This window comes from Gadus macrocephalus, chromosome 2, assembly GCF_031168955.1.
Source record: "Gadus macrocephalus chromosome 2, ASM3116895v1".
Lineage (NCBI taxonomy): Eukaryota > Metazoa > Chordata > Actinopteri > Gadiformes > Gadidae > Gadus > Gadus macrocephalus.
In genome coordinates, this window is record NC_082383.1 from 15,937,033 (window position 1) to 16,053,922 (window position 116,890).

Genomic DNA, 116,890 nt, shown 5'->3' on the forward strand with positions numbered 1-116,890 from the left:
GACTGGATGCAGCCCCGTTGAAAAAAATAGAATACCACTCGACACACTCAGGAGATTAATGATATTTAAATGATTATGAACATGAAGTCTTTATTTGCATGGTTTACATTTCGTTCTGTGTGGCATGGAAAAATCGGAGAAACACTCCCATTCATCACCCAAGTGGGTGCTACTCATTGGTGGTGGTTAGTGAGGTCCCCCCTTCACTGTAGGCGTCTTTGAGTGTTATTAATTATTATTATTCTTCATGTTTAACCTCTGTTTTTCTTTTATTCCTAGTCTGTTTTACATAGTTTTGAATGATGACTATATGCTCTGTAAAGTGACCTTGGGTGTCTTGAAAGGTGCCTCTAAATTAAATGTATTATTATTATTATTATTCAGAATGCATTGGTTTACATTTCGTTCTTTGGAGCACAGATATTTTTTATTTATTTTCAGTTTTTGAGGAGGTGCTTCAAAGATGCAAATTTTTCTGCAATAATCCAAAATCCAATGGAAAAACCCGTTGGCTTTTTGTCAAGGGAAACCAGGGCGACGCTCACTTCCGGGTTGGGCAACATACGTCAGCCCTCCACCACGCTATACTGTAAAAACACATGTTCAAGTTGAATGATAATGCATGAATTTATTCTTTATTCTGCCATAGAATTTATTTAAGGGGGGGGGGGGCATACAAGTCTTTTGGCCATAGTGGATCCAGATCTGTTCCGGAGCATTTCAGCACCCCGGGCAACAGCGCAGGGTTGCCAGGTCCTGCAAAAAACGTCCCGCCCACATACCGTTCAAAATCCACCCAAAATGTCCTAGAAGCAGCCCAAATAAAAAGGATATTCAACCTTGGCCAATGTTTTGAAAGTAATAATAATTGAGGGAATATCTGCAGCGAAATGCATTGTGTGTGTGTGTGTGTGTGTGTGCGCGTGCGTGCGCGCGTGCGTGCGTGCGTGCGTGCGTGCTAGTTTAGCGAAAGCAGCGTCCTTAGCAACCTGACGTCATTGAAACATGCGAGCGAGCCGATAAAATCTTCCTAATAACTATAAAACTAAAGATCATACGTAATCACTGACTAAAGATTATGCAAGTAAAAAGTATATTTCTCGCTAGAAATGTTATTAGAAACAAGTTCAACGGTGATTCGGTCCTAAAATAGGCCTATTGCATTTCCCATTCGAATAATAAAGAAACCAATCCCGAGATATCCCCGGACCCATGCAAGTGAACGGAGCGTTCCACGGCATTGAGAAGACCCGTGTAATAAAGACCCATAATATTTCTGTTTATGGCATAGATTTCTCCTCAGATTAGGCTAATTTATGATAATGATAAAATAAAAGTAAAAACGCTCGATCAAAGGCCCGGCCCGAGGATAGTGATAACCCATTATTATATGGTATGACTTCTAGATGTCACGTCCGCTCGCGACACTGGACTTGCGAGGCATCGACGCGGACTTCCATTCACATAGCCAAAAACAAGACAATAGATCTATGGTTAGATCAAAACATCAAGACATACAATTCTAAAAAGATCAGATTAAGCAGCTACCCTTTTTTCTTTCGCGGTTTGCCTGAGCAGCGCACCTGCATTTAATAGCCTATATCCGTGAATTGTCACAATTTCTCAGAATCAAAGGTGAAAGTAGAAACGGGTGGCCTAAAGCTGTCATATCGTTCACAATTGTTAACAATAAATGTACTGTACGGAGCTCCTTAAGGGACATTAGGGAGAACGCTCCCGCACAGAACCTTAGTTTGGAAGTCGTGCTGGTGACACGACAAATACTTCCAATTGAAATACATGGGTTTGGAATTTGTGCTTGTAAACACGAAAATTTTGAAAATACGTGATCCTGAACACGTTTCAATAGATTAAATAACGTGACAGTGTCACGTCTTTTCGTGAGACCGGGTTGTCTATTCTCATGCTCATAACTTTGAGCATTAAGCACTTTGAGATTCTTGAATATAAAGTGCAGTATAAATAAAATGTATTATTATTATTATTATTATAACTCATACTCAAGGATTGATTATATACTTTTGTCTCAAAACATAGTTGAGAATGTGATTGACAGCAAAATACACAATATTATTATTTCAGACCACGCCCCTTTGTCAGTCCTTCTCTCTCTCTCTCTCTCTCTCTCTCTCTCTCTCTCTCTCTCTCTCTCTCTCTCTCTCTCTCTCTCTCTCTCTCTCTCTCTCTCTCTCTCAGAACAACCATCAAAATAAATAGTGAAGATTTAACAACTCTTTACTCAAGGATGAAGAGTTTGTGTCCATATTAAAAGAGAAAACAAAAGAGTTTATCAAGATCAATCTAACTTCAGTGCCCTCAATACAAATAGTATGGGAAGCATTTAAGGTTACCTGTAGAGGATGGATTATTAGCTACGCTACAGCCAAAAAGAAAAGAATGGTAATGAAGAAAAATAGTTTAACTTCAGAGCTTAAGACATTAGAATCACAGCATATGTGGGATCCTATGAATATAAGATTAAAACATGAAATGCTGATCTGTAAAGCAGAACTACAATCAAATATACATGAAGAGACGGCATTTGCACTGTTTAGACTTCGTCATAGAATTTTGAAAGTGGTGACAAAGCAGGCAAAATGCTAGCCTTGAGGTTAAAACAACTGCAAAATTGACAGACAATTTCACATATATGTAAAAGCACTGGTGAAGTCCTCTACTGGCAAACACAAATTAATACAGCTTTCAGAGAATATTATTCAAAACTTTATCAGTCAGAAGGTCCAATAAACGAGAACGAGATGGAAGCTTTTTTTCAGGAGATCTCCTTACCAACTTTAAAAGAAGAGGAGAGAGAAAGTTTAGAGGCACCTGTCACAGAAAGGGAAATACTTGCAGCTTTGAAAGCTTTCCCAACTGGGAAAGCACCAGGCAACGATGGCTTTACCATAGAACTCTATAAATGCCTCCAAAATAATTTATCTCCACTTCTTTACTATTGAACGATATATTAACTAATCACTCCATGCCACTGACTATGCCCCAAGCCACTATCTCACTGTTGCTTAAGCCTGGTAACGATCATTCACAAATGACAAACCTTCGCCCTTTAAGTATGTTGAATAACGATTATAAGATGTTTGCTAAAATTCTTGCTACGCGCATGGAGACCGCCATTTTCTCATTGATCCATCTTGATCAAGTAGGATTTATTAAAGGTCGATTTGCTTCCGATAATATGAGAAGACTCTTCCAGGTAATGGCGACAGCCAGCACTCTACAGCATCCAGCAATAGCCATATCGCTGGATGCTGAGAAAGCCTTTGACAGGGTTGAGTGGCATTATTTGTTTCATGTTATGTCAAAATTTGGTTTTGGACCAGTTGAACTGTATCCGAACCTTTCCAACTTCTAAGATCTACCCGGCAGGGTTGTCCTGCCTCACCATCACTCTTCATTTTGGCCTTAGAACCTCTAGTATGTGCTATCCGAGCTGAGAGGAAAATCACTGGTATCCAGATTTGGGGTCATGATTTTAAAGCTAATCTATTTGCGGATGATTTGTTATTAACATTATCACAACCACATCAGTCAATCCCGCAAGTGATGAAATTAATTGAGCTATTTGGGAAGTTTTCAGGGTATAAGGTGAATTTTAATAAGAGTGAAGCCATCCGTTTAAATACTATGACCTTTCCTTCACATCTGGGTTCAGCCCCCATTCAATGGAAGCCACAAGGTATGAGATATCTAGGAATCAACATTAAGACTCCCATTGAGGATATTTTTGATTTAAATGGCCCGAAACACACCGAAAATTAAAAGCTGGTGGTAAAACATTAATAAACAAATCATGGCAACAAAGAGGTATAAACCAAGTGGGTCAGATAGTGAAGGATGGATATATGGTACCCTTTAATGTCTTAAAAACACAATATGTTTTAAAAGATGTCGACTTTTTTGCGTATTTACAATTAAAATCTATTTTGGGGTTACTTATTTCAAAAAAACCCACAGTAGAGATCCAGAATAAAGACTTGGATATAAAATTGAGGGAGATTGCATCAGAAAAGAGAACAGTGTCAAGGTTGAATGAGTTGTTGACCACTGCATCCGTTGATAACCTATCCTCTATTCAACACAAATGGGAGCAGGACTTGGGCATATCCTTGAGTAATGCACAGTGGGATACTGTAACAAAAAACACTATAACCCTATCCAAATGTGTAAGATATAAAATTCTTCAATTAAAAATTTGACACAGGGTTTATATAACACCAAGCAGATTAAAGAAAATGGACAATTCCCTCTCTCATTTGTGTTGGCATGGTTGCGGAGAGGCAGGAACATTGATACATCAATTGTGGCAGTGCCCCGCAGTACAATGTTTTTGGAAATGTGTTATTTTTAATTTGTCTTCTTTCTTGAATGTGAGAATACCACTCTGCCCATTAACCTGCCATCTAGGCAGTAGAGTCGAAAACATTGAATCAACAGTCACCCAACGCATCATAGCCTTGGCTTTCCTGTCAGCGAAGCGAATTATTTTGATAAATTGGAAGATACGTAAACCCAATTGCTTCAGCATTGACAATTGGCTGAAGGACTTTTTAGACCTCCTGTCAATGGAGCGAGCAGCATCAGCTCTCAATGACCATGACTGTGGTAAAGAAGAACCCTGGAAATTTATAAGTATTATTGCAGCATTCTTCGAAGAAAATAGTCCAATCCCGGGTTGCTTTTAACTCACTTTATTTGGTAAAGTATGCATGTTTCAGTATGGTGACTATGGAGCAAAAGGAGGTTGAAGCGTATCTTAACACGTGCCGAGCGTCTCCTAGCTGATCGAAACATTAACCCTATGGGCCCTATCTTGCATCCGGCGCAAGTGACTTAGTCACTGGCGCATGTGTCGTTGCTAGTTTCCAACTGGCGCAGAGCGTTCTTTTCCCACCACCGCCACTCGCCGGTAAATTAGGGATTGATCATGCGCCCCAAGGGGCGGTTCGGCGGAAGGAGGAGGCGTGTTCTGGCGCAAACAGTATTTTGCCGTTTCTGAAAACCATTGCGCTACTGACCAGGAAATACCTGGTTTAAAGTCAGTGGCGCATTGTTCAGATGCTATTTTAAGGGCGCATGCATACATGCGCATGCGATGCATACGGATTGCTTGTGCACCATCTCCCATCTACCTAGCCGCACATTCTTGGTAAATTATTTGGTAAAGAACAGCTGATGCAGCGGTAATAAGTTGTACTTTTAAATCAATGCATCTGCAAACACCGTACAGCGAACACATATTTTCTTGACAGAGACATCGTGTAGGCCTACATGCCCATAACTTTTAGGATTGATGAGTATTTGATCGTGAAAAACATTGTTTTACCGCGAGTGAGTGTTAAAAAGAATGAATGAATGCGGGCGCGCATGTGTGCTCTGTTTAAACACACGCAAACTAAACACGTAACGCATAATACAATCAATGGCAATGTCTATTACCGCGGGGACACATGCATATTACGATAGCATACAATGCTGATAAGAAACAATGTTTATAATGTATTGCGTATATCATTAAATAGAACCACAGTTGCCGCATATCATATGTTATATCATATACGTTTTCTTTGCCGAAATTTATTTGAGGACTCAGTATTTCTGAAGTTGTGGAAGAAAACCCCTTATTCCATGTGTGAATTAGGCCATATTATTTGGCAATAAACTGAGCCATTTGCAGTTTGAAATTCATGTGCATCTGTCTCATCGGAGACTGCAGACGTGCTGTCAAAATATCAACTCGTCCGATTCAAATGCGCTCATGGCTCTTAAAGGGGATGGGAGCTGGCATTCTCATTGGTTTGTTGGACGTTACGCCCAAACCACACCTACGGGTAACTAGGCTGCTTCAGACCAACCCTTTTGACACTTGCGCCGCGCCGCAAGTGTCATTTATCCGCCTGTAAAACCGCCCACAAAGCTACTTGCGCTTTGCGCTTCCCACTTGCGTTTCAGACTGTTAAAATAGGGCCCTATGTCTGTAGCTGCCGAGAGATTCTGAGGAGCATGCTCGATGTGTATGTTGTTATGGTCTGATCCGCATGGCCCGGAAGTAGTGGGAGGAGCCGGTGTGACGTATTACCCTCGGCCTCCTCACCTGTCTGTGGTGCTGCCCTCTGTGGATGGAGCTGTTATTGCAGCCATCAGTAAGGTCCTGCTCCCCTTGTGGCTATGTATAGTATTTACAGCTTATATGTTCGGTCCTGCTTCCTAGTGGCTATGTGAGGGTAATGCAGCTTCTTAAAATACTTAACAGTATGAACTTAAAGGGGACATATTATGAAAACAGCACTTTTCTTGGGATTGTGGGAGAAATGAACCAATACTTTTATATTAACTATGAGTATTATTAGGCCCATATACATCAGGCATAAACATTAATGGTGGAAAAGTAGAGAAACCACCTCTGGACCCAGAGCAATGGCCTAATAAGGCGCCAAAGACTTTGGGGCCCAGGCTACGGACATCCTCCCATTATTTACATTAACTACAGGAGATGAGCACATACGTAAGGGAATGTAAGGCTAACTTTCCATACCATGTAAGGCCATTTTTAACATATACCAGGACGGTCATATAACATGCATGACAGCTCGGTTGGGGTGGATAAGAGGGACTGGGATCGGAGCCCCAGTCAGTGTGTCTTTTGCAAAACCACATGCTCGGCTCTGTTGTACCTATTTTGTGGGTAACAATAAAGTCTCTGTCATTACTTTTTCCGGACTTCCCGATTTCTATTGCTCATAGCTAGTTGAAGTAAATTAGATAAGTCGTTAACAAAAATTGCAACTACAGGATTTGGGGTGTTGTTGTGGGTATATGGTGCTCCCACACGCATTCAAACTTCGAAAAAGTCTGTACTTGATTTTTTGAGTAAGATACGCATTTCTGGAAGCAGCCCGCCTCAAGCTACCAAACGAGCGAGTCAGTTTCAGCGCCCGTTCCTACGTAGGATGGGGCGCTCATTTGAATATGACCCCACCCCCTTCAATCAGAGTATAAATAGGACACGGCCTTGTGTTTCATGATTGGAATTCATCATGTCGAGGATTCACAAGAGGTGTTCTGTTTTTGGCTGTATGGACGTCCACAAATCCCTCCATCGTGTCCCAGAGGACGAAAGAGCGACGTGGATTTATTTCATTTTTGAAGGCGAAGTCCCGGCTACAGTTGGCAAAAACCTGTTGGTCTGCGCTAACCACTTTACGACTGACTGTTTCTCCAACTTCGGTCAGTACACGGAAGGATTAGCTGTGAAACTTTATCTGAACGTGGGGTCCCTTCCAACTTTGCGTGGAATACCTGCAGACGAAGGACATGTAAGTATACAAATAATTTGCTGTGTGTTTCTTTAGTAGATTAGCATGAACTTGTGCGTGTTTGTGGCGTGAGTTTTTCCATTGAAAACGATGAAAGGCAATGTTCCGAAATATTTCCCATTAGATCTACATGCCACTATTCCGACGGTTCAATGTTCCGAAAACGAAACCCATTGGTCCGAAGGTCCGTTAGTCCGACTTTTCAAAAAGGAGGCGCATTAGGCCGACGGTTCAATATGCCGAATAGGAAAAAGAGTTTTATACCTCGCTCGCTCCCTCTCTCTCACTCTCACTGTGTGTGTGTGTGTGTGTGTGTGTGTGTGTGTGTGTGTGTGTGTGTGTGTGTGTTCGAGCCCGTGTTGAGAATTATTAGACCTCCGCTCTCTGTCCATGGTGCTGCAACACCGTGTCGAAATGAAGTGAAGCGTTGTCTTTTTGCCCTCCAAAATTCATCGTGAACGTGATATGTAGGCCTAGGTTGTATTTTGTTTGGAGACAGAGAGAGAGTGAGACTGAGAGAGAGGGGGAGCGAGCGAGGTATAAAACTATTTTTGAGCATATTGAACCGTCGGCCTAATGCGCCTCCTTTTCGAAAAGTTGGGCTAACGGACCTTCGGACCAATGGGTTTCGTTTTCGGAACTTGAACCGTCGGAATAGTGGCATGTCGATCTAATGGGAAATATTTCGGAACATTGAGACGTCGGAACAATGAGGCGTCGGAATTACGGCATGGCACCAGGGAAAGCACATGCTCCAAAGCTACCAAGGATACATTCAGTGAGACAATGGGTGAACTAGATTTTTATAGGTAAACGTTCGCATTGTGGGTAGTTAATGCTAAGGTGACATAGGGGAGTTGGAGTGACCATCGTGGAGAATGCAAGACAGTTAACGGAATCTACATAACAAAGAAGTCATTCGATAGACATGGCCTGAGTATCAGATTTCTTGGCTACAATGGCAATTCAAATACCAACGAAGCTCCCATCCAGAGAGAGGAAGGGAGGTATGTATGTATACAAGTGAATAGCAATTATATATACACGGTGAATATAATTTGTATATTATAGTTAGGCAGTGGCTATTCGTACGGCGACCGGGCTTGTCACGTGACCGCTGCTCGGCGCTAACCCTAACCGGGCCGACCGTAATTATAGTAATTAATTATAGTAATTATAGTAAAAATAACCCTTACCCTAACCATAACCTGCCGTGAAAATAGACTAATGCAGTATTTTTACGGCGCGCCGTACGAATAGCCTAATTGCTATTCTTACGGTCGCCGTACGAATAGCCACTGCGTTATAGTTATGCTTGATATTTAAACGACAGAGCTATATATGCAAAATAAGGTTGACGTCTTTTTTTTTTCGATAGGCCTCAGAGCATCCTGCATCATCAAAGTTACCTGCTACAAGGGATATGGGCTGCAATACTGAGCCACCTCAGAGACACCATGTTGGCACACAACTCTCTTTGAAGACTCTTCATTCACATTACAGAAGTGAAGGTTGGTAGTGTTTAAACTGTAACAGAGCAGTCATGTTTTATTCCTAAGAATGCCCTATCATAAATACATATGTTTTGTTACAGCTGTCCAGGCTACTGTGTCCTTCAAGGACTTTGGCACATCCACTGATCCCTTCACAGGCCCACTGCCTGTAGCATGCTCGACACCTGTAAAGCCGCCACCATCTAAGAGACCTCGGCTGCAGCAGCAGGAGAGAGCCAAACCAGTCAAGACTGAGGCGACATTCCGTAAGTGTCAACTTTTTTTTTTACTCAGAAAATGAACATTTATATTGAACATGAGACAAAGTACTGCAACTCGGGTAATTCCAACACGATAAATGAATAGGGGTGTGATGATACACTCAGCTCACGAGACGAGACGAGACACGATATTCAGTTCACGAGATCGAGACGAGATTTTAAGAAAACTACAATGACAAAATATATGACTGGACCAACAGACTTTTATTTAACCGAGTTGCACATGCATTTTGAAATGTTTTATTATAACTCTTAACATTCATGAAATTAAAACTAAAATTTATAAAAGTTGAAGTAAAATAAATTAAATTAAATAATTCTCTTTTTTTTAAGTGCAAACAATATTATGTGCAAAACCAAATCAAAGTTCTACTCCATCAATACAGAGTGCAAATAGTGCAAACAGATTCTGACCAAGTATGTCACTGACAACTAGGTATTGTCCGTGTCTTATCATTCACTCTACTGCCATTCATAATTTCCGCCGGGTACCCAAAATGCTGCCAAACAATCATTTAAAAGTGGCGGGGGCCTCTTCGACGGTAATACGGGTATTTTCCGACGTCATTCTGGCTGCCTATGGCTGCTTCCCCTGCTTCCCCTCCTTCTCCTCCTCTTCTTCTTTTCTTCTCCTACGTAAGGTTCTGGCAGGCTAGACGTATCAAAGCCGCATTACTGCCCCTACAGGCCACAAATAGAAGTTTGGATAGCTCAGAAATCTCGCGACGGGTAATATCGTCGAGTTTAATCTTGCGAGATCTCGTGGCACGAGATCTCGTCACACCCCTATAAATGAACAAATAAATACACATAAATACCTCAAAATATACCAAATATTCAAAGTGCAAAATGTCAATGCATGAACAGTTAATCAATGAATAATCTAGTAACTAGTGATTCCCTTTTGTGTGTATTGCACAGAGTATGTGAATGATTTGATGGACATGATCATGGAGAAGGTCTTTGTCGACCCAGCATCCTACAGAGCTGAGATTCTGAAGATAAACATCCCGCCGGAACTGTCTTCAGAATATGAGCATCCAGACAAGGAGGAGGTCATCGCCAGCTACGTCTCCAGATTTAACCAAGGGAGGGTGGTTTGAAGCCTCCGTATCTTCCATTGGCGTCCGGAAATTCCCGGTGTATGCGAAGAACCACGCATGATGGGATAACAACCCGTATCTTCCGCCCAAGGAAGCCCCAGCACCAGCTCACAAAATTTCTGTAGGCTAAATACCTGTAACGACTGAGAAAATGTAGCATTGTTAGTCAACAGGTTCTACAATGTCAACATCTGTGTTCACATTTTCTCATTGAATTCAGTGAATTCTTCACTTATACTGTATTTAGATGCACAAATATTCATGACTGCGTTCAATAAATGTTTATTGTATCTGTACAATGTTTTATGTGAATTAATGCGTAATATGCAGTATCTGCTTATGAAAAAATTGGCTGTTAAAATATGATGTGAAATTGTGGCTTTGGCTGACTTTATTTAGTTTATTGTGTATGAACAGTCAAGTAGGTTATATGTAAAACTCACTGCTCTATCCCCCGTAGTCGCAAAGGACCGTAGTCAGCTCTGTAGATGTTGCATGCGTTCTGCAGCGAGAACACATTCAGACAAACCGGTTCTAAACCTGGATGGTCTATCATGTAGGGAGGCCTTTCATCCAGCTGTTCCAGCCATCTTGTAACCTATTATGGATAACATGAGGTGAGTATCTGCAGTGGCATGTTATCAGAAATCATGCACTGCAAACAAGTGTAGGTAAGGTTTAGGTAGCTGCTAATGTTACCTGAGGCACCTCCTGAGAGCATAAGTTCTCCGGCTCTGACTGCATTGTGGCACAATTTCCACATGTGCACCTATACAAATAAATCATGCATGCATAATGCTAAATAAATAAACCTGGCATACCAGTATTTGCAACTAATAGCTCCCACGTTTGAGATTGGTGCGTGCTCCAGATGGACGCATTTTCCTAGCCTGAGTTGAATGTCCAGTAGCGCTAGGCATTCTCAAGATTACAACACAAACACATCTGGTTGACATAATTTCACGTTTTGTGAAATAGAATATAGTTATAACTAATGTAAATTCAATAGGCTTACTATATAATCGCCTAGCTTTTAAAGACGGCTACTAGATACTTATATTTAATTCATTTGCACTATTAACATGACATATTTACCAAAAGCACCTTACCATGCATACTGAAACACGGCTGGCCCCCGCAAGCGTCTGATACAAGCGTATGAACCCAACGCAGACTATTCATAATATTTGAATGAACACGGAAGAGGCAGTGAATGAAGTATCCTATTGATTAGACAGCGATTCAGACACTGTCAGAGTGTGAGGAGAGTTGACGGACAAGATGGCGGTTGACCTAGTTTCAAAGTTTATAGGCCTACCGTGTATACTCGGTAATACTGGTGTTGACGCAAGTGTATTACTCTGTGTGAAAATGTCCACATCGCGGCAACCCTAATGTCTTCTATATATCTAGTGCCAGCAGTTAGCGTCAAACTTATACAGGAAAATCAGACAATGACGTTGAAAAGTTCCTTAAAAAATCGAAAGTTTTTCTATGACTAACCATTCAGAAGCTGTTGAAGATTAACCGAGATATAAAACACTTAGACTAATTTAAGAGAGAGAGTGTAAAAGAAATCGAGGGGTCCGGAGCAAGAATTGAAAAAAGACTATCGTGAAGAAAAACAACAACGATAACAGCCTGAGTAGATCTATAGAGTCACTGCTCAAACATCGATTCCAGCTTCTCTTTATACACACATACATACAAGAATTCCTTTGTCCCAATGGAGGTTTCCGCCCACATCAATCTTCGTCTTTAGCAAATTTTCAACAAAGTGATTTTGGACACCAGTCTGAGGCCAGCATGCATTAACCCCGTAGCCAAAATGACCCAAGGCTGAAGGCTGAGGTCAACATGGCTTAACCCCTAGCTTCCTGCTCATTTCTGTGTCCCACCATCTGTTCTGAACCCAGGCTCTGCAGGTATCATGTGTCTTCTACCATTAAGATATAAGGCATAATAATAATCATGGTTTACCATAGAATATACTCATTAATTTCTACCACACAATTCCCCCTTTTTTGTCTGATAAGATCATAACAAAAACATAACAGTCGTTTAGGTCATATTTTGCACTACATTTGATCATCGTTAAAAACCTTTAAGCATGTTCAGGAATCTCAACCTGGTTAAGGCAAAAAAGATCCATCAAATGTCTAACTAGAATAAACACATAACATAGTATTTTCAGCATGCATTGAAAATTAGCATTTCAGAATATATGACATAAAAATATGAAACTCAAAAAATGACATTTCAAAAAAAAAGTAAATAATAGAAATTAAAAACTAAGATTGTCAACAAGCTTGAATAGATTTGGATAGCTCTGATTATCGTCATGTACCGGTATACTATATTAACGTGGGGGGTTTGGGCATCGTAGTTGCTGCTGTTCGCAGCCACCACGCCCTGATACCCATTAGTCCAATGTCCATTTGTTTACACTGTCTGAAATGGTTGTGGTTCACATGGAGAGGTCACCAGTTAAGAAAATAGGACCTCCTTCTGATGTCCGATTCTCACATTCCGGTCTCCTCTCTAGTTTCACTCCAATCTATCTCCCCATAGAGCATCCTCTCCCAGTCACCCGACTCCTCTATGCCAGACACCATGAGGGCCATCTCCTTAGAAAGCCTGGATGCTATTACGGGAATGCAGCAGCAGAAGATCAGACCCATTACTGTTAGTACTATTAGGAGTACTGCACCTATCTTTGCGAACATCATTCCCCACATACCAAACCTTGTTTCAAGCCATCCAAACATTCCCTGATCATGGCCTGCATTTTCCTTTAACTCCTTTCTTAAACGTTTTAGGTTATTCATCGCAAGTGTGAATGATCCATCTGGGGCAGTATTATTTGGAATGAAGGTACAACACATTTCACCTATAAGAGCACAAACTCCCCCCTTTTCTGCTAAAAGCCAATCTAAAGCCTGTCTGTTCTGCCAAGCCACAGCTTTAAGAAGTATATATTCTCTCATATTTAATTTATACTTTCTGTTATAGCCCCATGTTTTCCTGACGTTACTGTTAAACACCATTTCATTGGATTAAATTGGATATGTACTTCACAATTTTTTTTCCTATGCGCATGTCATAATTCTGGCGGAAGGTTAATGCACATAACGGTTGGTTATCCGACATAACAGTAAACACAAATTCATTAACTTGGTTCTGCGGTGGTATCTGAGCATATAAGACTATTTCCCTTTCTTGTTGACTATTCCTGAGTGAGTTCGGGCCGGATTGTCCTGTGTTTCTCTTAGGCTTCCTTCAGTACCAGCCCCTGATTCCTGGCTCTTCCAGGTCTGTGTTGTCTCCATGGTTTCATCCTTCCTCGGGGTCTGTCCTTGTGCCAGCGGAATCTGGCGCAACCCGTAAAGGATCAGGAACAGGCTCCCCGTTTTCAGCATCATCATGTTGCTGTATCTCTTGGCTCGACTGGATCTGGTCCTGGGGCAGCTGGTCAGCCCCAGGTGTGTCTGCGTCTGGCTCCTCCTCCTCACGCTCATCCCTGGCTTTAGGTTGAGCGGCTTTTGTGCAGTGGTTGAGATGATACCACGTGGCACTTCCTTCCACTTGGATGGCTGTTGGTGTTGCGCTGGTGACTTTGTATGGTCCTTCTCTCCTGGGCTCGTTCCACTTTCTCCTGAACATCCTGAGGTACACTTGGTCACCTGGCTCCACCCCCCTTGGTGGCTCCTTCTCCAACTCTGGAACTCTGTCTTTCTCTTGTTGAAAAATAAGCCTGTGTATGCCAGTTAGTTGTCCCATATAACGTCTTAATTCAGTTTCCAATTGTTCTCATGGAGGTCCTTTATGAGGCCCTCGATTGACAGGTGAAGGCATGAGTCGGCCCGTAAGCATTTCATGCGGGGTTAGATGCGTCGTTCTGTTAGTTTTCATGCGATAACTCATTAGTGTCAGACGTAGTGCATTAGTCCTTTAATTTAGTACTATAATTTAATTTTGTTAATCTTTGTCTTAAGCGTCCGATTCCTCTCTCCACCATACCTTGTGGTTTGAGGAATGTAGACACAGCCTAATCTTTGTTTGACATGCAGATGTTCAATCACTTGTTTGAGTGTTTTTTCTGTATAAACTGAGCAATAAAAATCGCCTGAGCTAATTTGTGACGGAATTCCAAACCTTGGCATGACTTCTCTAGTCAGAAACTTGATTACCGTAGCCGGACTTTGGTCTCCTGATGGGACTGCTTCTACCCATCTGTTGAACACTGTTTTTTCAAATATTTCACACTCATTTAGCTGGATGTCAATCATTGTTTGCAAGTATGGTGAAGAAAAACCTTGTTTTCAAAAAATTTCCTAATTCTCCTCAATACCTCCCCCCTTGCGCAATGGTCAAAACCATGCGCATTAAATGATAAGCAAATCTAAGAACGCCGTTGGTGCAACCAACGTCGAAACGTCTAACCTTAAGCATCAGCAAACTGAAACCAATCTTTTGGGAAGGGAAATCGAAACCAGTATGTCCAAATCCAAAGCCCAATATGGGTGGGTTTACCATCAGCCGCCTGAAACCACGCTGTTCCAAAGTCATGCACTAAACCGAAAAAACATACATGCGTTAGTGGGCTTCTATACCACAAAGGTAAAATAAAACGCGACATGCCCCGTTTCAAGACCACCTCTGCTGCCAGAGCTGACATCTAGGGATGGGCGATATGGCCTAAAATCCATATTGCGATATACATGCAACCTATTGCGATAACGATATATATCACGATATATAAATCATAATAGAACCATTTCAGAACAGGTTACATACTCTAAGGAAAGCTAAACTGCTAAATGTATGTCGTTTTGAGAACATTTATTGTGCAAAACTAATCATACAACATAATGTTGTAGCTGCAGAGACTTTAAAAAAGAAAAAAATCTTCTGTGTAATGACGTATACTTCTCTTAATGAAATAAAAATTGGTGGTGTCTTGTTAATAAAGAAACGGATACTGTGAATTAGGGAAATACGTCCAGTATTAGGCATGGCTATTTTAAATAAAGAAAAATCTTCCAAGTGTGTGCACAGATACTTGCTATTAAAACATAAAACAATAAGTGGAAAATGAACGCATATAATTTTGAAATGAACATGAAATGAGAGCAATCACCAGCTCCTCCGTTTCGCTTTCAGCCATATTTACTTAGATGACGATGATGCGTTGAAGCCGGTTGGAGCTCATGGCTCTTTAAATTCCGCGGGTCGCGGACGATGCGTTGCAGCCGGTTGCAGCTCGTGGCTCTTTAAATTCTGCGGGTCGCGGACGATGCGTTGCAGCCGGTTGCAGCTCGTGGCTCTTTAAATTTCGCGTGTCGCGGATGATGCGATGCAGCTGGTTGCAGCTCGTGGCTCTTTTTAAAATTCGCGGGTCGCGGACGATGCGTTGCAGACGGTTGCAGCTCGTGGCTCTTTATATTTCGCGAGTCATGGATAGATCGCGTCAAACATACATTATCGCGATAGAACAATATAACTAAAATCTCTATCGTAGGCCATTTTTTATCGTTTATATCGTATATCGTTTATATCGCGCATTCCTAATCTGACTCCTGTTCCCCCTCCACCTTTCATCAGCCGGCTTTCCCTATGATGGTTGGAGTTCGTCACTTCATGTTCAAGTGAGCCAATGCTCACAGTGACTCTGCCAAGTAATCGTGACTGTCCCTGTTTTAGGTTGTCCCGGGCTTCAAGGTGGGATCTTACCCGTCGTTGGCTAACCAGCCTTCCATACTGGCTTATTGCAGGATGCCGTACCTGGGATACGATCAATCCCCACCTATATGGTGGTATCGATCGCAAAGTGGAGGGATGGAGACAGAGTCTTCAGCCGAATCTGCCTTATGCAGCCATGTGTGTGCGTAATGAATACACATCAGGGCGACTATAAAACAAAAGATAATTTATCAGAGTTAAAATTATTAAAGTGTTGCAACAGCATTAGTGGCATTTGAAGGTAAACCCACTACTTCCGAATCCAATTTGACAACATAGCATGTATGACTCCTTCCCAGCAGATGTGGCGTCAATCCACCTATTGTCCTTAACTAGGGAGATGTGAAAGAAAACAAAAATCCCAATATTAAAACTTGCATTTTCAATATTGGGCGACTCACTTTTGTCTTAACCGTTACTCAAAATCACAATTCTCTTCATAATCCTACCCGATTGCCCTTCACTATATATTTAAATTGGATGACCTAATTAAACCTTTTATTCTACCTATTGCTTGCATTTAGTGTTTTCCATATTTTGATTCACTACTATACCAAACCCAAACCCTCTGTTGATCTTAACTAGTTTATTCAACACTGAATTGATACATTGTTTCTATTTACTAATTAACCATATTGTTTTATCTGAAGTGTGGTTGTGTATCCCCTTGTGTACTCCATCACTCGGAGTAGGAGAGGATTCTCCCCTACCTCGGCAGCCCTGACACACACACGAGAACAGGCTCACACACACATCCTTTCTTATTTTATTTTACTTATTTATTTTAAATGACATTTGTCATTGTGGATAACCTAAATTAGAAATTTGGATAACGTTTTATCATACTTATTTGGTCTAATTTTTAAGTATTGCAGATTGTTTTTTCTAAATTATAACATCACTTTTAACAAATTGTCTATTACTTATCATAATCTCGAAGGAAATATTATATTTGTGTTGTTATCTTGGCACCTAGACCTCGTCAGGTCCAAGCACCAAAATAACATCCACCTATCCACGCAGAATCCATGGGTTGGGTCCGCTCCTCTTTTGATGAGTCACTTTACCCTGGCGCCATTGAACCCATTGACTCCTGTGGAGTGTGGTGTGCAGACAATTTTTAACACTAATTGCTCATGTTTTGGAGTCTAGATAATTATTCCTAAATCCTGTAATCACCATGTAACTTGCTCAGGGACACACCAACACGCTTTCTATACATTCCTCTCCCTTCTCCAAACACCTTCTCCCTCTGATCCAACCCGTTGTCTCACCAGTCTCACCAGTGCTCTGTGTACCAAGATGTAACGATCTATACCACATGGTTTTCCGACGCGTTGGTGGGTGGTTTATCAGAACCTGCAGTATTGGTTCCTCATCAGGTTGTTTTGTGATTGCTACAAGCTGACCCTCCCCCTGTGGATTCTCTGGGCACCCCTAGCATCCCTGACCCATAAAAGGACCTGCCTGTCCCTAGTCGCTGTTACCCTGTGTTTGCTTTGGTGGAAAAGGGTTAATCAAACAATCTTTCTGAATATGTCCTTCCTGGTTGCACCCATAACATATTAAAGGACCTCTGCGTTGCCCTTGGGATCCTTGTTGTTGATTGTTTCTAAACTGTCCTTGGGGCCCCTTGTACTGATTCTGTCTATTTTTATTTGTGGGGTTCCCATAATTATGGATGTGTACATGTGTAACAGGTGGAGTAGGTGACAGTTGGCTCTGAGGCTGTTGTACTGGGAGAGAAAATGCCAATCGTGGATATTGGTTTTGAAGTGCGCCCTGCTGGGCGGCTTGCGATATTACAGCAGCTGGTTCTAAAACACCTGCCTGTCTCTTCTTATCTCTTTCCTTCCTTGTGAGATCTTCCAGCTGAAGCTGATATAGCTTCCTCTGGACCTCTTTGCTTTGTTCCTGTATTCTTTGTTTATTCTGACGATATTCATCCACTGCATGAACTAAATGGTCATTAAAATCTCTATGAGATCCTGATGTAAACAGTCCTACCACATCCTCTAGCTTGGCTTTGATTTGGCTGGGAAGTGTCTATCACAGAGTTTCTAAACATGACAGAGAACACCGGATGGATCTCAGGGTCCTCATCCGTCTCCATGCGCCATCTGTCTACTTGGGCCTGCAGGTAGGATGCAGTTTTCTCTGTGTCACCAATGAGGAGACCTCTCATGTTTTTAGGATCCATGCGGACCGGGAACTCCCTCCTGAGTGTGGCCCACAACGCCCCTCTGTAATGATCAAGTGTAGTCTCATCATACTTTCCATCCAGTATATTCAACCCTCCATTCCTCAGTACAAACTCCATCTTGGATAACCCCAATACTCTTGCCAACAGAGCTTTCAGGTCCCCCACTGCAATTAGCTTTCCCACTGTGAGCTCCTCAAATGTTCTAATCCATTTAGACGCCCCGTTAATTATGTTTGGGAGTTTAGAAATGACTCCCTCCAAGTCCTGTGAACCCCACGGTTGATAATGGACCTGTTGTCCTTTGACTAGAGTAGGATAATTTCCTGATGACGTGTGGGGTGCTCTTTGTAATGCTTTACTGCAGACAGGCCCCTCTGTCTCTGGGTTGCATTTCTTATCTTCTTCATTTAGTGTGACTTCCCCTTTAATTTTTACCGTGCCTATTAGCAATGGGTACAATGATGCTGGTTTGTACAGCGGTGGCTCAACCTTCAGAGGCAATGGTTGAGCCTTGTTGTTATTAGCTATTATTTCTCCCGCCACTCTCTGTAATGTTCGCCATCTCTCTCCTTCCTCTAAGAACAAAGCTAGTACTAACTTTTCCCTGTCCCTCTTTGCTGAGGCCGTTTTTCCACTTCTGTTATCTATGTAATTCCTTATTACTACCTCCATGTCCCTATACATTATTGGATCAAAAGTCCCTCCCATGGGCCATATAGTGCCTGCTCCTTCTGTCCTTTCTTCCCATTTCTCAGAGATCTTTTTCATCTCACCTTTGAGCAATAGACGGTCTCTACTCAAAATCTCTACCGCTGTTGGTGCCATTTTAAATTATTACTTCATTACTTTATTTATTTTTTCTGAAATACACTATTTATTAATACAATTTATTTGAGTTTATTCTAATAGTTAGTTTAAATACTTTATTATCTCTAAGCTACAAATGTGAACTCTTCCCAAGCGCTCGTCTCCCTCCCGAAGATTGGAATGTGGCCCCAACCCTTCACTGTTATCTTTAACCCTGGCCTGCAGGCTCCTGCTCGTCCCCTGCGTGTTTGCTCGTGCACGTGCAGTTAGAGTCAGCGCGATGATGTTTAAGTCAAAGAAGATTCACACATTTATTCAGTACTTCAACAAATTATCTATTCTCTATCCGTCTAATTCATTTATGATTATCAACTACTTCAAACAAATTAACTATTCTCTGTCCGCCTAATTTATTTATGACAGAATCAACAAAAAATAAACCGGGTCGTAAAAATCTCCGAGGTAACTTAATCCTAACACGACTTAAATACAGACAATAAACCGATTCCTACAATTTTTTATATTATATTGAAAAATGTCCGAATTGTTTGAAATCAATTACAAATAAAAGGTTGACCGAGCGTAGAAACTGGCCTTTTGGTTAACACAGTCCGAACAGTCCGATGGATAATGAATCAACCAGAATTTCAAACAAGAACCATTGCCACAAAGCACCAAGATCAGAATTAAAGACTGGCCCCACCTCCAGATCCAATATCTGCAGCTCAATTGAATCACGTTTAGGGCATTGAACTCATTCAAACGATGCTTCAAACAACTAGCCTATTCCTTCAAAATAATGGCTGAACACATAAAGACTCGACCAGATCACGAACAAACAAGAGACTCCTCAAAATACCAACTCAAACGGTACTCCAACCAAGAAACGTATCCATTCAAAAGCGCGAGAAGCCCGTTTTCTCAAGATGCCAAGACCGGAATCAGAAATTCCCCCCGCATGGAGCAGGAACTGCAGTCCAACCGGTCCAAGCAAAGAACCTAAAATTCACCAGTCGGCATCCCAAGGAAGCCCTTCTCAAATAAAAATGAATTCATCGACGGCAATGAATTCCAACCCAGCTCTCTGGGATACTCTCAAACATCCAACAGGCACTTCAATCGACCTGCGGACCTGTACTGTCCTATTGGAACTTTCCCACTAATTCGATCCTCTAGAATACAGCCACAGGACTTCATAATAGGTCTATTTAACCAAAACCTCAAAACACCAAATAACAACAACTCGTATCAAAATAGGGAGCCACAAAGCGTCTTGGTCATTTAGAACCACAGCGCCTAGGGCCTATGTGCGCGCGCACGTCAATCTCTTCCGGAGCTCCCGTCTCTCTCTCTTTAGGTTTGTTTGACTGAAGAGACACTTTACCCGTTCACCAAGCGTTCAGACGGGGCAAAAACAGATCAACCAACCATTAAATTAGTGGTAAGCCAAACTTACCGAGAATAATTTTGTGCGCTTGGTTGTGTGATCCGTCCGCGCCCCGCCTTGCAGCCCGGCAGTTGGGCTGTCTCTTTTCAGTCCTGGTCGCGACGCCAATATGTTGAAGATTAACCGAGATATAAAACACTTAGACTAATTTAAGAGAGAGAGTGTAAAAGAAATTGAGGGGTCCGGAGCGAGAATTGAAAAAAGACTTTATCGTGAAGAAAAACAACAACGATAACAGCCTGAGTAGATCTATAGAGTCACTGCTCGAACATCGATTCCAGCTTCTCTTTATACACACATACATACAAGAATTAATTTGTCCCAATGGAGGTTTCCGCCCACATCAATCTTCGCCTTTAGCAAATTTTCAACAAAGTCATTTTGGACACCAGTCTGAGGCCAGCATGCATTAACCCCGTAGCCAAAATGACCCAAGGCTGAAGGCTGAGGTCAACATGGCTTAACCCCTAGCTTCCTGCTCATTTCTGTGTCCCACCATCTGTTCTGAACCCAGGCTGTGCAGGTATCATGTGTCTTCTACCATTAAGATATAAGGCATAATAATAATCATGGTTTACTGGGGCTGGGCAATTTTTCGATTTTGATTTTAATCGCAATGTAATTTTTTTATACGGTTTTAAATGAGACGTTCGATTAGCCGACGCCTTCAAATTTTTTTTAAAAAATCAATGTTTTCACAGACCCGCGAATACAGCGCCGCACGTAACCAATCAGTTGGAAGCGAGCCACATCACGTTTGGTTGTGCAGACACAACAACATACACACATGTGTAGCTAGCAGCAGTGCGAAGCCGCAGTTAAGTTTGCAGCAAGACCGTTCAGACTTTAAAAATGAGCGAGAACTCTGTAGACGGGAGTTCTGAACAGCAATTAAATGATAGTACTGCCCAGGAGGAGATTGTCGAAAAGAAGGGTCTGAGAAGTTCGGCTGCTTGGAGGTAGGCCTACTTTGGGTATTTGAAGTCGGACGAACAACAGCGTAATACACTGTGCAAAATATGTAGAAGGAACGTAGCTGCTAAAACAGGAAACACCAGCAATTTGTTTCAGCATTTAAGACAATGCCACCCACTAGAGCACGCACAATTATGCAAGACAGGTAATGCCCCCTCCTCCAGCACCAGTAAAAGGAAGCCATATCAACAGACCATAATGTCCGCTCTTTCCAGCATCGCGCCATATGAAAAAACATCGAAACGACACAAAGACGTTACACACGCAATCACACAATTCCTCGCAAAAGGCATGCTGCCAATACGCACTGTCGAAAGGGAAGAATTTAAAAACCTAATGAGAGTGATTGACCCTCGTTATCAACTCCCAGGGCGCAAACACTTCTCGCAGACAGCAATCCCAAACCTGTATGCGGAGTGCAGAGGGATGGTTGAGAGGGACCTGCGGGCTGTGGCATACTTCGCCATCACATCAGACTTGTGGTCAAGTCGAACTTCCGAACCATATTTCAGCCTCACTACTCATTATATTGACCAAGACTGGGCTATGAAGAGCAAATGCCTCCAAACGGTATACTTTCCTGAAGACCATACTGCCGAGGCAATTGCATCAGGGCTGACAGAATCGCTTGGTTCGTGGGGGCTAAGGGAAAGCAAACAAGTTTGCATTACCACAGATAGTGGAGCAAATATAGTAAAAGCAACCACCCTCAACAACTGGACTCGCCTACAGTGTTTTGGCCACCGACTTCACTCAGCTGTTGGTAAGTTGAATAGCAGAATTGCATACCTTAATTGTATTTTCAGGTCATATAAATATGAAAAAAACGAATGTTCATTATTATATATTTTTTAAACTATTATTTAAGAAAAAAGACAAGAACGTTTTACAATGAGAGTCAAGGCCTTCTCTTCATAATGTTTATGTTTATTAGGCCACCCTTAAAATGCTTTATTTATTTCTCAAAGATTAATTTGCCACCTCAAAAGATTATAAACTGGTATTCAAACTATGCTGGATTCATGCCCTTGTCTATTAATTAAAAAAATACTGTCTTGAATATCCAGCCCCTCATGTGCACTATTCTGTATTAGAAATATTCATACTGGTTTCTTATTCTGTTTTGTTTGTTTGTTTGTCCCCCACCCCCCACCCCACAGAGAAACAGCTTTAAAACCTGAGATGGTGGATACACTTGTCTTCCTTGCTCGCAACTTGTGAGAAACAGTATTGCACAATTTTTTGTTTCATTGCAGCACAAGTTAAATGCACTTCATGTTTTTCGTTGTTGTTTTTTAAAGCTGCTAGAATTTGTTCTGTGAAACCTAAGAGCTTGTTAAGCTGTTTTTGTGTATTACATTTGTTTTTGTGTATTACATTTTCTTTTTTACCAGAAAATAAAAAGAAATTATACAAAAATTGTGATTTTGTGGGGGGGAAAAATCGAAATATAACTTTTTCCCATATCGCCCAGCCCTATGGTGTACCATAGAATATACTCATTAATTTCTACCACAAAGCATCCTGCTGAATTCTCGGAGTCTGGGGTTCTGCAGGAGCCTCCTCTCCTTCTTCAGGATCCGATTCAGGTTCGAACATATAGGGTTGAACCACTGAAGCTGCCATGTCCGCTACTTTCACATGCTACGCTGCACTCTCTCTGTAACCATGGTATCAGTTTGTTAGAAGGGCGTGTCCAAATGCAATGAGCAGGGTGCCTCATTTCCATTGAAGCTACACCCCCCTGAAACAGCGCATTCTGAAAGGGACTGAACCAGAGGGAATAGCGGTAGGCGAGATTTTTTTTCCTAAAAGTTATTTCAAGCAAACAGCTTCAAAAACACGTTTTTGGAACCTCAAATGCTATGTTTACTTGCTGTGAAAATAGCATAATATGTCACCTTTAAGAAACTGGACATTTAAATGAATTTATTTAAAAGTATGGATCTGCACCCCCCCACCCCCCCCTGTGTTGTATTTTGTATTGTCCTGTGAGTTTGTTGTCTTGTGGTGTATGTATATGTTGTCTGTGATTGTTTTGTAAAAAAAAAAAATCAATCAATCAATCAACCCGAGGTCCCAGCCCTGAGGTTCCCACCGGCAAGGCCGGATTATCCATAAATACAGTCGGGCGAGTGCCCTGGGGCACCAGCCAAATTGAGCCAATGGGGGCTCAAATGATCAGAACAATGACTAAAGCCTTAAACTATTTTAGTTATATTTTAAATATTTTATATCGGCATAATATACTAGTAGAGATAAAAACACATACAAAATGATCCACTGATAGGATTATTAATAAAAAAAAAAAATGTTATTTGGGTGTAGGGCCCCCCTGCCCCCATCATAGACGAGTCCACAATAACGCAGCGGCAGTGGCGCGAAATTATATGTAAACATAAAATTAAAAAATGGACAGGGTTCAGCAAAGCGGTTTCGCAAAAAGAAAGCTAAAAAAAGAGAAAGAATTGCGACACTTAGCCGCAATTCAAAATGTCCCATCAATCGGAAACTTTTTTATGCGCAAACCAACTGCTGTTGATAGCAACGATGCTAACGTTAATGAAGCTCTGACAGACACGGCTCAGGCAGCCGAGGCTTCTGTCGTGAAAGGAGGCAGTCAGGACGAGGGTGATCGGGAGGACGAGGTGGTCCATGCAGATGTAACGGACGATCGGCAGCCGCCGGAGGATTTAACCATCTCATCAGACCCTGGACTATGGGGAGACATCACGGAGGAACTTGTCGAAATGGCTATTTCTAAAGGTGCTGCTGCCTTCCAGAACAGGGCTCCCAAATACCCGGCATCTGTGCGGGACATTGGTCTTGGAGGTAAAACGCGGGCTCTTACAAATGATTTGTTGCATTGTTGCCTGCCAAAAAAGGAGGTAGTGCCAAGAGATGGGTTGATTTATTCACCATCCGCAGGTATGGTCTACTGTTTTGCCTGTAAACTGCTATCATCACAGGCACAGCATGATGCTTTTACGTCTGGTTTCTGTGACTGGAGACATCCTGAGCGTATTTCGGACCACGAGAAGAGCGCAAACCATCAGCACAGCATGCTTGCTTTACTGCGCAGATCGAGCAATGTGGGCACAGTGGATGCGTCGCTCAGGCGGCAGCAAGATGCGGAGGGGAAATATTGGAAGGAGGTTTTGAGACGCATTGTGGCTGTCATCAAGTTCTTGAGTGAGAGAGGCTTGGCATTCAGGGGTGAAAATTAGCTTTTTGGCTCATCAAGTAATGGCAATTACGTCGGACTTTTGGAACTCATTGCACAGTTTGATCCGTTTTTAAAAGAACACATAGAGAAGTATGGCCAAAAAGGTAGAGGCACAACATCTTACTTGTTATCTACTGTGTGTGAGGAGTTCATTGACTTGATGGGTGAGAAAGTAAAAAAAACGATTGCAGCCGAACTACAGCTACAGAACTACAGCATGCTAATGGTGCGTTCGAGTATTCTCTGCGAGCCGACTCGGATCTCGGATCGGACGCCACGCCCACACTAAAATCGTTTTATTATGTTTTGAGCGTAGGTCGTCGGAGAAAAACATGGACGCCACCCGGAAAGCTATTGTTGCGGTGGCATTGGCCGACTACTACTACTATTTTCATTTATATTATTTCAGGACTACGAAATAATATAAATTAAACGGTGCGTTTTCACCGTACGAAAACGCAGCCATTTGAACTTCATTTTATGTTTCAATGTATCTTCTGCATATGTAAGTTATTACAGCAATACGAGTGATTGAAATTGCGATTTAAACCACCAAAGCGGTCCAAACACAATGAAAACAGTTCACTGAATGTCACACTGGGCGCATCCATCTTCAATTCTATCTCGGAAGCCTCGCTCGGTCACCGCTGAGTTCAAACGAGATGGCGAGATCGACTTCCGAGGAAAAGGGGCGTGTTTGTGCGTGTCGCTAGGCAACGTCCTCGGAGCTCCAAGACGGATGGATATTAAAACGCACCATAAGTACCTCTCAGTCATCGTAGATTCAACCCCTGATTTGTCGCACGTTGACCAGCTGACATTCATTTTTAGATTTGTCAGCGAGGAAGGAAAAGTGGTGGAGAGATTCATTGGTTTCGAGCCTATTCACAGCCACACCGGAGCAAGTCTTGCTGAATGTGTGGTCAAAATGGTCAATGATCTCGGATTAGACCTGTCAGATTGCCGGGGACAAAGTTATGACAATGCAAGTAATATGTTGGGAAAATATAACGGTCTTCAGGCGCATCTCAAACAAGCAAATCCCCTCATTCATTATGTGCCCTGCGCTGGTCATTCGCTTAATCTTGTAGGTGTCAACAGCATTGAAAACAGCTGTAAAGATGCAAGTGATTTCTTTGACCTACTTCAGTCACTGTATGCATTTTGTGTGGCTTCCCCTCACCGTTGGAATCGCATATTTCACAACAAGGACGTGAAAATCAGCCGGACTCTTAAGTCACTGTCCAGCACAAGATGGAGTTGTAGGGCTGACTCTACTAAAGCATTGAAAGAAAACTACAGTGCAATAAGAGAGGCATTTGGAAGGTTTGCAGCAGATGCAGATGAAAAAGATTGCGCCAAGCGCGAGGCTGCTGCGCTCTGTCGTAAACTTGATAAATTAGAGACCGCAATAATGGTGAATCTATGGGATACGGTGCTGAGTAGATTCAAAGCCACAAGTGACACGTTGCAAAAGCCTGACATAAATCTAGCTACTGCACAACGACTACTGGAATCTCTGCATTTGTTTGTGGCCTCACTCAGAGATACATTTCCTATGTTTGAAAATGCTGCTCGGGAAGTGAAAGGTGTGACGCACAACTATCACCATGAGACGCAGCGGGGGAGAAAGAGAAAAGCGTTCGCAGATGAGTCAACGGAGAATGATACAGTGCTTACCGGGAGTGATCAGTTCAAAGTGGAATGCTACACTGTGATCATTGACAGGTTGCTGTCATGTCTAGCGAAGCGCACTGACGCATACAGGGAGCTAAACGGCCTGTTTGGTGTGTTGTTCGATACGGACATTGACTGTGATAGTGTGCGTAAACGTGCAGCTGCGCTCTCCTCCACATATCCAGACGATCTTGACAACAGCTTTAGCGATGAACTACTTCAGTTCAAAAACTTTATGGGGAGGAGGCAACCCGTTCACCTGAGGAGATGCTTCAAATAATCCGAAAAAATGGCATACAGACAACTTTCCCCGGCGTGTTCGTTGCACTTAGGCTGTTTCTAACCCTGCCAGTTACTAACTGCGAGGGCGAGAGATCCTTCTCTCAACTAAAAAGGGTTAAAAACAAACTAAGGACAACCATGGGACAGAAGTGTCTGTCTGCCCTCTCCCTGATGGCCATTGAATCGGAACTGGTTAAACAAATGGACTTTGAGGATCTGCTGAACGACTTTGCCAGCAGGAAAGTGAGAAAAAAGTTATAAAGGTAAGGCCTATTTACCATTATTTCTATCTGCTTTTTTGCTGCCATTTGACGCTGGGGTTGTGTTGCGCTATCTGCTGCTGTGACGTCACAAAGGTGTGGGGATTGCACTGTTCATTTCAGTAGGCGGTGTATTACTGCTGATAAAAAACAAACAGGTTCTTATTCTTATGTGTGTGCAACAGTTGTTATTGTGTTTATGGTTGTGCATTTCCTCTGGTCATTTATGATGGAAATCTTCATATTCATCATTACGTTGTATGGTGATGGGGGTTGCATTCTGATTTGAGCATCAGTGTAAGTCAGTTTCAGGATTTTTGGTTGGATCTAAATTTTTATGTAGTATGTGTGGTGAGTCTGTTTACTTTCTTGTAAATCTGTGGCCTTTATGCCATAGTGAATTTCATTTTTTTTGTGTAAAGCTGACGGACACAGGGGCACTTCATGTGAAGTCACCCTGGGGCACCCTAAGGGGTTAATCCGGGCCTGCCCACCGGTGGAGGATTTCCCCCTCGAGCAGTCTCGTGACGCCACATTGAGCTCAGCCTACGACCAGGTGATAGTTATTAATGGGAGTCGAGTCCGGTCAGACGCAGCGCTGACTTACCCACACTTTATGGTGGTTAGGGATAGGCTTTATCGGGTGAGTCGTGACACCCAGAGTGAGGAAGTTACCCAGGAGCTGCCGGGAAATGGTTTTCCAGGAGGCGCATTATAACCAAATGGCGGGCCATTTGGGGTACGATACGACAATTAACCGGATAATGGCCCGGTTTTATAGGCTGGGGATTCGGGCGGAGGTGGTGCGCATCCTGCCCCGAGTGCCAGTTGGTGAAACCCCCGGCCGTCCCCAGGGCTCCCTTACGGCCCCTTCCCCTGGTGGAAGCCCCCCTTCGACCGCATTGGCATGGACATTATCGGGCCATTAGAACGTTCCGCACACGGGTATCGATTTGTGATATCCGGAAGCAAATCCGTTGTGCAACATCTCCGCGAAGAGTGTTGCGCAGGCGTTGTCTCATGTCATATCGCGGGTGGGAATCCCGAAAGAGATTCTCACTGACCGGGGCACCAATTTCATGTCACGCACGATTAGGGTACTTTACGGGTTGTTGAAGGTCAAGGCCATTCGCACAAGCGTCTATCACCCAGCCAAGGACGGCTTGTGTGAGAGGTTTAACCGGACGTTAAAGTCCATGATCCGTAAGTTCGTACAAGAGGTTGCTCGAAATTGGCATCAATGGCTAGACCCTCTGTTGTTTGCAGTGCGGGAAGTGCCCAAGGCTTCCACAGGGTTTCCCCATTTGAGTTACTTTATGGGCGCAAGCCCAGGGGCGTCCTGGACCTCATTAAAGAAAACTGGGAGGAGGGGTCCAGTGACATCAAAAACGAAATCCAGTATGTCATGGACTTGCATGCAAAGCTTCACTCACTAGGGCAGGGGTAGGCAATTAAAATCCTAATGGGTCCAGTTTCAAAAAAAATCCTCAAGCTTGGGTCCGGGGGTCTATCACACATTTTTTATGACCGTTGTTTTCACTGATATAGGACTGCATGTGTTTTATGTACCAACAGTCAAGGTGTGCATTATGATTCAGAGGCATATTTAGCCAATATAAGTACTTAAGGCGCTAGTAGTATCAGTTTGGTCAACAACTGACTATCCGCCACCGTCTCGGAGCAGATCAGGCACACAGGCTTAGAGCTGCATGCAGGCAGAATGAACACTCCTCTTTAAAAGCTCTGTTCTCACAATCTACCTTTCTCTTCAACTGCAATGAAGCTTTCTCTCTCAACTGAAGGCACTCTTTTCTTCTGTCAATTTTGCCGCGCTTGCGTGCACCAGTCGCACAGCTCGTAGGGCAGGCTATCATCTGATTGGCTACTGGCATTATAAGGTTTAAACAAAAACATAGCCTACCATAAAGTTATAGTTAATTTAATGTATTTAACGGGTTTATAAAAGTCACCCAAACATTAGTTGTTAAAATCTCTTGGTCAAAATTATATATACCCGTATTGGTCCGAATATAAGACGACCCTGATTATAAGACGACCCTCCGTTTTTCAACACAAACAGATTTGCAGACCAGATTTGCAGAACAAAGAACAGTGAATTAAACACTTGTTATATCAATGACAATAATAATAATGCCAGTAAAGGCCACGGCACTTTCAAGGCAAAATATGTACAGTATGATTCAAAATTAATATCAAGCAACATTGGGAACATTTTTAAATAACATAGAAAAATACAGGCCACATATTTAACTAAACTTAACCAAAATTCGCCAAACTTCTCCTCCGATCTCTGTCTATCGCTCACACATGTGCTCTGCCCCGCTGTGTTTGGTCTCGCTGTCATCGCTCCCCAGCTGCTCCGCTTCCACCGGCACCGCCCAAAGCGCGTTTTCTCTGACGTTTTCAAAAACTCTCCGGTCAACCTCACTGAAACGGCCACTTTGAGGACCACGGTAGGATTTGCGGTTTGCGCTGACTGTTGACGTCTTTGAGACGTTATTTTGGTGCTCGCCATCTTCTTACGTTACACTCCGTGACCCCAAACATCTTGGCAGCTTGGCAGTTGTTACTTGACTCTGCCTTATTGACGACCATTATTTTAAAATTGGCATCATAGCTCCTCCGCTGTTGTTGATTGACCTGACCCACTTTTGAGCCACTTGTCTCTAATGGTCAGCCTGTCTTTAAACACCGGTAACGGTCTGGTTGTTAAGGACGCTGGACTACTTCTTCCCGGAACCAATTTCTGGCGCAACCTGCGGCCGCGAATGTGTATTGACATTTAAAGGGAGAGGCGAAGAAGAGAAACTGCGCTCTGAATACTAGACCCCGAATATAAGACGACCCGACTTTTTCGGACCTATTTCGATTGGAAAAAAGGCCGTCTTATATTCGGACCAATACGGTATATATAAAAAAAAATCGCATTATTAATATTATTGTTGCAATTGTGTCTCGGTCCGGAGAGGACATCAGTTGGGTCCGGACCCGGACCGCGGTCCGCCTATTGCCGACCCCCGCACTAGGGGTATTGTCACGTGAGCACTTGCACCGAGCCCTGGAGAGTCAGACGCCTGTACGACAGATTGACTAGATTACGCAATCTCACCCCGGGGGACAAGGTCCTTGTACTGTTGCCCACCTCTAGCACCAAATTACTCGCGAAATGACAAGGGCCCTTCGTGGTCACACGGCGAGTCAGGGACGTGGATTACTCGTAGCGCGTTCGGACAGGGGCGAAAACAAGCAGGTCTACCATATCAACCTCGTTAAGAGGTGGAACGATGTGGTCCCTGTCGTGTTTGCGTCGACGCTGCTGGAGAGAGAAGAGCTCGGGCCGGAAGTCCCGGGCCCAGGTCCCATCCCTCCGGTAGGTCCGGGTGAGAACCTCTCAGGGAGTCAGGTGCGGGACGGGGTGCGACCTGCCCGGTCGCACCCCGTTAATTACTCACAACATCGAGACGCGTCGGACACGCCCCTACAGGCTGCCTGTCCACAAACAAGATGTGATGCGGCCCGAATTCAAGGTGCTTCCGTTCGGGCCACGTTTCAGCGACTGATGGACCGGGTGTTACGGTCCCACGTTGCGTATGCTGCTGCCTACATTGATGACATCGTCATCTATAGTGGAACGTGGGAGCAGCAAGTGTGGCAGGTGGTGGCCGTCCTTCTGTCGCTGAGACGGGCGGGGCTCACGGTCAACCCGAGGAAGTGCGTGATCGGGCGGAGGGAGATCCAGTATCTGGGGTACCACCTGGGGGGGGGGGCGAAGGTCCGGCCACAGGTCGCTAAGACCGCGGCGGTCGCCGCCTCCCCTCGGCCCAGGACCAAGAAGGAGGTGAGGCGGTTCTTGGGGCTGGCAGGGTACTACCGCGAGTTTGAAGTTCTCTGATGTTCTTCCCAGACCTACACCCTAGCCATCCAACATGCATATCTGAAAATCAGGCCTCTCTTTAATATGACAAAACGTTATGAGAGAAATGCACGTTAACTTTTTGTTATCTCATAAGCGGCGTGGTGCCGGCTCCTTTTGACCCCAGACTCTCCCCCCAGTGACTCATTCCCTCAGCAGCTCCTTCCTGTAGACACCAGTTACCTCCCTTAGTGACCTCCCTTAGTTACCTCCCTTAGTTTAGCCCCTTAGTGACCTCCCTTAGGGACCTCCCTTAATGACCTTCCTTATTGACCTCCCTTAGTTTAGTCCCTTAGTTACCTCCCTTAGCTACCTCCCTTAGTTACCTCCCTTAGTTCCCTTCCTTAATGCCCTTCCTTAGTTCCCTTCCTTAGTTCCCTTCCTTTGTTCCCTTATTGTTGACTTGTGCCTTTGCTGTTGAAGTTTGAACTATTAAGTCTTTATGGGGTAAAAATCCTTTCCTCCGTCATGGCGCTGTTCAGTCTACTTCAGATTGATGTGGAAATGGAAGAACCAGAGACGTCGGAGAACCCGACGCAGTCGTTTGTGAGTCTGGAGGCGCACACAGCTTTTGGCCGTGATAATATGTATTATATGATATAGATATCTATGCATAATATGATATTATTTACATATAGAGCTCCATGACTCCAGCCGGAGCACGCAGAGTGTTCTAGAATAATTACAGAACACCGCCAAAGGCTGTGTGCACCTAGCCATTGCGATACATACACTGTAAACAGAGTGCTTGGTACTGGTACCGTGGCCGCAAGCTGCTCAGGGCCACACCCCCACTCTCCTCCTTGACCCGCCTCTCTCCTCCTCATTTGCATTAAAGCTACAGACACCGAAACGGTGCGTTTTGGGAAAGCTCAATGTACGCCTGGCTTGTAGTGGCTGTAATTCTGCACCACGGCTGAATTTTGGGAGCGTCTTCGAATACTGTGTTTGGGCCCACTAATATCTATATTAAGGCATCCATAAAGTATAATGCCATGGGACCTTTAACCAATGGCATGAGGAGAAGAAGGGCGGGTGCGGATGGAACAGCGGGGGCAACCATAGAAACGGGAATCACTGTTGGACCCATTGGACCCGATCACGAGACGCCAGCACTATGTTACTTAGGAATGAAAACAAGCCCCCCTCCTTCCTGCCACACCTGTTTATGGTAAGTCAATTGCTGGTCTATAAAGGGGCACAGTGCGGTTGATTCAGGGCTTGGCATCAAACATGTTGAAATTCGTTGAGAAGTTCCGCGACAATTCAGGTAATTAATCAAATTATTCAACCAAATTTCAATGTATATTATAACCTGTTTGGTCTCTGATACATATTTTTTCTGTTGTTACATAAAAAAATAAGAAACTTACAAGAAATCTGCACGTAAGTTAAATATTTTTTAAAATTTGAAAAGACTATTCAATTGTGGAGAACAACATTCTAATGCCTGACATCGATATACCACAGCTCTTAAAAAGGATTGGATCAACATTAATTGGGGGTAAGTGGTATTTCTCAACATTTTACAAGGTTATCTTAACAATGGCTGATTCTTCATTTATTTTTTAAGTAATCTTCACTGGCTATATGAGGAGCAGAGTCAAGCTTCTTGGGAGACTTGCAGTATATACTCTTTATTTGAAAGGGTGCTGAACGTTTGCATTCCAAACCCCTGTAGGGTTGTCTGGGGGCATCCTCCCCCAGAAGATTTTTTTGTGATTTTCACAAACAAACGAAGCATTCTGGTGCATTCTGACAAAATAATGAAGGCAAAACAGAACATTTACTTACAAAGACGGGATGGGGCCAGGGAACTAAGTTTTAAGTTAATTTATTTGCCTTGTAGAATTCAGCAACATTAAGAGTGCCGATACATCAACAAAAACTGTGAATTACACACAAGGTAACATTCTCTGTGTGTGTGTGTGTGTGTGTGTGTGTGTGTGTGTGTGTGTGTGTGTGTGAGATAATGGGGGAGTGTGTTACGGCCAAGCCATTGTGTTGGTAAACTTCACGCATAAATATATCTACAGTCTGCATTAGTATGCATTTCGACAAATATAATGAAATATGAATTCCACAAAATTCATGTGAATGTGCAAACTTTTGTGTGTGGTTGTTCAAGACACACAATAGATTTGCAGAGGACTACATACAGTACAATATGCAAACTGAAGGCCTGATGCCACCATGTTTGCAGAGGACTATATACAGTATGTACACTGAATAGGTTTGCAGATATACAATATGCACACTGAAGGCCTGATCCCACCATAGGTTTGCAGAGGACTACATACAGTATGTATGTACACTGAATAGGTTTGCAGAGGACTATATACAATATGCACACTGAAGGCCTGATCCCACCATAGGTTTGCAGAGAACTATATACAGTACACTTGAAAGGGGTGGGGGGAGCTTGTGAGGGTCTGCCACCAGTGTCCACCTCACGTGAAGGAGGGGGGTGGGGGGGTTGTGAGGGTTTGCAACCAGTGTCCACCTCACGGGAAGGGGGGGGGGGGGGGGGGGGGGGGGGGGTGAGAGAGCGAGTGAGAGAGACTAGTAAGAGTATTCTTGGAAAACTCTTACTTGTATAGGAACTTTGCTCGTCTGTCTTTCTGACTGGCAAATTTCTCATTTTGAAATCTGGAATGTCCCGTGTGAGTTTTTTCTCTATAGATAGCTAGAGCATTGAGGCGATCTTGTGCCATAGTGTTCTTAAGGACTCTTTATCCTCTTTAAAGGTGGAGAAGCATCTCTCTGATTCTGCTGTTGACTTACAGTTTTGCTGAATGTGTCTTGCAGGTTATTTCCCATTAGAACCTGACATAGAGCCGGTGCTCCACTGCAGCCCTTGAAGTCCTCATGCTCGTAGATCGGGGACAGTTCTGTTTTAAGTCTGGCTTTGTCCAGCATGGGATAGGCATCCACCGTGGTTTCCAGCACTGAATCTGGGAACTTATTGTTGTGTTCTGGGAACAAGTCACCTTGCAACAGAGTAGCACTGTTGAGATGCTTTGTGAAAGAAAACCTTTCCTTGGCATGGCACATAATGGTGTCACAGACCTATGAAATAATGACCACAGAAAACATGTCCCAGTTCAACAATACAATAAAATAAAATGATCATACTCCTACCAGTTAATTTTTTAGTAAAGCTTAGTTATAATTAAAAAGCACAAATGTTGGGAAAAAAACACTGTCTGCATTCTCCAGTAGATATACAGTATGCATAGTATGTCTAATAATGACAACTCTGAATACAGAAATGTGCAAACAAACACAAATGCATATAGGCTAGTGGAATAAATAGAAGTTGCTTACCTCTAGCATGGCTAGCTTCACACAGTTGTTCATATGCACTCTTGCTCGCTCGTGTTTTTTTTATCCGTTCTGACAGATGTTTCAGGTCTTCCAACCCTGTCTGTGTCCACAAACTATCACACGCACTTGTTTTAAAAAGTATACAAGGAAGGCAAAAAATTGCATTGGCATACCCAAAGCAAGTTAGCCAAGCCTGAACCAAAAACTTCTCTTGTAGGCTCTATCCTTTTTTCTTGCTTGTTGGGTTATGTTCACTTCTGGCTTTTCTGTTCTGAGCTATTTTACTTGCAATTTTTCTGCAAATGTTCTTCTTTGAAGGGATTCATAAGCAAAGACTTAACTGAATTTGGGGCTAGCTGAACTCACAGGGAAACAGTGGTAGCAGTACTCAAAGTCACCATGTTGCTGATCTCTGAGGCAATGGCAAATGCGTGGTTACGTGCAGTGGATAGTGCACTGTGTTGGGGGCTATATTTTGAGCGCCCACAAGCCGTACAATTCGACGACGCTGATTGGCAAAATTATGTACTTTTCTGCTTAGCAACCGGGGAACCATTGGCTAAAAATTCAGGCTTGTTGGGCTGAGCGAACTGGCACCCCAGGGAAGACAACTGCTTCACCAAAATGATAAATTGAACAAGAAAAGTGAATGAAGATATAATTATGGAGGATTCTAAAGATATTCAAAAGTAAATGCATTATTCGAATGCAATTAACATAGATTATTTCTCAAAAGGAGAAAGATTATTAAGAAAAATAATAATAAAAAATATTTTTTTTCTTTATTTTTTTTAAACAGGGAGGCAGGTCGGTGGGAGGGCGGTGCCCCAGCGCCCTCTATAGGTGGGTCGCCACTGGTAGAAAGGTTACTATAGCGCCACAATGTGTGGATGTGCGGAGCTCCGTCTGGCCAGTGGTCGATGTCCGAGAGAGGGTGAAGCTTCTAGGACACTTACAGATGCATCCAAATTAATTAGAATATTGAGTAAAAGTTAATTAATTTCAATAATTAGATAAAAAAGTGAAAATCATATATATATCATATAATATAATATCATATATATTATATCGATTCATTCCACCGACAGTGAAATATTTCAAGCCTTTATTTGTAGTGATCTTACAGCTCAATTCAGTATCTCAGAAAATTAGAATATTACATAAGACAGGTAAAAATTGATTTTTAATTCTGAAATGTCGGCTTACTGAAAGTATATTCTTGTATGTGTTCTCAGAACTTGTTTGGGGCTCTTTTTGCATAAATTACTTTACATTACATCAATGCGGCACGGAATCGATCAGCCTGTGGCCCAGCTGAGGTGTTACGGTGGCTTTGATAGCGGCCTTCAGCTCGTCTGCATTGTTGGGTCTTGGGTGTCATCTTTCTCTTGACAATACCCCAGACATACATTTTCTATTGGGTACAGATTAGGCAAGTCTGCTCTCAATCAAGCACAGTAATCCTATGGTCATTAAACAAGGAATTGGTACTTTGTCAATGTGTCCTGCTGGAAAATCTAATCAGTATCTCCATGAAGCTTATCAGCAGAAGGAAGCATTATCTGCTCTAACGTCCTGGTAGACAGCTGCGTTGACTTTGGACTTGAAAAAACACGTTGGAACAACGCCCCAAACGTCCCCCCCGGAACTACCCTTCATACCTCCGTCTGGTTTCAGCGTTGTTATGGATGTTACACAATAAATCCTCTAGAGGGCAGTGACTGTCGTTTCACAAATGAACGGCATCGACAATCGCAAACATGACATCTGTAGAGATGATTTTGCTTTGGGTCATCCGTAATCTGCAAAAAAAAGTGCAAAATGTGTAGCCCTAAGCGGCGGTGGCATGTGACACCCCTCACCAACCCGCAGATTATCTCCTCAAAATGTCACTCATTGCCAAAGTAGGGGAACAATCAAATAAAAAGGTCAGGTATATGGTATAATATAAATATAAAACGTTAAATACAATATATATATATATATATATATATACATATATATATATATATATATATATATATATCAGATATTATACTACTCTATTTTCGCGAATGGTCTGACTGCCGCCTCGATTTCCGGTGGTATTGCTCCGGTTCTCCCAGAGCACTCCGGATTCGTAAGCTCAGTGGCGACGGACCCATTTACGGACGAAACACCTCCGGGACCGGACGAAACGGTCCGTATCCGTATTTACCGTAGGGTGTGAATGGGCCTTTAGCCTCCTTGTGGAGGGTATCAATGACTGTCTTCTGCAAGTGTCAGGTAAGCAGTCTTCCCAATGTTGTGAAGCCTACTGAACCAGACCATGAAAATACTCAACCTTTGGAGGTGTTTTGAGGTAATTAGCTGATTATAGTGTGACACATAGTCTACTCTACAATATTAAATGTTTTTACAATATTCCAATTTTCTCAGAGAGCTTTTCATGAGCTGTAAGCCATATTCATCAAGATTACTACAAATAAAGGCTTGAAATATATCATTTTGGGTGCCATGAATCTATATAATCAGGGGTGCACGTAAACTTTTCAGTGAGTTACTCAGGTGAGTACCAGGAGATGGTGTTTGGTACGCATCACACCGATCTCCCGTTGTAGTGACACAAATGACGTTGCGTATCCCTGATTATGGGCGTGCATGCGTACTTGCATACCAGTTATGTGTTCCCCTGACTTTCACTTTTTAAATTGAAAATAATTAACTTTCCACAATATTCTAATTTGAGTTGCAGCTGTTTAAATATAACGCCATGATGTGTGTCTGTGTAGCTGTTGATTAACCTGTTCTAGAGCAGTTTGTCCGTTCTGGCTCACTTTAGAAACACGGCAGCTCCCTGGAGGGGGAACCCTCTCTACTTAGATATAAAGGCTCATTCAAAGGCTTTGAAACACAAAAAAGCTTTGAAAACATAACATTTCTGCAGTTCTGCTAAACGCAACTTCTTCTACACTTTGCACCTTGAATATGTAGCGCAAATGGCATGCAATTGTGTTTATTGATAATAAATATTAATTGTGTTCTATAAAAAATATATATATTTTAAACAGCGCTAGAGAAGAGGAACTCAAGTGGCTGAATTCGTTCAGCCTCGAAGAGGGCACCAAAAAGCATCTTCGGATTCTACTCTACGGACCGGCTGGAAGTGGGAAATCCAGTTTCATTAATTCTGTTGACAGTGTTTGTCAGAACAGGATAACCTATCCTGCAGCGGTCTCCAGCAGTGGGGACACATGGACTACCATGGTACGTCATTCCTGGCAACGAATTATATTGAGGACTAACCTCTGTACTGGTTGTGCTATTATTGGAAACTATTTATATTTTCTAGCAGTAAAGAATAAACAGTTTTATCAATATAATCATCCAATGTCTGAAATACAATTGCATTCTTTTAATAGTACAAAACGCATCAAATCCAAAAAGGGATTGCACGCCAATATCACCCATTCGTCTTCAACGACGTCATGGGCTTGGAAGGCATCAGAGGAGTCCGTGAGGAGGACATCAAACACGCCATGCAAGGACACCTGAAAGAGGGTTACAAGGTATCATTTTTCGGTCTATGTATATATTTCTTTAGTCTTCATAGATCTGGGCCCTGTTTCAAGAAGCAGGTAAGGACATGTATAACTTAAACCAGTGTGGCAACCCGGCTCGTGGTGAGTGCACCGCCCGTCCAATAAACGCTCAAAAACGGGGTGAAAGAAAAAGCCAACAAGGCACTTTTAATCAAGCAAAAAGTAACTCTTACAAAAATAGAGCAAAAGCCAACTCTGGCAGTGTCCAAACGACTGGTTCCGTTGGGTGGCTTCTTTTAATAGTAAATCCATGACGACTGGTCTCTCCTCATGGATGGTCTCTCCTGTGGATCAGGGAGACCCAGACTGAGGGGAGAAACCTGCTTTTAAAGCCTGTCTTCCTCCTATTCCCCAGGTGTCCCCACTTCCCCTTAAGTGGCTGTCAGCTATGCTCCTCTTGGCTCCCTCTGTAGGCAGCCTGAGGTAAATGGCATCCACCACTACCCCTCTTGCTCGTCTGGGTCGTGGTGCTGGGGCTGGGTTGCCACACTCCTCCACCGCTGGCTGAAACCTCGGGTCCTCGGGCCTCTGACCGACCAGAGGCAGGCATCGCGGTGGGACAGGGCGTCGGCGTTGGCGTGCTCCCTGCCTGGCCGGTGGTCCACCTGGAATCGATAGTCCTGGAGCGCCAGGAACCACCTCGTCACCCGTGCATTTGTGTCTTTTGCACTTGCCATCCACTTGAGTGGTGCATGGTCGGTGACGAGTGTGAACTCTCGCCCCAGGAGGTAGTACCTCAGCTTGTCGAGGGCCCACTTGATGGCCAGGGCCTCTTTCTCCACGGTGGAGTTTTCTACTGATGTAGGTCACCGGGTGTTCCTCCCCTGCCCGGACCTGGGATAGGAACGCTCCCAGTCCTACTTCGGATGCATTTGTATGGACAATCATAGGCAGAGAAAAATTCGGGGTTATCAAAATCGGTTCCGAACAGAGGGCTGGCCGGAGGAGTCCGAATGCCCTTTCGGCCACCTCAGACCAGGTTATCCGGTCTGGCAGGATCTTCCGTGTCAGATCATGTAAGGGACTGGCCAGTGAGGCGAAACCGGGGATGAACCTCTGGTAGTACCCTACCAGACCCAGGAACGACTTCACCTGTTTCTTGGAGGTGGGGCGGGGCCAGTCCCGGATAACCGCAACCTTGGTCTCCTGGGGTCGGACGTTTCCCCACCCGACTTTGTAGCCCAAGTAGGACGTCTCCTCCAGACCAAGGCGGCACTTGCCGGGATTGGCCGTGAGGCCGGCCCTCCTCAACTCTCCCAGGACCGCCCGCAACTGCCGGAGGTGGATATCCCAGCTGGGGCTGTGGATTATAATGTCGTCAATGTATGCTGCTGCGTACGCCTGGTGAGGCCACAGGAGTCGGTCCATCATCCACTGAAAGGTGGCGGGTGCGCCATGGACGCCAAAGGGGAGGACAGTGTATTGATACAGACCTCCCGGGGTCGCAAACGCTGTCTTCTCCCTGGCGGCTTTGGTGAGTGGGACCTGCCAATATCCTTTGGTCGGGTCTAGCGTGGTGAGGAAGCGTGCTGGTCCAAGCCGCTCGATCTGTTTGTCTACTCTGGGCATGGGGTAGGCGTCGAAGGGCTGAGGCCTCATTCAGCCTCCGGAAGTCGTTACAAAAAAGGCGTCCCTACGGGCTTCTGGGACCCGATACGGTGGGACGCGCACTGTGACGCCGGGGGTCGTTTTAATGTCATGTTGAGACACTGTGGTCCTGCCGGGTATCTCTGAGAAGACGTCTTGGTGCTGTAAGACCACTTCGTCGAGGTCCTGCTACTGGGCGGGGCTGAGGTCGTCTCCCACGGGGACCTCCGGTATCCCGCGTCGAGCCGCCAGAACCAGGGGAGTCCGTACCTGTGGGGAGGTACTGGTCCGCCACAGTTTCAACAGGTTGACGTGGTAGAGCTGGGTGGGTTTGCGTCTCCCGGGCTGCCGCACCCTGTAGTTCACCTCTCCCACTCTGTCGACCACCTCGTATGGCCCCTGCCACTTAGCCAGGAACTTGCATTCAGCAGTCGGTTTCAGGACCAGGACCAACACCCCGGGCCGAAAGATGCGTAGCAGGGCCCCCCGGTTGTAGACCCATGCCTGGGCCTGCTCGGCCTGTCGGAAGGTGGTCCCGGACAATGGGCCAGACCTGGGCCATGCGACTTTGCACCTGCTCTACATGGTCTACCATGGTGCGATGTGGGGAAGGTTGACTCTCCCAAGCCTCCTTGGCGAGGTCGAGGAGTCCCCTTGGTCTCCTCCCATACAACAGTTCAAAGGGGGAAAACCCTGTGGAGGCCTGGGGAACTTCCCGGATGGCAAAGAGCACATGAAGCAGGAGCTGGTCCCAATTTTTCCCATCAGTCTCCGTGGCCTTCTTGAGCATTTGCTTCAGGGTCTTGTTAAATCTCTCTACGAGCCCGTCGGTCTGGGGATGGTACACTGAGGTCCGAACTTGTTTCACCTGGAGAAAACTCAGAAGCTCTTTCATCACCCGTGACATGAAACATGATCCCTGATCTGTCAGTACATCCCTAGCTATCCCCACCCGACTGAATAGGAGCATGAGCTCCTTAGCTACGGTCTTAGCTGTGGCGGCAGGGCTCCAGACTAACTTTTGGTGCCAAGTGGTGCCACTGGTGCCACCTAGCTTTTCATTTAGTAGCACCAAAACAAATTAGGTAGCACCATATTTTTTCCTCTTTAGTGATGTTGTAGGCGGTGTTAAACTTGATGATCATTTCTTCATTCTCCGCCGTGCGATTGCTCTCATCTATCCTATTAAATGAGGTGGGGTGGGGAGGGGCTGGGAGCTTCGTGTGATGCAGCGGTCCCTGCACGTCTTGTGCTTTTGACTTTCGTTGTGTAATTGAATGACTGAACTTTGAATTGTGTAGATCCTTTTTCGCCAACCTGTAACTGTCGTCTTCAGAAGAAGAATCAGAGATTCTTGTCGCTTCCTCTGCTAACCCTTCTCCACCACCACCAACAGTATGGGTGCAATGGATCACAAAACTCACGGTTCGGATCACGGTTTTTGAGTCACGGTCGGATCATTTTCGGATCAACAACAGCAAAAAAGATAACGAGACAAATGTGACTTTAAATAAAATCTTCAAATGTGTAAAAACAAAATAAAGTAAAAAATTTGGTAATAATCCTGCTTCCTTTAAGCATAGTCAATATTTTAAAAAATTGCAATCTGAGGCATTATTCCTTCTTCTTTTTAACATGGATAGTAAATAATCCCTAACTCTGGATTTACAACTTTAAATTCAGGAGGTCTGCATTGCCTGGGGAGAGTTTAGCGACTACACTCTCCCAAGACAATGCAGACTTGATACTTTTTTCATCAAGTGTGGTAGCGAAAAACTGTTTCTGTCGTGTTTTATTTGGCATTTTGTAAATCCATTGATTTCAGTTGGAAGACTCATTGCTCATTGCAAGGCTCATTTCGCTAGTTTCTAGCCCTACTGTTGATACGGAGAACCGAGCGAAAAGACTACAACCAAACATAAATATGACCGGTTCCGGTTTAAAAACAACTGCTTTTTTTATCAGCCGAACCGCGGATCACTTGCGTGCCGAACCGTGAGGGTTGTTCCGTACAGATCACGGGAAACCCGTGAACCGTTGCACCACTAAACAACAGCCTCATTTGTTTCCTCTGGCACATTTTTTTTCTTAAAATAATCGACTATCGACCGCTTCATATTGTATCTGCTTTGTTTACTTTTTTGTGCGTGCTGTGTGCTTAGCAAGACTGTGCACGTGTAGTGTGCAGACCATAGACTGTAAAGTGTGCAGACAGACAGGCAGGCAGAGACAGGGAGCGAGAGAGAGTAGTGGACTCGTAGGAATGAGCCAGAAAGTAAGATTTTATTATCAACCACAACCGCAGGAGAAAAAACCGCGGGAGAAAAAAAACAAAAACGATTTTATTTTTTTTCAATCGTCCTCCTGCAAGTAGCACTGGAGCGACCTCATTCAATTTTAACTCGCACCTAAAGAAATTAGGTTGCATATGCGACCTAATAGGTCGCACTCTGGAGCCCTGTGTGGCGGTGCGGAGGGGCAGGGCTTCCGGGTATCGGGTGGCGTAGTCTACCATCACCAGTATGTACCTATGACCCCGGCTGGTCTTTGGTAGCGGCCCGACAATGTCCAGTGCTAACCGGTCAAACGGTACCTCAATAATCGGCATTGGGATAAGAGGGTTGCGGACCGAGGGTCTCGGGGCCGTGCGCTGGCATTCCGAGCACGCCTGACGGTACTGGATAACATCTCTCTTCACACCCGGCCAATAAAAACGGTCTAAAATCCGGTCCCTGGTTTTGTCCATTCCTAGGTGGGCCCCTAACAAATGGGAGTGGGCCATGAACAGGACCTTGCTAACGTATGAGCGGGGCACCACTAATTGTTCAGTCACTACCCCCCCTCGCTCTATTACCCGGTACAATAGTCCCGCCCTGGTGCTGAAATGTGGGTGAGGTAGGTTACTCACCGACTCCCTCGCTTGGCCGTCATGGGCGAGGACATGGCTCCATGCATGCTTTAGGACCTCGTCCTGTAGCTGGGCGCTACCCCCCCCCCCCCCCCCCTCTGGCCTCGTCACCCTCTTCAGAACACTCTGCTGGGGATGAGTGAACCACCCGTGCACCATAAGCGGGCCGGCCTGGTCGAACGTACCTTCGTGGCGGTATCCGTGGCCGTGGTCCCGATTCTGGGTTCCACAGCCGGTGGAATATCGGACAGTCTCTCCCAATGAGTAGGGGTACGGGGAGGTTGGGCACGATCCCGGCCCGTACCGTAAATACCCCTCGGGGGGTCCGCACCACCGCGTGACATGTTTCATACGTGCGGGTGTCCCCATGTACACAGGCAACGTCCATGGGCTCCCCCCCCCTTCCCTCTGCTAGTTCCGGCCGTAGGAGGGTCACGACACTGCCGGTGTCCAGGAGGGCCTCAGTGTCCTTACCCCCTACCCGTGCTGGGAGGTTTGAGGCACTTGGCTTCTGGTGCGCCCAACAGGTCGTCAGGAGACAGGGTCCTGTCCGTCCCTCGTCGGCGAAGGCGGAAGGCATGGAAACGTCTCGGTTTCCGGGGCAGTGGCGGGCTAGATGACCTGAGATGAGCTGGCCGCAGTTAAAACACCGTCGATCCTCTCGGAGTTCCACAGAGAGGGTCGGTGGCCTCGGCGGGGGTAGGGCTGGGATAAACGATTAATCTAGCGATTATTTTTTCGATGCATCGATTAATCTAACGATTCATTTTTTCAGTCCAATTCGATTTCGATTATTGATTATCTCCCCATTAATTGACTAATAGCAATTTTTGGATGTTGATTTACATATCTGAATGAAAAAAATCTGAATTCCTTAACATTTCAATACATGTTTATTCCAAAATAAAAGTGCAAAGTAATGCATTCTTAGAATTCTACGGTGCTCGGTCATCTGCAGCTGCTACCGGGTGGCACCCGGTAGCAGCATCTCCATTTTGCAAAGACTACATATCACGGAATCGTTTCCTTTTACATTAAATAATTCCCATACTTTAGAGGAACGAGTGCGTGGCGCATTGCACTTATGAAAGTCTGAGGAGCCACTCGCGTTGCTACTACGCTCCGGCGCCGCCCATCTTTTCTTTTTTTTTCTTTTTTTTTTGTGAATCGACGCACATTTTTCGCGTTGACGTAATTTATGCGTCGACGTCATCGATTACGTCGACGCGTCGTCCCAGCATTAGGCGGGGGTGGCCGTTGAGAGGGATCTGGTTCTCGGCGGTCCCTCCGCGTCTCGACGGGTCGCGCTGGAGTCCGGAGGCTGGAACCGTTGCTGGGCAACCTGCCAGTTCTCCAGTTGTCGGACCAGATCGTCGACCGTGTCGGGGTGGTTGTTGGCTAGGGTTCTCCGGGCATCCGACGGGAGCTGACGGATGGTATTGTCTATGAGTACCCTATCCAGTATGCTGGGTCCGTCGTCGGCCGCGAGCCACCTCCGGATCAGCCGGCCATGTTGGGAGATCTGGGTCCGGACGGGTCCTCTGGCGTCAAACCGCCAGTCATGAAACCGCTGCGCCCTGGCAGCGAGGCTATGGCCGTAGTAGGCCAATATCGCCTGTTTTAATTAGGGATCGACCGATACCGATTTTTTAGGGCCGATACGATACCGATATTTTTTCATCAGCCTTAGCCGAAACGCCGATACGCCAATGCCGATTTTCTTGAGCCGATTTTTTATTTTTTTTTATTTTTTTAAAGGAACATTTATTGAACTTCAATATAAAAAACAATATTTAACAAATAGTAAAAACAGGTGAAGTAGAACAAGTAAGAACAAGTAGATGAACAATATTTAACAAATATTAAAAACAGGTGAGGTAGAACAAGTAAAAAATAAAAAAATAAATAAAAATCGGCGAAAATCAGCCGCGTATCGGCCGATACGATACACGTAAAAAACGCGAATATCGGCCGATAATATCGGCCGACCGATATATCGGTCGATCCCTAGTTTTAATGTCTGGTACTGGCTGGCCCGCTCCGGGGATAGATCCTGACTCGCCTGCTGGGCGGGTCCAGTGAGGAAGGGGGACAGTGTGTGGGCTCACTGGTCCTCCGGCCAGTTCTCCCGACGGGCCGTCCTCTCAAAGACCTCCAAGTAGGCCTCCACGTCATCATCTGGGCCGAGCTTGGTGAGGCGGCTAGTGGGTGCCGATGTCGGGGGGGTGCCGATGTCGCCCAGCAGGCAGGCATCACGCACTGCCTGCTGGGCGAAGCGTAGCACTGCCTCCCGTAGAAGGCCCAGGCTCTCGGTGGTGTCTCTCTCAGCGGCTGCCAGAGCTTGGTCCCGTTGTTGACGTTGGGCAGCAGCCGCGGATGCGGCTCCATCCGGGTTCTGCGGGCGTACCTTCAAAAAAATTGTCCGTAGCTTGGTCGAATTGCCTGCATTCTCCACCATATGTGGCAACCCGGCTCTTGGTGAGTGCACTGCCCGTCCAATAAACGCTCAAAAACGGGGTGAACGAAAAAAGCCAACAAGGCACTTTTAATCTAACAAAAAGTAACTCTTACAAAAATAGAGCAAAAGCCAACTCTGGCAGTGTCCAAACGACTGGTTCCGTTGGGTGGCTTCACCACACCCACGACAACTGGTCTCTCGTCATGTGTGGATCAGGGAGACCCAGACTGAGGGGAGAAACCTGCTTTTAAAGCCTGTCTTCCTCCTATTCCCCAGGTTTCCCCACTTCCCCTTAAGTGGCTGTCAGCCATGCTCCTCTTGGCAGCCTGAGGTAAATGGCATCCACCACTACCCCTCTTGGTCGTCTGGGTCGTGGTGCTGGGGCTGGGTTGCCACACCAGACTCTGACTCCAGCCGGGACTCAAGCCAGCGTTTTAATTTTTAAAACCAAGGATTTCAATCTGGATGAATAGGTTAGGTTCAAAATAAGGACTTCACAGGAGTAGTGGAGTGGGCATTTTTTTTAGTGGGGGGACTGTGTATGACGTCATCAAAAAGGAACCCCACGTGCACGCTTACACATTCAGAAGAAGTTTAAGGTTTGGTACTTGCAAAATATGGAAACTGTAGCTAATCTCAACTGTAAAAATCGACGTGTTTAATAATAATGCCTCTTTCTCATTACACATATTACAACAATATGCCTACCAACATGTCTAAACAAACACTCATGTCACGACATGTAAACTGTTCAAAACAACAGATGCTCCTTGAAAGTCATATTATTTAATTTATTAAAAATCGAATTTATGCCAGTTTACAGACAGGCAGGCCTGAAGTCGGCCAAAAAACAGTGTAACAGTGTGACAGTGTAACAGTGATACATACATTTGATGTTGCTTTTCATTCGGCAGGGAAACAGTTGAGCAGACGGCGCTGCCATAGAAATGAAATTTGACAGGCCTACATGTGTACATTTTAACAAAGCAGTCAAATTAATCAACATAATGGTAAGGGTGGGCATTAAGGGGATCGACGACAGGTCTCGTTCTCATGTCTTTGGCCAAGCGATGGCCTCTCGTCAGGCCTTCACAAGGTTCCTCTCACTGAATCCCCTTTCACACTCCGTAGTGCTGCGTAGAATTACTTTAGTGCCGTTCATTAAAGGCCTGAGGTCATCAGGTGTAGTGTCCCCATTGCTCTCAATGATGTCCTTAAATGCATTAATGGCACTTGAGTTGGCAGCCCAAATCTCTTGCAGAGCTGACTTATTTCCACCTCTCCATAACCAGGTGGAATATTCTGTGCTGGCAGTCGGTTCTCACGGTCAACCACCTTTAGTTATGATATCAGGTTGGCATAGTCCCTCTCGGCCTGGGAAGTAACAGACGGTCCAGATGCAGTGGTAAACATGCGGGTTGATTGAAACAAATTTTGGGTAGTCTCTTAAAAAAGTGTCTAGTGTCTACTCTGTCCTCTGATATTGCAGTTAAAGGTCCCATGACATGAAAATCTCACTTTATGAGGTTTTCTAACATAAATATGAGTTCCCATAGCCTGCCTATAGTCCCCCAGTGGCTAAAACTTGCGTTTGGTGTAAAACGAGCACTAGCTGTTCTGCTTGCCTTTGAAAAAACGGAGGCTCAAGCGCGCTGATTTGGAATGTCTTTATTTAGGACGTCATAAACTCATAAAGCATCTAAGCTCCTCCCCTTACTCTGCCTGGCCCGCCCAGAGACGTTGGCCCGCCAATGAGACTCGACCGTGCGAGCGCCACATGTGTGTGTGTGTGTGTGTGAATCAGAGCATGTGAGCGGAGCGGAGCGCCGCGCAATTCCCGCTCAGGAGGATGTCCGCTCATTCGCTCTGCCGCTCAACGTTGTGCCAGGGCGCTCCGCTCAAAACCGCTCCGCGCTCTGCTCAAATTTTTAGGAGAAATTATTTTCTGACATTTTCCCTTCATGTAATTATGCCAGGGCCCTGGGACATATGGCGTTTGATTTAATGATGTCACCGATACATGTGTCAAGTCTCATTCAGTTACTCGAAATGATGCAGACAAACGGACGGTCATATCACCTAACCTGCTGATAATAATGGGCCTAAACCAGTATGACGGTCAAGTTTTTGACGGAAAAGTGTCACGTTTATCTTGCTGTAGCCTACCAATAAAAGTGTAAACAAATCCGAGTCATCGTCAGACCCATCGCTTTGCAGGAACGTTTTGTGTGCTGCTAATCGCCTACAACTGCAGGATTACCCAAAGCTACAACTGACAAAGTTTACACTTAGATAAATACCCGTAAACTCATTCCAATATCGTAAAAAGGTACTAGATTAATTATTAATGTATTTACTAGACTACGTTAGTGTATGTTTTTATGATATTGTATCCCACCTTTTATCATACAATGTGCAATCCTCGTCTCGGCGATTCCGTGGTGAAGTTGAAACACAGACTATAACAGATTATAGGCACAGACTACAGCATAGGCATTGATTTAGGTTTTAAGTCAAACATGCATTTAAATAAAGTCTATTCCATTGAGCAAATGACCAGAGAAACAGTTTATTTCAAACCAGCAAGAACGACTTTATTTAAGTCTTGAAAAATGTAAAGTTGAAGATAAAAAATCAAACAAAAACCTTTAAAGTGTTCATAGTACAACTTGCAATGCAACTTCTTGATGCAAAAAAAATAAAATAAAAAAACTTCTAGTACTCACAAGTGAACGTAGGCCTTTTACGCGATTAAAGAACAAAGATCTGACCCTTGGGCAGATGCGTAAGGGTGGCGCAGTCGTTCTGTCTCAGGCATCATCTGGACAGTTCTTTTGCGTTCACCTTTAGTAGAACCAGTCTGGACAATATTTCAGGCTTCAGGCTTGTGCGGTGACTTCTGGACACCAACACGGCTGCAGAAAACACCCTCTCTACGCTTGCAGAGCCACTGGGGATGCTGAAGACGACGCAAGCTACTTTCACCAGACGGGGATATAGCTTGGAGTTTTCCATCCAATATTGAATGACATCAGTGTCAGGATTCTGCCGTGGGGTCGAAAGGAATTTTTCCACTTCTCCTTTGACGTCTTCAGGAGTGCGCAGCTGCTCGCTGAAGTATGACCCAAACAGTCGTGACTTTTTTGGTTCAGAGTAGGGCTGGGCGATATGGGCCAAAATGAATATCTCGATATTTTTTTACTATATCTCGATACACGATATATATCTCGATATATTTTGAATCTCCTCTAGAGCACATCATAAATGCTCGATTCAACCATGTCTGGCATAATGTTACGTCAGTAATAATTCTAGTATTACTGAAACATAAGTCTGCATGTAGATTACATGAAACAACATATTGTTTAAACTCATCAGTGCTTTCTATTGGAACAATTTAGAACTTGCACATAAGAAAAGGAAAATCACAGCAAGTTAGATTTACCAACACAGCATTTATTCAAACCGTTAATTATTTATTAACAGTTTGAATAATAATTATTATATATACACTGCCAGACGAAGGATCCAGTGCTATTCTTTTTCGAAACCAAATCCTCAGTTTCCATCCTTTTTTCTCTTTCTGGCTGTTCTCACTCACCAGTCGGAGGTACACGCACCTACAGCAGCGCGCCTTCCAGACTACGTCACACACGCGCGTCCATGAGAATCTCGTGGACTCGCAATGGGCGGGGGGAGTGAGTTTAGAGAGCCACCGGAAATAGCGAGAGAAGGGAACGCTGTGCGTGTGCGTTAAACAAACCCCGAGAAGTTCAATCCCTATGAGAGCTCCCCACGCTACGGCCATCAGGAGGCGCACAGAGCTTTTATCCGTGATATTATATAACCAATTATATTATATTATATTATATATTATTATATATAGAGCTCCGGGAGTCGCAAACGGCAACAATCACTTTCTCCTCCGTGCTGCAGTTCACCCCGGACTGCACTGCACCGAGTTTGACGGTTGAACGCTGGTTGGCTGTTACGTTACACATGTCACTCAGTGGCCACGCTGTTGAACGCTGATTGGCAGATACGCGTCTCTACGTTCACTTTGTATGAGATCTTGTCGCCCCGTCGCGTGAAAGCACAACGAGTATGCCGGCGGCGGCAAAAAGAAACATTGCGTCCCAATTTATATTCGATGTTCGCGATATGGGCATTTTATACATCCCCTGGAGAACATCTCGCGATACATCGCATATATTCGATATATCGCCCAGCCCTAGTTCAGAGTCTTCAGACTCAGGGGCTTCAGATGAGGTGTTGGGTGCTCCGAGAGGAGAGTTCATCCGTTCAGTTTCCTCCACAAGGAGGTCTCGGATCTCCCCAAGCCTGTTGCATACATGCTCGTCACGAATTATCCATTCCGTTTTAAAGCGTGGATCCAGTACCGACGCTAGAAGTAAGTGCTTGTCGGTGTAATATCCACTGTAACGAGCTGTAATGTTGTTGGCCAATGTTTCACTGAAGGCAGCGATGGCCATAGGCAATGCAGCCTCCTTCGTGAGCAGGGATTTTAATTCACTGACAGCGGGCAGAATCATCCCCAGGTTCCCCAACTCCTTCTGCAAGGTGTTTGTGAGGTCTGCCAGTGGTGTAAGCACTCCAACAAGCTCCGTCAGCTGCCTCACTTCGTTTAGGGTGATGTGAGCTGCAGAAGTCTTCATTTTTGACTGCCACAGTGGGTCTTTACGGAAGAGTCGAAGGACCGAATCAATCATCTGCAGCTGGCTGCTCCATCTGGTGGTGCAAGCAGTTGTGGGCCGAACACCTATGCGATCCGCCTCTTCGGTGTTCAGTGTGCTCTTCCTCACGCTTCTCACCAGATTTCCGACTTTGGCGAGCAGCCTGGTGACGTTGCTGTGCTCGCTAATGGCATCTTTTATCGCCAGCTGAAGCAGATGGATAGGGCATCTCAAATGTAAACTTGAGGCAGTGAAGTAGGTGTATATCATGTTTTCTGCATTGGCTGTAACCGCATCCACTTCCATCTGCGACAGCGCAGGCATATCCTCCTCCTCGTCATCATCATCACCAGTCGTGGTCTCTTCCGTCACAGGCAAGATGTTGAAGGCCTTCACCATGCTGGCGCTGTTGGTGACCACCCTTATTACTCGTCCTTCAATGTTCCAGTATTTCAGGACACTCTCGTATATTTGATAAATCCGGTCCGCGGTGTGATGCCCCTGTTGTCACAGCTCAGCAATGATGTGTGTCCGCGGAATGACCCATCAATGAAGGTGGCCACAATTGCTAGGAAGCTGTGCCCCCTTCGGCTGGTCCAAATGTCTGCTGACACCACGAAACCGTCACCTTTTTTCAGTAGGTCTCGCAGACCATCGTTCATCTCCTGCAGGGCATCAGGCATCAGCGTGTCCCGTACCGTGTTGTAGCACGGGGGCGTGTAGCCTGGCTGGGCCGTACTGGCAAAATATCGCGTTCCTTCCCTTCCTCCTTCTGTCAGTGGTTTGTAATCCAGACATATCATTTTAAAGAACGCTTTATCCAGCTGCTTCTTTCGTGTGCTTGTTACAAGTGGGGCTTTGGCGGTAGCGAAGAAACTCTTTATTCCTGTGCTTTGCCGTTCAGTCTGCTGCTCTCGCTCTGTTTCTTGGCCTGAATAAGAAATAATGGAATAGGCCTATTTTAGAACGTTGTATTAAAATACAGGCTTTCATGAACACAAAATGAACATGAACATGAAATGACGTGTCATTTCTCTGTGTAGGCATAGGGCCTATTAGCTAAAGGCGGCTACTGAATAAGACAAAGTGACATAGCAGTTGGAGAATCCGACGGCAGCCAACTGTCAACTTGTATTTAAATTAATCACAATTATTTAATGAAATAATCTAACTCCAAATAATTAGTCTACGGGAAATTGTTGTTATTGAGAAGTCAAAACAAAAGGTCTTTGGGGAAATGTTGTACCCAAAATGTTTCATCTACAATTGGCAAAAGAGGAATGCTCACGTTTTGTTGCATCCTTGTGTTTGCGGAGCACCTCCTCGTGTTTTCTCATGATATGCCTTCGAAGGTTAAAATACGAATCTTTGCCCACAGTGATGATGTCGCCACATTCTTCCTCATGCTCTACATCTTCCTCTCGCTTTTTGACCTGAATTTTGCATTTATATGACCTATCACCTTGCTTTTCGAAGTACTTCACAAACTCCATCTTGCTATACTCTCGCGGGCAAACGAGCCAGTGTTGCGGGGGGGGGGGTGGAAGGGTCTCACGTGACGCGTTTTATCCAATCAGGTTGCTTGGATGCTCCCATTGAAACCCATTCTATTCTACGTGAACCACCTACATGCCGCTAGAAGCAGTTAAAATCGGAGCGGACTGGAGCGGAGTGAAATCCCCGCTCCGGCCTTTGAATTTAAAACCGCTCTGCGCTCCAACCCGCACCAACCTATTTCTTCCGCTCCGCTCCACCACCCGCTCCGCTCACATGCTCTGGTGTGAATACACACACTGTAACGCAAGTGTTTCTTGTCGGTTCTTTGACGACTCTTGTATTTCCACAACGACACTGTCGTGGGGGTTATCTCTGAGCCATGGTTGAGAATGAATTGGGGGAAAGGAACTTTGGCTTTGACTCGCTGAAGTACATGAACTGTGACATGCCGCCGGTTGCCGCGAGGCACCATCGCCCGGCAGCGGGCAGCCGGCGGCAGGCAGCGCGCGGTTCAGTCGACTTCAGGTTGATGTGAAAGTGGAAGAACCAGAGACGTCGCAGAACCCAACAAAGTCGTTTGTGATTCATAATATCGTCTGGAGGCGCACACAGCTTTTGGCCGTGATAATATGTATTATATGATATAGATATCTATGTATTATATGATATTATTTAGATATAGAGCTCCAGGACTGTAACGCAAGTGTTGTACACTTCCTTGTTATTTGGATAACCGTTCTGCTTTTGGTGTTATGGCGCATAACACGTCGGACTCTCGTCTCTGGTATTTCTACAACAAGACTCGTAGTGGGGGTTATCTCAGCCAAGGTTGAGAATGAATTGGGGCGAAGGAACTTTGGCTTTGACTCCCTCAAGAACATGAACCACGGCATGGAGGAGAAAGGGATTGTTGGCGGCGAATGTCTCCCGCTTGAGCCCCGCTGAGGGACCACCGCCGGAGGCGGAGGTGCCTAAGCGCTGCCCGGCAACAATCCCTTTTTCCTCCTTGTCGCGGTTGAACGGACGTTGTAGAACCAGGAACAGCGGAGAACCCAACGCAGTCGTTTGAGATTCATAGTATCGGCTCACACAGCTTTTGGCCGTGATAATATATATATGATATAGATATCTATGTAGGCTATATGATAATATTTAGATATAGAGCTCCAGGACTCCCGTGTGTTCTAGAATATTTACAGAACACGGCTCATGGCTGTGTGCGCCTCGCCATTGCGATACATCCACTGTAAACAGAGCGCATGGTACCGTGGCTGAATTTCGGGAACGTCTTTGAATACTGTGTTAGTTGCCCACTAATACCCATATTAAAGAATACATCAAATAGCATGTCATGGGACCTTTAAAGCTGTAAGCACTTTGGTCCCGGGCCGTTCTCCCTTGCTATCAATTACTTGAATGCTGAGGTTGTTCAGTCTGTCTGCATGGGTCACTGATGTGGTACGTTTCTGTTAACTCTCTGAGAGTAGACTCTGACAAGTCTAAAACAAATCACACGAAGTCAATCGCTTGAACAGACCCCCATACACTATCAGATGCATATCGTTTCTCTTCAATGTTTGCATAGCTGAATTCTGTCACACAGCAGACACAGTACGATAGGAACTGGCCACCCATATTGTGCTTAACACAGCTGTTTTCCCCACTTGCTATTCCAAGTCGGCCGCACACTCTCAATTCTCGCTGGTTCTGGGGTGATTGACTGTATGTCATTTTCCCATGAACGCTTGGAAGGTGTTCACACCACTAATGTCCGACATGGTCTCTCCCATGGCAAGCTCATGCCGGTGATTCAGGCAATGCCAGGTCAAAATATGTGGTAGGCCCATGGGCGTCAGTTTGGTTTAAAATGTGCTGGGGGCAGAGACGCATTCGGAAGTGCATTTTTAAAAGTGCTGGGTACAATGAGGATGCACTCTTTTTTCTCTTTTTAGTGCCGGTAATGAAAGATTCCTGAAAGACGGCATAACCATGTAGCTAATTACTAAGGAATAAAATGTATACAAAATCAAGGAGTCAGCTGAGGTGGTTCGGGCATCTGGTAAGGATGCCCACTGGGCGCCTTCCTTGGGAGGTGTTTCAGGCACGTCCAGTGGGGAGGAGACCTCGGGGAAGACCCAGGACTAGGTGGAGAGATTATATCTCAACACTGGCCTGGGAACGCCTCGGGATCCCCCTGTCAGAGCTGGTCAATGTGGCCCGGGAAAGGGAAGTCTGGGGCCCCCTGCTTGAGCTGCTCCCCCCGCGACCCGACCCCGGATAAGCGGATGACGATGAGGATGAGGATGAGGTATACAAAATCTGTCTGGCATGTTTTATGAAGAAAACGTTTTCAAAAAGCATCGGACATATGACCCACTATGTTGTGCTCCATGTATCCAATGTTGACAACGTGACATGATATGGCTAAGCTAACAACATAAACAAGAGGAGCTAGGAAAGGAATTTAACTGCGTGTTTAAGTTCAGAAGGGCCAAAGGTGTGGCTACACACAGCACTACTAAAGTCGTCAAGATGGAAAAAAATAAAATGTATTTGTTGCACAGCTGAACGCTGTATCACATCAGGAGCTGGCTGTTTTCAATTCACAACACGCATTCCATCAAAACTAGCCTACATCAGGCATTCTGACATGAACTCATGAACTCTCATGAATTATTCCAGAATTCAAGCAAAGCAAGAATGACCAAAAGTCACTTTGTGTCAACAAGAGACTGACTCCGACGACTATGAATTGCAAGTTAAAACAGCCGACCACTTGAGTGCAAAAAACACAAAAGACCTCGCCACAGCACCAGCAAATCTTAAGCAATAAATATCGCGCCTTACCTTTATTTATGTGGCAGTGGTCTGCAGATGCATCCCGTGGTGTAGCCTGCCACATCCATTTAGTTCAACAGATTATCGTTCTGATACTGTCCATGGTACTAGCAACCTGCTCTGGTGCCTATGTATTCAGGCTAAAATTACTTGATTGTCTGATGCCTCATCATCCCAGCCAAAGAGTATTGGTATTATTAGTAATGGCTACTTGCCAAATCGAAAAAATAACTTCACACAGTGTGTCTTTTTCCAATGTATTTGTTATCATTCGTAGCGTTGATCAGCAGAGAAATAATTCGCCAAATTCGTTGACGTCGCTTAGCAACCGAATACGAATGTAGTCTACAGCATTGAGAAGAGTCGGTAATAAGTAAGGGATAATGTATAGAATGCCGGTCATTATCGGGAAAATAAACCCAGACAGGGTGAACAGGACACCGACGCAAGGTTAATTGCTTCCCACTGAAGGGGCTTCATTTCGACCGGCGACGTTCTATACATTATCCCGCTCATTACACGGCTACGTGCCAAAACAAAAAAAATTACTTCACCTGGTGTGGCTTGTTACAATTCATTGGTTACCAGCATTCGTAGTGTTGATCAGCAGAGAAATAGTCTGCCAAAGACGTTGACAGAAGACGCTGGGGTTTAAAAGTTACCGGACTACTTGAGGAGTGATACCAAAGACGTCATTATAGGCAAAAAGTTCTTTGTTTTCCTTGACAGCGGTCAATTTATATTTATATATAAGTTGTGAAGAGCCCATGCAAGTGAACAGAGCATTCCACGGCATTTAGAAGACCCGTGTTATAATCGATAATAATTCACCTCAATATTATTATTATTTTTTTTTTTAAAGTGGTGGGTACAAAATTATTCTTGACGAAATCTGGGGGGGACGCGTCCCCGGCGTAATCGACGCCTATGAGGCCTACCGCTCTGTTTTATTAAGACACCAGATTTTCACTCAAGGATGATGCTGGCACGTCACTTGCAAATACAACGGGGAGGCATTTTAGCAGGTGCTGTATCACTCGTTGGTTCGGTGATTAAATTAAATCAACATGTCTACATGAAATCAGAGGCGGGCTGTGACTTTTACCATGAGGCCTTCAATGCAATCATCCTGAAGTAAACAGCTTTTCAAATGACTTAATAATGACGTCAGGATTATTGCCATGTTGATGTAACCACCCAATATAACCCTGACTACTGAACAGTCTTTAAGAATAATGTTTTTTGTTTTTTTTAAGACAAAACAACCACAACAAAACGCACGTAGCCTACCCTAGTCATAAGATGAAAAGACCGTAAAATTTGTCAGATTCTACAATTTCCGACTGTCAAAAAATCTGCCAAAAATCTTCTGTCATTTAGTAAAAACGCTGTAAAGTACGTGCTTCTTTCCTAGAACCTGTGCTTGATTCAGAGGACTTTTGCAATAAATTCATACACATTCAATACTACCAAACAAGAACTAATTCAAAACAATCACATCACATTTCGTTGTGGAGCTCTGTTTCCCTTCTTACTTGCTCATTGAGTTGAAATCCACTCGGGTGTCACCGAACGTCTCCAACAAGACTGTTGCATGCAAGTGGCCCGCCGTACTTTGGTGTCTTAATGCCGACTTTGTAAGACAACTCAGGTTGGAAAACCCAACGTGGCTCCAAACACAACATCGAACCGTTGCAAATAGCAAGCATTCCCAGCAATACAGATTACAATGACCACTTGACGCTGTCAGCCAACTATACCTCTCGTAGTTGCTCGATTGAAAGTGCCGCACAAATCCTTTGCCCGGCTGGGTCAGAGCAGCTAGCTGCGGTGTTGGTCGTCCCTGTTTCACAATTTCTAGCTTTTCTGAGAAATTTCCAGTCCTTCTCCTCTGTCATCCATTGTAATTAAAGTGAATCTAATCTAACATAATGATCTCTATAATTTCGCTGCTAGCTAGTTGTAATTCTTTTTGTTTTCCTCCTGATGGCGCCAAACAACAAGGCCAGCTAGAAGCCCTAGACGTGTAAAAGGATACGCCCAACTCGGCATACTTGAAATCTGATTGGTTGAAGAACATGTCAATCAACAACATAGTCCCAATTAGCGTCAACCGCGAGGGGATTCTCTCAGGATTCTGAAGGCCTCAGCTAGATAATTTTTTACCCGGGGACAGCGCAGGGAAATAATCTGATTGGATAAGGGCTCTAATATATATATTATCGCGCTGGAGGTGTCACGTTAAAATTGTACCGGGGGCGAAAATTGTACCGGGTACGTAATCAGTTGTCCGTTGCCAGGCAACGGACAACTGATTACGTAAGGGGTTGTCCGTTGCCAGGCAGGTTTCAATCGCGCTCATGATGCCCAAGACGAAATAATATAATACAGATAACGAATCGCTAGATAACACTTGTTTTTACTCTATATTTGTATTGCATTTAATTGTTTAATCGAATTTAGCTAGTAAACTGAGTGCTTAATGTGTATCATAGTCTAGCTAGCTTGTGTTAATTGAATTTCCTTAATATAATTTAGAGAATAGATTATAGGTAATAGATAGATTTAAGCAATAGATCACAACAGGCTGTGGTATGTGCTCATTATACCACTGTTAAGGGGCGTTGTTCGGCCCGACGAGCAGCGGAGGGCCGGCGATCGCCCGTTGCCAGGCAACGACGCGATCGCCCGTTGCCAGGCAACGGGCGACGCGATCGTCTGTTGCCATGCAGGTTTGGAATGGATTACTATGGATGACGTAGGCCGATACAATTTTCGCCCCCGGTACAATTTTAACGTGACAGCGCCTCCAAACGACGCGTCACGCGAGTATGTTTTTTTTCAAGTTGTGTAGGCCTACGCTTTAGAAAAGACATGCATGTGCGGGTGCACTGCGCGCGTTCATGAATGCGCGTTCATGTTTGCCTCCCTGGTGAGCTCGGCCAGGAACCGCTACTGGTGTGTGTGTGTGTGTGTGTGTGTGTGTCGCGCTGGAGCGACGGTAGCTGAGAGACACGTGGGAGCCTCTACGTTATCGCCAGAGAACTAAACCCATGGGGTGGTCCGAGCAGCTCGAGCGCTAGAACGCGCTATTTACGTCACGCACCTGGAGATTCGTCTGCTGATCGCCCCGTAAAGCGGGCGGTGATATTTTGTCTACGCATGGCGTAAGCGGTGTTGGGAAAAATAACCTGATGAGCACATCATATGGCAGGCACATTAATATATAGTCGACTCTTGCTCTAAACCCAACGAACACATAACACAAACATGATAATATATAGTCAGGTCAAGGCCGGAGCTGAAGGCCCCATCTCCCAGGCAGGCAGATGGTGGACACTCAGACAATGCACCAGTATCATCTCCAGAACGGGAGAGCCACATTAATTTATCACACAGGAGACATTTTGAGAGCTCTTCCCCGTTAGGAGGAACCAAGAGATACCTCTGCCCACACCAGGGGCCTGAGAGCCACATTAAATTATCACACACGAGACACTTCGGGGGGGCACTCCCCCATTTTAATTTATCACACCAGAGACACGAGGAACTCTCCCCGTTACGAAGCTCTCTCAGGGCCTGGGAGCCAAAACACACAGAACCGCACACACCTCAAACGCACACACCTCATCGAGAGGAGGATACAGCATAAAAACTGTACCACACAGGGACTCTTCACCTTCTTCTGAAGCAGACCTTCCACGGAGGCGAAGCTCCAGACGAACCATCAGCGCTGATTAGGGACTTAGACATATTCGATTTCTCACGCTTTATGACTCTGTATAACCGCTGCCACTTTACTTAATAAATCCAAGGTCCTCGTGCCGATAGACTTTATTACCTCTCCGTCTCATTTTATCTGGTCCAGTAGCTAGACAGACCGTTTTTCCCCTCAGCGGTCGAAAGCCGTGTGTCAGTGTGTGCACCGAGGGCCGTAGCACCAAATTCTGGGCCCTGTATACAAGAGGTACTGATACCCCCCGAGTTATTTGTTTGGGGGGGGGGGGGGGGGGGGGGAGGAGTATTGGCAAAAACCGATTGTCATTTTTTATTTTGAGGCGTCAGGGGGTGTTGTCGCTGCTAAATGTAAGGGTTAGGGTCAATATAAATGAAACTAATAAAATAACTATTAATCTAACTTAGTTACTTTTAAAATCAAATAATCTGTAAAGTAACTAAATTACTATTTTAAGGAGTAACTAGTAATCAGTAATCCCATTACTTTTTCAAGGTAACTGTGGCAACACTGGTTAGAACGTAATTTGAGTGTTGGTTTTATAGTTTGTATAATATCTTTTTTAATGTCTATATATATAAATAAAATATGTTTATTTATTTATTTTAACGTGCTGTAGCGTCCCCCGCCTACTACATACATGCTTCACTGCTGGCCTGCTGGGTTCCACCTTTGCTCCAGGTTAGATTGAAGCATGAGTCCCAATGGTAACTGAATCAAGCTTAATTTGGGCTTCCCTTAATTCTTACTGGGTCTGCGTGTGGTAGTTAGTGTAGACTTGGCAGCAATGGAATATAATATTCATTATTATAATCCCATGAAAATAAGGCTGGCTGGACTTCTTGAAACCGGCATGTATTAGGCGTGAGCAAATCTAGACCTTTCCGAGTGGAGTAATAAGTATCAAATCGTACTTACAGCCCCTTGAAGTATTAAGTCATTGTGCATGAAATAGGACCATCAAACAACAGTTTATTTTGCATCAAATTTCAGTTCAATGCTAAATCTCCATTGCAACCGTCCGATGAAGGCTACAACAAGAACCCTGATAGAAATGACATGGTAGACATACTTGTCTGTGTTGTTTCTGCCAACGCTTTGCCTATGATGAAGGATGATACCCTGAACAAGATGAATGTCATCACAACAGCTGCCAGAGACTATGGTGAGAATAACGGGAGTGCCTCCATGTGTGTAACTGGGTTTTGTTTGAGGCATAGTTTGTGTTGCTAGTTTTGAGAACCAAGCTAACAATGACCTATGTTTCTGTTCTGTCTGTGTTCAGACATTCCACAGATGGCCATTCTGACAAACATTGATGAAACCTGTCCACTCGTTAAAAAAAGCATCACAAATGTCTACAAAAGCAAGCGCATCAGGAGGATGGTAGGTCCTATGTGTGGTCGGTAGGCCCTATGCGTGGATGGTAGGTCCTATGCGTGGATGGTAGGTCCTATGTGTGGATGGCACTTTTTTTACATTTAGTTAAAATCAGCTGTCTTTCACATGTTGTTACTTTGTATGGATAGCGTTCACATGCTGTTGTTATGTTTTGATGACCATGATTCAGTGCATTTTCTTGTTTAACTAATGCGCCTGTGAGATATTGGAATTGAAATAGGAAAACAATGAGTGCAGCGGGGTTATTGATCCCATTTGGATTAAACTACTTTCTGCTCTCTCTTTGACAACAAATGTGACCAATGTTGAATCATTTGTTTGTGGTTTTGCTGTTTTATTATTAATTTGAGACACAGCTTAAAGTTCACACATCATTAATTAAAACTGCTGCTCTTTTCAGATGGAGGAGCTCCAAAGTAAGCTGGGAATTCCTTTGACCAACATCTTTCCTTTGAAGAATTACCATGAAGAACACGACTTGAATAGTGACATTGATATGCTGATACTAAAAGCACTGAGACAAATTATTCAAATCGCAAATGACCGCTTAAATAAAGCTGAAGGTAGTTGTTTCTACTTGGGCAAAGAATGTGCCCCAGTAGTTTGTTAGCCTGCTTGATGCATTGTGGCGACCGTGGACGTCCCGAGTACCGCAAAGGATCCTGGGAAGGTTCTGACTGTCGCTTGTTTGCGTGTAGCGCCTCCTGGGTCCTTTGGGGTGTGGCATTGTGTGAGGTGTAGTTAATTATGTACACTGTAAAAAATAAAAAGTTGAGAAAACTCAAAATTGCAAGGCAACTTACTGCAATCAATTTTTGAGTTTTGAGCCCATCAAAAGATCATTTTCTTCTTTAGACAAACTTGAAAGTTAGAGTTATACCAACTAAGATTTTTATATTTTACAAAACTCAAAAAAATAAGTCAGGGGTGTTAACTTAATATTTCAAATTAAGGTTAATATTATTAAAAAAAAAAAAAACATTTAAAAGAATGCAAAACAAGTTAAGAAAAAAAAAAAAAAAACTTTATTAAAATTAATAATTGGAAACTTCCATTTTACATTTCTGAATGCCAGACAGCAATAGTACAAGCAACATGTAGCTAGTTCAGCAGCAGAGAATCGCTGTCTAAATGCAGCAAACCAAAGTGCAGACACTACGTACAATAAACAACACACAAACAATAAAGATCCCAAACCCGTTAACCCCACTTAACCTAACAGAAACAAATTGACAAAAGGCAATAAACCCCTTTTTCCCAACCGGCATCACGAATACCCAGACTCCCCAGGGGTAGGAGTCGCCACAATATTTACCATCTGAAAATTCCGTTAGGAAACCCCGCATTTTCCAAAGGGTCGAAATGCGCATGTGCACCGTAGTTGGCCCAGCCTCAGACAGAGTCTGACTTAAACCTGTGTGTCTTGCTAACAAAGACACTACAGTGAGCCCAACTCTTGACCCAAAACTCAATATTGTTGGTTGGACTAAATTGCATTGCACAGTTGACATGAATACTTAATGTTTTATATTCATTTTACTCAGAAATCATAATGAGACCAACAATTTTAAGTTTTCGTTTTTACAGTGTAGAGGGTACCAGAGGAACAGAGGTAGAGGTGAGTGGAATTGGCAAACACCATTACCGTCGCCGAGGTTTTCATGCTGGTGGGTCATTTGTTTCATGTGTGAGGGTGTGTTTAAAGGGGACTTATTATACCACCAGGTGTGAGTGTGATTAGCCTTACAAGCCGTTTCGAAAATCTGCCTAATATGACATCACTAGTGGGTGTGTCCACCTAGATCTGTGCTGGATAGATCTATCTACCAGCCTACCCAGTGGACTGAAGTAAACATTGCTCATCTATCCAGCACAGATCTAGGTGGACACACCCACTAGTGATGTCATATTAGGCCGATTTTCGAAACGGCTTGTAAGGCTAATCACACTCACACCTGGTGGTATAATAAGTCCCCTTTAAATAAAGCAATTTTTCGGAGTTGTGCGGTATATGGTGGACAAGAGTTTAAAATTCCTCTGAACCTCGGCTCCCGCCACAACATGTTGACTGTTAATTGTGCTGACTGTTAATTGTGCATTACAGTTCAGTGTGGTTTTAAAGTGTGATGATTCAAAACAATGATATTCATTTTACTGGAATGGCTTATCTACTTTCTTTCTAAAACCTGGCAATTAAAGGGGACATATTATGAAAACAACACTTTTCCTGGGTTTTGAGGTGTTGTTATGGTCTCTGGTGCTCCCAAACGTATACAATCTTTGAAATAAGTGCATGATTTTTGGAGTGAGATATGCATTTCTGAAAGTACCCCGCCTACAGTTACCAAACGAGCGAGTCAGTTTCGGCGCAGACTCCGACATAAGAAGCAGGCACATTTGAATATTACCACCCACTTCCCCATCCCCCTCCCATTAGAGCATAAATACGATTTTCAGGACCAGCGGACGGGCGCTGAGCGGAAATGTTCTCGAATTTCAGAAGGAGGGGAGATTCCATACAAAAATTTCTAATTTGTCCGTTTGCCATGTGACTGCCTGGCAGGGAGTGCTGCGGGGCTGCCGTACTTCTGCCGGAGCTCCCCCGCCGGAGCTGCCGGACTGCCGCCGGAACTCCCCTATGAAAACCCAAGACTGCCAAAATCCAGCACAAGATTGCCGAGGTTTAAACAAAAATCTGCACGGAATCCGCACGGTTTCAACAAAAATCTGCGCGGTTTAAACAAATTTTTGAACGGAGTCCGCCTGTTTCAACAAAAATCTGCGTGGTTTAGCCCTTAAACCGCCCGAAAGAACTGCACGGTTTAAGAATGTCTTTAAACGATTAAACTCTCTAAGCTGCGTCTGTTTATAGGCTCTTTATAGGCTGTTGATATGCAAAATGAGCCCCTCCCTCTGTTTTGCTTGGCCACTAAGTTTGAGGTTTTGTAACCAATCAATGAACAGAAATGCCAGCCCAAAGTAATGCAATGACGAGAGCTGCAGTGCCTGCCATATCACGCCGTGTGTGCCATGTGTGCAATTCAATTCAATTTTATTTGTATAGCCCTTAATCACCATTACAGTCTCAAAGGGCTTAACAAGCCAAATATTTATTACACCCCCCTGACCCAGAAGAAGAAACTCCCTTAAATCAGCAAGGAAGAAATCTTGAGAAGAAAAACATAGTAGGGGATCCCTCCTTCAAGGGATGGCCAATAGTGCAATGGGTGCCATAATTGACATACATGTAAATACAGTAAAAACATGTTAAATTGATGATGGGGTGCTGGCCTGTTAACCATGAGGAGAGTACAGGAATCCAGTCGCAGTCAACGCAACACGCTAGAACTGACAGAATAGTGAATTAGAAAGGAAAAAGTAGCGGAAATCTATGCTTCTACATATTTAGTAACTGCATTGACAAAAGCTAGAACAAACACACAGCGGTCTTCGCATCGCATCTGTACCGTTTTCGCACCCCTATGTTCCAAACACAAGGCTGCAGAGGTGCGTTTTAAGCTCCAAGCACCACAGAGTCAGCTTCCCTGCTCACCTGTGGCAGCCTATTCCATAGGAAGGGGGCTCGATGAATTACAATAATCCAGTAAATGCGTGAATCAGTTTCTCTGCATCTGCTGCAGATAACATTGGTCTGATTTTTGCAATGATTCTCACATGGAAAAATGCAATTCTATTTATACTTCTAACATGTTGGTCAAGAACAGCAGAGGTTCTTACAGGACACAAAGATTTCTGACGGATTGATGACCATTGTATATTATATAGATATAGAGTTCCGGGAGTCCGCAAACAGCAACAATCACTGCTCCTCCATGCTGCGGTTCACTCTGAGAGCTTATTTGTATGCAATGGGCAGCAGCTCATTTGCATTTAAAGCTACAGACACTGTCGTGCTCTTGTTGAAAGTAGCTCGAAACGGGTTGCTTTTAACTCATTTGATGAGTCTCTGCCCTCCTCTGGCTCCGGGCGCTGAAAAAATGACCAAGTAGGCGTGGCCTATGTGACGTCTTAGCTGCGGCTGCCGCGTCTGTCTTAAAGATGCTGCCTTCTGTGGTTGGGGTAGATATTACAGCTTGTATGTTTGATCCTGCTCCCTTGTGGCTGTGTGGGGGTAATGCAGCTTGTGTGTTCGATCCTGCTTCCTAGTGGCTGGTGGATTTAATGATTCGTTTCCGTGACCCAGTTCGCGTGATTCAGTTTGCCACGAGGAGTCGTTCGCGAATCGTTCCTTCGTTCAGTCGAGTTTCCGGTAGCACTAACTCCACTGAGTCTGACTGACCCACTTGAGAACCGTGCAATGGGGTCCATTCCATGATGCGATTTACCGCTACCGGAAACCAGGCTGAACGAGCATAGGATTCGTGAACGACTCCTCCCAGTTCAGTCGAGTTTCCGGTGAATCGATTCACCGGAAACCCGACTGAAAAGTGGAGGAGTCGTTCGCGATTCACCCTAGTTTCCGGTAACGGTGAATCGCATCATGGAATGCACGCCATTGCACGGTTCTCAGCTGAGTCAGTCAGACTCAGTGGAGTTAGTGCGAGTTTCCGGTGAATCGAATGGTGAACGATGTTGTATATTGATGTGACTCGGACACATGCGCTGCTTAGAATCAAAACACATCTTGTTCACTTGTTGCCCGCCATTATACCAGTACATGCCATTACGTCCTGACGTCATACCACCTGAACTACGGAAAAACACACAATACATTACATCCCCTTTCTTAAGATGCTTTGTTTTGCTTTCGTTTTAAATGAAACTGACACAAAATAATGCCTCACTTCTTTGTTGTCGTTATGATACGTAACATAAAACAATGCCTTGCGGTAAAACTTTTTCTTCACAGTTTAACACCATTCAAATACACTTGTATTGTATTCTACAGCGTATCTAACAATACCAACAACAAACTGCATTATGTTACACTCATGCATTAATAAATCTACAACATTCTTTTTATTTATTTAAATTTTTTCATTATCACTCAGTAACACAACCTGTGTGACAGCATCAATCTGCTTGAGTTCGAAGGTATGTCTAGTCTCTGTATCTGGCTGGAATCTTGACTTGTCTCCCAGACCTTGTGTGATGTAATTGTAACTGTGCTTGCTTGTCCATCATGAGAGTCAGTGTCCTGATTGACCTCTGTGTCGTTGCCTTCTGTGTCAGACCCAGTGTGTGCCGTTTCAGTGTGTGTGTATGTGGAAATGTCCTGCATCTCTGCAGGTGGAAATTCCCTCTCGCCTGTCTTCAGTAGATGCTTTCTGTTCCTCCTGTAGACTCGTCCATCTTGTGTGCGAACTATGAAGGATCTTGGTAGCTGATGTCTTTTCACAACCACAGCTGGCTGCCATGTATCTCCTTTCTGTATCCTGACATTTTCACCTGTTCGTAGATCTGGCAACTTTTGTGTTTGTCTGTCAAAGTAGCTCTTTTGCTTCATTTGTCTGCACTTCAGATTGTCTTGAACTTGAGCTCTATTTTCAGGAGTCAATAGAGTTGTTGATGCTGGAAGTTTGGACTTTAGATGACGTCCCATTAACAGCTGTGCAGGAGATAATCCTATACCCTCCATCGGTGTGTTGCGGTATTCGAGCAAAGCAATGTATGGATCGCCATTGCCGCTCTGTGCCTTTTTGAGCATGTTTTTTACTGTTTGTACAGTTCTTTCTGCCTGACCATTAGACTGAGCATGTCCTGGACTGGAAGTAACATGTTCAAATTCCCAACTCTCAGAAAACCCTCTGAATTCACCACTGGCATATTGTGGACCATTGTCAGAGACTACGGAAACTGGGATTCCGTGCCTAGCGAATGTCGACTTCATAGCAGTGATGACACCTCGGCAGGTTGTGTCACACAACTTGGTGATCTCTGGATATTTTGAATAGTAATCTACGCAGAGCAAATACTCTACACCATTGTAGTGAAAGAGATGTGCCAATCTTCTCCCATGGTCTTCCTGGCAGTGTGTGGGGAAGTTGAGGTTCTTTGGGATTGCTGTTTTTGTTTACATTGCATACAGCACATTGAGACACAACGCCCTCTATCTCAGTTGACATGCCTGGCCAGTAGAGAATATCCCTAGCTCTCTCTTTACATTTCACTATGCCAAGATGTGACTCATGGATTTTGTTAAGCATTTCCTGTCTCATCTGGTTTGGCACAATGAGTTTTTCAGCATTGAACAACAGTCCTGATGCATAGCTGATTTCCTCTTTGAATGTCCAGTATGTTTTCATTTATTTTGGAACATCATCGCTTTCTTTTGGCCATCCTGTCAATGTGATGTCTCGTAGCATTTGTATTTCCGGATAATCCGTTGTTGCTTTTCTGAACATGATTAATTTATTTTCTGAGATGGGTGGTTGTGATGTAACCCAGTTGACTTCCAACTCCTCTCCTAGCAAATCTCATTTTTGCTCTTTTAGGAAAGCACGGCTCAGAGTGTCAGCGATGTACAGCTCTTTCCCTGGCTTATAGGTAACTTTGAGCGTGTACCTCTGTAGTCTGAGAAGCATCCTTTGCAATCTCATGGGAGCTTGGTGGAGTGGCTTTTTGAAGATACTCTCAAGTGGTTTGTGACTCTCAACTTTAATGTCTCTGCCATATAAATACTGGTGGAATTTCTCACACTCATAAACTATGGCAAGTAATTCCTTTTCAATTTGCGCATATCTGCGCTGACAGTCAGTAAGCGCTCGTGATCCATACGCTACAGGCCTTCCATCTTGCAACATTACAGCTCCTATGCCTTCTGAACTGGCATCCACAGACAATATCACAGGTGCTTTCACATCATAGAACTTGAGTGTTGGTGCATTGGTATCCAACTTCTTCAATTGTTCATAGCTTTGCTTTTGCTCCTCTTCCCAATGCCATGCCGTGTCATTCTCTAGCAGCTTTCTCAGTGGAGCGCTGACCTCAGACAGGTATGGGAATGAACTTTGCAAGATATTGTATCATGTCCATGAATCTCATCAGCTCCTGTTTGTCTTGTGGTGGTGGTAGCTGAACCACAGCTCTCACTTTTTCATCATCTGCTTTCAGCCCATCAGTGCTGAGTACATGACCTATGTACTTCATCTCTGTAGTTCTGATTTTACATTTGTTTCTGTTCAATTTCAAGTTGTACTCCCTTGCTCTCTCCAAGACCTTTATCAATCTCTGATCATGTTCCTCGATTGTGTCACCCCATACAAGCAAATCATCGATAATGTTGACTACTCCTTCCAGGCCTTCAATCATTTGTGCCACGGATCTCTGGAACACCTCAGATGCAGAAGAGATTCCAAAGGGTAGACGGAGGAACCGATATCTCCCTATAGGAGCAGGGGCGGACTGGGGGAAAAAAGTGGCCCGGGAGTTTCTGTCAGACCGGCCCACTCAATACACGGCGCGCGGCCCACTAAGTACACGCTACGTTGCCCACTCAATGGATCGCGCGTATCGAACAGTCAGTGGCCTTCTGGGAAAAATACCCATACACTTAACATTATTTTGGATGATTACAAAGAAATTACATCATATATGTATGTTTGTTTTTTAATAACATTTGGATCCACCAATTTGCCTGGATGGACACATGGAATAAAATGATTATTGGCTATTGTAACACTCCAAGGTAGGTATAGTTTGCTAGATGAATATGCTTAACTCTTGGCTAGTATCAGATGGTTATACAAGTATAACTACAAAGCCTTAAGGAATGAATGTCAGCAGAGAAAGACCACACAATAAAGAAACTGGAATCAGAGGGTAGAATTAGCATGAACAATATATTAGAAATGAACAGAACAGAACATACGATGGGGTGTGAACATCAGTGGTATCAGTAGTGTTGCATGCTGGGTGTGTGATTGTTTGTGTGTGTAGGGGTGCTGAAGGTGCATAACAAAACAGTAAGTTACATAACGACGTTCCCGAAATTCAGCCGTGGTGCAGAGTTATAGCCACTCCGAGCCAGTCGCACATTGAGCTTCCCCCAAATGCGCTGTTTTGGTGGCTGTAGCTATAATGCAAATGAGGAGGAGCGAGGCGGGTCAAGGAGGAGGGTGGGGGTGTGGCCCTGAGCAGCTTGCAGCCACGGTACCAGAGCTATAGAGAGAGAGAGTTGCGACACTTCCATTGGACTCCGTTGTAGCGCCTACTTCCGGGGTATGGAGCCTCGAATAGTTCCAAACAACCATTTTACGGCGTAGGAGACCGTTCATTTCCATTGCTGGCCGCCGAGTAACTTCTGAGGTAAATTGATTAAATAGCTACCTCTTTTGAATTGTCAACTGTCTATATTGTATCAGAGGCCCTTTATGATGCATATACTGATCTTTATTTGTAAATGCACAGCATAATTATATATATAATGTTTTTGTTTTATTTCTTTCTTATTGCTTATGTTTATTTATTTATTTATTTATCTTTTTCCACAATGTCTTGTTTTTTAAAAAATTGTATGATGACTATATGCTCTGTAAGGTGACCTTGGGTGTTTTGAAAGGCGCCTCTAAATTAAATGTATTATTATTATTATTATTATATTTTTATCGTGGTAGACGACCGATTGCCTGCTAGTTTGTTAGCTCGACTTCACCATCTCTGAAGGTATCTCCAGGGGTACATTGATTAAATAGCTACCTCCTTTGAATTGTCAACTGTCTATATTGTATCAGGACCTTTTATGATGCATATACTGATATTTATTTGTATATGCACAGCGTAATTATATATATTTATATCTTGGTAGACGACCGATTGCCTGCTAGTTTGTTAGCTCGAATGCACAATGTGATGGTATCTACACCAACAATTACAAAGTTCAGTACTAGTGAATCTAACTTTTATTTAGTTTGTTATTTATGTTGGATTACTAGGATAATTTAGGTTGATTTAAGGACGGGTTTTATGATGCGATAGCTAGTAGAAATAACAGTGTTTGTTTAATTATATCCTGGAAAGGGTGATGTTCAGCACATGAAGCCCTACAGATGCCGCCGATTCAACAATGCTGATTATGATGGGCGGTCAATTTAACCTGTATGGCTTTTTCGTTTTAACTTCTTGTTGACTGAATTGTTTCTCTTTCTTAGTGCCAAATTGATTATCTTTCTTAGTGCCAAATTGATTATTTTTTGTTTTGCAATAGCCCTCTCTGCTCTCCTCATTAATTTTTCCTTTTCTAGTTGCCTTATTAGGTCCTCCACAGTCGCCCCATCAGTCCCTGGCAGTCTGGTCCCTGGAGCAGCTGGCCCTGGCAAAAGTTATACCTTCACTGTTGACCCCTGACTGACTGGCCCTCGGCACACAAATCCCTGGATCACCTGCCCATGGATCACCTGCCCATGGATCACCTGCCCCTGGATCACCTGCCCCTGGATCACCTGCCCCTGGATCACCTGCCCCTGGATCACCTGCCCCTGGCAATGTAACCTCTTGATTGCTCTCTCCGTCTCCTGTGATGTCCTTTTCAACGCTCTTGAAATCCACCTCAATTTCTCCCTCAATCTCTGTAACAATTACAAGGTAATGTTGCTGTTATATGTATTTTGCCTTTGCATTTGCAACTACTGTCATCTCCAATGTAATAAAATGAATTAAAGCAAAACATTTCTGTAATGTGAATTAAATCATCTGCCACAATCAGAAACCAATACAATTTATAAATGGATCTACCGGCAATTGTTAATTGGGTAGAAATGTGTCGATTATCTACATTGTGTGCAAATCCTCAGAGAATCCGTGCCTTCTGGTTGTTTTTTAAACTGAATGTACAAATATGAATTATGTAATCTCATTAGGAGTGTAGTCTATCCTTGAATTACATGAAATGGGGAATATTGTTAGCTGCATGGATCATACCGAAGTTTAATTTGGTGCAATATGTGTGGTCCGTTGCACTTGGTTCCGGAGGCACCCTCACAGAAGGGGGTTTCCTCCTCTTCGGTTTAGGGCGATGGATGAAAACTGTTGGGCCTGCATCGGGCCTCAACTTCAACATCCTATCTACTTTTGTGGCTTTGAATCAAAGTGTACCTGTAGGTAGGCTTGTAAGATCAGTTTCCATTGCACTTCAAATATCATTGGAAAGTCATAATTCTCTACACTTAGAATTATTATGCCCTTTGAAATGCTAGCAAGTGATCTGAACATTACGTTACATCGTTTTTGATTGTTGCTGACTGTCAATAAGTTTTGACGGCTGACCATTGCCATCCATTTCTCCCTGCGCTCTTGGTCCTTGGGGAAGCCGTACATGTGATAACCCTTCTCGGACCGATTGGGGCATCCAAATGCTGCACAGCCAACCATGGTATGACCATTTATCTATAAAATGTTAGTTGTAACCAATGAACCATGACACCATTGAAGATCACAGAGCGGGTAACAACTGTTCCTCAACCACTTATGCCCCGACTTTTGAGAATAGGTTAGAGGTCAGAGTTCATGACCAAACGAGGATCCTCCCTCCTAAACCCATTTTGAATTTGCTCAGGGCTATTCTAAGTATTGTAACGGCATAAAGTATAGTATATTTGCAACGTTATATGTTAATGGTTTGCCCTAAGTATATAGTGTTCCCTGCTGTGTCCATTGTTGAATCTGTTCACACAATCGCAATCACTTGTTCTTGTCACACTAATTGTTTAATAAAAAAAATTACAATTTCATTCATCCAAGCGTAATGAGTTGTTATTCTTTAATATATTTGATACTTTGTGTGGCTTATATCTTTAAATGATCATGGTAGAACATCTTGAATACTTTGATTTCAACACAGATGTAAGGTAAAAGTTAAGGTTAGGCCAGTATGCTAACACGAACGTGAAGCTTTCCCTCCAAAACTTAAAAACGTATCTAAGTAATAGTACTTATAGATAGCTTTCAGTTGCCCCCCTACCGCTCTAAATGTAAAACTGACATTTACAAATATGCAATAATGCAATAACAGTCAGACAAATACTTGAATGTGATTTTTTCATACATATTTACCATTTAATATTGAAATCTCTGCTGTCGTCCCATAGAATAACATTGAAATCGCGGCGTGTTTGGAACTATTGAGGCTTACATGAACCACGTGACAACCACGTGACCACCCTGTCGGCGAGATCATAGCGTGTCGCAACTCTCTCTCTCTATAGCTCTGCACGGTACCATTCGCTCTGTTTACAGTGGATGTATCGCAATGGCGAGGCTCACACAGCCTTTAGCCGTGTTCTGTAAATATTCTAGAACACATGGGAGTCCTGGAGCTCTATATCAAAATATTATCATATAGCCTACATAGATATCTATATCATATAATATTATAACGGCCAAAAGATGTGTGAGCCGATATTATGAATCTCAAACGACCGCGTTGGGTTCTCCAACGTTCCTGGTTCTTCAACGTCCTCATCAATGTGAAGTAGACTGAACCACGACAAGGAGGAGAAAGGGATCGTTGCCGGGCAGCGCTTAGGCACCTCCGCCTCCGGCGGTGGTCCCTCAGCGGGTCTCAAGCTGGAGACATTCGCCGCAAACAATCCCTTTCTCCTCATGGGTTGAGCGCATGCGTAGAACTGGGTGCCGCGTTGCGTGTATGTATGCAAATCCAAATTCTCTACCTCAATCCGCACAGCTGAGAACACTTCGGCTGTGTAAGAACCAATTTAGAGGTGTTTATTAATAAGGTGGAGATCTTTTCTTACTTTGGACTTCCGAAGTCTGTAAAACACATATTAGAAGACACTTAAAAAAAAATCGAAAAATAGTCACCATGAGTGTGAAGACCGATTGCGAGTAGCAGTATAAAAGTCAGTCAGTGCGATTGCGATTGCGATTGTGATTAGATAGGTATAGCTCTTGGAGAAAATTACGCTTGTGCCGCTGTGATAACCATTGTAGGGCTGATGCGATGATGGGCGTGGGCCGGTACATAATAGTATTTTGGGCCCGGTATTCCCGATGGCCAGTCCGCCCCTGTATAGGAGTGTTGAATGTGCACAACTTGGAACTTTCTTCGTCCAGTTTAATTTGCCAAAACCCTTGATTTGCGTCTAGCACAGAAAAGTACTTTGCTTTCGGCATACGGGAGACAACCTCTTCAACAGTTAGCTGTGGATAGTGCTCTCGTTTTATTGCCTGATTAAGATCCTGTGGATCCATGCATATCCTCATCTTTTTCGGTGTGACCACTGTCACCATGCTACTCACCCAGTCTGTCGGTTCTATTTGTCTTGTTATCACTCCATTCTGTTCCATCCTGTGTAGTTCTTCCACTACTTTGTCCCTGAGAGCCACTGGAACCTTTCTTGGAGCATTTCTTGGAGGTGAAATAGTTGGATCAATCTGAATATGGTGTATCCCTGGTAAACATCCTAAACCAGAACACAAGTCATCAAAGTCATTCAGAATGTCATTGTCCTTTTTTATATCATACACTCTCTTCACCAAGTCTAACTTAGTGCATGTTTTCTTTCCCAGTATTGCTGGAACATTTTGCTGCGTGATCTCAAACTCAATCTTGTGTTTCTGTCCTTTGTGCACACAAGTGAGTTCTCTCTTGCCCAATGGCGCCGACTGGTGGCCGAAATATGCAACAAGCCTGCAGGTGGATTTTTTCAGCTTTCCTCCGATGTCGAGTGAGTTGAACGTATCTGCTGACATCGCATTGCAACCTGCACCAGTATCAAGCTTAAATTTCACCTTTCTCCTGTTTATCTTTAGTTCTTCAGTCCACTCATCGCCATCCTCCATCTCTGCATTGTCAATCTTTTTGATGCATACTTCTTGTTCCACATTGATTGTGCCAATGAACATGTTTTGGTCACTGTCACTCTGTTCCACAGCATGCATTTTCCTTGTGTGGCCTTGTGCCTTGCACATCTTTGCAAAATTATTCTTTTTCTGGCATGACTTGCATGTCTGACCAAAAGCTGGACATTTCTTGTATTCATGTTTATATCCACATCTATTGCAATCAAATCCCTTTTGCTCATCCTGTGACACTGGCTTTGTTTTGCCCTTTTCAGCTCTTTCTGTCTTAGCTGTATTCACAGGTCTTATTTAATGCACTTCAACTTCTTCATTGAGCATTTTAACTTGACTTGACGTGATCTCATTGGCACGGCAGACATCAATGGCTTTTTCTAACGTAAGATACGCCTCTCTTAATAGTCTTCTTCTTACATTATCATCTTGTATGCCGCATACAATCCTGTCACGTATCAAAGAGTCATGTAAAAGTCCAAACTCACAATCTTTGGCTTTGCTCTTCAACTCCGTCACGTAGGCGTCTATGGTCTCTGTCGGTCCTTGAGCCTTTGTGAAGAACATATGTCGGGTGTATGGAAGGTTCTTTCTCGGCTCACAGTAATCTTTGAACTTTTCTTTCAACACTTGAATTTTGTCTTTCGGTAACACTTTAGTTTGATAGTCCACTGTTGACACTCAACAAGCCAACAGTAGATACTCAGTTGCATGTCAACAGTTAATTGAGTTGACAATCAACTGAACTATATCAACAGATAAGTAACATGTATTCAACTAACTGTAAGTTAACTATAAGTTGCACTATTGCACTATTAGTAGATGGTTAGTTAATATTTGACAGAGCTTGTTCAACAGATAAGAAACATGGATTCAACTAACTGTCTGTTAACTATAAGTTGCACTATTAGTAGATGTTGTTTTGTACACGTAGCATGCATTCAAATAACTGTCAGTTAACTATTAGTTGCATTATTAGTAGATGGTTAGTTGATAATCAACAAAGCTTTCAACAGATAAGAAACAAGCATTCAACTAACTAAGTTAACTACACGTTGCACTATTAGCTGGTGTTTAGTTGATATTGAACAGTGAGTTAGTTGATACTCTACAGAGCTTGTCAACAAATATGTAACATGCATTCAACATGCATTTTTATTTTGTTAATTTATTTTTACAAAAACAGTCTGCAACAGACATTGTGCTTGTTGTTCTTTACAAATATTCAACTATCAGTTGAGTGTCAACTTCTAGTAAGTTGACTATCAACTGCTGTTATTAACCAATTCTCAACTTACGTTTCATATGGATCAACTTTCCTCCACTCACAAGGAACACATCTAATGAATGAGGTGACAACCTATTCATTGTCATATGACTGTCGACAAACTATCAGTCAATATTCAACTAAGCATTAGTAGAGAGGTCTTAGGACTGTAAAATTAAAGTGAAAACAGTTTAGTGTGTGCAAACTATTAACAGAGAAAATAGTTGATTCTCAACAAACTATCAGTCGATATTCAACCAAGTATTAGTAGAGAGGTCTTAGGACTGTCAAATTAAAGTGAAAACAGTTGAGAACAGTAGACAAACTAAAAACTAGTAACTGTACAAAATAGAGACAAGTTTTGCTCAACTGATCAGTAACACTGGATGACCGCAAAGTGAAATAAACAACACATAAGCAGCATATCAGAGAAGAAAGCAACTTTATTATTAAAAAAAAAAAAAACTTTAACGGAACTCTTTTTACAAAGGAAGAGTTCGAAGAGTCAAAAGAACCAAGAATACTATAAACCGTTTGAACAAATACAACAAAAACTTTTCTTTTAAAAATAAATTAAAACACTCTCCCCTTTCTCCTGTCCATTTCAGCCTATTTTGATCAATGCCAAGCTCTGCTTCCTATGACTGATAGGAACGCCTTATGTCCTTGACAAGCCTGGCAAGGACAGCTTCTGAATTTTCCCTCGCTAACCAGTAGGTCCACTCAATAAAGCAGAGCTGCTCTTTCAAGGCCTTCTCCGACCGATTCCCCCGCATTCTCCAAATTTCCTTTTTATAGGTCTGCCACGCTCTCTCGAGGTTCTGAGTATGGAGTCCTGTCTGAGGGTCAACATAATGTTGGCTGTGGTTCACCCTGACATGCCTGTAGCCCTCTGTGGCGAGACCGGCATACGCTCTCCACTCATCACTTACGACGAGACTGTGACGCTTCACATGCTTTTTGATGATAGGAACAAGGGTCTCCTTATTTCGTCTCTGCACAAGGCGAAGAATAGGACGCCTGTCAGACTGTTTGATTTGGAGCATTCCAAAGACCCATGTCCTTTTTCTCCTCCAGCTGTTCCCGAAGCGCCCTCTTCCGTACTGCCAAAACACAATATAAATGTTATAAAATAAATAATACCCTACAGTCAAATATATACATAATCAAGAAAACCACTCAATGTTATATTACAGCCAGTGAGAAGTAGGATGATTATGCTAATTTCCAAATGATATAAATAATGGAGTAATATAAAAACTTTTGTTTTTTTAAGTTTGGAATGCATATTATTATTAGTATGTGTTGTTGCATGTCAACAGTGAATGAGTTGATAACTCTTTCATGCATTGAACTACCTGACAGTTACCTCGAAGTTGCATTATTACCTTGATATATAGCCTACGGTCTAATTTTATTTCTTATTTCAACTTGCTCTACCTGAAAAAACTATAATGTAGCCCATGTTATCTTAAGGTATAGATTGGTTATAGCAAATAGTATCAAAACATTCCGATGCGTCTTCCATACTTCTTGAAAGATGCATACAGCACACAAGTCATGACCTTGTAACTTTTCATCGGCCCCTCCAATATGCCGATTTGCATGTGAATACAGTACATAGTGCTATTTATTTGATTGCATTAACATCATCAAGTACTTAAATTAATAATTTTTTTCAAGTGTGGTTAAAACCATTCCAGAGAAAATATTTTGAATGGTGAGGCTTTAAATACAAATTCAGAAAATTCAGAAATTATGTTCATAGAGCCAAACTTCCACAATAATTAATCTAAAAGTAAAGCTTAAAGATTTCTCTTGAAGACAATTGATATTTCAACATTAAGTTTATAATAAAATCCAAAACAAGAACTGAGGAAAGATCAGATTTTTGATGAGTTTAAATTGAATGACCCCATATTTAGTGAATTATATTACAAATATACCTTGCGCTTATGGCAGAACTTGCTCTCGTCAATGTGGACGATAGCGTTGACTCCACCGATTTTCTGACCTTTTTCTTTCCTGTGCCTTTTTAGGCAAATTCTTCGCAGTTTTTTAGACATCATTGAGAGTGTAGCAGTGCTTTTAGTGATGCCATCCTGAAGCATGTCTACCTGCCGTAGCTGCAAACCCTGTGCAAATCTACTGTTAGGCTTTCGGTACAAAAGGATCCAATCGCAGACAGAAGGCTTAGTTACAAGAACTTTCTCTGAGTTAATTCCCAGCAAGGCACAGGTATCATACAGGCACGATCTGACAGAGACTGAATGGGCACACTGAGCTTAAGTAGCCACAAACCAATCAACACACATTAACAACAGGTGTGTTCACAAACTCAGGGGATATCAGTAAACCAAAGAAAAGCAGGAAGTAGCAGGGTGGAGTCGAAAGTACATTGCAATCCAAAACAAACAAAAAACACCACCAACTGACCTACAAAATGTAAATAAATAATAAAAAACACATGTTGCTGAAAAAACAGGAACTTAAATATCAGGATCCCTTACATCTACAAAGAAAACAAAGATTTAATCAGAACTGTTTACATACACAAAGAAAATATGTGCTTGTTTGATCAATCCGTAAGTCTACTTTTGTCACAAAGCTTTTTCTACTGAAAAACTACTGTTGCAACTTGCAACTATAGTTTCAGCTTAAATTGTACAAACATTTCACACTCTGAACCTAGAGCTGTAATCTGTGAAATACTGGAGTTGGAGAAAACCTAAAATGATTACCTGTGAATGTACTTCATCCATGTGAAGAGACTACAGTGTGAGTTTGAGAAAAGAGACTTGGTCCTTACACTTCTCCTCAAACGTCCACATCTTTTACGACGGCACTCCCTGAAAATTGCAAACAAATTGGAAATTTAAATGATGTCTATAAGTTTGACATATACATACATACATTGTCTACCAACTGCTCAGCCTAAAACATTGTGGCAATGTAAATAACCCTTATTGATGATCATGTCATAAATTATAACTTGATCAAATAGATATCTTAAAACTTAAACTAGCTTGATACTACATATCAAGCTACGCTTCCGGCTATTCGCTGTGTACAAGCTTATTCATCATTTCAATCATGCATTACAAAGGGGTAGGATTAAGTGTATAGTTCTTCCTACTTGTTTCAGGCATATCAATTAAATATATCTAATTATTTTGTTTATTTTTATTTTTTGTGTATTGATTTGAAGATAATTTTTGTAGATTGTATTTTCATGCTTTTCATTTTGTTTTGTTCTTTTGATATGTCTGAAATAATAACATTGAATCAATCAAACCATTCATTAGCCTTTGATTCATTAGTTACATATATTGCATTCAAATGGGAATGAGATTATATCTCAACACTGGCCTGGGAACGCCTCGGGATCCCCCCGTCAGAGCTGGTCAATGTGGCCCGGGAAAAGGAAGTCTGGGGCCCCCTGCTTGAGCTGCTCCTCCCGCGACCCGACCCCGGATAAGCGGTCGAAAATGAGATGAGATGAGAAATGGGAATTGTTAATAAGGGCTACCATACAAATATTTCAATATTAGCATTTGTTTTTTTGGGGCGGTGTCACGTTAAAATTGTACCGGGGGCGAAAATTGTACCGGCCTACGTCATCACAACAGATTACGTAAGGGGTTGTCCATTGCCAGGCAGGTTTCAATTGCGCTCATGTTGCCGAAGACGAAATAATATAATACAGATGACGGATCGTGCTAGATAACACTTGTTTTTACTTTATATTTGTATTGCATTTAGCTAGTAAACTGAGTGTTTAATGTGTTCATAGTCTAGCTAGCTTGTGTTAATTTAATTTCCTTAATTAAATTTAGAGAATAGATAGATAGATAGATAGATAGATAGATAGATAGATAGATAGATAGATAGATAGATAGATAGATAGATAGATAGATAGATAGATAGATAGATAGATAGATAGATAGATAGATAGATAGATAGATAGATAGATAGATAGATAAGCAGGCATTTACTAACTGGTAAATGTTTTTTATTATTATTCACGTTATCCCCATAACATTTAGCTATTACTGTGTAGGGAAATAGATAAATACAATGCAATACAATACAAATATAAAGTTAGGAACGCTAATAAATGTAATTTGTAAAATAAGTGTTATCTGTCTTGTCGCGCTCAATGAACGAGTTTGCAAATGTTCAAGAACCTTCCATGTCATTCGACGCGATCGCCCGTTGCCAGGCAACGGGCGACGCGATCGTCCGTTGCCAGGCAACGGGCGACGCGATCGTCTGTTGCCAGGCAGGTTTGGAATGGATTACTATGGATGACGTAGGCCGGTACAATTTTTTCCCCCGTTACAATTTTTAACGTGAAAGCACCAAATCCTATGGCCCCAAAATCCGTGTATCTTCCGTTCAATCCATATCCGTTTGGAAATCAAAACACGAAAAACGAAAAGTGACCTTTTTAAAAAAAATCATCCTCGTTGGGATAGCTTGACCAGAAATTCATCGCATGTATTTCTCTTTTAAAACATGTATACCGGTGTAATAGTCTCTGTATGAGCTTTTACCAATAATAAAGTCGAGAGAACAGTTTGGGAAAGCTGAGCGGTAGGGCAACCGCCTCCCCTCTGCCGCCTTCCCTCATTGAAATGAAGGGAGGCGCGGAAACTCGCAATAATATCATATTCCAACCTAAATGGTTGTGCCGATTGCCAAACAACTGATGGGTCCATGAGTTAACAATAATTAATAACATTAGCACACTTACCAGATGTGGAGGTCTGTGGACTGTGTATAGTAGACCATCTTCATTTTGTGTCTGCAGTTTTTGCATTTCACTTTTCTTTGCAGCAACCTTTTCTTTTGCAACCATGTTATCAACTTGAATGATGTTTTTTTTGTCTCCATGACATTCACTTTTCTCAAAAGTGTTCCTGCATGCGAAGCCATAACACCGGTGGGCAGTGGCGGTTCTAGAGATTTTGCCCTGGGGTGGCAGAGGGGGGGCAATAGGTCCAGAGGGGGGGCGGAGGTGCGGGGAGCAATTTATGGGAAAAAAAATAGTTCTAACTCACAGTCATATAACAATTGTTTGTAACACCAAGGAAAACTGATTACACTACCTCATCAGTGTTTTCTATAATTGCATAAGAATTCCTTCAGAATGTGAATGATCAACATCCATTCAGATGCCATATCTATGGTCATTAAGGTAAATGGTAAAATTACGCGTGCCAAACATAAAATCATGTCTGCACTGTGTAGGAGCCATTTCTTTATTTTCCCTTGAGTTCATTTACCTGCCATGTCTATTAATCCCTTTTGTATATTGGTGGTTTTGAATATTCAGCTTTGGGCTCCCAGTCAGCCACTTCCTCAGGTGCTCTCCCAGTAGAAGAATAGATAAATACAAGTGTTTATGTCTGCTAGTCCTGCAGGACATTTTCCCTTGAGACAAATAAACCTAGCCTCATACTGTTAGTACTTCTACATGCAACCATTTTGAAAGGTCTGCATATATTTTTTACAAGTTCATCTTTTTCTAGGTAATGAAGTCAGTCTTGAAGAAAGGATAAATTTTAACCATAACACTTTATTTTTGGCAGAAGACTGGAATTGACAACAGTAACAGAATCTCACACACACGCACACACACACACACACACACACACACACACACACACACACACACACACACACACACACACACACACACACACCATTTAAGGTTCACATATTTGGGGCCTGTTCGATTCTGTTCTATTCTATTGAAAAAAAAAATACAGAAAAGTCATGTGTAAACACTCGTACTACTGAATAGTACCATCAGTCATACAACAGGAATACTGAAAACTTCATCCATATCAAGGTTAATCCATGAACTACATTGTATGTCTAAATATGAACACACTGTCTCTCCCCCCTCCCTTCTCTGTCAGGCACACACACATGGCCCTCTCATTCTATTAAAAAATAATTTCAGAAAAAACATCTTAGGGTCATTCTCTTCAGTTCAGTTCTATTCTGTTCAGACAAAAATACTTAATTAAGAACATCAAAAAGTCTGAACATTGATTATAATCCACCAGTCCTAATAAGTATCACACAGGAGGCTTCATCCATCAAGTGCTTAAGACAACTTCAGTCGGCTGTTTTTGTGTTTTGCAGCAAACCGCTCTACAAAGACATTTAGGTCAAGTGCTTTAGCTCTCTCTTTTTCGATACTCAGCACTGCTAAATTTGATAATCGTTCAGCACTGATTGTTGACCGCAGGTGGTCTTTAACCAGTTTCAGGACCGAAAAGCTGCGTTCGCAGCCGGCAGTGGTGACCGGGAGAACAGCTGCTATTATACACAACCGGTACAGCTCGCACATAACTTCTTTAAATGGCTCTGTCACGTTAAAATTGTACCGGGGGCGAAAATTGTACCGGCCTACGTCATCGTTTGTTTACATCCTGACAACCTGCCCGGCAACAGACTACGCGATGCAGAAAACATGTTTCCAAACGACGAAATAACATAATACAGATAGCGGATCGCTATCTGTATTATGATAGATAGCGATAACAATTGTTTTTACTTTATATTTGTATTGTATTTAATTGTTTCATCGAAACAATAAAAAAAATTGCCCGCGAAACTGCCGAACGCGTCAAATGACAAATGTTTTGCCCGCAAAACGGGCGATCGCGTCAAATGACGTAGGAAGGTTCTTGAAACATAATACAGATAACGGATCGCTAGATAACACTTGTTTTTACTTTATATTTGTATTGTATTGAATTGTTTAATCGAATTTAGCTAGTAAATAAAGTAAAAACAAGTGTTATCTAGCGATCCATTATCTGTATTATGTTTCAAGAACCTTCCTACGTCATTTGACGCGATCGCCCGTTTCGCGGGCAAAACATTTGTCATTTGACGCGTTCGGCAGTTTCGCGGGCAATTTTTTTTATTGTTTCGATTAAACAATTAAATACAATACAAATATAAAGTAAAAACAATTGTTATCGCTATCTATCATAATACAGATAGCGATCCGCTATCTGTATTATGTTATTTCGTCGTTTGGAAACATGTTTTCTGCATCGCGTAGTCTGTTGCCCGGCAGGTTGTCAGGATGTAAACAAACGATGACGTAGGCCGGTACAATTTTCGCCCCCGGTACAATTTTAACGTGACAGCTCCAAACATTTAATGAAACCACTGACTGAGGATGGACTGTTTTCTGTTCCTTTATATTTTTTCAGAAGTCGTTTTGCTTGCTTAATTTCATTGGCCAAGTCTTCGGTGTTTGCACTGTACTCTCCACCTAACAGATTAATTAGGTCCTCCCTCAAAAATGAATCACTGTTAGGATTTAGACCCTGAATCCCCCTCATTATATTGATGTTAGCCTTGGAGAAGCGCTTCTCCATCTCAGTAATTAATTGATCAATGATTGGAAGATATATTTGTCGTCTAAAGGCATCTTTGCCATCAACCTCCCCTCTCTGTCCCAGTGTTGAGGTCACGACGCTGTCATTTAGTGTTTTTGCCTGTTTTTTTACCCTTTTCAACCTAACAGCCACTGGGATTCTGCAACTTTCACATGTTTGCTTAACTGTCTCCCACATTTCATCAAACCGCCTGTGGTTGCTGCGATATTCATCCAAAGTCTGCCCAAGACATTCCACCATATCTACAGCCTTCAATAAATCAGTGTTTGGTGACTGAAGGAGATCACTGACATATTTTGTCTCACCCAACACTGTTCTAAAGACTGTCAGTATGAAGTTTAGGTCAATCTGATGAAACAGACCCCTTGCCTTAACAGCTCTCTCAGAGTCGGACTCATTAGCCACATCATCCAAAACTGTCAATACAGCTGTCAAACGATCCATTATGTTTCGGCATGCCGTATAGCGGCACGCCCACCTGGTGTCGCTGAGGCTGGGCAGCTCCCTAGGTGGACCTTGAAACATTTCGGTTTGTCTTTGCAGCCACTTCTCATGGACATACGAGCCAGACATAAACACATACAAATGTTGAAGCAAGGAGAAAAACTCTCCAGCTTCTGGAACTTTTTTGACACAATCCACCAGCACCAGATTTAGGCAATGTGCATTGCAATGCACATAGAATGCATGTTTTGCCTCCTTCTTAATCCTCGTCTGGACTCCCGAGCAAGTCCCACTCATCACTGATGCGCCATCGTATCCCTGACCGACAAGGTTTTCCCTGTATTCAAGACCAAATTTCGTCAAACAAGCAATGATCATGCTAGCCAAGCTCCCTGCATCCAAGTGTTTTGCTTCCGAAAACCCCAGAAAACTCTCATGTACCGCACCATCATAATAATACCTCAGGACAATGGACATTTGCTCCTTTTTACTTATATCTTTTGTCTCATCTGCCATAACTGAGAAATACTTACTGGCTTTACCTTCATCCATAATTTCATCCAGTACCATTTCTGCTAAGTTGTCCAGGATCTCATTTTGAATCGCTTTGGATGTGTAAGTTGCGTTTCTAGGTCCCTCTTTTAACTTTTTTTTAATAAAGGGATCATGCTTACTCACCAGATTTAAAATTTCACGAAAATCTCCCTGGTTTTTTGATGTCTCTGATTCCCTATGACCACGTTGGGCAATGTTTTGTGTGGCTGTGAGGAGCAGCACTTCACCTAGAGTTTTTAAGTAATGCTTATTTTCTTCAATTTGATCTTTATTTGTTTTGCTGATCATACCCAGGACTGATGTTTTGTTTTTTGCCATTTTTTGGTATTCCCCCCATGCCATCATCGCATTTGCATGTGCCTCTGACTTACTGTGCAAACTAAACCCCCCATCTTTGTTAGTGGCCTTTTTCCAATTGGAGTAACCCCCCTTTGATGAAAAAACTGTGCCCTGCCCTTTTGAACAGCCAAAATGCCTGCAAGCAAAACAATACGCTGCATTTTGTGCTTGTGAATATTCTAACCATGTGTGTTCAGCATACCAGTCCTTGCGGAAAGATCGCAGTGCACAGCCTTGCATGGTCTTGGGAAAGGCTTTCAGGTGTGGCTGTGTTGGTCCTTCCAACTTTGTCTTTGATATATCTATAAGTAGAGAGAGAAACTCAACACACTAGTGCAGTGAAACATAGTTTGGGGAACACTGACACATACAGTACCTGAGAGGCTAATGCATATTTAAATTAATGGACAAGTTCAATATGCAACTTCAATGTGCAAAAGACAAATATTAAAGCCTAATATGTAAAGCCTATATTGCTATTGCCCATGTCATCAAAAGACAAAACATACAAATATGGCTCATGAGCTTCATGATCTCTCAAACCCCCCCAAACCACTAGTTCTAACTCAAAGGTTGAGCAACACTGCTCTGACATACCATGAGCTCCAGGTGGAAGCTCACGCTCCTCCTCTCCTTCATGCCCCTGATGCCGCTCACGCTCTTCCTCTCCCTTCTGCTGCTGCTCCTCCTCTCCCTCCAGATGATGCTCACACTCCTCCTCTCCTTCATGCTCCTGATGCTGCTCACGCTCCTCCTCTCCCTCCTGCTGCTGCTCCTCCTCACCCTCCAGATGCTGCTCACTCTCCTCCTCTCCCTCATGCTGCAGATGCTGCTCACGCACCTCCTCTCCCTCCTGCTCCTGATGCTGCTCACGCACCTCCTCTCCCTGCTGCTCCTGCTGCTCCTCCTCTCTCTCCTGCTCTTCATGCTCACAATCCTCTCTCTCAGGTGTCTCCTCTGTCTGCTCTAATACCCTAATACTAATCTTTGCTTTTTTGGGTGGGTGAAAAAACCCCAAAATACTCTGCTGTCTCCTACCTAGATTAGACATTAACATGAAAGTTAGTAGATTAAAGTCATGTAGCTATGGTCTGTAAATTCAATGTTACATTCACACACATCTCTACAAGTTACTCGTCTGGTCTGTCACATTCCCCCTTTCCCCCAATCACCACCAGTCAGTCGTAACGGTGAAATAACAGCTGTACAACACATGCACGGACGAGTGTGTGCTGTTTCCAGTCGCTAGTAAGCAATGTTTACTATGGTACTGACGTTGGTACTGATGAACAGCAACCTATGCAAACTAACACAACATTTTAAAATGAATCTACTAGAACTACCCCAAAGCAAAGACAAATAGCTGCTATCGCTAGTCTTGGAACTAGTTGTTAGTTAGCTATGTCTGGAACACGAATAGCGCTAGCGCACCATGCTAGCAGTGGATTATGCAAAAACCAAAATAAATAATTGGATTCCAAAATTGTGACTCAGTACAGGGCTGTATTGGCTTAGTTTACATGAAAAGGGTTTTTAATGATTTTGACCAACCTCTCCCTCCTTTGTTCATTATTTTCACGCCGCTGAAATTGCAACAGGTGAGATTACTCGTGTGGTGCTGGTTGAGACGGTGGTCGCAGTCACGTCAGGTGCGTGACTGGCAGAAAGGGCGAAACCATTTAGAAATTCCAGTGGGGGTGAGGTCGGAGGACGTTTTAAAAAGTAGTCTTCTTGGGTGGGTCAGAGAAAAGATAGTAAGCGCATTTATGTGAATAAACCACTATGTTTGAAAACTAGAATTGATACTTTAATTGGAAATAAAATGGGGTGGCAACTGGGGAGGCAAAATATATACCTGGGGTGGAAAATGCCACCCCGTGCCACCCCTTAAAACCGCCACTGCCGGTGGGCAGAGGAAATAACTGATGTTACTGGCCAAAAAGTCCCTGATTTGAAAATCTGGTGCACTTTTCTGTTATTGGTTCAATATGTGGAGGTACGCTTGATTTTTACATCTAAACACCTCCCACCGTAAAGGTTGGGCTGATTCCCTGGTTGATGCCTGACTCAATCATAATAATCAAGCGCTTCTACCGTCCGATTGGCTAAGCCGCACCGCCAACTCGGTGCCGTTGAAAGAAGCTATTAGTCCGCGCAAAATAAATTGGATCTTGTAGCTATGGTAAGTATCAACCCTCTCTCAACAGTTATTGTTTTATTTCGAAAGCAGGCGCCATTACTTGTATGTGTGAACCACTTATGTTAGGCCTATCTCTTGTTTCAGTACCAGCATATGATTTTTCATCAGTTAAGATCGGCCTCGCCTGGAAATATGAATCTGCCTATGGTGGAAAGGCCTGAGCGCTCTACCCGGGCAAAAGGACAGCGGGGGAATGAAGGAGAAAGCTCCGATATGCCTACTGCTGGTAAGTTGGGTTGACACATTTGTAAAGTTAGTGTAATACTCAGAACTGTTTCTGGCCGGGCTCAGCAAGAGCGAGTAACGTTAGTTTTGCTTAGCTAGGGGGTGACAACGTTAATAGCTGCTTGGCGACATCGTAGACTTTTCTTCCCGTCTCGATATTCACATACTTTGGCGCATGTAGCAGTGTTGCGGGTGGTCATTGCCAACTGAATAATAGAGGATTGTCTGGATATCAACCAAAGGCTCATAATTAGCTTTACACCATGAACCATACAATTGTGGGACTTTTTATTAACGGCACCACAAGCGTTTAATTGCGAGACGGTGGCGGGACTACTTTTCAAAGTAATAATTCAGCTGCAAATAAGCAACTGTATTTCACCAAAAACAGAAGCCCCTTACCAGTGATATTTATCAACATAATTTTTGCAGGTTTTTGTCTCGTGTGACCTGTGCACCTATGAGCGCCTATCAAGGCGCATTTTAGTGTCATAAGATGGTATTACTCATGCATTTAGATGTTTAGTGGTGTGACTTAAGGTGTATTCACACATGGAAAGTCCGTTGGTTCACTTGCTTTGGTCCAGACCAAATAGAATTTAGATTTTTTTTGTTTGGTGTGGTCCACTTTCATATTGCCCCTTTTGCAAGTGAACCAGCATTACGAAGCAAAACCACACGTGATCCGAGATCATTCATTCATTGGACAGACATTCTGGGGTGGAGAGAAGCAGGAAGAACGAAATAAAAACTGCGAAATATATCATTGATATAATATGGGGTTAAAAATAATAAAAATGCCTACATCTAGCCTATAAATAAAGAAGAAAAACATCAAATTATTGTTGTTTCATTATAATATGTAGCCCTATGTCAATGCCACATTATGTGGTTTGTAGCCTACGATGTGAAACATAATGTATAGCCTACTGTATTTTTGCTGCTGGACGCGCGGCTCGCGAGAAGTATACGCTCAAACTGAAACACAGCTGATTTAGCTGTGTATCAGCTGGCAGTTCGGGACAGTATTGACGGTCCCGTTGGGAAGAAAAATAAAAACACACACACTTCATGCAAAGCGCAGCGTGAACCTGTTGGCACTGTAGGCTACGGGAGACGCTCCTCTCCATCTGATCGCTGAACATCAGCATGTATATTATGGCAAAAATCATAATCATAATCACGATTATTTTCATTGACAGTGTAATCACGATTATTAAAGACAATATCCACAGATATTCAGGTGCCTAAAACAGGCGTACTCTGGAACCACGCTATGTAAAACACATCCAGAGAGAGGAGGATTGTGCAGAAAAACACACCAACACATATTATGGTGGGGCAGAATTGATCCTTGTGTGGGATTATTTTTGTTGGACTCCGAGTTGCCTGACAGTGGCAGGTGCAGATTCATGTGCTTCATGAGGAGATTTGAATTTATTTTATGCTTGTCAGCGTGTCCAGTCGAGACTTCAGTAGTATGTTTTATAGATCAAATATTATTATGCATATAAAAAAACATTGTACTTTTCCTACAAGGTTTGCCTCATATACTCTACTAACATGAATTTTTGTATCTATCATGTCATATGTTGCAGTTGTTAATATGGAAAATATTCTATTTCAACCAGGCAAAGTCCAATGGAAGAAGAAGTCAGAAGAGCTGCAGACCCGGATAGAGTTGCTGGAGGAGGAGAACGCTTTACTGAAGCAGCAGCTTGAGCAAAGGCCTTCAGCAGAGCAAGGTTTGTAAAGCTAGAGTATAGTTTTACCTGAGGATTTCAATACAGTTTTTTATGATCGCTTAACCACAGTGGGCACAACTGGAGCGACACGTGCAAAACTCAGCATGCAGTTCCTGTGGACCAACCACTAGCTCATTTTTCATTGCTTAAACACAATTTGCAGAACTCTACACACTTATCTCATGCCTTATATCACAACCTGCACAACACTGTGGATTTTCAGCACTTTGTTCAAATGCTAACACACTGCTGTCACAACTGTAAACCACACATTCAAAACAGAATGGACTTCATCCTGGTGCATTTTAAACACTGTGGATTGCAATTTCAACTGAAACACAAGGTGTCTTGTTTTAGACTTGTGAGTGAACATATGTACAGTATATAGGGAAAGTACAAAAATACTTTATTTTGGAAATGGACCAAGGAAGAAAGGTTGGTGGAGGGAGAAGAGTGGCAGTGAGAGTGTGGATGTGTGGAAGACCTAGGGCCTCTCCGAATAGTCTTTTTTGCATAGGAAATTTCCTTTCCTATCGAGATGACCCGGAAATACTCGGCGGATAGGTGATTCGAATTCTCAAAATACTTAGGAAAGGCATGGGAAAGGAGCCTTGATTCATCCTTTAACCCTCCTTTAGCATAGGTTACTCCGGACCAACCTATGCGAAAGGAAAGGAGATAGTGGTATCCCATAATCCTTTCCGGCCACCGCCGGAGTTTACCGACTCTACACAAATTCATACGAACAAGAGGTAAAACAGAAGAGAGGAGAGGAGAAGAGAGGAAGATTTAACTTGGCTAAAACAAAATACCCCCCACCCCCCCTCCCCCATGAAGATAATAAAGAACTCATAAAAGACCAACATCATAATAGTTATTTTCGTAGCACATAATTTACACCATAAGAAAATAAAATACCAACTTCACATTTAATGAAGTTACTGGGGCAGTTAATTTCAACATCAACATGTGTAGCCTCTTTTTATTCCACATGTGAATTGGGATACATCGGAGGGATTCTCACTCTGTTGGCGAAAACCTGATTAAAATCAATATGAAAAGAACGCATGGATCAAAATAGGCTAGTGTTGTAAAACTAGGAAAAGTGGAGTCTAATTCATTTGAAACATTGCTGTCTTTTCCTATGTTCGATAGGAAGCACCTTTCATCTCTCCTTAACCCCGATGACTTTCAGGGGTTAAGGTATAGGAAAGGAGGCTTATAGGTTAGGAGATTGGACTATTAGGAGAGGCCCCAAGAGGGCTACACTGATAGACCCTGTTGTGAATCATGGTCTCTCATTGAGAGAGGCAGGTTTGAGAGTGCAACCCAATCTGCAAAGATTTAAAGTTGCATCGGTAATTCGAATTTTTAAAAAAGTTATGAAAAGTTGAGATGCATCCTTTCAGTAAATTGCAAAATTTAAGGAATTGACTTCTGTTTTAGAATTATAAAATATTAACACAGATAAATACTACATTCAGAAATGTTATCAATAAGATATACTAAAGATGTATCTATTGAAGCAAACTTCTGATTTTCATTTATTTATGATAACCTAGAAAAAACTTGTTTGTTATTAAATTTCACTCTTTCTTCAAAGAAAATATTACGTAATTTGTGTGAAGTAACTCAGATTATTTAAACTGTAAAGATCAAAGTTTGTCATTTGTGAATTGGGGTTTGATGCTTTATACTCTGAGCATGTTCTGAGTGACATTATGTGTTATCACGATGAGGCTGGTTCATAGTGTTTGCTGCTCTGAGCCTATTTTGCAGGTGATGTGAACTGTTCAGCTCCAGTGACTGTTGGTAGTGCAGACTGTAGTTAGATTTTTGCACATTGAGCTCCAGTTGTGCCCACTGTGGGTTAGCGATTGAAAAAAAACTAATGTATGTGGCTTCACTACAACAACCACAATATTGGAGTTCACCCATTGTATGAGGGTCACTCTACGTCACAACATCTGATAGACATCAGCCTATCAGGTGGGCACTATTCACACCTGCGCCTTACAGGTGAACGCTGCAAAGCCGGCCAGCTGCGCTCTTTTAAAAAATACACAACTGTTACGGTAACACCCTTAACTCTACCGGCAGTGGGTCGGAATGAGGAGGACACAGATTTTTGACAGGCTTACTTTATTCCCGTTGCACTCACTTTACAGTAGGTTGCATTAGCTTATGCTGCTTTCTCTCGCTTGCATTCACACACCCAGACTCATTCATTGCTTTGCTTGATTGACACATGCTACCGTTCACTCTCCTCGCTCGTCCATGCACTCACTGAAATCCCTCAAACAACAACACACTGCCATTCTCGCTCACTCACTTAGGCTACTCTGTCTCATAACACTACTATCAAGATTAGGGCCCGACCGATTCATCGGCCTGCTGATTTAATCGGCCGATTATAGCCTTTTTGAAAATAATCAACATCTGCCAAAAAGACGCCGATTACAACTGATTATTATTATTTATTTTTTTAAATGTTATTGCGCTTAGTATCCTGCAGATTGCACTCCTACTCGCCTGACTAACTAACAACTTTAGCTGGAGTAAAAAAGAGGAGATTGAATTTTACCGTACAACATGAAAGCACGCTCGCTCAGGCATCTGCGCGCTCACCTCACCAATGTACACAAGACGCGTTGTTTGAGCATGTTGTGCCTGTTTTTCTTTAGGTCCCAGGCCATGTTAATTTGTTATACTGTAGACTCTAACGGTGAGACCATACTGCTCAGCACGCACGTGTTAGTCACTGCTCACGAGCGCAGCACATTGGGAGTTAGTTATTTATTTTACATTTTACATTACACTCATTTTTTACTGTAAATGTATTCTAAAACACTCAAAGGTTCTGCATTCAATTCACATATTCGTCAAGTGTTTAAAGTATATTTAAGGTATCAAAAACTATGTTTTATATGCTTTTTTTTGTTTTGTTTTTAATCGGCCGATTAAATCGTAATCGTAATTTTTCTCTGAAAATAATCGGCATCGGCACTCAAAAATCAATATCGGTCGGGCCCTAATCAAGATACATCATCTACTTCCGAATTGCCCTCCAACAATTTAAAATTAGAAAAATCCTCCACCTCAAACAACACATCTGTGTGACATATGAGCTCACATCGTGTAGCGATAGTGCCCTTAGACTCTCTGTCACTCTGCTTTTCAAGGAAGTTATATCATTTAGATCTTCTTGAGTGACAGCTAGATTAACCCAGCGTCCTTTACAGCCACCTTCTTCCTAACTGAGCCGTCAGAACCTTGGTCAGAACGCATTTTTCAAAATTGTGCAGTGTGACAAGTTATACTGAGACTGGGGGTAAAGTTACCCTTAAAAGTTGTTTTAAGTGCTTTTTTCTGCTTTTCGTCATTTCCCAGGTGACACAGTGGACAACACTGACACCGAACCAGAGTCAAACACTGACGCAAGTAGCAGCTCCAGCACAGACTCAGATTCCAGCAGCAGCAGCTCTTCCTCCTCTGATGGCCGAAAGAAAAAGAGGAGGCACAAGAAGAAAGCAAAAAAAAGGAGCAAAAAGTCGAAGAAGTCGAAGAAGTCAAAGGCCAAAGGATATCGTGGTAAAGTAAATTATATAATTGTGCTGTATTTCTTTAGGTTCAGACATTACATATACAGTGCTGCTTGAAAGTCTATGAACCCCTTGACCATTTTGGAATTTTATTGTGTTTAACCATTATCAATTCATTTTTTATCAATACCAGATTTTTTTTTTGAAATAACAGAATTGTTTATCAATTCAACATTTTTCTTTTCCGGAAATCAATTGTTATAACAGATCAAACAAATGATTTGCCAACTGTTGTATGTGCAAAAGTTTGTGAACCCTGAGCTGCATTGCCTAAAATCGAGCAGGTAAACACAATCAGGTGGGCCAAATTGAGTGATGAAATGGATTTTTTTTCCATTTTCAGTGACAACAATATCGGATGTGGTGAAGCGGTACTGCCAGGTCCTTCGAATAATTAAAAGGGGACACACGATGTCAAGGGCATTCCTAAAGGCAGGCGTCTCAAGAAATGCCGTGAAGGACACCGCCGCAATCGCAGAACTGTATATAGCTGACAGAAGTGTCCTGGAGGAGATAAAGGGCAAAAAGACGCTCCTCCATTTAGCAAAGGTCTGCGAATCAAAAATAGTTGGAGAGCTTTCTTTGAAGATTGAAGAACTTTAAAAGAAAAAAAACTGATACCATTCACCAAAAGAGGCTGAGGCTGAAATGGACAGAGGAGAAAGGGGAGAGTGTTTTCATTTATTTTTAAAAAAAAATGTTTTTGTTGTATTTGTTCAAACGGTAACGGTCTCTTTGAAATTTTCCTTGGCAAAAAAAGTTCTGTTAAGGTTTAGTTTTTTAAAAAATAATAAAGTTGCTTTCTTCTCTGATATGCTGCTTATGTGTCGTTTATTTCACTTTGCGGTCATCCAGTTTTACTGATCAGTTGAGCAAAACTTGTCTATTTTGTACTGTTACTAGTTTGTAGAGTGTCTACTGTACTCAACTGTTTTCACTTTAATTTGACAGTCCTAAGACCTCTCTACTAATGCTTAGTTGAACATCGACTGATAGTTTGTTGAGAATCAACTATTTTCTCTGTTTTGCTCTGTTAATAGTGTGTAGACACTAAACTGTTTTCACTTTAATTTGACAGTCCTAAGACCTCTCTACTAATGCTTAGTTGAATATTGACTGATAGTTTGTCGACAGTCATATGACAATCAACAGGTTGTCACCTACACAGGGTGCCTATTGATTGATAAAATATTTTCATCTTTATTTTACAATGAACATATATGATCAACAGAGGGTTGAATGTTAATTCATTAGATCATGTTCCTTGTGAGTGGGGGAAAGTTGATCCATATGAAACGTAAGTTAAGAATTGGTTAATAACAGCAGTTGATAGTCAACTTACAAGAAGTTGACACTCAACTGATAGTTGAATATTTGTAAAGAACATGTAGTAAAAAGCACAATGTCTGTTGCAGACTGTTTTTGTAAACAAAATAAAAATATCCTATAGTTGGCTAACACTTAGTTGAATGCATGTTACATATTTGTTGACAAGCTCTAGAGTATCAACTAACTCACTGTTGAATATCAACTAAACATCAGCTAATAGTGCAACGTGTAGTTAACTTACAGTTAGTTGAATGATTGTTTCTTATCTGTTGAAAGCTTTGTTGAATATCAACTAACCATCTACTAATAATGCAACTAATAGTTAACTGACAGTTAGTTGAATGCATGCTACGTGTACAAAACAACATCTACTAATAGTGCAACTTATAGTTAACAGACAGTTAGTTGAATCCTTGTTTCTTATCTGTTGAACAAGCTCTGTCAAATATCAACTAACCATCTACTAATAGTGCAACTTATAGTTAACTTACAGTTAGTTGAATACATGTTACTTATCTGTTGATATAGTTCAGTTGATTGTCAACTCAATTAACTGTTGACATGCAACTGAGTATCTACTGATGGCTTGTTGAGTGTCAACAGTGGACTATCAAACTAAAGTGTTACCTGTCTTTCTCAGCTTCACTGAAGACAAACGTGTTGTAAACCTTTATCGCCTCTTCACCCGCCACGTGCAGAAAAGTAGCACACTGCACCGCCTCAGACTTTTCAGCTATTCCGCTAGCAGTACAAAACAGCTCCAACTTCTGGATCCATAATTTCCAGTTTTCCGCAAGATTACCTTGTAGGCTCAAACTTGACGGTGGCTGTAACTGTGCCATTTTTTCTTTTCTCTTTTATCATTCCGTGATTTCTTCTGACACCATGTTGTATATTGATGTGACTCGGACACATGCGCTGCTTAGAATCAAAACACGTCTTTACTTGTTGTCCGCCATTATACCAGTACATGCCATTACATCCTGACGTCATACAACCTGAACTACGGAAACACACACAATACATTACAAACGAGACGACCGAACGAACGAGAGAGACGGTTTCGGTTCGTTCGTTCTAAAGACTCGTTCATTCGAACCGGTTCGCGAACGAACGAGCCATCACTAGTGGCTATGTGGGGGCAGCTTATGTGCTTAAAATATCTAACAACACCAGAAACAGCACATTCTGAAGGGACTGAAACAGAGGGGAATAGCGGTAGGCAAGATTTCTTTTTCCTAAAAGCTACTTCCGGCAAACAGCTTCAAAAGCATGTTTTCTGGAACTCATACACTATGTTTACCTGTTGGATAAACATCATAATATGTCACCTTTAAAGTGTAATTCTGGCGCGAATTGAACCCAGGGTCTTTGTTTTGGCATGAAAACCCATCAAATAAGCCCTCCAGATACCATTTTAATTGAAAATCAAGTATTATAGTTTGCCGGGCGCAATGTTTTGCGTCCATGTTAATGGCTTGGGGCATTGAGTTTCGCTTTTAAATCGGCATTTTTGAACCACTAATATTGTTAATAATAGCACCAAACCTCTGCAGTAGCATGACTAGGGTCCCTACACATAAAACGAAGCACAAACAACTTAGTTTGCAAACCTGGAGTTTATTTAACAAGCATTACCAGTAAGTCTGTGTTTACAGGAAGTCCACAGAAGTCGATTGCCGAATGTCTTTTTTCTTTTCATCACTTTAGTGGTACAGAACTGTATTATTTAGCTCACACTGCCATCTATTGGCTTAGACATGCAACAACATAGTAAATAAGAAAATAAAGGTCGCAGAATCTCGGACAGGACAAAAGAAAAATCATGGATGACATAATACTACACAATACTACATTTACAACGGTGTTGTCTATAACTCACATAAAAAGGTTGCTATAAACAATTTATTTCTTCTTTAAGAGCTAGAGACTAGCCAAAATGTGTTGTAATCCTTTCCTCTGGGATGAAATTCTAAGTATAACTGAGGTTTAACTGTTAAAAAAAGGTATGTGCTTTTCTGACAATAAACCAGCAGACTGTTCAAAAAGAGAAGTATATAAAGGGGGGGGGGGGGGGAATTTTTGAATATCGTAGATTTCCTGCATTCTGCTGCATTTTAGGGTGACCTGGTGGATATCCTAAATTTATTCTGGTGGGAGGTAAATCTATTTATCTATCAATCCGATCGATAAATAGATTTACCTCCCACCAGAATAAATTTAGGATATCCACCAGGTCACCCTAAAATGCAGCAGAATGCAGGAAATCTACGATATTCAAAAATCCCCCCCCCCCCCCCCCCCTTTATATACTTCTCTTTATGGCTTCTTGGGGGCTGAGCCCCCCAAAAGTCAGAACCTAGAATCGCTCCTGGTAGACAGCATATTCTATACGGATTTCAATCAAACCGACATTTTATTTGATTTCGATGGGAGCCCATACCTGAGCCAGAATACAGGGAGGAAGAGCTGCAGGAACAGGATGAAAGGAGTAGGAGAATGGGAGAACAACCAGCGGAGGAGGTCGAAGAAGACCACTCGATGTGCGGGGATTTTTTGGTGTGCCTGTGGGTACTGTGAGCCCATGGGCACCGAAGCAGAATGTTTACACTGCCAGGAGTGTGTCCTTTTCGTCGTGCCCTGGACGCAATGACAATAGAAACACGCAGTGTGACTGCTATGGAGGATTTTCCATCCCTCGTCAACCGCGCTGTGTCCCGAAAATAAATTGGTAGAGGCGACCGATTCCGGAGGGACCTGACTGACAGTTATCTAACAAGTAAGTTGTTTGATAACGTTATATATATATGGGTGGGTGATCTAGTTTTTCATTATAGCTTGTTTTATACTGGTAGAGTGGTACTACTGCTAGTGCTTACTTTCTGCATTTTTATCCAAGGATGTTATGATGGCATATGCATTCTTATGTAAATACAGTGCCATGAACGGTAACGCGTGTTTGTAAGCTACGTAGACCAAGCCAATGTGTTAGAGTTGCCTACATGACCACAGTGGCCTATTTCTGAGCCTTGCTTTTGTCTCCCTTCCCCTTTCCAACCCACCCCCAGTCAATGCAGACTAGTTGCCTATCGCATAGTCTTGGAGTGGGCCCTTAGGGGAGAGCGCCTTGGCCGCACGGAAAAGGAGAGTGCTGCCCAGATGTGTGTTGAAAGCCATTAGGAAGAAGTATCCCTCCCTCACTGGAGAGTACCAAGGTTTCAAGGAGGCAGAAGACATTCACAGATTATTCTGACCATTTTGATAATGACAATTATGTGAGTTTCATGTGAATAATGGACACTTGTATCACAGTCTAATGCTCATGCAGATATTTGTATAATACCTATCAATAAAAGTAATTTGTATTTCAAGAACTTGTTTATTGTGTAAATAAGGATTAGAAATCACAATCTCAGTGGTGCTGGAAAGGTAAATTAACGATTAGACTTCATCACCACACACTCAATCTCTTTGGTCTTGTTTAACGCCAATATTTTGGCGTTAAAAAAAAAAGAAGACCACAGAGATTGAGTGTGCGGCAACCAAGTTTTTAAAATAACTAGTTTGTTCATCATCATACTAAATACAAAACGTTGCCGTTATCAAATAAGCAAGAACAGAGATTTAGTGTGTGGCAACTATGTTCCTTTTTTTTTTTAATAATTGTATTATTATATACAAAAATAATCTGTACATGTAAAACATGTAAATGTAAACAAATAATTGTTGTAAAGCTTCAAGGATCCTTGAAACGGGACGTAGACTTTGCAATGAGCTCAGACTTATCAGGCCTCGGCAACGGTGCAATGTTTGCAAGCAGTCTTTTTTGGCGAGGTGGAGGCCTTGCCGGAAATGCTCAGTTGTTGGCTCATAAATGGTCCTGGCAACCCAGCGACTGCTTGACTTCGAGTAGGCAAATGAGTACCTTGGTTGTCCTAACACACGCACAAGCTAAATATACTACTTCGTTGAGTATTTCTACACAGTACAATTATGGACTATATGGTGCTAGAATGTTGATGATAATCCACAAAGCTGACAACATTTATCTTTCAAGTATTAGAAAATGTATTTATGACAGATTTAAAGAAGCAGACTACTCTTTACCTTCTGCTGTTTTAGCCTGTGGCCTGCCAACATTTGCGTTATAATCCATGACTGCCAGTTGTGTGCGGGCCAGCATGGTGTCATAGCTCAAGTGGAGCCTTTTCGGTGCATACTTCAGCATCCCTGTGCGGTATACCTCAAGGGACCCTGTGTAGGTTCAATTTAACCCATCAAAATATATTATGTAAAATTACATAATAACATGTGTTCAGAAATAGTTCAGAAAGTTCGATTTAAAACAACTACTTCTAGAGCTACAGTGTCTGGTTATTCGAGAAGCACAGTAGAGTATTGCTACATATAATCATGCATAGTTGTATACTTACGAATAAAACATTTCTCCAAATCTCAAGTTAATTATTTTGAAGGCATACCAGTGTGCTTGAAAAGGGCCATCTGCTGCAAGTCACGCAGAAGATTCTTTCCCAGGACTACGTCTTTCACAGCCCGGAACGCTGGAGAATCAGACTTCATCCACCTCTTTTTTCGTTGTTCCTCCTCCGTAAATGGTGCATGATGACATGTATGTTCAACACCAGCCTCCTCCCATCTATGCACACCACAGATGTGGTGCAGCAGTCCACCGACGCACACATTCCTGTAAGATGTAATGTAGTAATGAAGGTTTTGGGTTAGACAATTTGAACATTTAACCTATTGCTTTTGTGCAGTCTTTGGCACTATGGTGGCCCTGCCCATTGACAATACATACAGTAAGTTCCTTCTTACCTTTCCATCACCATGACTTGAGCTACAGGACCAGTACAGTTGATTGCAGATCGATTTTAGCCATGGCAGTAGATCTCTATTTTCTTTTCTTCTCTTTTTAGTTGCCTAGGGTGAGAAGTTTTTTTTTTATGCCTAGAAAAAACAAAAAGGGTAGATTTTACCAACTGCAAAAATAACAAAAGATATGGTGTGAAAATATGGGTTGTTGTAGATGTGTCACTTACCCTTACTGACATGCCGTGTCAAACTCATGACGGATGTGGCCATAGCTCTCCCTCATAATTTTCGGTATAGAGGGAGCTTGATCAGTGGTTATGACACCAACATCCAACATCCACCGACAGCCATTGAAAGAAGATGGTCCAGGCCTCTTTGAAATCCAATTGCCTCCATGGCAACAGAGCTGGGGGCCTCTGACATATGGAATAACATTCTTATTTATCAGGCAACCAACTGGATACATCTTGTTTGTAATATATTTTTGTTCACAAACTTTTCATGCTGATTTACCTGGACTAACTCAAAATGGAGAATTGTTTTAGTTGCATCATCCTGGAAGGAGTATGTGGAGAATTTGGCGCTGGAACGTGTACAATAAATACATACACATAATTTTAGCTGTACCTTATTATGGTGTTCAAATTGACACTCGAATTGCATTAATAATTATGCATACCTGGGCTATCACACCTGGCATCTCCTCCCAAGTCAACTTTCTGTCCGGAAGCACTTAGTTCTCTGACATGCTCTATGTTGTTATCTTGCTGAGCCTTGTATGCGTCGTTCACAGCTGGAATGAGGTATTTTGATTGGATGGCATGGTATTGTGATTTACTGGGGAGTTGTAGGTTGACAAGTTGTGCCCAGTCTTGTATATCGGTGAAGGTTGCTCCTGTAAACAAGATGGCAGCACAGGTCAGTATTTTGTTACGTCCCATCTGCCTCTGGTCTGGGCAAGATTCCCAATCGCCACTGTGTCCTTGCAGGCATGTCCAATACATTTTTATTTGGCTCCATGTTGTGTTGTGGTCTTCTCTTCGATGGCCGTTCCGCATTGGCGGCATGTTTTAAAAAGTTCCATCAGTTTAGCCTCATCCACCAACCACCTCCTGTCTGCCGAGCTATCCCCAGAGCCTAAAGTTTACTGGATGTAGAACCTGAACCCGATCCTGGACTAAATGGGGAGGTGTCACTCAGTGGCTTGAAGCTATCGTCAGCTGGGTCGTCTACTCCCAATTCACCAAAGCTTGTGCTCATTTCATGTAGAGCATCATCTACATCTTCCTTTGGGATTTACGATGTCACCCAATACCTTGCAATTAAAAATAAATAAATATACAATTCACAATGTCAAGTCAGTTGGCTTGAAACATCAACGGCAACACTTGCAATGCTTACCTCTGGAAGTTTCCTCGTTGGAGGCTGTGCCAGGTGTAGTGATATATGAATGTATGGGCCACCGTAGTGCCATACCTCTGACGTCATATCCATGTGTCCGGAAATAAAGCAGTTGTTTTATTAATGAAACCTACACGGTAGTCAGGGTTAATGTCTCCGCACATGACATGGTGTCAGAAGTGGCCAATTTACAAACATTTTTAAGTGACAATGGCGAAATTGGGACCTCTAGAAAAGTTTGATTTCACCCGTCCGGCTGAGTGGCCAATGTGGCGCCGACGTTTTGATTGCTATCGAGTGGCAACGAAACTAGACCGGGACAGTGGTGTAGTGCAGGTGAACACGCTTCTCTAAGCTATGGGAAGTGAGACGGAGGCTATATACGATTCGTTTGTGTTTGACCGGAGCGTAGCCCTTGAAGACGATGATGACGAGGTAAGCCCTGAGCATAATTACGACATTGTGATAAAGAAGTTTCACAAGCATTTTGCGCCAAAGAGAAATCTAAGACACGAACGGGCATGCTTTCATAAGCGGGTTCAAAAGCCTGGTGAGCCTGTTGAAGCTTTTATCAGAAGCCTGTACGAGCTAGCGCAGTACTGTGAGTTCGGAGTGACCAAGGACGAGCAAATCAGATCTGTCGCTTGAGAAAACAATTCAAATAACTCGTCAGAGTGAGCAAATAAAACAGCAAAACGTGAGTTTGCGTGCTGACAGTGACTGTGCAGTGGATGCTAAGAGACAGGTAAGTTGGCAATCCAATGGAAGAAATGGCGCGAAGGATAGAGAAGGGACGACAGGGGTGAGTCAAGGCAGTTTGCCTGTTCACGTTGCAATGGTCACTACCGAGGAGTACAGTGAAGATGCATTTTTCGTTGGTGCTGTAATGGAGTCGACAACAGACGTGATTGAAAAGCCTGACTCTGAAAATGACGGCGGAATTGCATGTAAATGGCAGTCCTGTTGAATTTAAAATAGATACTGGTGCAGACATCACAGTAATGTCACAGACTGCTTTCAATAGGCTAGCGCGGCACCTACGATTGGTCATGACTGGGTCAAAACCATCGTTACCAGCCCAGGAGGTGAAGTGCAATGTGTGGGCAGATTCCTTGCCACAAGTTCATACAAGGGACAGCATTACAGGTACTGGGTGACTGTTATAAGGGGGCCGTACTCACATAATCTACTGAGACGCAGTGTCGCTAAGAGAATGGGCCTGGTGATGAGAGTCAATGCTGTTGCATCAGATCTGCTAGAGGGAGTATTTGGGGACATCGGCCTGTTCAAGTGTGACCCTGTGAAAATTTAATTGAAGCCGGATGCAGAGCCCTAAACCCTGACAACGCCGCGCCGTATCCCGTTTCCTCTCCTGCCAAAAGTTGAAGCCGAATTACGACGCATGCTGTCCCTGGGCATAATCGAGGAGGTCACGGACCCCACGGATTGGTGTGCCCCGATGGTCCCTGTCGAAAAGAAGAACAAAGAAGTAAGATTGTGCATAGACGTAAAACGCCTGAACAAAGCAGTAAAGCGTGAGAGGTACATTTTGCCAAAGCTTGAAGACATCGCTCCAAAGCTGGCTGGAGCGAAGATATTCTCCACTCTCGGAGCTTCATGCTGATTTTGGCAAATCCCGTTGGAGGAGAATAGCCGCAAGCTGACAACGTTCATTACTCCCATTGGCAGGTTCTGTTTCTGTAGACTCCCATTCGGGATAACGTCAGCCCCAGAAAATTTTCAAAGACAGATGTCCACTCTGCTTAAGGACCACGAGTCGTAGTGATGGACGACATTCTGGTGTATGGAGCCACGACCGAGGAGCGTGACCGTAGTCTGAATGCAGTTTTGTGGACTGTCAAAAACAGTGGACTGAAATTGAACAGGGCCAAATGACACTTTGGCAAGTCAGAAATTCAGTACTTTGGACACCTCATCAGTGCGGATGGCCTGAGGCCGGGCCCCAGCAAGGTGAAGGCAGTCACCCAAATGGCCAGTCCAACAAGTGTCGAGGAACTGCGTCAGGTCCTGGGCCTCATCAACTATGTTGGGAGATTTCTGCCTGATTTCTCCACCAAACTGCATCCGATCACTGATCTGCTGAAGAGGGAAAACGACTGGGTCTGGAGTGAGGCACAGGAAAGAGCGTTTGAGACTTTCAAAGCCATGCTTGTGTCAGCCCCTGCTCTGGTATACTACGAAGCTACCAGGAAGACTGTCGTCAGTGCAGACGTGAGCAGCTACGGCTTAGGGGTTGCGTTAATGCAGGAACATGGCGGCGAGTGGAAGCCAGTGGCAGTCTGTTCTCGTACACAGTCAGAGGCCGAGAAAAGGTACTCACAATTTGAAAAGGAGTGCCTGGCGTGCGTGTGGGCCTGCGAGAGGTTTGCACTAGGGCTGTAACGATACGCGTATCAAACCGAAAATCGCGATACTCAAAGCCACAAACCTGTCTCGCGGTGTGAGAAGGCAGATTGTCAGATTGAAATTTGCTAATAATTTGTCTAAATAATAGTCTGCTGACAGCGCCCCCTCCTATCGATGCCGTAAATATGTGACGAGATGCCCTCTCTGTGATCACAGCTCTCCGTGGCTACGGAGGATTGCATTTCTCCACAGCCGTCGAAGTCCTCATATGCGATATGAACGACATTTATCCAGAGTGGGCCAAGCGCGAAAAAAATTGCCTGTGTGATCCTGTCTCTATTGTTTTGTGTGATTTGACTGGCAGTTTGTCTGCTTATAGGTCGGAATGAAGCGGCCACAGATTATTGACAGGATGGGTACTTTATTCTACCGGACTCGTTCGCTTCTTCACTAGACACACGCGCTGCCGCTCGCTCTCCTCGCTCGTCCACTCACTCGCTGACGTCACTCACACACGCATACTGCCATTCTCCCGCACACACATATGCTACTCGTAACACTATGCCTCGTTATTTCGACGTTCATGTTTTTCCTCATCTATTGAAAGTTAGGCTATTAAACATGTTGCATTCTATGCGGCCTGATTATGTCATTATTTAAGCAACATAGCCTAATAAGAAGCGCTAATAAGGATATTTGAATAAACCAACCAAACAGTTAAATGGGCCCTATTATGCCTACCAGCAAAAAGCATCCTCCAACTGCAATCTTTGGTTATTTCTTTATTAATTTAGCTATACTTTAATAGTATTCTTTCGGTTCAAATCTGTTCAGTGTTACAAATTATTTGTTATTAAATGTTACATTAAGATAATTGGTATTTAAGTGTTGTTTAAATAAAATGCTTTTTAAATTTAAAAGAATCGTGGGATGTATCGAACCGTGGGTCAAAAATCGTGATACAAACCGAATCGTGAATTTGTGTATCGTTACAGCCCTAGTTTGCACGCTACGTACAAGGTATGGACAGTTTTCACGTGCACACAGACCACAAACCTCTTGTGCCGCTTATCAATACCTACGACCTGGAGAATGCTCCTCCTAGGTGTCAGAGGCTTCTCATGCGCCTTCTTCGTTTTAATGTGGTGGCCGAGCACATTCCAGGGAAACAGTTAGTCGTCGCGACACACTCTCCAGACAGCCCTTGTCCGAGGTGAGTGATGGGGAGCTGGAGCACGAGGTACAGGCCTACGTGGAATCAGTCGTTGCCAATGCTCCAGTCTCATCACAAAGACTCAGATCATAGCCTTAATCGGAAATGGTTGGCTGCCCAAGTCACGGATGCTACCATCTCTTCAGCCTTATTTTTCTGCTAGGGCTCATCTCTCAGAAACAGATGGGCTGGTGCCCATCTATATCAGCATCCCTGTTGCGCTGAGATCTGCCATACTGAAGCAGATTCATGGAGGCCATCAGGGCCGGACAAGGTGCCGTGCGCGAGCCAGGATGTCAGTGTGGTGGCCACGCATCAGTGGTGAGATAACACAGAATGTCTCAGCATGCCGATTCTGCGTCGAAAACAGACCCACTCAGCGACGTGAGCCACTACTCACCACAGCCCTACCAGAGGGCCCATGGCAGCGCATTGCAGCAGACCTCTGCGAATTGGAAAAGAAGAGTTACCTCGTGGTGACGGACTATTACTCAAGGGACCTTGAAATAGCTCACCTCTCTTCAACGTCCACCATACAAGTCATCAACAGGCTCAAAGCCATGTTCGTGAGATGGGGGATACCACTTAAAATGGTGAGTGACAACGGCCCACAGTTCACATCTGGGGAGCTCAAAGACTTTAGTGAGAAGTATGGTTTTGCCCATACTACAACTAGCCCTCACTACCCCCAGGCGAATGGTACAGCAGAACAGGCTGTTCAGACGGCCAAGCACATCCTGAAGCAGCCCGATCCACATCTCGCTCTGTTGAGTTACAGAGCTACCCCTAGTGCAGCAACCGGTGTGAGCCCAGCTCAGCTCATTACTGGGAGACGCATCAGAACTACACTTCCTATGTTGGAAGAGAAGCTACAGCCTTGACCTGTTGACAGACAACAGGTTCAGGAAAAAGACACACAGACAAAGTCGTCCTAGAGGTTCTACTACGACCGCCGCCACTCTGCATGTCCACTTCCACCACTTCATCAGGGCCAGGACGTCAGAGTCAAGATTGATGGAGATAAGGGGTGGAAAACTCCTGCTACAGTTGTTGGCCGGTGCAAAGAGCCCCGGTCGTACCTGGTGAAGATGGACAGCGGCACAGTGCTGCGTCGCAACCGGAGACACCTGCAGGCCTTGCCGGGGTCTGCAGATTCGTCTGAAGAACAGAAGCTGCGGGCTGAGAGACCTACACCACTGCCAAGCGGGTCTTCTCCTGCGGCCAGTCCTGCCCTCAGCGACAACCCACCATACCAGATGTCACCAGACCGAGCCGTGGGGAATGCATCCCCGCATACACCGCCGGGGGGGGGTACAGGTGACTTCCTGAGGTCATCAGGTCAGACTTCCTTACAGGTATAGGGACACTTAACTCTTAGGTCTGCATTAATACACTTATGATACACTTCAAATTAAAGCAGGGGTTGGTTATGTTATTAAGTTGAAATGTTATTGTTGAGATTTTGACTGTTTTCATACCGACATACAGTTGTTACAAGAAATGCACTTTTGAGTTACGAAATGGAATTGGACTGTATGGCTGTTGCCGAAGTCGGAAACCCCATGGACTTTATGGACTGTTTCAGAGCAATAGGGACAGCAACTATTGAGGGCAGAATAATCCCTATGTTGCTGTGGATGGCGGGCAGTCTACCCCAAAATCCTAGTTCTATGTGACCCTGTTATGGAAATTACGCCTGTTCTGTTTTGCGTAATGCATGGGATATCTTAATGACTTAAAGGCCCACTATGCAACTTTTTTTAGCCAAAAACATTAATTATGCTGGTTGAGAGTTATTCTGATGGTTCTGCAACCATTTCTGGGTCGTTTGGTGGGTGTGTCATTGCCCCATGTCACCTCTCCAAGGTAAAAAACGCACATGCAACTTGCTCTGTTCGGACCGACACAATCCGGATGTGACGCAGCGGAAGTACCTCGAAAATGTAGTCAGATTGTAGTTTCGAAAATGCTTTATGGCACAGACACACACCCAAACATGGCACCGGCTAGATATAAACAGCCAGTTGCGAGGCAATTGTTGCATTCATCATGGATCAATCGACTGATAAGGGACCCAAGAGGCGACTGTCGGTGGAACAAAAGAAGAATGGACCAGAAAAGAGATCTGACACGAGTGAAAGGGGAACTATGCAACTTTTTTGGCTTGATTTACCTTAATATAACAGGCTAAGAGTCATTGCGATGGTTCTATTATACATTTTTGTTCGATTGTTGGTTGTTTCGACTAGGGCCCGACCGATTTATCGGCCTGCCGATTTAATCGGCCGATTATAGCCTTTTTGAAAATAATCGGCATCGGCCAAAAAGACGCAGATTACAACCGATTTTTTTTATTTTTTTTATAAATGTTATTGCGATTAGTATCCTGCAGATTGCGCTCCTACTCGCCTTGCTAACTAACAACTTTAGCTGGAGTAAAAAAGAGGAGATTGAATTTTACCGTACAACATGAAAGCACGCTCGCTCAGGCAGCTGCGCGCTCACCTCACCAATGTACACAAGACATGTTTGAGCATGTTGTGCCTGTTTTTCTTTAGGTCCCAGGCCATGTTAATTTGTTATACTGTAGACTCTAACGGTGAGACCATACTGCTCAGCACGCACGTGTTAGTCACTGCTCACGAGCGCAGCACATTGGGAGTTAGTTATTTATTTTACATTTTACATTACACTCATTTTTTACTGTAAATGTATTCTAAAACACTCAAAGATTCTGCATTCAATTCACATATTCGTCAAAAGTGTTTAAAGTATATTTAAGGTATCAAAAACTACGTTTTATATGTTTTGTTTTTTTGTTTTGTTTTTTTTTGTTTTTTTTTTAATCGGCCGATTAAATCGTAATCGTAATTTTTCTCTGAAAATAATCGGCATCGGCATCGGCACTCAAAAATCAATATCGGTCGGGCCCTAGTTTCGACTCCCCCTTGCGCATCTTGGCGGAGAAAAGGAATATGTTTCTGCCGGCGACCCGCCGCCCACTCTCGCGGGAGTCTCGGGTCTCGCGAAGTAACGAATTGCTTTACGGCACAGACCTCCAAACACGGAACCGGCTCGATATAAACACAAGTAACTAAGTGATTGTTACATTCATCATAGATCAGCCGACTAAAAAGAGACAGAGAAACCCACTGTCGGAGGAACAGAAGAAGAGAAAAGGGAGACTGACCGACAGAGAGGCCGTGTTGCTTTTGAAATTGAAAGTACCCTTGGGTGAACTTTGTCTTGGTGGTATTCTTGATATTGATAGTCTCTGTACAAATGTGTTTGCTCAACCATTTTGTTGTGAGCCCTGTAAAAATTGTTTTCTCGACCGTTTTGTTGTAAGCCCTGTATGTTTCTAGCTTGCTTGGTTGCAACCATATAAACACCTTTGTTTCCATGGGTGTTTTGCTGTTCGTCTGTCTCGTCCCGCAGATACAGACTGAATCCCCGAATCCAGGTTCTTGTTTATTTAGATAATTATGTTGGCCAACACTCTTACACTGATTGTTCTGTTCAACCTAAGATAAAACAATTATAATCTAGGATATAAATTCTCCCCGTCAACTATAAAAAAGGATGGATATGTTTATTGCAATTAGGGATGCAAACAATTAATCGATTATCGATTAATTGTCGATAAGAGATTACTCGATTAAAATAAATTACTTGCAATTAATCGCATTTGTAACCCGTAATTCCCCAACCGTCCACGTGAGGGCGCGCTTGACGCCAGACGTACTTGACGCACACGCGGGAACACAAGCGAAGAAGCAGGACAAGACAAACGAAAAGCGGGACACTAGAGCTGTGTTCGAAATCGTTCCCTATCATGGATGTAGTGCACTAAATAGGGTGCACGGCATTTTGTAGGGTGTTCGAATTCTCAGTGGTCCACTATATAGGGCACTATATAGTGGACTTAAAATAGGGTACATACGATGTTCCCTACATGTTACCTCCGCATACCACAATGCAATGCGGTTGTATTTTTCCAGGGGAGAAGAAGAAGCTGAATAACCGCGAAAACTCGTTCCCTATTCCCTATATAGTGTACCTGATATGCACACTATATAGGGAATAGGGAACGAGAATTCGGACACTACGCTGAACATTTCTAAACGTCATTTGCCTCAGTAAATGCGCCGGGTATTTGTGTGAATTGATGCGCCGACATCATCTAATAAAACCGGGCTGGAGGTTGTATTGATGTTGAATGTTACATTTCCTTGTTCAAGTTTTTTTAAATGAATTTTGAATGTTAAATATTCTATGTTAAATCCCAAATAAATTGTTGACATTTCTAAACACAAGCCGGATGTAAATGTATTCGTTTTCGCGGTTATTCAGCTTCTTCTCCCCTGGAAAAATACAACCGCATTGCATTGTGGTATACGGGAGTAACATGTAGGGAACATCGTATGTACCCTATTTTAAGTCCACTATATAGTGCCCTATATAGTGGACCACTGAGAATTCGAACACCCTACAAAATGGCGTGCACCCTATTTAGTGCACTACATCCATGATAGGGAACGATTTCGAACACAGCTACTGACACGATGAAGAGGGCAAAACGGAGTGCAGTATGGAGCCACTTTAAGTTGGTTAATGACGACAAAGACGCCAAATGCACAATATATATATATATTTTAAAGTACAACTAAACGACTTCGTTGAATTACCACCTAAATGTGTCACATTCAGAAGGAATTTCAGCTTCTCAGAAGAATTGCCGCTTATCAATTAATCGATCATCGATCGATAAGATGAAACAAACTATCGATTAATGAATTACTCAATAATTAGCATCCCTAATTGCAATACAAATACACCATTTTAAAAATGTATAACCTTGCCTACACTTTATGAACATCTACTTCGGACATGGCTCCACGCATTAGCCGGCTTCTTTGAAAACAAATGCACATCATGGCTCAAGTAGAAGTGCATGGGGAAGGGTCGTCAACGAGTTGTTACGACAGTGTTGTAAAATATCTACTACGAAGCTGTAGGGGGCGCTGTGTAGAGAAATGTGCGTGCTAAAACCAAGAAAACAGCGAAGAAATGCCCGAAGTTGCATAGTGGGCCTTTAAAAGGGGGAAATGTAGTGATATTATGAATGTATGGACCACCGTAGTGCCATACCTGTGACGTTGTATCCATGTGTCCGGAAATAAAGCAGTTGTTCTATTAATAAAACCTACGCGATAGTCACGGTTAATGCCTCCGCACATGACACCAGGTATCTGTCAGATAGTGTGGGCTGTGTGCGTGGCCTGACCACGGCTGGTTCTGGACTAGTCAGGGATAATGTTAAAGCTGAGGGCAGACTAGATGGGGACTGTTCAGCACTGTTGTCTTTGCTCTTCTTTGGGGTAGACTGATGGACTCCAGCCAGCTCTGAAAGGTCCATGTGTGTCAGGGCTGTACAGTGCGACAGTTTTGATCGCATTTGCATTGAAATATTTAGCGTGCAAAGATAAATACAAGTCCACTCGCACCGGTGCGAAAGGGTGAGAAGGACCCGTGCCGAAAAAAAATACGTCTTTCTGTACGGCTTTCAATGGCACAACTAAGCGCGAGTGTGCGGGAGCATGAAGGGAGCATTGAATGTTGGGAAATGTATTTTGAGTTATAGGCTCGCCAGTTCCGCTCGACTACTAAAAAACTACATTTCCCGAACATGCACGTTGAGGAAGAGGCTTTGTAACGGTCGCGGGAAATTCCCTTTTTAAGCAAAACAGAAAAATGAAAAGGTATTTCCCTGTATTCGGAAGTTCATCTTCATCAAATAAAGATGGAAACTTGTAAAAAGAATCCACGTATGGAAGAGATTGACTCGGCGACCACAAGCACGGAACCGGCACCTTTGGACGAAGCCGACTCCACCCATGACTCCGTCTCGGCCAACGGGAAAACGTACAGGTTTAACCCCCGGTGGTTAAAAACGTTCAATTGGCTGGTCTACGACCAATCCAAGTTTTGTAAATATTGCCTCGAGGTAGGGGAAAGGACATCAGAGGTTAATAAATAAGTGTTTGTTAAATTTGTAATAATTACTTAATTTTGTTGAATGTGTTCACCACTTCTGGCTGCTGATGTTTTAAAAGAGGCTCTCATAGTCACTTTACTATTTAATATGTTCATTGTCACTTTACTGTTGTTAAATTGGTTCATATAGTTTAACTTTTGTATATACGTCCTATTCTGTTCATATAGTATTTTTATTTTTTTGACTGTAGTATACGTGCTAAAATTATTTTTGTGCTACTGAATTTTTTCACTTGCTAGCACCAGTGCTACCATTTTAAAAAGTAAGCGTACAGCCCTGTGTGTTCCAGAAGACTGAACACCACTAGCCTAAATGTTGAAGAGAATATTCAACACCGAAATCAGTATCAAATGTAGCGTACCTATTTAGATCAAATTAGTGGATTCATTTCCTACTAATATTACAGCTACTTTTGTGCCATACAGGTTTAATCTTGTATCTGATGATGGAATATCTGAACTGTAAAATGCTGTAAGCTTACTATGCAGCATTTGTTTTTGAGCAACATAAACGGATCTTACTCTGCTGTTACAAATGGGATCAACATGTAAGCTACTTCATTCAACTCTCAAATCCATTCAGCCCCCATCCATCTCAGCAAGACGGCCACGACTCCACTTTTTTGACACCTTGGGGAGCTTCAATTGATCGATTACCATTTAATTAACCAAATGGTAATGTATTGCCCTACAATGGCAATATGAATTCCTGGCTTTAGCCAATGCAATGGACTTCTCTGTGCAACGTTTGTTTTATTGTTTGTTGTATGTTATTGTACCGTTTTTACACAAATATATGACCGCAATTGTTAAACGTTCTGATGACTTTATTCTACCCGGTTGACACAGAAAACGATTGACGTGGTCCGGAAATTCCCACCACAAATCCTTATACACAATAAATCGAGGTTAGCCTACTTCGACAACTCACAAGATCATCTTTCACTTTCTCGAATGAGGTTACGGCTTATAGGACTTATAACTTTGTTTCGTGACGCATCCTCCCCCACACCAACCGGCATTAAGTTAGTTTAATATTCAACATTCATTTAACATTCAAAATACAAACCTATTATGCACTTCAACCATTTCAGTGAATGATGTCAAACCAACTGTGCAACATACAGATTAATGTCCCCCATGTGCCACAAGGCTTGTTTTTCAAATAAATATTTTCGGCAATTTTTCACTATTAAAATTAATACATTAACTTATTATGCTCCTTGATCTTTTGACCTCAAGTTGTCAAACAAACTGTATAACAACAATAGTAATAACCCCCATGTGCCACAAGGCTTATTTTTCAAATATATAATTTTAGCAATTTTCTACAATTAATATAAAATAAATAAACTTATTATGCTCCTTGACCTTTTGACCTCAAGATATCAAACCAACTGTATAACACAGATAATAATAACCTCCATGTGCCACAAGGCTTATTTTTCAAATATATCATTTTAGCAATTTTTTACAATTGATATAAAATAAATAAATAAACGTATTATGCTCCTTGACCTTTTGACCTCAAGATATCAAACCAACTTTCTAACAGATAATAATAACCCCCATGTGCCAAAAGGCTTATTTTTCAAATATATCATTTCGGCAATTTTTCACAAATAAAATAAATAAATAAACGTATTATGCTCCTTGACCTTTTGACCTCAAGATATCAAACCAACTGTATAACACAGATAATAATAACCTCAATGTGCCCCAAGGCTTATTTTTCAAACATATCATTTCAGCATTTTTTTACAAATAAAATAAATACATAAACATATTATGCTCCTTGACCTTTTGACCTCAATATATCAAACCAACTGTATAACACAGATAATATTAACCCCCATGTGCCATAGGGCTTTGACTTTTGCCCAAAAATAATATTCGAAGTTTGCTTGTTTATTAATATTAATATTCGAATATATTCGAATATTTATTAATATTTTGACCATTAAATGCCTTCAGTAAGACCTGGGCTGAATCCGAATACTTAGTACATACTATTTCTGTTCAGTGTCTACTACTTGACCGTACTACACTTGACAGTGTAGTACGGTCTACAGCTATGCGCAGAACGCCTCTGAACGCTTCCGAACACCGCCAAAACTCCACCGGATGTTTGGAGATGACGTATCTCCCCTCAGATGCCGGCAAAATTACCTTGATAAGATACCCGTTTTCCGTCTTGTCATCGTTGCTATTAAATTAAAAATGTCTCTTTTCACTTAATTACTTACTTTACTTTTTTAATGTCTCTTTTTTTCGCCGCTTTCTACGACGTCTTTCTAAGCCGCTGTTGGTAGCATGGTAGTGTCGGGTCAGCCATCTCTTCTTCGTTCGTTACCCGACTCCGGTTGCATTGTGGGATAGCGTAGTGACCTACCGTTGTATACTGTGGCGGTAGTACGCATTCTTTAACGTTTTCCGTACTACACAATGCGTACTGAGCATTCGGACGCGCTATATTTGTGGCGTACTACAAAATGCATACTATAAGTATGAGTATTCGGATTCAGCCCTGGATTGGGTTTTTTCGAGGTTTGTTTACCGGCGTTGCTATGGTTACCGGTCTTACGTGTTCCAACGGTTATAGGGTTTCTAATAAATCGCTGTCTAATCAATACTTAATTTACTGCCTGTTCGGTGGTCATTACAATATTATGAATAGACTGCGTCAGGTTCTCCGACGTCTCTCCCTCTTGGCCTGCCCATAACAGGTTCGAATATTAAGAGCTGCCTAATATTCGTTCGAATTTTGATTTATTTCTTGATATTCGAATTATATTCGAATTACGAAGTTCGAAGTCAAAGCCCTAATGTGGCACAAGGCTTATTTTTTAAATATATCATTTTAGCAATTTCTAACAATTAATATAAAATAAATAAATAAACATATTATGCTCCTTGACCTTTTGACCTCAAGATATCAAACCAACTGTATAACACAGACAATAATAACCCCCATGTGCCACAAGGCTTATTTTTCAAATATATCTTTTCAGCTTTTTAGTATGTGGGTAGTATGGAACATGCCAAGTTGAAACAGTAAATTTTCACTTCCCATGTAAAACTGCTTGCAAGGCGGATCTTTTCAGTAATCGGTTTTTTTAACCACGTTTTTGGAAACATTGGTTGAGTTACTAAAATCTTTAATTCAGTCATAAGATTATTTTTTGTCCAGCATTTTCTTATTTTTTGCAGTTCAATGACTTATTATCCACCCTCTGCACATGGCTTTAAAAGTATCCTTTTCTATTTGGGCTGATTGTCCTGAGTTCCGATAAATGGCTAAGAAATCAGACATTTCTTTCTCTTAATTTATTATTATTTTCAAAATCACATCAAAATGTAACATTGACGATCTCTAACGTAACTCTATATTTTGTTTTCGTCGTATGTAAAATTATATATTTGAAAAATAAGCCTTGTGGCACATGGAGGTTATTATTATCTGTGTTATACAGTTGGTTTGATATCTTGAGGTCAAAAGGTCAAAGAGCATAATAAGTTTATTTATTTATTTTATATTAATTGTAAAAAATTGCTAAAATGATATATTTGAAAAATAAGCCTTGTGGCACATGGGGGTTATTATTATCTGTGTTATACAGTTGGTTTGATATCGAGGTCAAAAGGTCAAGGAGCATAATACGTTTATTTATTTATTTTATATTAATTGTAGAAAATTGCTAAAATTATATATTTGAAAAATAAGCCTTGTGGCACATGGGGGTCAATATTATCTGTGTTATACAGTTGGTTTGATATCTTGAGGTCAAAAGGTCCAGGAGCATAATACGTTTATTTATTTATTTTATTTGTGAAAAATTGCCGAAATGACATATTTGAAAAATAAGCCTTGTGGCACATGGGGGTTATTACTATTCTTGTTATACAGTTTGTTTGACAACTTGAGGTCAAATGATCAAGGAGCATAATAAGTTAATGCATTCATTTTAATTGTGAAAAATTGCCGAAAATATGTATTTGAAAAATAAGCCTCGTGGCACATGGGGGACATTAATCTGTATGTTGCACAGTTGGTTTGACATCATTCACTCAAATGGTTGAAGTACATAATAGGTTTGTATTTTGAATGTTAAATTAATGTTGAATATTAAACTAACTTAATGCCGGTCCCACACCGATAGTGAACAATCATATATAACACGACAAATAAGCAAACAACTTTACCTCAAGTCTATCCGTAGCTACTTGCCGCACGAGGAATTGGATTCTTCTTAAATGAAACTCTTTTTTGGGTTCTTTGGGTCAGCAGCTCTTTTGGGAATGATGAAGTCGTCCTTATCAAAATGAGCACTGCAGACACGGTGATGCTTCTGCATTAGCCTCTTGATTGGCGTCTCATTGTCCATATTCAGAACAATAGGGGATTATCACTCTGATACGTAGTACTTCCGCATTCGGTGTTCATTGTGCACTGTGACATCCGGTGAACCACTCATTACTCTGGCGAACTGATGATGGAGGACCGGCAGTTCACTTTCACGACATCCCTGGTAAATGTACCCAAAGTCACGTTTTCTGAAGTTCACAGACTTACCGAACAACACTCCATAACAGCCCGCTCCAAACTGGACAAGGGATTGTTTATTTTTCGAGAAATATAACGACTACGAATGCGAGTGTCTGCTAGCTAGGTTACGCTAGGTAGGTTGGCTTATGCTAACGTCGGTTTGGCGTCAGCTCAGTCTGGAGGGATGAAATGATAAGAGATGAAAAATAAGGTAGACTTGTACTTCTTTGGTACATATATGAATGTGTATCTTCAGCAGAAAGTGAAATGAATGTGAAATGAACTGAATGAATAAAGGAACTGAAAGAATAAAAGGATTTAATTCATTCTCTTTTTCTGAGTACATCATTTGCTACATTATATATTAACATTATTTTGAATACTTTCAGGATGGACTGACTGGACTTTAAAATTGATTATAGATGAAAGACTTCTCATTCAATTACATTACATGTCATTCAATATATACAATGTTTTCAGTGTACAAAATTATAGCTCCGGAAAAAATGAAGGGACCAATCCAAATGTTCAGTGCCTCTCGTTTTAATATTTATATATTATATTTAATATTTATAGGTACATGTTTGAGTAGAAACACTATTCAACAGGGATGTAGCCTTTTAAATCAAGTGGTCCCTGGAAGTTGGTCATCACACAGCAGACGGTCCACAGCTGATTGACTGTCGCAGACAAGGTGAAAGGACAGTGTGTTCCCAGATGCGGTATTCCTTGACTCTGCCTATTGCTCTTTCTACGAGGATTCGAAGTCGAGCGATTGCTTGTGTTTTCAGAGCATCCTCTTCAGTGAACTGCGCAGTGGTTAGAGATAAATTAATTAGTAATATTATTGTGAGTGCTTCAGTCCATCTTAAACATTTGTCTGCATATCTTAATGGTCACATTTGGGTCAAAGTTTTAATTTAAAATGTTCATTCCTTTCATGCCTACCTGTCATCTTGAAGGGTGGTATAATCAGCGTTGCCCCACGATCAGCTAGTGGCTTCTCGATGGTGAAACCCTTGTCTGCCATGCAGCCATCTCCTGGCTCCAGTAAATCCAGCAGTCCACTTCGTTCAGTCAGCTCTGGGTCGGAGATGGAGCCGGTGAAGAGACTTGACACAAAAGTCACAGCACTACAAGGGGCAATCCCAATCAAGGCCGTAAAGGTTGTTTTGTTCTTGTAAGATGATGTTCGGGTATGTTCGATGATTACCTGAACATCTGGACTGTACTGCACAAATTATCTTGGCATGGTGTTCTTGACTTGCAGTTTACTCATCCAGATGGGGAGGGAGCCAAGGAGCAGGTAGCGGTAGTTGGCCCACGGTATAACAACATGGTAGACAGTGGACACACTGACCTGAAACATGTCAGCCAGCACCTTCTCTTGCAGGCCTGCAGCAACCCGGCAGCAGAAGAGAAAAAACTCAACCAGTTGCAGTCTACACGTTGGACTGGGAGAAATGGGTTCAAATGTTTGTTTCTTTTTCTGAGCTTTCGACCAATAAACCAACATGGAGGCAGATGGTTGAATAACCTCCCAGAAGTCACAAAAAACATCTCTTGACGTGAATCTGGTGTAAAAAAGGATGTCCGCGTCTGAGACACAGAATCTGTGAAAATGCACTTGAACCACTTTCAGCTGTGACAGCTCCTTGACTGTTTCTTCCAATTGCTGTATGTTTACAGCAGCAGCATCCAGTGCACCTGTATGAGATGAAATGAAAACATCTAACCCAGATTTTGGCTGTGACTTGCATATTGGAAGCAGTTTGGACCTCTAAAGAAATTGCTTTTTGTAGCTCAACTTTTAAATTTTGCTTTTTATAGCTCAATATTCACCTTTACAATTAATTAAGTAAGATATAAAATGCAACATTTGTACTTGTGATGAAGCTTTTCACATTGTGGTTTGGTCAAATGCTGGGACATTAATAAGACTAAACATGTTGTGCCTGAGTTCTGAAAAGTTGACCTACCTCCTCGGTATAACCTACTAATAGCCAATTCTGTGATTAAACCATAGGTAGTACATCCTGTCAGGTAGGTGGTTTAAGAACAGTATGGGGTAATAGTAGGCCAATATTTCAGAACACTAACAAACACTGACAAACCTGGTTTAGGAGCAGAACCGAAATCATGTTCTGTCATCACCACCGAAGCTGAGATCTCCTCCATCGGCTCTTATTCACAGGGCAGCGGTTGCTCCAGGGGAAGGGATGGGTGAACGTCATGGCCTAAGCGAGTTGATGCTCTTTTATAAACAGACCCCCTTCTTGGCAGTCCCCAGTTGTTCCACTGGAAACGGGAGGGTACAGACCCGATTTTCAGTCGCTTGGTGTGACCCCGGTTGGTTGCTAGCTGTAGCGTTTGTAGTCTGATTCACTAAAGTGCCGGCTACAAACAAACATGCTACCTTGTTTTATTTTAAAGTTTGGCCCTTCATCCCGGCGAACCGCTTGAATCCACTTCTTCCTTAGACTCATTTCAGTCGGGAATCCATGAAAACTTAAGTAGGGTTGGTGTTGTTTGTTAGATGTATAAAGTGGAACAGAGAGCAGTGACATCTCGCCTTTGTTTCAGCCATGGTGGAAGTGCGCCGGAAGTGTTCATGCACAACGAAGACAAATCCCGCCACCGGAACCAGGAAGCGTGATAATCCCCTATAAGCCAATGGACTACCAGAGATCGGTCATTGTACCGCAATAGAGTGGCGAAGTCACGCCCCTTCCGGTAGGGCTCATGGGACCTATGAGATCGAAAAATATGAATGGGTGTCAATGGAGAGAAAATAATTATTTTCTGGTCCCGGTCTTTATATGCCCTTGATTACACATATGTTGTTTGTCGATTTAAAGGATAATTTTTCATGCAAAGAAAACTAAAAATGTTCGTGAAGAAGTTTGATAATTTTAGGTTTTATGTGAGGCCGCTTTGTGAACTACAGCTCTTCGCTGCTCTCGACGCATATGATATACGTCGCCACACCCGCCCTAGGAACTCGGCACAGAGATGGCGATCTCTCTGCCCCACTTCACCGCTTTTTCCAAGGGGAGGATAAAAGCATCGAAAGAGGTGAAAACCATTATAAGTCGGGGCACGTGCAGAGTTTCAGTTATGCCGATGGGAAGATTGTCGGTCTTCTCCACGCCAGTCGCAGGGAGCGTGACGTCACATACGAGCCGTGTAGTCTTTCTCGTTGTGTTTTCTCTACAGCCTTTATCTGAACAATTGCACAATAAACGGTCGAACTCTTTGCATGAAAAATTATCCTTTATATCCACAAACAACATATGTGTAATCCAGGGCATATAAAGACCGGGACCAGAAAATAATTATTTTCTCTCCATTGACACCCATTCATATTTTTCGATCTCATAGGTCCCATGAGCCCTACCGGAAGGGGCGTGACTTCGCCACTCTATGGCAGTCTAAGGAAAATTTCTGGAGTGTAACTTTTCTTTTTTTTTCGTAGCCGGGAAAACACAAACACGAACCATCTCTCTCTCTTCACTTCAAGCAGATGGGTGGGTCGCCTTCTCATGGACATAATAAAGGAGCCGTCTTCTCCGGTGCTTGAGCTGTCCTTCACTCTATGCGTCAATCACGTGTGCAGTGCGTCTTCCGTCAACAACGTGCCGTGCTTGATTGTAACGAACAAATATTTTGTAACTGTAACTTACTTATGCAAGTCCTTCCATTTACGTGTTTACTTGCTATATATTATCTACAAATATAAATTATCTAAATTATAAATTCCAAAACATTCCTCCTTGAACTGAACTCCGGCGCATTCGTCAATCGACTTGTGTGGACTTCCTGTAAACACGAACCTACCGGTAATGCTTGTTAAACTGTCTTTTTTTTTTTTTTTTTATCCGGGTTTGCAAACTAAGTCGTTTGTGCTTCGTTTTATGTGTAGGGACCAGTGTTGGTCAAGTTAGTTTCAAAAAGTAATTAGTTACAGTTACAAATTACTTCTCCCAAAAAGTAATTGAGTTAGTAACTCAGTTACCACATTGTAAAAATAATTAGTTACTCAGCAAAGTAACTGGCGTTATTTTTCATGTTATATAACGCTGTTACGTTCTATAACATCTTTAACGTCAAAGATGTTTAGATTAACTGATTGAAGAATAAAAACACTATATACAGTATTTTAGAACATTTGGTATTTATTTGAACTCAATAGATTGCGGCCTGCCATATGATGCATAGAAATAAAACATAGAAAATAAATAAAGGAAAATCTGGCTATTGAGTAGGCCTAGTGCAATTCTCTACCTGTATACCATTGCACAATAAACAGAACACTATCCAACTCTTAAATATTCAATACAACAAATCGAGCGTTGTTTGTTTTAGAGTGTCTCCGTTTCCTTCTCTGGAGCTCAGGCTAGCTGCATTTGGGCTTGGGCTTGGGTTAGCAGCTGCAGCAGCAACAAGTGTCATATTCGCATGGGTTGATGTAAGGTGCTTTATTAGATTTGAGTTACTTGAGGCAGACGTGGATAACGTTTTTTTCCCTGGGCATAGCGTGCATGATACAAACACAGCAGCAGCAACAAGTGTCATATTCGCATGGGTTGATGTAAGGTGCTTTATTAGATTTGAGTTACTTGAGGCAGACGTGGATAACGTTTTTTTCCCTGGGCATAGCGTGCATGATACAAACACATTCTTGCCTTTAATTTCCATGAGTGAGAAGTAGTGCCGGTACTTCCAGTTAGAGAACGCTACGTTTGAATTTCCCTGGCTCGTCGCCATTGTCGCTGTCTTCAGCTGTAGTCAGAGCGTGCAGTGAGACATGCAGCGTGAGCAGGGCATCCGCCCACCCAGCCAATCATCATCGCGTTTGCAACGGTGTCATCATCCCCACGCCCCTGCTCTCTCCACGCAGCTTGTGTATAATATGACACCGCACGCTTCATTCAACCAAATTGTAGTAACGCGCCACTTTACATTATCAGTAACGATAACGCCGTTGCAATGATGAGAAAAGTAATTAATTAGATTACTCCGTTACTGAAAAATAACTCCGTTAGTAACGCCGTTATACTTAAACGCCGTTGCTCCCAACACTGGTAGGGACCCTAGTCATGCTACAGCAGAGGTTTGGTGATATTTTTAACAATATTAGTGGTTAAAAAATGCAGATTTAGAAGCGAAACTCAATGCCCCAACCCAATAACATGGACGCCAAACATTGAAAATAAAACTCGATTTTCAAGGTATCTGGAGGGCTTATTTGATGGGTTTTCATGCCAAAATAAAGACCCGGGGTTCAATTTGCGCCGGAATTACAATTTAGTAGGGATGAGTCGATCGCGACCAATTCGTTCACAACGAACGAATCCCGAACGTGAACGACAAGAACTGGTTCCCCAAAACAAGAAGAACTGGTTCTTTGATTCTTTTTAACCAAAAATATGGTCACGTAAATAAAATATACAAACGAACAGAGCTTCGTCTCCCCGCGATTTATATTGATTGAGTCTACAACGTTCTCAAAGATTCAGCCAATGAGAGGTAGCAATGGGGTTGCAATGGCACCTGGGTAAACAAATGACAAGGCGGTACCGTCGAATATGCGCGCTTTCTCTGTCTGACGTATCTTGGGTCATACCATTCATTCATACCGTTCGTATTTTTTATTTATGACCATGAAAGTTCTGTAATGCCTGAATAATGAAGAATTAAATGTAAAGTAAAATACAATTATAAATGTAAAACCATGAATGAAATATAGAGAGT

General features: G+C 42.8%; 1 protein-coding gene and 3 long non-coding RNA genes across 6 annotated transcripts; 2 read left to right on the plus strand and 2 right to left on the minus strand.

Moving 5' to 3' along the window:
• Nucleotides 1–31,931: 31,931 nt before the first annotated feature.
• Nucleotides 31,932–59,748, plus strand: LOC132473125 (interferon-induced protein 44-like). Of its 2 annotated transcripts, XM_060073112.1 has the most exons (8): nucleotides 31,934–32,055; nucleotides 32,151–32,171; nucleotides 32,256–32,289; nucleotides 37,163–37,358; nucleotides 37,514–37,660; nucleotides 58,405–58,576; nucleotides 58,697–58,797; nucleotides 59,213–59,748. In XM_060073112.1, exons 1-8 carry the CDS (start codon nucleotides 32,019–32,021, stop codon nucleotides 59,420–59,422), a joined length of 918 nt encoding a protein of 305 aa, XP_059929095.1. In that variant the 5' UTR covers nucleotides 31,934–32,018; the 3' UTR covers nucleotides 59,423–59,748. The 2 variants fall into 2 exon arrangements, with proteins under 2 accessions (XP_059929102.1, XP_059929095.1); XM_060073119.1 differs by lacking the exons at nucleotides 58,405–58,576; nucleotides 58,697–58,797; nucleotides 59,213–59,748 and adding an exon at nucleotides 38,049–38,177 and having other exon boundaries at nucleotides 31,932–32,055.
• Nucleotides 59,749–66,930: 7,182 nt separating this feature from the next.
• On the plus strand, nucleotides 66,931–69,504 carry LOC132451144 (uncharacterized). Its single transcript, XR_009523978.1, has 3 exons — nucleotides 66,931–67,080; nucleotides 67,792–67,869; nucleotides 68,016–69,504. It is a non-coding gene; the product is annotated as an uncharacterized LOC132451144 (long non-coding RNA).
• LOC132451147 (uncharacterized) lies at nucleotides 67,990–69,975 on the minus strand. Its single transcript, XR_009523979.1, has 2 exons — nucleotides 68,214–69,975; nucleotides 67,990–68,153 (listed from the first exon to the last, which is right to left on the minus strand). It is a non-coding gene; the product is annotated as an uncharacterized LOC132451147 (long non-coding RNA).
• Nucleotides 69,976–111,663: 41,688 nt separating this feature from the next.
• Nucleotides 111,664–113,693, minus strand: LOC132451155 (uncharacterized). Of its 2 annotated transcripts, none has more exons than XR_009523982.1 (4): nucleotides 113,251–113,693; nucleotides 112,497–112,843; nucleotides 112,085–112,269; nucleotides 111,664–111,945 (listed from the first exon to the last, which is right to left on the minus strand). It is a non-coding gene; the product is annotated as an uncharacterized LOC132451155 (long non-coding RNA). The 2 variants fall into 2 exon arrangements; XR_009523981.1 differs by having other exon boundaries at nucleotides 112,085–112,219; nucleotides 113,251–113,692.
• Between the last annotated feature and the right edge of the window lie 3,197 nt (nucleotides 113,694–116,890).

Coding starts and splice junctions, on each gene's coding strand:
- LOC132473125 (XM_060073112.1), top strand. CDS start 32,019: ATGTTGAAATTCGTTGAGAAGTTCCGCGACAATTCAG. Junction 32,172..32,255: donor AACTTACAAGAAATCTGCAC/GTAAGTTAAATA, acceptor GATATACCACAG/CTCTTAAAAAGGATTGGATC. Junction 37,359..37,513: donor GGGACACATGGACTACCATG/GTACGTCATTCC, acceptor TTCTTTTAATAG/TACAAAACGCATCAAATCCA.